General features: G+C 36.8%; 4 protein-coding genes across 7 annotated transcripts; 3 read left to right on the top strand and 1 right to left on the bottom strand.

The window, feature by feature from the left end:
* The first annotated feature begins 33,692 nt into the window (after window positions 1-33,692).
* Window positions 33,693-55,391, top strand: trpc4a (transient receptor potential cation channel, subfamily C, member 4a). 3 transcript variants are annotated; one of them, XM_048178921.1, is made up of 11 exons: window positions 33,693-34,114; window positions 38,854-39,257; window positions 43,149-43,667; window positions 45,309-45,666; window positions 45,800-45,939; window positions 46,329-46,657; window positions 46,748-46,943; window positions 47,184-47,375; window positions 51,363-51,404; window positions 51,939-52,028; window positions 54,123-55,391. In XM_048178921.1, exons 2-11 carry the CDS (start codon window positions 38,880-38,882, stop codon window positions 54,675-54,677), a joined length of 2,799 nt encoding a protein of 932 aa, XP_048034878.1. In that variant the 5' UTR covers window positions 33,693-34,114; window positions 38,854-38,879; the 3' UTR covers window positions 54,678-55,391. The 3 variants fall into 3 exon arrangements, with proteins under 3 accessions (XP_048034878.1, XP_048034885.1, XP_048034874.1); XM_048178928.1 differs by having other exon boundaries at window positions 33,693-34,119; XM_048178917.1 differs by lacking the exon at window positions 33,693-34,114 and having other exon boundaries at window positions 37,005-39,257.
* A 3,485-nt stretch (window positions 55,392-58,876) lies between these two features.
* Window positions 58,877-62,748, top strand: ftr54 (finTRIM family, member 54). The gene is given in 4 exon segments (XM_048181729.1): window positions 58,877-59,473; window positions 61,699-61,858; window positions 61,965-62,021; window positions 62,130-62,748. Coding segments are annotated over 4 exon segments (1,368 nt in total). The 3' UTR covers window positions 62,684-62,748.
* Window positions 62,749-66,340: 3,592 nt separating this feature from the next.
* On the top strand, window positions 66,341-88,452 carry postna (periostin, osteoblast specific factor a). Of its 2 annotated transcripts, XM_048178897.1 has the most exons (26): window positions 66,342-66,570; window positions 67,492-67,590; window positions 72,036-72,100; window positions 72,618-72,775; window positions 72,990-73,154; window positions 73,810-73,956; window positions 74,090-74,231; window positions 78,019-78,231; window positions 78,346-78,480; window positions 78,640-78,788; window positions 79,080-79,216; window positions 79,907-80,037; window positions 80,109-80,239; window positions 81,220-81,322; window positions 81,555-81,622; window positions 81,763-81,808; window positions 81,938-81,970; window positions 83,900-84,196; window positions 84,290-84,355; window positions 84,674-84,766; window positions 85,857-85,916; window positions 85,999-86,058; window positions 86,639-86,698; window positions 87,420-87,506; window positions 87,590-87,631; window positions 87,864-88,452. In XM_048178897.1, the coding sequence occupies exons 1-26, from the start codon at window positions 66,452-66,454 to the stop codon at window positions 87,914-87,916; spliced, it is 2,859 nt and encodes a 952-aa protein (XP_048034854.1). In that variant the 5' UTR covers window positions 66,342-66,451; the 3' UTR covers window positions 87,917-88,452. The 2 variants fall into 2 exon arrangements, with proteins under 2 accessions (XP_048034863.1, XP_048034854.1); XM_048178906.1 differs by lacking the exon at window positions 85,857-85,916 and having other exon boundaries at window positions 66,341-66,570.
* Window positions 88,453-121,721: 33,269 nt separating this feature from the next.
* On the bottom strand, window positions 121,722-123,671 carry ugt5d1 (UDP glucuronosyltransferase 5 family, polypeptide D1). The gene is made up of 2 exons (XM_048178884.1): window positions 123,565-123,671; window positions 121,722-123,428 (listed from the first exon to the last, which is right to left on the bottom strand). The coding sequence occupies exon 2, from the start codon at window positions 123,421-123,423 to the stop codon at window positions 121,825-121,827; it is 1,599 nt and encodes a 532-aa protein (XP_048034841.1). The 5' UTR covers window positions 123,424-123,428; window positions 123,565-123,671; the 3' UTR covers window positions 121,722-121,824.
* Window positions 123,672-140,930: the final 17,259 nt, after the last annotated feature.

Here is a 140,930-nt window from a genome sequence, read left to right as displayed (position 1 = left end):
AAACTCAGATTATCCCTAACAACATATATTTTATCATATACAGATGTACAAACACAGTTTTTAGTATTAATCTTTTATCAATTTTTTCCTTATCTCATTTTCAACTTTACACATCTATTTCTTAGCATTTAATCACTGAGATGAAGTTGACACTGATTAACTGTGTGGTGAATATGCTGTGTTGATGGTGTAAACAGCTCAGAAAAGATAAAAGGCAGAATGTAAAAAAACATCAGGACGGTGCCCTGTTGCGGCTTGTTTTTAAAAAAAAACTCAATTAACCATTTATTTTGTTCATATGCATGGTTAATTATAGATTATTAATCATGCTGTTTTTCTTTATAAGAACAATTACACAACTACAGCAGAAATACAAATGAAAATGAGTGACACATTTTCTAAGCATAATATTTCACATCTGCATGCCTGTTGTTTGCAGTCAAAGTTGTTTCAAATCATGCAGTAGTGCACAAGAGGGGAAAGGTGTCCAGGTAAACACCATTTTATCTGATATACTTTGTTCAGGTCCACCAATTCCATTCGATTCAATAATACGGGACATAATTCAACCTTATCTGGACAAACAGAGGTTGTGGGATTTAATTGATTAAATGTATTTTGAATTGGATTACACAATCATTTGTGTCCACTTGATGGTACTATGGGCTGCAGTGACCTGAAACAACAGGGAACAAATAAGCCATTTGGCTCAGCAAAGATAACAATGGTCAAAACCAATTATTTGTCTCTTATAGACTTTAACCATGTAGAGCTAACTGATTTCTTAACATGAAGTGAACTGTGTTAATCTTGGAGGGAGACACACAGTTGCTCATCAGGGCTTCCAGACAGAGCTACAGCCTGTTTGTCTTTGAGAGAAATCCATACACACATTCTCTTGACAGATCATGACATATTCAGTGTTTCCAGATTAAATGGACAGTTAGCTGAAAATGAAAATTCTGTCATCATTTACTCACCATCATGCAAAATGTACGTATTAATGTTGTGCAATAGCTCAGAGCAAATTTACTGATTGTGCCAAATAGATGAGCTGCTAAATTATTATGAAGAGGAGCTTCTCCGATGCCAAAATGTGAAATACAGAGTCTTGCTGGTAATCGAATTGTGTCAGCATAGTCTATATGTCTACATCTTTCACCCTTCATGCAGGTTTAATTGATTTCAGCATGTTATATCAACCATCTGCACATCTACTTGCTTTTGACAGGTCCCTGCAATCTGTAATCACCATCCATGCCAAACACAATTAGAGATCTCAAATACATGAGGCCATGGCAGCAAAACCTTCTGGTGGAAATGTTATTTATTTGAAATGATATTTGATGTATATATATATTTCATGTACATATATTTTATATATTTCATATTCATGGTCGATCAGTATGCAAATTAGTAATCATAAACAGCCAAGAATGTCAAATAAATGTCTGTACACCTGAAAGCTGACATGCTGTGAGTCATTATGATTCAAATGCAATTCAGTGATCACAACATCATAACAAAACGATAGATGCCCATTTTAGTGATTATAAGAAATGACAGTTGATAACTAAACAGCATTAGTAAGGATAGAAGCATTTCCATCCTGTATTGTGGGGCTGAGAAGAGATATATATATTTATTGTAGAGCCATGAAAACCGCACAAGAAGACCTTTTTATAAAGGAAGGTGGGATTTTTTTTCTCTATAATTATTGTAATTCAACTTATAACAAAACCTTTTGAGCTGATCAGGCTGTTTAAGGTTCTGAATAAATATTTGCAAGTCAAAGCTCTGAAAGCATCTATCTCATCTATTAAAGTTTGTTCTTTTTATGTGCATTGTCATTTTTGAGTTTACATTTAAAGGGAACCTATTATGCAAAATTTACTTTTATAACGTGTTTGAATACAGATGTGTTTACATATTGTGTGTAACAAAAAAAGCCTATAATGGTAAAAATCCGCCTAGTCCTTTTTTTATAATCCTCATAAATGATAAACAAACGAGCCATTCCAGATACTCTTACTTAAGAGTAGGGGGAAGCCCTGCCCATGACTGGTGACGGAATCTGCCCTATTAGCTTATCTCCTCCCTTGAGTGAGCGGTACACAGTCTGCCATGTTTATCTCCTCACCAAAGCATTTAACAGTAGCATTCAAGTAAGAAATGTATTCTTATTAAAGCTACTAAAGTTATTTAATCAAGAGTAGTGATTGATTTTCTGTTTTTTTGTCTTTTGTTTCATATTAACAGAATATACAGCAGTAGGTACTGTATATTACACTGCTGTTACTTTAAAGGGGTCATGAACTGCATTATTTTATTATTTTATAATGTTCCCTGGGGTGCACTTATAATGTTAGTATGATTTTTACATCAAAAATTGTCATAATTTAGAATTTTCCTGGGCATTTTTCTTACCCTGATTTTAGCCCTCTGATTTGAATGCTCTATTTTAAGAGGCGTGTCTGCTGAGAGACTTCAGTGTAAATGCCCACTGCTATGATTGGCTAACATCTTTGCATATGGAAATAGCTAAGTATTACATGTGGAATTCTCTCGAAAACTTTTAGCATGTTTTTACTATTACAGATCTCAAGGTTTACTAATCGTGAAAAGTGTTGATTATAGCATTATATTTAGATCGTGGCATGGAAGGTTGCAGTGATAGCTGATCACAGACATGAATGCAGTGATTTCGTCATTGTAACTCGATTTCTGCACTCTAATGAATGCACTCTTCATCATAACTAACAGTGCAATCACAATGTAAATAAGAAATGTGTTGTTTCTAGAGGGAGTTTTGGCGAGAGACCAGAACACTCACGCTGTTTGATTGACATGACAGCTTCAGCGATTGTAAAGGGAGTGTTCTTTGATCACTTTCTATATGTAATTTAATCACAGTTTAAATAATAGATTATATAAACAATTTTGAGACAAAGAACATCTGACTGTAGGCCTGATTACATATCAGAAATCACTGGTCATTGGTGATTATGGTTAGACATGTACACATAATCCATGCATATCAAACAATCTGTAACAAAGCAATAGTGACACAGTAAAAAGGTTTTTACTCACATAAGTGTGTTAATTGCGCTGTTCCTGTCAGACCCAATATAGAAGGCACAGCGTCATTTTAGGCTCTCTGCAAATCCAATGCAGCTAATGTGTTTTTTCATAACCTGGCACTGCACAACATTTTGCACTCTTCAAAGGCATGTTTATTGCTTAGTTGATTGATCCAGTGTTAGCGTCATGGCTGTTACGGTGCATTCACACAGGGCATCAGCGTTAACGCTTCTCATTTACTTTGAATGGTTGACGTCATGAGTTGAATGGTTGAACTGAATTGTGGGTTCCATTGCGTTGTGTCACTGGTGTTGACTTTTCAACTTTTCAAGCATCGACGCAGGCGTCAGCCAATAAGATCACCTTATGCAAATACCCTAGCACAGACACTAGCCAACTGCATTCATGCAATACCGGAAAGTAATGTGATCGGCTGTTGTCACTATGACGGTCGCATCATGACCAAGCTTCAGACACGCCCTCCGTCAAGCGTTGACGCCAACACCCCGAACGCAGTGTTATTTACCTACTACTACTTGTTGTGCATGAATCAGTGGGCGGTGCTACAGTGGTAATCATGTAGAAGTAGGCGCTGATCTTCTTCTGCACATTCTTAATCTTCTTAAAGGTGCCCTTGATTCAAAAATTGAATTTATCTTGGCATAGTTAAATAACAAGAGTTCAGTACATGGAAATGACATACAGTGAGTCTCAAACTCCATTGTTTCCTCCTTCTTATATAAATCTCATTTGTTTAAACGACCTCCGAAGAACAGGCGAATCTCAACATAACACCGACTGTTACGTAACAGTCGGGGTGTATGCCCCCAATATTTGCATATGCCAGCCCATGTTCCCAACATTATGAAAGGCATTAGACAAGGGCAGGCATTAACGTCTGGAACAGCACAGCCGAATCATCAGACTAGGTAAGCAAGCAATAACAACAGCGAAAAATGGCAGATGGACCAATAATAAATGACATGATTCATGATAACATGATATTTTTAGTGATATTTGTAAATTGTCTTTCTAAATGTTTCGTTAGCATGTTGCTAATGTACTGTTAAATGTGGTTAAAGTTACCATCGTTTCTTACTGTATTCACGGAGACAAGAGCCTTCGCTATTTTCATTTTTAAACACTTGCTGTCTGTATAATTCATAAACAACTTCATTCTCTATAAAACTCTCCAACAGTGTGTAATGTTAGCCGTTAGCCACGGAGGACTATCAAACTCATTCATAACCAAATTTAAACATTCAAATAAACACTGTACTTACGCGATTAGACATGCTGCATGATGAAAACTTTGTAAAGATCCATTTTGAGGGTTATATTAGCTGTTTGAACTTTTTTTTATGTTGTTTAAGGCAAGCGCGAGCTCCGTGGGCGGAGAGCACGAGCAATTAAAGGGCCAGCAGCCCTGAATCGGCTCACTTATAATGATGCCCCAAAATAGGCAGTTAAAAAAATGAATTAAAAAAAATCTATGGGGTATTTTGAACTGAAACTTCACAGACACATTCAGGGGACACCTTAGCAGTGTTGGGGTAGTTACTCAAAAAATGTAATTAGTTACTAGTTACTAGTTACTTCTGTAAATTGTAATGAGATTACTTTACTAGTTACTGCATTTGAAAAGTAACTTCACTACTTATTACTTTACTTTACTTTTTCTTAATTTACCGTGTAGATACATGGACAAACATCATAGCCCTATCATCACTTAATCTTTCTGCATAGAGTTTATTGTATAAATATTGAACCATATGAAAGAACAATAACCCCGTCTGCACAAAGAAATATGCCTCACCGTAAACAACAGAAATAAAGAAGGCTATGGTGGGGTCATTTTAAAATGGTGTCAACACACAAGTTTCAAAACACAGGCTTTGAATCGCTAATTCAAAAGTGAAAGTATAATGCTCACGGCAGCACGGGCATTCATAACGGCACCGCGCCAGTAGACACGCACGGTTATGAACGACCGTGAATGCATTTTAATGATGGGTTCATTAATGATGAGTTTATTATTATTCTTAATAAAAAAATACCCAACAACAAAACAATACAATCAATGACAAACTCGCTTAAATAGGCGCTCAGTCAAAGGTGAGGCGAAATGGGCAAAGTTAGGTGCGACTCTCGTTCAGCCCTTTTTGAATTGAGCAGACGCGTTCAGTTCTGTAACTGAATGGTCACATGCAAAATAAAGAAATAAAATATTAAGTTTTGTTAACCAAATTTAGATTTTTTTATTTGAATATTATTTAGTCTATTTGTTTGATTTGTAATGATTTAATTATAATTTAATTAATTGCTTGTCATCAACTTGCAATTCCCTTGCGAACCCCCGTTTGGGAAACCCTGTTTTTTTAGAACATTATTTACTTTCATTCTGGCGACGCGTCATGCAGCCAAGCTACAGGTATCGCGTTTATTTTGTTTTTCCTTTTAAAAATATTCACACTTGTTAACTAGGCTATATCATGAATTATATATTTTCCGATTGTCATATATGTGGAAGTGAATGCGTTTTGTTTAAACACCTATAATGATCATGTTAGTTGATAAAACAGAGTATCTGTCGGTATCTGTATCTGTTTACATTACATAAATTCATCAGTTTTTCCTGAAATAAACGTAAGTGGCTGGTGAACTGGGATGAGAGAGTAAACTTTGTTTCATACGCATTGTATCTGATATGAATAAACAACTTCGTCAAATTATAATTTAAAGGATTATAGCAGCTTCCATATGAGTGTATGGAATCTGCATTTAACAAACTATAAATGTCTTTTTTATATATAGCTTAGTCCTCATTCAAACATCTGAAACCTCAAATAAACATGTGGTTGAAAACTTAGTTGTGAAATATGAAAAGCACAGAGCGTGTCAATCTCTGGCTCAGCGCCAGCAAAGGGAAAGCAGGTTTGAATTTAGCGTATTGAACGTTCTCATCACACCGGTGTTATCGTACACGTTAAAAAAGTTAAAATCGATCGGGTGAAAGGAGACAAATTGAAACTGAGGGGGCACAAATCAGATCTGAGGGGGCAATATGCCCCCTTTTGCCTTTTGGCGCCGGGCCTGCTGAAACCCCTGTCTCCATCTCCATTTCCAGCTCCAGCAGCTACGTCAAATCGATCTCTATGGCAACGGCACACATACAGGCACACGCATGCACGCACCACTTAGACAGAACTTTACATACAGACAAACACGGCTTGGGTAACGAAGGAAAGCGCGTTCCTATAGTCTAATAAAGTAGTGTAGTTACCAATATTATTAGTGTAATGTTACTTTACTTCGTTAGCCAAAAAAGTAATATCGTTACTGTAATCCGTTACTTTGTAACTCGTTACCCCCAACACTGCACCTTAGACTTATATTACATCTTTTTAAAAAAAAATTCTAGGGCACCTTTAAAAAATAAATGTTGTTGTTCTTAGGCACATTCCACAATGAGTTGTAATCTGAGCTTGGTTTCAATAAAAGCTGTTTTCGGACTAACAAGGAAGTTTTCAGATCTGAAACTTGCAGGATATTCTTGTAGTATGATGACCTGTTATATGTCAAAAGCTCAATTCATGACCTCTTTAATACACAGAACTAATAAACACATGCAATTTCTTTCCCCGCTGTTTACGTTCACAGACATAACCGAATGTGTTTGTGAACTTTGTGTGTTTTTGACAGTTTAAGTGCAATAACACATGTAAGAGAAATTAGTTTAATACTCCCAGGACACGCCGTCTGACAGCCAGCTTTCTGTGCACGTGCTTCTAGACATGTGCCGATATTCGGTAATACGATATATCACGATAATGAATATGCACGATATTGTTATCGCGGGCACTTCAAAATACCGTGAATAATTATTTATTACGAATTATTAAAATCTTTATAATGCATTTTAAGAACATTTTCCCCATCAACCGTATAAACTGCCCAACACCGCTGTATGCTGCATCAAAGGGACACGTGCATTCAGATGTAAACAAGCCTAGTGTCGCGTAGCTAGACCTTCAGACTGATGGCAGAAAGTGGACTGTCTGGACTCTATCCGGTTGTTAAGTCTGACGTCAGACGGCAGCGCTTCCGGGTCCTAACGCTCTATCTCATACCACAAGAAAACAACAAATGGTGCTAATATACATACACGATGTGGAGTAATACTACAAAAAATATATAATTATAACCTTTATCTCCATACCAAAATTCCAGATGGCCAGACAATGATTCATCTTTTATAAATCGTTAAAATATTAATATCTGTGACGCTGTGAGCACGGAGACTGTTGTATAGACTGTAAGTATTTAAAATGTTTAAGTTTTTAAAATGATTGATGTTTAAAATGAATAAATAGCGCTCATAAACGGCCGCTGATGGCATTCTCAAGTGAAACGAGTTGAGGCTTGGACCCAGAAACGGCGTTCCTTACGTCACGACTTCTGCCCAAGAGGACGTTTGACTGACATGTAAAGCAACCAATCAGAGTTCGTTTTGTTCCACATCATGTTTAGGGGCGTGAAAATGAAAGTCAATGTCCCTACAATAACAGACTTTAATAACAGGTTACTGCAACAATGGAGCCGTGAACTTCACATACTTTTTAAAATCCAGCGTTTATTTGATCCTGATAAGCGCTCGTTGTCACAGCTGTAAACATGACGGCATTCTTCTACAAGGGGGTCTGGCGTCACGGCATTTGTTTCCAAGCGGACCATTAAAGAAAGCAACACACACGTCTCCTGGACATCCTGTAGAATTCAACCAACCAGATGACGACTTCGATATCACTGAAGTGTTTCCAGATAAGTGTGTCATATGCATCAGACGTTCAGCCAAAGGTCCGTGGGCTGAGGCTGAGACCAGAGATTACAGGCTCCTCCCTCTTCTGGAAAGTGGGGTGGGGAGCAGCAGCTCATTTGCATTTAAAGACACATGCAGGAAAACAGCATGTTTTCCTTCCATTCAAAAATGGGTATTTACAACATGGTAAAATAAATGATCTGTGGGGTATTTTTGAGCTGAAACTTCACAGACACATTCTGGGGACACCTGAAACTTATATTATATCTTGTAAAAAGGGACATAATAGGTCCCCTTTAAGGCATTTTTCTTCATTTTATAAGTGGAGAGTCATGCTGTGATATATATTTTTTTCAGTTCTCCTTTTATATCTCTATATTTAGCTGCCATGATCAGGCTCTGATGACAAAGAGTCAGAGGTCTGAACCACAATCACAGATTTGCTAATTAGCGCCTTGAGCTACATTTAGAGCGTGGGCAGCTGAGACTTGCTCTGAAATAACATCGAGGAGGTACAGCTACTTTAAATGATCAATACTCTCATAGTTATTACGGCGCCATAATTGACTGTCCAACTGTTTGTGTACTCATTATAGAGTTCAGTGTGCAACTTAAATGATTTGTTCTTAAATGATATGGACACATGACGCAGATATAAATAAATGTAACTTTTTCAGTATTCCAGAAAGATAATTAATTTATGATTTTTAAAAATATATTTAAATAATAATTTGTAGTTTGTTTCATACGATATATTATTATATAAAATGTATAATATTATTCATATTATTATATGTGTATTATATATTATTATTATTATTATTATATACAATGTTATACATTATAAAATATTGTATTAAATATATTATTATTTATTGAAAATAATATTTATAAAATATATATGTGCACAGCTGGAGTCATGCACCAAGCTTTGCATCATCTAATATTGTTGCCATCTTCCTTTATCTACCTCTCTTCACTCCTCGTTCATTGTTACCACTGTCCACAATGTGTGTGACACTGGCGCCTGCCCAATTAACTGATGTCATACAGGCAAAAACATAGACCCACACTGTGAGCTTAACCTTTATGGTCCTTTTTTATACTGTCGCTGCTACCAGAACACAAGTAGAATGAAATACATTTCTCATGTCTTCCAGTGATAATGAAGGTAGCTGTACGATTTATTTCAAGAGCAGAAAGCCTCATTACAGCTGCACATCTCTCCACTTTTACTTGAAATTGTACTTCAGCTTGACATAGACATGGGTGTATTCAGGATATATACAAGATATTTTATACGAGACTTTAAATGACTCCTGTTTATTTATATGAGGGTAAAGGCACTAGATCATTGGTTGTCTACTGGTTTTGCTTTATCTCTCAGGATGGACTTGATAATGGAAATCAAGTGGCAACCCAGCATAATTAAAAAATATTAAAATATCCATATTAACAAATAAAAATATTTATCAAAATGATTGTCAGCTATTTTATTTTATCAGCTATTTTATTTTATTTTATATATATTTTATCACATCTTATAATATTTGGCATTTGGCAATGGAAAAAAATTTGTAATGCATCACCCATTACCTTTTATTTTTGTAACATTTTATTATTATTTTATTAAAATGTTACAGTGGATAACAGTAAGTGTTTACTGTTCAATGTTTAGTTTATGTTTTTTAGCATGTCATAATGAATGTAGTCAGTGTTCGCTAAGCTAAAAAAATAATTTATTGGGTAATTACTAGCTACAGTATTACTAGCTACAGTACTAATTACATCTTCAACAGTGTTAATTAATATACTAATTACTCTCTCTAAAAAGTACTGCATTACTTATTACTTTATAAAAATCTCATATCAACCTCAACAAGTTGAACAATAATTATTTTAAATAAAAATATAGAATTGCATAATTATTTTTGAACTGACTAACACATACATTTTATCATTACACATTAAATTTTGATGTTAAATCCACCATTGTTTTTTAGGGCTGGGACAATACATCGATTCTCGATTCTCGATACAAAGAATCTGGAGTGATTCTGATATTCTCCAATGTATCGCAATTCTCTCTCGAATCGATTCTGAGCTTAGTTTTTAACAGGAGATGGTACTACGTGCTTTAGAAACGCCCGTACTCTGCTTGCTTCCATTTCCTTTACACACACCGCTTAAACCTAAAATAATCATTCATAAAGTTTGAAAAGGTTGAAGCGAATTACAAGAGTGTTTGCAGTGGGCTGTGTTAGCATTAATCTTGCATCATAAAAGCATTCTGAGCTGTGGTACAAGTATATTTAAAAGATTAGTTCACTTTTAAACAAAATTTTCCAGATAATTTACTCACCCCCATGTCATCCAAGATGTCCATGTCCTTACAGAAATTAACGTTTTTAATGAAAACATTCCAGGATTATTCTCCATATAGTGGACTTCAATGGACACCAAACGGTTGAAGGTCAAAATTACAGTTTCATATCAGATTCAAAGCGTTATACATGATCCCAGACGAGAAATATGGGTCTTATCTCGAGAAACCATCACTCATTTTCTGAAAAAAAAAAAAAAATATATATATATATATATATATTTACATTTTAACCATAAATGCTCATCTTGAACTAGCTATCTTCTTCTTCTCTATTAGAATTCCAGCAGTGTAGACACTGCTAAGTGTATTACTGCCCTCCTCAGGTCAAAGTTTGAACTAATTGTTATTGAACTAGCATATTGTATATGACAATTTAGTTCAAACTTTGACCTGTTGAGGGCAGTAATCCACTTAGACACTGTAGACATTGCTGGAATTCAAATAGAGAAGAAGAAGAGCGCTGGTTCAAGATGAGCATTTATGGTTAAAATGTATAAAATTAAAAAAAAAATTAGAAAATGGGTGATGGTTTCTCTAGTTAAGACCATTATTTCTCATCTGGGATCGTGTAGAACAATTTGAAGCTGCAATGAAACAAATTTTGACCTTCAACTGTTTGGTGTCCATTGAAGTCCACTATATGGAAAAAATCCTGGAATGTTTTCAATAAAAACCTTAATTTCTTTTCGACTGAAGAAAGAAAGACATGGACATCTTGGATGACATGGGGGTGAGTAAATTATCAGGAAAAGTTTATTTAAAAGTGGACTAATTCTTTAACCACTTACACGACTCAACCGAATGCACGGGCTGTCCAGCACTCTTCTTCATGTGCATTTGAGTGTGTGGTTAAAAACTAGCCTAGAGTGCCATCTGCTGTTAAAACTAGTACTTGCAAGTAATTGAGAGAATGTGATTTCAGATGCAGATAGAATTCCTTGTGTCAAGTGTGCACCGGATTCAAATGTGGAGGGACAAGGTTTTGAATAACCACTTATATTTCAGTTAGTTTTTCCACACAAAGTACAAACCCGATTCCAAAAAAGTTGGGACACTGTACAAATTGTGAATAAAAAAGGAATGCAATAATTTACAAATCTCATAAACTTATATTTTATTTACAATAGAATATAGATAACATATCAAATATTGAAAGTGAGACATTTTGCAATGTCTTGCCAAATATTGGCTCATTTTGGATTTCATGAGAGCTACACATTCCAAAAAAGTTGGGACAGGTAGCAATAAGAGGCCGGAAAAGTTAAATGTACATATAAGGAACAGCTGGAAGACCAATTTGCAACTTATTAGGTCAATTGGCAACATGATTGGGTATAAAAAGAGCCTCTCAGAGTGGCAGTGTCTCTCAGAAGTCAAGATGGGCAGAGGATCACCAATTCCCCCAATGCTGGGAAAAATAGTGGAGCAATATCAGAAAGGAGTTTCTCAGAGAAAAGTGCAAAGAGTTTGAAGTTATCATCATCTACAGTGCATAATATCATCCAAAGATTTAGAGAATCTGGAACCATCTCTGTGCGTAAGGGTCAAGGCCGGAAAAACATACTGGATGCCCGTGATCTTCGGGCCCTTAGATGGCTCTGCATCACATACAGGAATGCTACTGTAATGGAAATCACAACATGGGCTCAGGAATACTTCCAGAAAACATTGTCAGTGAACACAATCCACCGTGCCATTCGCCGTTGCTGGCTAAAACTCTGTAGGTCAAAAAAGAAGCCATATCTAAACATGATCCAGAAATGAAGGCGTTTTCTCTGGGCCAAGGCTCATTTAAAATGGACTGTGGCAAAGTGGAAAACTGTTCTGTGGTCAGACTAATCAAAATTTGAAGTTCTTTTTGGATAACTGGGACGCCATGTCATCCAGACTAAAGAGGACAAGGACAACCCAAGTTGTTATCAGCGCTCAGTTCAGAAGCCTGCATCTCTGATGGTATGGGGTTGCATGAGTGCGTGTGGCATGGGCAGTTTACACATCTGGAAAAGCACCATCAATGCTGAAAGGTATTTCTAAGTTCTAGGACAACATATGCTCCCATCCAGACGTCGTCTCTTTCAGGGAAGACCTTTCATTTTCCAACTTGACAATGCCAGACCACATTCTGCATCAATTACAACATCATGGCTGCGTAGAAGAAGGATCCGGGTACTGAAATGGCCAGCCTGCAGTCCAGATCTTTCACCCATAGAAAACATTTGGCGCATCATAAAGAGGAAGATGCGACAAAGAAGACCTAAGACAGTTGAGCAACTAGAAGCCTGTATTAGACAAGAATGGGACAACATTCCTATTCCTAAACTTGAGCAACTTGTTTCCTCAGTCCCCAAGGCCAGAACACACCAAGCCGACGCCGACGAACTAGTGGCGACGAAAGCAGACTGCAGGGTTTGCTCACGTCGGCAGCGTCTGTGTCCAAAGTTGCCCTGCCACACCAAACCAACGCTAAACAGCCGACGGCCAAGCAGCACGTCAGTTCTGCGCCTGCGTGATATGAAAAGCCTTTCCGAAACAGCAGGCGACAGTAGCTGAACAGCCAATCAGAATTATCAGATGGCCCGATGGACCAACGAGCTCCAACGCCGATTCAACATTTAGAATCGGCCGAAAAAAGGCAGATGAGGACCAACTTCAGCCGACGGTGCGGAACACACTGAGAAAACTTAGTCGGCCGACGAAGAAAAACTGCCTGACGGCCGACCGTCGGCTTGGTGTTTTCTTGCCTCCAGACGTTTGCAGACTGTTATAAAAAGAAGAGGGGATGCCACACAGTGGTAAACATGGCCTTGTCCCAACTTTTTGAGATGTGTTGATGCCATGAAATTTAAAATCAACTTATTTTTCCCTTAAAATGATACATTTTCTCATTTTAAACATTTGATATGTCATCTATGTTGTATTCTGAATAAAATATTGAAATTTGACACTTCCACATCATTGCATTCTGTTTTTATTCACAATTTGTACAGTGTCCCAACTTTTTTGGAATCGGGTTTGTAACTGACTGCGTGTTTACATAGAAAAACTACTGCACTAAAAGTACTGCACTAATACAGGACTATTGGTTTAACTGGGTTATGGAAAATGGTTTAAAGTTGGCATGAAGAAATTGAAGTTGCGATAGTTTTTTCTTCCCTATTGTTAATTATATCCAAGTGGCTTCTCCCAACAAGAGAAAATGTAGGGCGGGACTTGATTTTGTCCTTTGGGAATTGATTGGATGGTTGTGGTTCCCTTTCAGTCAGTCAGGTTCGATGTAACATCAGAATTGAACTGATGAATTGGGATCTTTCCTGAGAATTGGAATCACCTTAGAGTGTAAACTAAACAAGCAAATGGACATTGGCATGCGAGACTTTCACACTTCAAGCTTTTGCTTCAGAGCTGAGCATTTATCACGATTCTACTCTGCAATCATCGTTTGAGTGTGTACAATGAACCAGGAAGAAGCTCTCCAGAGAGCGTTGGTGTGACGGTGTGTCAGCGGTGGTCGCTATTGAAAGAGCTTTCCTCTGCATTCATTGCAGTTCATCTAAAAGGGCATTGTGCACACTGCAGGCTTGTCAAACAATCTTATGGAATGGATTGAGGGTGAGTAAATCATGGGGTAATTTTTATTTTAAAGTGAACTAATCCTATAAATCCTCCCTGCCCTAACCTTGTACCCTCTTAAGACCTCTCCTTGATCTCAGCAGCCTTACAGAGAGTGCCCTTCGAATGATTGGAAGTCAGACTGGCCAACTCTCATGTAATCCTGAGACCCCGGCCCAGATACATGCCCAAGGTTCCCACCACTCCCTTTAGGGATCAGGTGGTCAACCAGCAAGCACTGCCCCTGGAGGAGGCAGACCCAGCTCTTGCTCTGCAATGTCCCGTTCGCGCTTTGCGCCTGTACGTGGACTGAACGCAGAGCTTCAGGATCTCAGAACAGCTCTTTGTCTGTTATGGGGGACAGCAGAAGGGAAAGGCTGTCTCCAACCAGAGTGTCTGGCCCACTGGAGAGTGGACGCCATAGTCTTGGCTTACCAAGCCCAAGATCAGCTGTGGGGCTCATTCCACTCAGAGTGTTGCTTCCTCCTGGGCATTGGCGCACAGCACCTCAATAGCAGACATCTGTAGAGCTGTGGGTTGGGAACACCTAACACGTTTTTGAGGTTTTACAATCTCTGTGTAGAGCCTGTGTCATCCCATGTACTTGCCACAAGTAGCCAGTAACCCTGGGGACCTGCTTGATGTCTCGCTTGCAGAGCCATTCCCCTCATAGGGCCGGATATGTATGTTCCACAGGTGAGTTCCCCATTTGGCAAACCCTGCTTGGATTCCCCCAGCACCCTCGGTGGAGGGCATCAGATGCTAGATATAGCACTTGTGTGTCCGCCCAGAAGGCCACCCCTCTGTTAGACTAAGTGCCCATGTGCTGTGATTCCCTTCGGGTGATCCCACATATGTATTCTTCCATGGTACAGTTCCCCCGTTGGCAAGCCTGTGTCTTTCCCTGGCAGAGCCCGCTCTACTGTCTCTGCTTGGTATTGACTTCACCCTAGCTAGGCTGAATCTACCACAAAGACCCTCTATATGTAGCACTGCCCTGTTGGCCTGTCCATATGTGTAATTTCCACATGATACCTCCCTACGGGCAGGATGTGGTCTCCGTAGCATCCCTCTCCATATGCTTTCCCAGTGATTTCCAAAAGTCTCACTGTATGGGTCAGAAAGAACAGCAGTGATTGACACTCTGTCTGTGTTAAGCCCTGTCCTTTCTCTGCCCCAGCAGTTGTGGGGGAAGAAGGTGGCTTACAATTGTGGCGATTTGGTAGGGATCCCAATTTGTCAGTTCAGTAACGTTGAAATTGACTGACTGAAAGGGAACGTCTCGGTTACTATTATAACTCTCGTTCCCTGAAGGAGGGAACAGAGACATTATGTTCCGTCACCACAATTGCTGTACCACCACTGAACGGCTAGGACACATCGTCACCATTGGCTCGTTTAGTTAACACTCGAAGGTGATTGGGCTCTCAGGCCAGATCCTAATTAATCAGTTCAGCTCTGACGTAACATCTCCGTTCCCTCCTTCAGGGAACGAGGGTTACAATAGTAACTGAGATGTTTGCCATTGATGCAATCTCATATGGATGACAGGTTGTCCCACCCTCGTGCCAGTAAACACATCATCAGAGAGGAGAAGAGATTTGCTGCAGGAGGGAGAGGAAGTTATTGATTAAAGATTACGAGGACATGTGTGTTTTAAAAAACAGAAATAATGATGTGCACGGATAAATCATTCATAATAAATACTACTTTTATATCCCATAAAAAATAAGAATTGTCTATTTTGATTTCATTACATTTAAAATGTTTTCATGATGCACACATAGGCCTAATCAGAATACGACCAAATTCCATTTACTGTAACATCAGAATATTCTTGTGCATGCATGTAAATGTGGACATTTCTACAACCCTGTCTGAACAGTTGAGAACCACTGGATGATACATTGGAGGAAGGAAAGGTGTCTAGTTATGCAGGAAACCACCAGCCCTCATGGAGGAGAGATATTGAAAAAGATGAGGGAGATATCATGGTGGTATTAGGAGTTAAGCTTTCAAGCTGCATTGATGTGCACAAAACCATATCTTTCCTCTCACTTCTTGAGTTCAATGTTGGCTAGAAACAGCACCTGTTCCAAATCATTGATCTCTCCCTTGGCAACACCTGTGGGCTCCATTGAGGTATATAGAGGTTGAGAACAGTGATTCTTTATGATTTGGGACCTGTTCTGACTAGGAATTTTAAGTTTGTAGCAGTGCGATAAATGGTTTATTAAAAAAAAGAAAAGATTGTATGTGTATCTGTCTGTCTGACTTAGAGAGAGAATGTCACATACAGAAGAGGAAAAACGGAGACAGAGAGAGAAAAGGTAGCAAGACAGAGAGGTGCTAAAATTAGAACAGCCCCATGTTGAGAGGCAGTTGAATTTCCACTTCACAGAAGGAAAAGTGAATCATCTGGATATTTTTGTACCATTGCAGAGGGAAATCATTTCAGAGCAGTTATTGATTGACAACAAGGCACACCTGTAGACAGGAAATAGATTTTTGGCACTGGATTCTGAATCCACACCAAGCTGTTATTGCACTGCAGTTGGTCTGAAGGATGTCAGTTACTACACATTTAACTGCTTTTCTCCCTTAAGGTGAAGTGTGTTTTTTTTTTTTTTTCCATGTCCTATCTTAGTTTATTATGCAAAAACAACTATAAGCCATTTGTAGTTGTTTTTTCTCCACGCTGTACTGCAAGATCAACCCAAATTATGTAATTTGAAATCTGCACCAGGGAAAAATACCAACTTCTTTTTTTAGCAAAATGCAGAAATAACAGTCATTTGCTTTGGTTAGAAAAAAAAAAAATTGCAGAATTAATTTTATTAGGAACTTGTTAATTGCCACCTACTTCATGCTAAGAGATACATTTTGCCACTTTTTAAAATAATTTGTAGCTGTAATTTGGAGCTGTTATTACACAGGCACTTTTTGTGAAATGATGATTGCTGTGACTTAAAAACCATGTGAAGAAGATTTTGCATTTCTTGCATTTGACTGTTTAACATTTTATGTAGGTATTTCAGTTTTTTTTTTTTTTTTTTGTATCCATTCACCAATTAATGAGGCCCATTTGCAGTCAATATATATTTGATTATACTGTTGCCAGCAGAAACATTTGCCACCTGCTTCTGTGTACATTACTGCTAATCAGAAAATCAATTATCCACATGATTTATTTGTGTCTAATCTCAAGGACTCCATTTGAGTTTACTTGCTAAATTATGCTTGTGTTGAAGCAGCTGCTGTTCCAAAGTGATAACAGTTTTTCTTTCATGCCCGTCGGCAGACAGTGTATAGCAACAACAACAAAATGCTAAAAACCAAACCAGAATGGTTCACTGTGGGAATTAATAAAAGCGTACTACTGATTACCACATTGCAGGCTTTCCAAAGGTTCAGTCATACACCAGTAACAGGGTCGTTTATGCAGTTATTACACATGGCACAGCTGCAAACCAATCACTTAAAATTACAGTGCGAGTCTCACAAATCCTGCTCTGTGATCTTAATCATTAGTTCCGTAATTCATGTATTTTTTTTTTTTTTTTTAAATCATGTAGGCGTATTGGACATAAGTGTCACTGATAATGAATGTTATAGCTCAAAGAAAGAATTTCTATGGATAGTTTTAACTGGGTTTAGACACTATTCACACAAGCCTATAAATATCTGAGAAATGTCAGTATGTTGGACAGTAATTTGAAGGGCTGATGATGACCACCTGGGGAATATAATCAAGCCTACACTTCACTTTGATCGTCTGTTCCATATGTGGTTCCAGTAGCAAAGCTTGTATGACATTCCCTGAGGCTTTCTGAGATCATAAATACATATACATATATATCATTAAGAGAGACATACAGTAGATGGGTCAGGGTGAATTGCAACAGATGCTACAATTATGGTCGTATTATGGTTTTATGTTTAGCTCAGATATTTATAATAAACTTTTAGTTATACTGTAGTATGCGTGTGCCTACAGTCATATACATAAAATAACATCAGTTATGAGCTAAATGCACCTCCCACCATTAAAAGACAGAAAACCCCTCATTACTGGTAATTTTCATCATGCTCTGATGTGTATTGATTATGGTGAACCACATGTCTTTGTACATCATGTAGATCATACTCAGAGATCACTTTCAAACATATCAACGCTTCATTGTTCATGAGGAAAATGGAAAATTTTGTCTTTGTGGTTTGGGATGGCTTTGTGGTTATGTCTAAACAGATTTGTTTGCATTTGCATCCAAACACATTAGATGGAAAAAAAAAAAAAAAATATGTGTGTCTCTTTCTCCCTGCCATAATCAACATGGTAAACAGGAAGCCAACAGCAATAAAAAAAAAAAAAAAGCTAAAGTGGTTCTAATGTGTTCAGAGAGACGAACAGGAAGCAATTTCATTGCCATTTGATGTTTCTAGTCAAAAAGGCCAAATAAATGACTACTGTAAGACAATCACAAAGAGACAGAGAGAGCAATTAAAATGTTATTTAATTTAAAATTGACATTTCCTTTGTTTACTCTGCACTGTTACTTTTATTTCTTTTTATTTTACTTAATTTTTAAATTTTATTTGGCACTACTGATATTTAATAGATTTGTTGATTTTTTTTTTGATTATTGATTTCAGTATGTGGCGGCAACTGACTGACTGAGTCATTGAATCATTCATTCAGCTGATTTGTTCAAACACTGATTCATTCAGGAACGAAACACGATTTGTCTTGAAGACAACATTGTACAAAGCACAAGAGAATTAATGTCAACTATTACAGTCCACCTTGAGCTTGCATTAAATTACGTATTTCAGATTACACAATTTCTCATTGTATCCATCCAAGCTGCAAATGTGCATATTTTTAATTAAAAAATATTAGAGTTGGCAAACTATTTTTTATTTTATTTATTTTGTTGACAGCATTTTCCTTGTCTCATATTTTTCTATTTTCTTATTGTTTCTTGAATTTTTTACTTATCTGAGATTTTAGTTTTGAGACATTGTTCTTCATGTTATTTGAAACCAATGTAATAAAAAAAAAAAAAACATTTTTTTTGATACATTGTTTGTTTGTAAGACTTTGAAATTAAAATTTTCCCTGCTGTTAAGTATAACTGTATATCTAATAAGTGCAGTGATCATTTCTTGAATGCATTTTTTATCAAGCAGCTCTTAGTCTATAAATGGCACACATATTTTTATTGAACAGCTCAGAGTGGCTTGGTTGATTAAATCACACAGTGATGTCTTATCTTAATTGCTATACCTCTTGAAAACATCACTCTCCACTTTGATTTTAGTCCTCAGGTTGAGGATTGCATTTCAAGACCCCATATGCAGCAAAGCACAATGAATACATCTCTATTTATTAAGTAAATCTTAATAGTGCGATACCACAAAAACCTGTTCTGACTAGGTTTACATGCACAGACTCAGAACAGACTCCAGTGCAATCTAAAAACTACAGAGTCGACAGAATGAACAGCTGAAAGCACCTGCTATTTTCAGATCATTCCTTTAGGTGAAATCCCATTCTGTGGCATTCATGTCACACTATTCTGGTTGAGCAGCCTTTGAGAAGATCTTTGAACCGTGTAGAGACACAACTCATGTTCTTAGATTTAAATGTACATTTTTAGAACCAGTTCTGGTGTGATTCATTAGACTAAATGAACCATATTCATATTTTAATGAGTTATTATGACCTTTTAAAGACCCAGTAGATTATTAAATTTTTAGTGAGCATCATTAGAACTACACTAGTTCTTCAAAGCATTAGATTGCATTTAAAAAACAAAGAAAATTGAAGATCATTAACACATTTCCTGTCGCTACTTATATAACTTATGAAGCTTGTTCATTTATACTGATCAGTATTTATATATTCTTTGTGTTCCCCTTTCTTTCACACATACACACACACACACACACACACACCTAAAGCACAAAGCATTTGATAACCCTTGCCTGTCCTGCAGTCTGCAGTCCAATATCCTGGTAGGTTCTCCTTCAGTTGGTTTGAGTGGTTTTTCAGCATGAGCTGGCAGATGGGGCGGCAGCAGAGGCTACAGTCATTACCTCACTCTCAGAAAAACACTCACCAGCCCTCTGGGCTCCATTAGGTTTTCCTTTCCTCACTTACCAACACAACACGCACTTCATTGTTAGGCTGTTTGACAGGAGTGGAGTGTTGGCTTTCAATGGAGCCACTTCCCCCAGCGTTACTCGATTATGATTCTATTCAACCTAAAGAAGTCAGAGACGGTCAACCTTCCTTTTTCACTTGTTACCAGATAATTGATCATTTTTTTTATATATAAATGTGCTGTCATGTCATTCCAAACCCATTTACTGTCGTTTTTTCTTTGAACACACAAAACTAGACATCATGGTCTGGCCATCTAATGACAGTTCACAATGACCAAGGTCTGACAAAAACACCATAAAATCATAAAAAAATTTTTTTTTTAAAAAATCATTCAAGTCGTATTATATTGCCAAAGTGAAGAGATAATTTCAATAATAAATACATTTAAAATATTTATGTAATAAGGAACCAAATGTCATTGAATTCAATTAAAAAAACAAAAATCAAACCAAATTAATAAGAAATGTGTGTCAATTCACAACCCTAATGAATAAAGATGTAAATTGTGGTCTATGCATCACACAAAACTATCAAAAGGCTTCAGCAATATAGAATACAGTACATAGTATATTTTTTAATGGTGATTGTATCTGTTGGTGAACTGCTGTTTGTGAAAAAACCTGCATAACAATCTATTTTTTGTGTTCTATAGAAAGAAATAAAAGCATACAGTGTTTGAATTACATGAGGGTGAGAGAATAATGACAGAATCCTCATTGGGGGAACTGTTCCATTAATAAATAATCAACAGCGATCGATAACCAGAGTGCTCTCTTAAATGTTCACACTCTTAATCGTCTCCTCAGCTCTTGTTGAATGTGTTCTGTAATAACAGGCTTTTTCTTATATTTCGAGTGCACAGTCACTTACTAAGAACTGAGAGACAACCCTGATTTCCCAAACAATCATTACTATTTTAACCTGTTTCTTTGTAGACTGAAAAAACACAAGAGGAAATAAGTTTGATACATTAAATAGTGGTAACCTTGTGCCTTAAAACTTTTTTTTGGCAAGATGTGAACTAGGTTGTATTTTTCAGCCCCATTCAAATTCCATTTGCTCATGGTGAGGAGTAATTATCTGGACCCTTGAAATGGAACAAATCCAACTGTTTTGTTGACTTAACCTGACTTGTCAATCATGTGAATTGAATCCCAGAACCATTCTGAAACCTACATGATTCTCCTCTCTTATCTGTCACCACCAAATTGACCCCTTATTTGTTAAAACATACATCAGTAAATCCATTATTTTCATTTCTCTCTCTCATTATTAGCATTATAAATGCATTGTAAAATTACCATTTCCTCTTAAGCTTAATGGTGACTTTAAATTATGAATTTTAAAATACTGTTGAGCATTTGTTTGTTTGGAGTGAAAATTCTGCAGCTGCATTTAATTCAGAATTGCCTTAATACAGTAGCTCACTCCCTTGGCTGTCCTTGGAGTGAATTTTATTAGCTGCTCACTTGTGTCTCATATTGAGCTCCAGACATTGGGAAATATGTTTCATCTTCTGTCTCCACCCACTCGCTCCATGAGAATCCAAACATTGGAAATAAAACCACCTCCAGAATACAGGCACCTCATATAACCCCGGCTCATGACAAAGGCTTATCTTGCCATCACACCTGAATTTGCCATCCATTTAATGGGAAAGAGTATCATTCTGGGAAGAATCCTTCGGTTTAAGTACTTACAAATAGTAGTATTTGAAAACCTTTTCTGTGGTAAAAACAAACCTTTTTGTGCCATTCACAGAAATATTGGCATTATTTGTGTGATCTTTAACTTACTAGCAACTATTTGATGCACCTTCTTCTGATGGAAACATCAAACTAACATAGCTCTGCTAATTTCAGGAACCATTTAACCCTTTTTACGCCATCTTTAATCACATCTCTTAAATTACTGAATGTCTGAGTTTCATTTTTTTTTTTTTTGATAAACTATCGATTTACATTTTACATTTCCAGTTAACCATTCTGCATGTCATTATAAATGAATTTGAAGCCACTCTCCAGAATTTGTCTGTGACGGATCAATCTTTAATTAAGTAAAATCCCCTCAGAGACGCCTGCTGAGAGGGGGTGTTCGTACTTGTAAAGTGAGAGGGTGACACTAATAGCATTCATGTTTTTGTCCTGAGGCTTCTGATGAACTTTATCTGAAATTAGAGCCTAATTCAGCTGTGGTTTGCTATTATTTAGAAGGCTATCTGAGTTAGTCACCTGGTTCTCCACTTATCATTGTAGCAGCTGTTTTAAACATTTTTTTCTTTACTAAATGTCAAAAGCATTTCACATAATTCCACATATTTTGGTAGGAACGATTGGTTACAATTTGAATCTGCAATCTCCAATTTGTATCATACATTATAAATATTTTTGAAAGAAGTCTCACCAAGGCTGCTTTTATTTGATCAAAAATAAAGTAAAAACAATAATTGCCACAGATATATTTTAGTTTGGTTCTGTTCTGTTTCTATTTGCCTGTGTTCCCTTTGCTTGTTTGTTTCCATGCAATAGCCATAGTAGTTGTTGTTTTTGTGCTGTTGTGTTGTGCCTTTCCTCAGATCACTAATGGCCAATGCAGCAGCTAAGCAGATGATCAATGTGTCTGTGAGGAGATCTGGAGTTGATGTATCAATATATACCCAATAGGCCCTGAAATGGATGAGCTGGATGAAATTATGTAAAATCCCTGCAAAGCCAAGAAATGGTAGGGAAGGGGTGCCATTTATTTTCACTCTTTCTTTTCAGAATCTTGTATTGTCTTTTGATAGCAACAGAGCCACCATATATTGCATTTTCTTTTCTATAATTTTAGGTAGAATTTTAGACTTTGGGTAGAGTAGGCAGGAAGGAAGTTAGAGGTTGTTATCTTTGTTATTTTGTTATTAAACCCCTTCCTGAAGTCATTTATCCTTTTTCAAAGTCATATATTCTTTTTGAGGACACATATCCTTTTTGTGAATCATAATGATTTTGATGAATGAAAGGGGAAGATGAAGGTCTGAAACAGGCCATGCAACTAGAATTTAAAAGGGAAAGATAAGAAGGTTTTTGATCATCTGATTACTATTTTAAGGATTCAAAGGCATTGCTAATGGAAGTTACTAAGATCTTTTTGAATACATTACTTATATATTCTTAACACAGGAAAGTACCACTGTAAAGCATAAGGCTAACTCACTTTAGCTGTGAAGAAAGGATCAACAAGCTAAGACATTCCACGCACATGCTTTAACAAATTGTTAATTTGTTTTTGATTTTACTGACCCTCTAGAATGTTAGTTGGGGAGGCGGAGTCTTTGTTTGGCTGCAACCTCTTCCACAGTGCAGTTACACAAGGCGAACATTTGTTAGTGACAAAGAGGACCAATATTGGTACATATATAGAAAATGGAAGGGGCGGACTTGTGGGATCATGGGATTGTAAGGGCGATAAGGGTGGGACTTGATAAAGTCCCAAAGTGGGGAATAAGGAAATATTTTATTTATTCTATAGAAAACAACTGTATAAGTAGTTTGAATACTATAAAAGCCAGATGTGTTTTTAAGGCCTCATGGCCTACATGACTGTGAGAGAAGTCACATGGGAAAGAATGGGATATTAGCTGTAGTTGCTTTTTTGGTTTACATGGCTTTCAACGTGTTCTCTTGATGAAAATAATGAGGCAAAAACACTGAATAATCACTCTGAGAGACAATCAAAATATGTTTTTTTGATGTAGACTAGTTGGCAGTGAAAGTGTTGGGGAGTACTGGGGAGATTCCAGGAAGAGAAAGGGAGAAGAGCACCTGCAGATGAGATCATTGGTTAAAATTGTATAAAAGTGAGTTGCGAGTGAGATGGTCTGGCATCTCGTCTTTGTTGCTTTGTCCAATAAAGTCTTATTTTGACTTTTGGAACTCTGTCTCCTAAACTTCATTTGCAAGATAAGACTTTTCTCCATGACAGTTACTTGATGAGGAAGTAGAGGAGGATATTCCCTGTGGTCTCATGTCTCCACTGGTCCTGCCCAGATCCAAGTCTCCTGCATCTCCGATGGTCCCACCCAGCCTCCCTTTCCCAGCTCTTCTAACCAAGATACCAGTTCTTTGGCCCCACCTCCACTGGCTCCCTTCAGTTCCTCATCATCTCCTCTGTTCACTCCACTCTGCTGCACAGATCCACCTCGGGTCTTTCGGTTGCCAGCTTGTCCTTGGCATATGGATCCCGTTTCCACCTTGGGTCGCCAAGACTCCACCTCGGCCCGTTGACCAGTCAGATCCCTCGGCTCCATCTGGGACCATCATCCTCATGGCTCCACCAGGCTCCCTCTTCCCTCCGGCTCCGCCTTGGTCAGTAGTCACTCTGCCTGTGCCAAGGACTTCTGGGTCTTCAGCTGCACTACATCCCTCCACTCCTTTGGCTCCATCAGACTCCGCCATCCCTCCAGCTGTGCCTCAGTCCTTTGGCACCCTGGCTCCACCTTGGCCGATCGTCACCGCAACTCTGCCTTTGCCTCCAGGACCTGCGGTATCACCCACTCGCAGCTTCTCCTTGGCTATGCCTGGATCTCTAAATCTCCTGACTCCACCACTGGATGTCAAACCGCTGACTCTCACCTGGATTTATTTCTGTGATTTCAAAACTGAATTTTCAGCAGCTATTACATCAGTCTTCAGTGTTATCATTCATCGTGCTGATGGGTTTCTTAAGAAATATTTCTTCACAGTGGCGTGCATAGACCTCTGTCGGGGCAGGGGTGAATATGACCGAAAAGGGCACTTTCACTTTCACGATTGAAGGGGTAGGGGCTCAAAATTGTAAATATTGTAAAGAAACTTTTGAATGTTAGAGAATGCTCTGAAACATGACGTTTCAGCCCTATAGCTTACAGTACACTGTGCTGCAAGCTTCTAACATGCTATTTTCAGTTATTATACAAGGGGTCAGTGTGGTGTAGGAATATGAAACTTTATATAGTGTAATATGTGTGCTGTGACATGAAAATACTGATATTCCATCTTTTTAGCTTACTCCGAATTTATCTATAAAGGTCAAAACAACTGCTCAAGGTATATGTTTAACATGGATTCTCAGGTATATTAAAGGGGGGAGGGACGGTGAAATGTAGGGATATCACAAAACTTTAGAGAGTGTAAGAGAGCTGTTTTGACATTAACATATACATAATTCAATCTCATAGCTTACTTGGAAGCCCTCACTAAGAAAAAGTAAAAGCTGACCAGTTATCTATCTATTATCTTGTAAAATCAATTCCAAATACTCCAGTTTAAATGTAACCAGTGGTGTAAAAGCATTTGTATTATAGCAGTGGTGAAATTTTGTTACTTTTGGAAACCCATTTCTGATTTTGCTTTTGTAATCAGTGTATTTTGAAAAACACTGTCAAGGAGGAAAAATGAAAATATATTGACAATATCATTGCTTGGGTCTCTGAAGTTAATTTATGCATAAAAAGTGGACCACTATTGAGTTCAGTATGTTTACCTCAAAGTGTGGATTTCAAACACAAGTCATTTGAGTCAAGTGGAAAGGAGACTGGAGATGCAATTTTTTCTGCACTTTTTGAGCTCTGAGCTTGCATTTGTTGTTGCTAGGGATTTGAAGAGAGAGTGAGAAACACACACACAGAAAGATTTCAAAATCGTTCAACTTTTTATAGGGATGTAAACCATCATTTGCAATCTCTATCTTCCAACCTAATTGAAAAGTCAATCCATTTTAGTGTGTAATTCGCAAATCCTTTTCATTAACAGCCCTAAACCCCTAAATATCATCCTTCTCAGTAAGGATTCCTAAAGCCATCAAAGACTATCAAGCTGCTCCTAAGGTAATTTTGTTTTATCCCGCTCCAGTGCTGCCAACAGCCTTCTAAAGAATCTGTCCAGTATTCAGCGGGAAGCTTTCTGCTATCTGTTGCCCTCTCAGATTCTTCATTAGTCCACACATGTTCCTATTACAAACAAACACAACAAGCCAATCTGTGATTGACAGCGTATCAAAATGTTTCTCCAAGTTGTACCGCTTCATTCGACCTCCTGTGTAAGTGAGGTCGCAATGTGAGTACATTTAGAATGATAACCATTGTTGATGAGAATGCTCAACTCTGATCAGTTTATAGACATATTTTTATGTGTGTCTATTACATCGCTTGTGTCCAAAATGTGAGGTCATTGATGAGAAGCAGATGAAATTCCCAACCAATCCACATGCTAATGACATATTTATTCACAGGGCTGCAATGTGACTGGCGCTTGTATCACACATCTCAAGAGACCCGTAGCCTAGGTAACTAGAGGTGTTTTCCCCCTCCCCCATCCGGCTTTTCTCATATATTTTCCTCATTTATTTTGTTGTGGACATTTTGGATTTGAGTCCCCATTGTTGAAGTGACAGTACGCCTTCAACCTCTCTCACATTTCTTCATTCAAAATAAGCAAGCCGGTGCCCTGAGCGATGGCAGTTCAGATCTCCAAGAGAGTTTTTCCACTGTTGTGGCTGCTGTGTGACAGATCAAGCTCGGCAGTGTGAAGTCAGCACTGAGAAAAGCCTGGCTTAGAATCCATTCAAACTGAAAGAGCCAGATAATTTCATGCTACCACAGAGAGGAACATATTCTGCTGTCATACAGAGACATGTTGCATTTATTAACCATACACTAATCATAAAAGCCTGCAAATGGCAGGAAACTTTATAAATTAAGCTTGGTGAGATGCTGCCAATATGAAATGTTATTCTTTGGATAATGAAATCACAGGGAAATTACCATTTGTTTGGTAAGCACATTTTGTGCAAGCAAGAATAGAGAAATTTGCAATTATGTATGATTATCTATCTATCTATCTATCTATCTGAATTAATCAAACTGAATCAAACTGGTACCTCATGAGTATCAGCCTGCAAGGACAACCTTAACAGAAAGACTTTTTTTCACATCATTTTCTGTGCTTGTATCTCTTAACATTCAATTTCAAAGATTGCAAGCTCACAACTAGGGTGAATGATTTCTTTTGCCATGGCCCCTAGTTTCAAGCCATGCAGGAAAGAAAACAATAAGTACCAATGCATATGCGCGAGAATAATATCCATCTTTCTAACTGCATTATTAGAGGTTTTCTCTCTTGTCAATATACAAATATTAGTAGGGTCCAAGATGCTGATCACTACATCAAGCAGTGTCTGACCATGAGCAAAATCCAATCAATTTTAATTATCTAGGTTTTTGTGTGGCAAACAGTAATACAGATTTAAACAGCTGGCATGAATACAGAAGCCTGATAAAGCCTTTCCTCTGTGCCCATCTCTCCACAAGTAAACTCAAACTCTCCTACCCGCACTAATGAAGAACAGGAGACATTTCATTTATTGTGTCTGGCCCAGCAAATCAATACTGACATTCTGCAAGATTATCCCATTTTGTAATAATTCGGTGTGTCATTATCTGCTCTCATTCTTTAATGTTCCAAATCAAGAATTTAAGGTCAGAATACACTGATGATCTTGGTATTTGTTTGGAAAGATTGGAACCAAGGAGATGATATTGGATTTGGTCTCTGTTCTCATTTTGATTCACCTCTTCTTTTTCTTATTTTTACATCTCTAGGTAAGCTCATGATTATTTATATTGGGATGTGTGAATACAAAGATATTTCTGTTGCCTGGAGGTAGCAGTATACCCAGCATTCACAAAGGGGCTCATATAGAAACATCAAAAAACTGTGTGTTTTCCCATCTTCCTATCTCTCACTGCCATATTTATTTTCAATGCAAGGAATCTACAGGGGTGGCACAGTACAGACATTATATGATTTATTCAACCTGCATTATTCTAAACAGATAGCCTGAGGAAATGTTGAAATAGGATAGAGAGTCTCCAGCAGCACTGGAAGGAAAACAACTCACTAATTCTGAATTGAGAAAGCACAGGTTTGGTCTTTGGCTTGGCTTCATTGGCTGTAACTTGCTTCTTGGATAAATGCTTAAATATTTGAATTTGTTTAACTTATTTGGTGCATGTTTTTAAGCTGAATTATTTATGATTTGTTTGCTGCTGTTTTCGCTTATATGTGCCCCTGTAATTAAAGGGTTAGTTCACCCAAAAATGAAAATTCTGTCATTTATTACATACCCTCATGCCTTTCCACACCCGTAAGACCTTCGTTAATCTTCGAAACACAAATTAAGATATTTTAGTTGAAATCCGATGGCTCCGTGAGGCCTCCATAGCCAGCAATGACACTTCCTCTCTCAAGATCCATAAAGGTACTAAAAACAAATCAGTTCATGTGAGTACAGTGGTTCAATATTAATATTATAAAGCGACGAGAATATTTTTGGTGTGCCAAAAAAATAAAAAATAAATAACGACTTATTTAGTGATGGCCGATTTCAAAACACTGCTTCAGGAAGCTTCAGAGCATTATGAATCAGCGTGTTGAATCATGATTCGGATCATGTGTCAAACAGCCAAACTGCTGAAATCACAGTTTGGCACTTTGGCGCTCTGAACAGCTGATTCGACACGCTGATTCATTTGTGCTCTGAAGCTTCCTGAAGCAGTGTTTTGAAATCGGCCATCACTATATAAGTTGTTATTTTGTTTTTTTTGTGGCGCACCAAAAATATTCTCGTTGCTTTATAATATTAATATTGAACCACTGTACTCACATGAACTGATTTAGATGTGTTTTTGGTACCTTTATGGATCTTGAGAGAGGAAATGTCATTGCTCCCTATGCAGGCCTCACGGAGCCATCGGATTTCAACTAAAATATCTTAATTTGTGTTCCGAAGATTAACGAAGGTTTTACGGGTGTGGAACGGCATGAGGGTAAGTAATAAATGACAGAATTTTCATTTTTGGGTGAACTAACCCTTTAAGGCCAGCTAGTAAAGAGTTGTGCAAGTAACTTCACTCTCCTGGCCTCAAGAGGCGCACTAGCGACTGATGCTAAAGGCAGTGTTGCCAACTATTTTCAATGGAAAGTAGCTAAAGCCTGCTCAAAAAGTCGCTAAATGTCGCTAGATGATGTCATATGCCAACTGTCAGCCCTTCACATCTGTTTTCTTCCCTAATCTGTGCTCACGTTCACAACCTGTGCTCACGTGTGGCTCACATGTCCAATAAAACTGGAACAAGTATGATATAGTGACTAAAAAAGCTAAAGGGGTGTGAAAAGCTGCTAATCTAGCGACAAAGTCCATGTTAGCGGGCCTGCTTGCCATGCCGATGACGCTGATTTGAATCCTGCTCGGAACATTGTGAGTAGGACAAGGGGCATCTTTTTGAGCAATGTTGCCCGGCGATGTCTCCAAGAATTATGATGCTTGGGCACTTTCCCTTTGAGAATGGGCAACAAATTACTATCTGGATACTTTAGACCGAAATTTGTTTCCCTTTCTCAATGGGAAAGTGCCCAAGCAACATCACTCGGCTACATTGCCTAGCAACATTGCTCAAAAAGTTGCCCCATGTATAATCACCTTTACACCCCTATCATGAGTCAACTAACTCAACTGAACCAATTGATTTAAAGTTTGTTGTTAGCATGTTGCTAAGCTAGTTTTGACATAGGCTACTCTAATAAACAAAGAAAAATATTATTTAAAACATCATTCTTTTTTTTTTTAATGATTTATCTGCGAAACAGAAAGATTTAAAAAGGATAAACAGAAACAGTTTGGGCTGAAGACCTGCATTTTCTCGGAGGAGTTTTGCAATAGTTGTTGAGGAATTATGTGAAATTTGATTTATGGCTCCACATCTTTGATTTGTATGTCCTTCAGATCCCAAAGATGACATAAAATTCTCACAGAGAAACGTCTTTGGCTGCTGCAGTTTGATTTGTCTTGCTCTGTGATGTTTGAACCTGCTAATCTGACAAATTGCAGGAAGGATGTGATGTTTTAGAGTTGGCTTTTTCACACCTAAAGCTTCAAACTCAGATCAATGACTCAATTTCACAGGTTTGATCCGGAGAAGTATGGCTCAGGAGAGGCAAAATTCATCTCAGTGTCTGGACACATTTCATTTGTGCTATTTTGATGGTAAAGTGTACATGTGAATAAATGGCACAAATGCTCACTGACTTGCAGACTTGACTGTCCAAAACATTCATCTGTTCTAACAGACATCTTGGCATTATGATAAATCACTGATGATAGATCTCAGAATATCTTGTTGCTGTTGAGCCAAAACAAATTATATTCAGAAGGACAGTGTCTCTTACTTTTAAACATTTTCATCTCAATGTAAAATGATATTTCTATTTATCAAACCTTGCCTGAAATAAATAATGATTTTATTTTTATTTTCCATTTATTTGTTCTGATAAAAACATCACAGGAACTAAATGTCATTAATATTCATTAAATAATTTAATTAGAAGGATTTGTAATTCTGCAAAATGAGAGGAATGGTTAATGATCTGAATAATTTCAAGCTAGTTTATTTGCTCCAAGTTGTTTTGGACTTTACTGACACCTACTGTCCCGGATGCATGAAATTAGCTTACTATCTGAATGAATTGTCCATTAAAAGACTGTAAATTATAATGTTGTTATTTCACTGCTAGCATTTAAAATGATTGTTTATTATGTTTACTTACAACAACAACAACATTTATTTATAAAGCACATTTAAACACAATATGAACTGATCCCAAAGTAAATTGCATGCTGTTCTTGAACCATTTGGAGTATATGCATAGTTTTGGTCTCTTTTGAAAGGTATGTATACTGTGGGTGGCAACCTAGAATTAAAAGCTCTGTTTTATTCTAATTTAGCTGCAGTAAAATTATTTGTCATCCACCTCTTAATATCATTTACACATTTCAATAACACATTGAATAAAACAGTGGTGTCAAGGCTTACTGGAAGGTAGAACTGAGAATTATCCACATAACAGTTTAAAGGGAAAACAATAAAGGTCTTAAAAATGGATGCCTGCATACCACACAAGACAGGTGCAGATGATGAGGAAAATTGTCCTAAATTTACAGAAAAACTATTGAGGTAAGCAAACCATTGTAATACAGTGCCTTGGATACCTACCATTTAAGTCGTTCAAGAAGAATGCTATGGACAATGGTATCAAATGCCAGGCTCAGGTCCAACAAAACCAGCACAACACAAGAGCCTGAATCCAGAGCCAAAAATATATAATTTATAACCCCCAACAGAGCTGACTCAGTGCTATTTAATGATCTAAAACCAGACTGGAACATGTCCAAAATATTAAAAGAATCCAAATAAGACTGAAGCTGTGTAAAACACTACCTAAAAGCTTAGTAATGAAAGACAGTTTAGAGATTGTCCGATAGTTACTGCACATTTGCGGATCAAGTTGAGTTTTTTTCAACAGAGGTTGCACAACCGCATGTTTAAAAACTAACACAAGATCTTTGGCTAAAGAGTTGTTTAGCTGTTACCATAAGACTAATAGTAGAAAAAACGGTCCCACTGTATATTAGGTGGCCTTGACCACTATGTACTTACATAAAAAATGAGTACAATGTACTTATTGTGCTAATATTGTATTGCAAAACACTTTTGCTGCTATTGAGGTGGGATACAGATAAGGCTAGGGACAGGTCTGGTGGTATGGGTAGGTTTAAAGGGTTAGATCACACAAAAATTAAAATAATGTAATTAATTACTCACCCTCATGTCGTTCCACACCCATAAGACCTTCGTTAATCTTCGGAACACAAATTAAGATATAATTTAATGTACTAAAAACATATTTAAATCAGTTCATATGAATAAAGTGGTTCGAGAATATTTTTGGTGCGCCAAAAAAAAAAAAAAAAAAACACTTATATAGTGATGGCCGATTTCAAAACACTGCTTCATGAGGCTTTGGAGCATTATGAATCAGCGTTATGAATCAGCAGTTCAGAGCTCTAAAGTCACGTGATTTCAGCAGTTTGGTGGTTTGATACACGATCCGAATCATGATTCGATACGCTGATTCATAACGCTCCGAAGCTTCATGAAGCAGTGTTTTGAATATGCAGGCCTATGCAGGCCTCACTGAGCCACTGGATTTCAACAAAAATATCTTAATTTGTGTTCCGAAGATTAACAAAGGTCTTACGGGTGTTGAACGGCATGAGTAATAAATGACATTATTTTCATTTTTGGGTGAACTAACCCTTTAAGGGTGGGTTAAAGTGTAATTATAAATGTAATAACAGAAATTAATTACAGATGTAATTACATGCAGGTATTTTTAAAATATAAGTACAATCTAAAAACATGTATGTACACAATAAGTTCATTGTATCAAATTATTAATTTACAAGTAAGTAGATAGTAGTTAAGGCCACCTTATATAAAGTGGGACCAAAAAAACATCCTTAAAACACTTCATAGTAGAGATTATATCAGCTATATTGAATTGAAGAAACAGGTTGAATGTTAGACAACTAATAGGACCAGGAAATCATTAGAGGGTAGGGCTGCAGTGTTGCTCTTGATTTTGTAATAATGATTAATATTAACCCAATACATAAAAATGTGTTTGTGTTTGGGGAAATGGCACATTTTTCTGCCAACAAGTCTGACAAAACTGGGCAAAACCTGTTTTTAGCTTATTGCTTGTTACACATTTCATCTGGACATTTTTAATTAGTTATTTTAGTAGCATGAAAAACAAAATGGTTATTCAAACTGGGAGTCAATCATATACAGAAAATGAGCAAAGACTGTTCCCCATCACTAAAGTGGTCCATGACTTCAGTCTAGTGTGAGTTATGCACTCTGGCAAAAAAAAAAAAAAAAAAAAATCTTGTAAATATGATCACTAAGCGCTTGAATCTTTTACTTTGTATTTGCGCTTTGTTATTTATGATTCAGTCAGTGAGTCCGCACACTGAACAAAATTCCAACATTTTCTGTGGTTAAATCTGAATTCCTCTGATTGCCTATTGCGTTCATAAGCTCAACAGAAATGTGTGATTGGTTCTAAAAATTGCTTAAAAAGGAAAAAATACAAAAATGCTTAAAAAGAAATCTGATGCAACGTGAGCAGATCTAAATGTAAAGCCTCAATGGACACTTTTCATTCATTTTCAAAGTTAACTTTAATTGTGACAACCAAAATTAGGTTTATTTTAATATTTTTTGCCCCAAGTCCCTGTTAATTTCTGACCCTGGTTTGTTGTTAATGTTTGGTTTGCTTGTTTTGTATACTTTAAAGTGTCTTGAGCAATAACTATATATATATATATATATATATATATATATATATATATATATATATATATATATATATATATATATATATATATATATATATATATATATATATATATATATATATATATATATATATATATATATATATATATATATATATAACTATATAACTATATATATATATATATATATATATATATATATATATATATATATATATATATATATATATATATATAAATCAGGAATTATATTATATATATTGTAATGATAATCAATTTTAAAATGACTGAAATTACTGAGTGCACCTTTAAAGACTGTGACACTAGACGAGTAGAGAACCGTGTACAAGCACTCTCTCTGAGAGAGAGAGAGAGAGAGAGAGAGAGAGATTGCAGAGAGAGAGAGATTGCAGACAGGACATCTGGTAGCCTTTGCGCTCCAAGTCTCTTCAATCAGCAAAATAACTCTTAACGAAAGATGAGAACGCTTCACACCAAAGTGCGATGAAATTTATATGGGAAAGAGAATATGCAAGATGATAAACGATCAAAGATCTCACACATGCACTTTCTGGAGACAACAAACATGTTTGGCTTTGGGAAACTCTGCAGATTAGCTCCATCTTGAATGCGAAATGAGAGGATCATTGAGCCTCCCTGCGCGTACAAATGGATATTATTTTCCCGCGTCCTATTTCTATCGTTGCGCATTTTCGCGCTTTTTCTCAGTGGAGGCGGCTGGAGTGTGACGGTTTTCTTCGCGCTAGGCACCTGTTGTACGTTAGTTAGACGGAATCAGTCACGAGTCAGTGCAACATCCAAAAACCAACAGGTGAGGTGAGATTCCGTTATTTCATAAAAGGGTAGTTCACTCAAATGCAAATTCTGTTCTTTGCTTTCACTCGTGTTGTTCGAAACCCGTATGAATATCTTTCCTTAAACACAAAAGGGGGTGTTTTTTCCCCCATACAAAGTGAATGGAGACTGAGGCTGTTATTACGTCTCATATTGTGTATCACAGAAAAAAGTAAGTCACACATGTTTAGAACAACACGAGGGTGTGTAAATGACAACAGAATTCGCATTTTAGGTGTACAATTCCTTTAAAGTGACAACGAGTTCTATTTTATAAACGCGTTTCACACAGTTAATTAATTGTTGTGGTATTTAAAAATAAATAACGTATTAAATCTCAAGTAATGCGCTCTAAAGAGTGCTTGACATAAACTACAGCACTGCCTGAAATAGCCTGTTTTCACAATAATACAAGCTGCCTACCAATATACAGCGGTTTTGTGGCATCATACGAGCGTGCATCATTTATGGACATTAGGTGCGCGTGTAGTAGGCTATTTATTTATTTATTTTTTATTTTTTTGGGACATTTTGCTAACTCGAAACGCGGCAAAGAAAACAAAACAAAAAAGCACCTTTGAGCAGAAATGCTGCTGAGGTAGGCAGCTCATTATATTTTGAGACAGCCTCCGGCAATCATGAGTGGCGACTAAAGCGCACTGCGCACTGATCTGTCTGTGTTCATCAACCACTTCTGCGCACATTCTGAAAATGCCCTCATAAATATAGGAATATCTCTTCACTAGGTAAAAGGTTCATAAATATACCAAAATAATGTTATATTTCAAATCTATGAATTGCAACGGTGTCTAAAAAGCCTTTAAAATAGACGTAAACATTATTTTGAAGTGGAATTGCATGTCTTTCTCTTGTATCAAGTTACATACAGTGAGTGTAACAATAGAAACCTATGGAAGGTCCTCATAAGTGTACAAGTTTTTACAAGAAACACTATGAAGCTGAGAAATCTGTTGGGGACCATAATGTTTTATCAGTAGACTTTTTTTTTCTTTTTTCAAAACTCACATAGAAGCACTGGCAATCATTATTTACAGGTTATGGTTATTTATATCCTGACAATCAGCCACATTCATGCAGATGACACATATGCAGATTATTAGATACAAATAATTGACTTGGATGACCCATGTTTTCTCTTCATTAATCCAAATGACAGTTTACAAGAGGGCATTTTCATACTTTTACTGTGGTAAAAGAGATTAATTGTATTTGTCTTGAAACCACATTATGAACATTTACGATATATATATATCTACAAAATATGTGTTAATAATTATCTTAACGATAGACGTCTCTGGGAGAGAGTAACAAGTATAAACTTTTGTTTAACTTAATGTACTGTATATATGGACCATTAAAACACCATGAGGTCTTTAGTAACTGTTAAGTCTGCAGAGGAACAAAGTGTTTTAACAGCATGTTCCTGTAAAGCACAAGAGAAAGCACATGCCATAAAACATCAGCATCTTCTACAGGGTGACTATCAGACTGACAAAATATCCAGCTCATATCCAGCGGACACGTACATGCAGATTTCAGCAGTTACAGATATTTGACCCATGTTGTCTATAGTTGCCTACCTCAGCAACATTTCTGGTCATAGATTCATTTTTTTTTTTTTTTTTTTTGTGCCACATTTCGAGTTAGCAAAATATCCAAAAACAAATAAAAAATATTACACGCGCACCTAATGGCCATAAATGATGCACGCTCGTACGATGCCCCAAAACTGCTGTATATTGGTAGGCAGCTTGTATTATTGTGAAAACAGGCTATTTCAGGCAGTGCTGTAGTTTATGTTAAGCACTCTTTATAGCGAATTACTTGAGGTTTGCTCACTTCCGGGTTGGCCTAAAAGATGTCATCGCTATATAGAGTACTGCAGCGATGACATCTTTTAGGCTTCTTTTATCTTTTGAGCATCATCCTGGTTCCCTCGACAAAAACACAATTGGATTTTTCCTTTGGATTTTAGATCATTTGCATTAATGAGCTGTGTGACCAACAACAGTTTGATTCTTATATGGTTTGTTCATCATGATAATCTTCACAAATGAATTTTGAAGCCTAATACAATACAAGACTAATACAAGCCTGTAATTCAATATATAAATTAACTACACTACTTTCGTATGACTTCAGCGTCACTAAGACTAAAGTAAAAAACGTTTTCTTGAATAGCTAGAATATTTTGCAAGTGCACAATTATGAACACAGTCAAGGCCTTTGCACACTGAGTCCGAAATTTTCGCATGCGTTTTTTCGTATTCGCAATCATAAAAATTCGTCACGCACAAAAAATCTCAAAACAAATCGCAAAACAATACAAAATGAAGTCTTCAAGCAGTGAGCACGATTAGTTGTCTCCTCTCTTCTTAAAAAGAGAAAAAGAAAGAGGAAATATTGGGTCCCTTCAATCCCGAGATTGCATAGAGAGAAAGGAGAATTCACCTCATCAAGGAGCTGCGGGATTATCCGAGCGTTTCAAAGATTACTTCAGGATGTCAGTGGCTCTGTTTGATGCTTTACTACTGGCACAATCTGTCTTTATATTCGGTCTCTTTGTATTCCTCACGTTGTTTGTCATTCAGTGCTGCTGTTTTGTGCTGTAGACGACGTGGATCAACTTGTCAGATGGCATTCTGGATTTTTGCGTTCACGTACGGTGGCTCTGAATTGTCAAAACGTCTCTCAAAATGCGTGCCACGGATGCGAAAAACGCAGAAAATCGAACCTGATCCGAATATTTTTTTGACGGACGAAAGTTTCGGAGGCAGTGTGCAAACGCGATTGACATAACGTGAGGTCGAATTTATTTTTTAACGTGCGTAAGTTTCGCATGCGAATTTCGGACTCAGTGTGCAATGACTTTCAGGCTGTTAAAACAGACTCAGGGCTCATTCACACCAGGGTTAGGCCGATAGATGATGCCATCATCCATCGCCGATGCTGACGGACATCAAGATGTTGAGTCGGCATTGCATTGATTCCATGTCATTTGAACTAAACCACTGATATTCAAATGGCAGACCATGGTCGGCATCCGGACCCCGGCATGTTTCCATCCGCAAGACAGAATGGTAGCACCATTTTACTGTTTCTAGTTGAAGTCAGCGGATCACATCACAAGCACTCAGGATAATTTGTGTTAATGATATTTCAGCGCTATATCCTAGTAGTTTTATCTAAAGCCAAAGAGCTTCATTCAAGCCCCTCCAGCTCCCTGCGCGTTCTCTCTTTCTCCAGACGCACGCCACATGTGCGTGTCCACTCGAGTAGGGCTCGCTGCTGCCTGCGGTGGACATCCAACCGCGGCCACATCCAAGTGTGATGTCAGAAATCCCGCCCGTTCCCAATACATCACCTTGTGACTCCTCACTAAACCACTTTACCAGAAATCCCGCCCTGCAGGTAATTTCATTGGTTACAGTGAAGGGTAGGTTTAGGGATCAGTGTTAGGTGTAGTCAATCAGTACTGTGATTGACATGACCAATAAAATCTTAAGAATCGCCTGCAAGGTGTCATGGGCTTGGCTTCTGACATCACACTTGGATGTGGGCCAGGTTAGATGTCCACCGCAGGCTGCAGCGAGACGCTTCTCTGTCCATTGGCGCGGAGCAGAGCGAGCGTTTTTAATTCATTCCAATGAATTAAATCCCATCACCCCGATGTTATCGTCCATCGGGATGTTTCACTGTAGACATCGTCCAATGGCAATTTGGTAGACATCGTCCAACCCTAGTTCGTGTTTTTGCTTTGAAAAAAAGGTCTCAAGACACTTTTTTAAAAGTTGAACTGATTTTAACTTGAGCGCCGCGTTTTTAGATTGCCGTGTCGTGCACGAGATGCTGCAAAAGACGCAAGAAGCGAGAGCAACGGTCATTCACGTCCGTGTAACTCGTGTTTACATAACAATGGAAAAGTAGTGCATTGGAATGGAAAAAACACTTTCTGTGTAAACGGCCCTTTAGTGAGTGGATAAGGTTAGCTGTTTGGTGTGATGATGTTTAATGTCCCCAACAACCTCTGTAGTCCCATTTAGCCACTTAGCAACTGCCTTTTTCAAGACAAGTGAAGCTTAAAAAAAATCACAAGGGGGTATTACTGATGTATTTTATGTTGTATATAAAACATGATAATATCTTTAGCTTGTGTTAACCACACTCTATTGTGATCTACTCTGATCCAAATGACAGCTTACAAGAGGGCATTTTCAGAGATCATTTGTGTGGTGAGGGAAAGCAAAACTTATCCCAACATTTGAATATGAGGTCCCTAAAACAGTTTGTATAATGTCAACAGGTTGAATTCCCTGCAGACATTTTATTGATTAACATTAATGATGCATTTTGAAAGTACTGAGTTGCTTTATAAACACCAGTCCATGGTATTCATTTCTAGCATAATTTATAGCATGTGCTCTCTTAACTCCATTAAGAGCTTGTCCCATTAGAAGTATCTGAGGTTTTCACTATGGCCTTCAACAAAACGTCTAAATCTAATAACCTCAGAGTCAAAAGAAAACCAAGCAAATGAGGGCTGAGTGTCATGCTAATGGGATTTTGGGTGTGGAAATTACGGTTTACAATGCTTAAAGCCATTTCCTCTGTAATGCATGATTCCTACCCTCATTTACCAGCATCTCTTCATTGTCTGTACTGGCTCTCTCTGTTTTCATCTCTCTCAATGCCCAGTTGTCTCACATGAAAGCATAGCAGCAATGTCACAGCTCTACTTTCGCAGAACGGAGAACTTCTCATACAGGGACCGGATCCCGCTGCGGATAGTTCGAGCCGAGTCGGAGCTGTCACCGCTAGAGAAGGCCTACCTGTGCGCTGTGGAGAAAGGCGACTACGCCAGCGTCAAACAATCACTGATAGAAGCCGAGATTTACTTCAAAATCAACATCAATTGCATCGACCCTCTGGGACGGACGGCTTTGTTGATTGCCATAGAGAATGAGAATCTGGAAATCGTCGAGTTGCTGCTCAGCTTTGGCGTGTATGTGGGGGATGCGCTCTTACACGCCATACGAAAGGAGGTGGTGGGGGCTGTGGAGTTGCTTTTGAACCATAAAAAGCCCAGCAGGGGCATGCAGGTAAGATGGCAATCACTGACAAATTTACTTCAGAGTTTCCAAACTGAAACAATTTGATGTCTCGCCTACTGTAGCATCTCTTTGGTCCTCCTTTCAATTCAACTTACACATGCAGGAATTCCCAGTTGCCTTGGTAATCCTTTTTTTTGTGAAGTGACTGTAAATGTGCAGATTACATCCAAACTGTTTCAGACATTTCAAATAGTTTTCCTGACCATGTCGCAGTGATACCTGGAACCTGATGGTGCACTAATCCTCTCTGAAAGGGACATTTTTCCCTCTAGATGTGGCTGTTTAATTAAAAGTTTTGAACGCAGTGTTCTTTTTAATAGTATTAGTAGTGCTTTTCTTGTTTTTGCATGAAGATGGCTTGCATTATCCTTCTTTCTGTCTTGTAACTGAAGATTAAGTCATTTTCCACTTTGTTTGAAGAGCTATGACCTTTGTTACAGATAAAATTCTAATGACTTTAGCGCCAGACAGTGTAGCAAATTGATCATCATGCCACCATGTCACTGAAAAATAAGGTGAATTTGTCATATTAGCTGGTTAGGTTTTTTGTGGGATAGCAGAGAATAACTGAATCATGCTTTGAGCAATTCAAAGGCTTTGTTCAGATAGGCAGCAAAAATCTGATTTTTTGGTGTATCCCACTCAAATGGATTTGTTTCTTGTAGTCTAAACAGCAAAACAAAAACACATTCAATTGTAACTAACCTGATCCAGATCACATTTGCAGAAGGTTTGCAACTCAATTAAAACTGGATTTTTGAAAATGCGTTTCAGTCTAAACAGCTTGGATTTCAATTATTTTCATCATTCATGGCACAACATGTATGTGATGTTATACACAATGCACAATAGTGTCCAAATTCACTCATTTTCCTCATGATTTTACCCTGTATATTTAACTATGTGGCTAACTATGTTGTATGAAAGTCATCTCATGAGTATGAGTAAACAGTAATATATAATTATAGTGTTATGTCAGAGTAGTTTAGTTATTTAACAGCAGTTCAGTTCCACTCTAGAGCTTGAACAGATGTTCTGTTTACTTCAGTGTACCACTCACTCTCACAACGCATGCGCACACACCCAAAGGACGTTGTATCTCCATAAACTGTGGGTTAGAATACAACAGATAGGACTTTGATAGGAAATTGTATGATAACATGATAACATGGTCTTTTTCCACAGTTTTCTTGTGTTATCATAGACGTACAGCTACACTACCAATCAAAAGTTTGGGGTCAGTAAGATTTTTAATTTTTGAAAGAAATTTATACTTTTATTCAGCAAGGACGCATTTTGAAATTGATCAAAAGTGACAGTAAAGACATTAATAATGTTACAAAAGATTTCTGTTTCAAATAAATGCTATTTTGAACTTTCTATTCAAATGCATCATGGTTTTCACAAAAAAATATTAAGCAGCACAATTATTTTCAACATCGATAAGAATAAGAAACATTTCTTAAGCACCAAATCAGCATATTAGGAGGATCTGAAGGATCATGTGACACTGAAGACTGGACTTGGGTAAAGTTGGTTTTATATTCGCACATTCGGACATCCGTATTCAATAGCCTTGTTAATCACACTACATTGGACATTCAGTGGACATTCACAAGTAAATATGCCATTAAAACAATACTTGCCTATTTTGATCGACTGTGAAAAATGTTGTAAGTTGACAATCGTTGGTTGTCAATATCATGTCGCTGCTTAAAATTCGCAAACATTAATTTATTGCATATTTATTGGAAAGTCTGAATCAGAAGTCTGAATGTGCGAATATAAAACCAACTTTACCCAAGTGAAGACTGGAGTTATGATGCTGAAAATTCAGATTTGCCATCACAGGAATAAATTAGATTTTAAAATGTATTAAAAGAGAAACATTATTTTATTATTTTAATGTTTGACAATATTAGTGTTTTTACTCTATTTTTGAGCACCATTAGAGATTTCAAAAACATAAAAAATCTTACTGACCTCAAACATCTAATCGTTAGTGTATACACAGTCATTTATACTAGGGATGGGCATTTTTCCAAAATATTGTATTCGAATATTTGGGCTCGTAAGAAACGAATATTCGAATATTCGTTTATTTAAATGAGGTTAAACGAGAATGACGTTATTTTTTAAAAATTCATCAAGATTTTGTAACCTGAACAAGCTTACGTTATATCTTAAGCTTTTTTAGTTCAAAGCATTAAACAATATGTGTAAACAAAAAATATATACTATATATAAAGAACAAAAACATTTAAGCTCAAGCAGCGCGAACGGGAAAAACGCTTATAAAGCAGACAGCAGCAGTTCTCGTACAAAACGTTCATAATACACTCGAGTCTGTAACGTTATATGGTATGGTTATCGTTTTCATATTGTTTCACATGTTCACGTTGAGAAAAACAATGATATCCACATGCTCGGGTGAGAAAAAGATCCGCAACAGACATTGCAGAAACAAGATAATGATAATATGTAACGGTATGCTAAGCTAAGTTTCTAACAGCAGCACTTTGCGATTTCTGTTCGTAAATAGGCTATGTCTCCCTCGACGAAACGTAAAGGAAGCATATGTCACAAAATCATTTTGCTATCAGATAAGTTCATTCGGGTTACAGCTGCACTTACCTGTCGTAAATGCAGTAAGTTAATGGACAGCTGTCTTTCCTCATTTCCTCATTTTAGATTTCATGTGCTTTCTCATTATGGTGGTGATATTATGATAACTCTGTTTCAATAATTAATTTGATCAAAAGTAATTCAATTGTGTAAGATCATTTTCATCCAAGTAATTAAATTCGCGAGACAGACGACAACATTATGTGACGATCAAATAAAATGAACTTGATAAACACGCTGCACAGCGCCACCCGGTGCATTTAGTTATAACTGTGAGTTTTAGTGCTCAAGATTTATCATGGATTCACTGCATTTACGGCCAGCAAAGCAACACAGTAAAATTCGAATTGCATTTTTATTTTTCGAATATTAATTACAGGTCGAATATTCGACTATTTGTGCACACCCCTAATTTATACACTTTCATTCAAAGCAAATGGCATCACAGACATTATAAGGAAGAGGACCCAGAACACTTTGAATAAGAAAAATTGCAATTCAGTATGGCTGCAAGAAGAAAGAAATCTTGCCTTTCAGTTAGAAGAGCCAATCAGCTATTTGTTCGGGTGCCTGCTCCCTCATTCATCCCCCCCACACCCTGGTGAGCCCAGAAACACCAGCGGCGCCCATGTGTAACATTTAATACACATATCACAAAGGCTTATTATTATAAACACAGGTGTACAGCTGTTTGTTTCAGTAGTTAATCTATTGCTTGCATAAAAAATTGTTTCCCAGGTTTGCTATAACCAAGATAGCAACTGATTGAATTGACTTGCCTTGCATGGATTTATTATAGAGATTTATTATATTTATGGATTTATTATAGAGTGAGACACCTTGAAGCATCCTGGGGTTAAGTGCCGAGGTCAACGTGATAAACTATGGCTTCTTGAAGAGCACAGCAAAAAATAAATTTCTTACTCAGTATTCTTTTTTGTTTTCCAGTGAAAAGTCTATTAAGTCTTGTTTTTCTGAGAAATCAACAGTTAGTGAGGTTTATGCTTAAAACAAGAAAAATATTTTCCATCAGGATTAGAAAAGTAAACTTGTTTCTCTGTGAATTAAGTTATTTTCTTTGGCCATCAAGTAGTTCTTGTTTTGATTTCTAAGAACACAAAAATGGTAATTTTGCTTTTCAAGTAGATGAATCTTGTTTTAATGATGATATTTATTACTGAAAACGAGACAAAAATACAGAATAAGAAAATTATTTACTTCCTGTTTACCAGCCCAGATTTCTCTCTTTTCTAGGTGCCTCCTATCCTGTTGGATAAACAGTTCTCCGATTTTACCCCTGACATAACGCCCATTATTTTGGCTGCACACACAAACAACTATGAGATCATCAAGATGCTGGTTCAGAAGGGGGTGTCCGTGCCCCAGCCCCACCAGGTGCGTTGCAACTGCATGGAATGTGTGTCCGGCTCAGATGTGGACAGCCTGCGACATTCCCGATCCCGTCTCAACATCTACCGGGCCCTGGCCAGTCCCTCGCTCATCGCCCTCTCCAGCGAGGACCCCTTCCTGACAGCTTTTCAGCTCAGCTGGGAGCTCCAGGAGCTCAGCAAGGTGGAGAATGAATTTAAGTCAGAGTACGAAGAGCTTTCCCAGCAGTGCAAGCAGTTCGCCAAAGATCTGCTCGACCAAACGCGCAGCTCCAGAGAGCTCGAGTTGATTCTGAACTACAAGGATGATGTGAATCTCCTGGAGGATGAAGGGAATAATGATCTCGCCAGGCTGAAACTGGCTATCAAGTACCATCAGAAAGAGGTAAGATATTTGCTCTCCAAATGTCAGCAACTTTGAAAACAATCCTCATATGCTGCTAGATCAATAGCAGAAGTGCAGAATAATCACTCCAGATAGGAACAGCACTCAAGCATGTTACAAAGGTTCACAGGTGTTTAGCTGTTTGTCTCAGTTGATCTGGGATTATATTTGGATGGCTGCCCTGTTGATTTAGCAATCTGGTGTGTTTTACACATTGTGGATAATTTCAGGTGGTGTTGTGTTTAAATCAAGCTGAGCAGAATATTTTCAACTCAAGAAGGTACTGTAGGTTGTGTTTTTATTCCCTCTAGAGCAGGGCGGGGCAACTCTGGTCCTCGAGATTCACTTCCCTGTGGAATTGTGCTCTAACCCTGATCAAACTCACCTTCCTGTAGCTTTCTAGTAATCTTGACAACATTGATTAGCTTGTACAGATGTGTTTGATATTGATTGGAGCTAAACTCTGCTGGAAAGTGGACCTCAAAAGCCACAGTTGCCCACCCCAGAGGGATTTCGCAGAGTGGCTGCAACATTATGTGGATCTATGTTGCCCCCTTCTGCCCACATTAAACATTACAAGCTTTTTCTGTTTGAAAGGTTGAAGGACATTTTCCTTATGCAGGAAAGGTTTCTATGTGTTGATATATGTCAACTTGCAAGTTTTTACTTTGTCATGCATGTGTACGGTACTATATGTGTGTGCTTGCTTAAACATGACTGAAAATGGAGAAGAAGTTATGCTTACAAGCTCTGGAAGATTTTGCCCTTTATTCACACGTAGCATCTGAATGTAATTTAACAGAAGCACAGCAGAATATTACTTTTCTATTGCTGTATCATTGAAATTTCTCTGGAAGATCTTCTACATCACAAACAGTTGATCTGTTTCATTTTTTTGTCTTTTATAAATAAAAGAACCAAAAAAGAGATACATAGTATATAATATACTATTTATATATCTAATTATTGAAAAAAATAAAAACTCTATTAATAAAAAAATCTATTTAATTTATATTTTATAAATAATTCAATAAATTAATTAAATACAGAATGAATATTTTTGACTTTTTTTTTTTAGCTAAAAAGTAAGTGTTAAGTACTAATGATATCACAAAAAGAAAATCACAAAAAATTTAAATTTATATATGTTTAATTCACACGAGTCAGTGTTTGGCTTGCTGCGTTCCATGTGTGGCCCAGATGGTTTCAGAAAAGGTGCAGAAAAGAGAAGGATTTAAACCAGAAATGATGAGAACCAGATAGAGCAGCCTGAGAGAAAAGAACAGTGTGTTACTGTAAGCCTTTTTGTGCCTTTTGTGTTTGCTCTTTTTTAAATGGCACTTGTTTCTCATTAGGACATGGCTCCGTTATTTGTATTCTCCCGCAGAGAGCATTTCTTTTGCAATTGCAGAAAATGATGTCAGTCTCCATGCATGATAGAAGGCAAAAAATGATTTTGCTTCACTGCACATTCCAGAAAATGCAAGCAAATCATTCAATTAAAGTACAGGCAAAATTTCAGCAACTCTATACATTACTGTATGTACTGTATGCTTGATTTATGGTTAATGGTGAATTTACTGCTTTAAGAAAGTTCATTTATTCATTTAATTTCATCTCTCTTTATTATTCTGTGGTTAGTTTGTAGCACAGCCAAACTGTCAGCAGCTGCTCGCATCTCGCTGGTACGATGAGTTCCCAGGCTGGAGACGCCGCCACTGGGGCAGCAAGTTTGTCACCTGTATGTTCATCGGAATCCTCTTCCCTATCTTTTCGCTGTTCTACTTGATCGCCCCCAAGAGCCATTACGGCCTCTTCATCCGAAAACCCTTCATCAAGTTTATATGCCACACTGCATCTTATCTGACCTTCCTCTTTCTCCTGCTATTGGCCTCCCAACATGTGGACTCCAATAGTAATACCACCGCTCTCACCGCTATGGATGTCTCAAGGCCCACCACTACCACTGTGGAATGGATGATCCTACCCTGGGTTTTAGGTAATGTGTGTTTAAGACTGAAAAATCTCATTTGATTTCATTCACATTTTAGATCAGTTGTAGTTTTGTTTGTTTTGTTTTTTTAATTTTTTTTTTTTTTTAAATTTAAAATTTGAATATCTTTGCTTTACAGGCTTTGTATGGGCTGAGATCAAACAAATGTGGGATGGTGGCTTTCAGGATTACATTCATGACTGGTGGAACCTCATGGACTTTGTCATGAATTCTCTGTATCTGGCCACCATCTCATTGAAGATTGTCGCTCACTTTAAGGTAACAAATTGTAATTAAGTTAATATGTTCGATTTTACACATTTTAGACACATTTACACATTTTATATAAAACGTATAAAAGGGATTTTTGTAAAAATAAATAATAATAATAATAATAAAATATAAATTTTTATTCATACAAAAATTCTATTTCATGGTCCACATAACTGTATATTAAACATAAAATTTTTTGATTGTCTTTGATTTACTTTCAAAGCATTTCAACTTTCACTGTGGACATACAATTTAGTTGTATGTCCACATACATGTTGAGTTGCGCCTGGTCAGAACAAGATGTTAGACTAGTCTTAATCAGAAGCAAGTATAGAATATGATCAGAGGTTGAACACAATGACATACTGTAATTCTCAACACTTCTCTTTCTGCAGTCCAATGATAATCAGTGCCGGAAGGATTGGATGATGTGGCACCCCACCTTGGTGGGAGAGGCCTTGTTCGCCATTGCTAACATATTTAGCTCCCTACGACTGATTTCACTTTTCACAGCCAACTCCCACCTGGGCCCTCTTCAGATCTCGCTTGGCCGAATGCTACTGGACATCCTCAAGTTCCTTTTCATTTACTGCCTGGTGCTGCTCTCCTTTGCAAATGGACTCAATCAACTGTATTTTTATTATGAAACCAATGGCACAAAAACAGATAATGACGTCTTATGCAAGGGTATCCGCTGCTCAGTGCAGAACAATGCATTCACCACGTAAGGAACTGTAGTTTTCTCAAATGTAAGCATCATTTTGCTTGTTTTGCAATAAATAGTGATATTGTGTTTTTTTATTATTTTTTCCAGTATGTTTGAGACGCTGCAGTCATTGTTCTGGTCCATATTTGGTCTCGTTTCCCTTTATGTGACCAATGTTGAAGCCGAACACGAGTTCACCGAGTTTGTTGGAGCCACAATGTTTGGAACCTACAGCATAATCTCTCTGGTGGTGCTTCTTAATATGCTTATTGCTATGATGAATAATTCCTACCAACATATTGCTGTAAGTACAATAAATTACTAGTTGTTTTTACTGCTTTTGGGTACATTAAAGTTTTTTCACCATCAAAATGTATGTATTTGTTTATATACTTAATGTTTTGAATCACTTTTTTCCTTCATTAGGTAATTTAATGACCCTTTGGTGTGATAAATGAATTTTTTAAAGGACAAATATTCTTCTGTATCATTCATTTTACTGTTTGATTGGCATGTTCAGCTCTTCTCTTTGGTTGGTCCACAGGACCATGCTGATATTGAGTGGAAGTTTGCCAGAACAAAACTTTGGATGAGCTACTTCGAAGAGGGCGGCACGCTGCCTCCTCCCTTCAACATCATTCCAAGTCCAAAATCAGCGTGGTACCTCATCAGATGGATCAAGAGCCACTGCTTCAAAGTTCAACAAAAAAGAACAGAGACATTTGGATCACTTGGGGTAATGAGCAATGTCCTCTCTTTTGCTATTAATAATTAATATGAAATATGGGTTAGTCAACCCCCAAAATGAAAATAACCTCATTATTTTTTCACCCTCATGTTGTTTATTTTTTTTCCCCCATGGAACACAAAAGAAGATATTTATTAGATGTTCATGCTGCCCTTCGAGACAAAAAGTAAATGGTAATTTAAACAACAAAAATTCACCATAAAACTTGTAATAAGAGTCCACTGAAGGCGAGCAGAGTTTAACTCATGTGCAGTAATTATTAAAGATGCAGTAGGTGATCTGGGAAATGCTAACTTTAGCCTGTTGGCATTGAAAGCATACCACCCTCCCTGCAAATCGCTGTCCAAAGCCACGCCTCCTCCAAAACAAATGAACGCACACAAACAGCCGCTCTCGGCAAAGCGTCACAACAAACTGCGTTAAACTACCTCATGTCTCAAAGCACATAACATTACAATAATAATTAAAGCTGCAAGCAGTGATGAAAAGGCCCTCGCATCCATGCCACCGCCACCCGGAAGCTATAGGAAAACAGAGCACGGTGGGCATTTAAGTATATAAATATAGGAGGACAACATGAGTCATTTGTATTTGCCACACTTCTGCTACCAGCTAGTGGCGATATGACTATAACTAAATTTTGGCATGTAGATGACTTCAGGCCAGGGCACTTATCAAACATGTGAAGTTTGAGGCAGATTGGACATTTTATGCATGAGTTACAACAACTTCCTGTTTCATGATGACGATAATAGCATGTGTTAGCACTCAGCTAAGTGTTGCTAGCATGCTTTAGAATATTTCTAACATGTTCTAGCATACTCAATTGCATATTTTAGTATGTTGCTAGTAGTGCATCACAGTATTAAACGAGTCACTTCCTGTTGCCAGTGGGTAGCGCTATTACTATAACTGAATATTGTCATTTAGATGTGTTCAGGGCAGGACTGTTCTCAAACGTGAAGTTTGGGGCAGATCGGATATTGTGTGCCTGAGTTACAACAACTTCCTGTTTCGTGGCGATAATCGCATACATTAGCACTTAGCCAAGTGTTGCATCATTAAACGTGGTTCTAGCATGTTTGGTACTTCATGGCATATACAAATGTGTTTCAAGAAATAAATTACAGTGCAAAGAATGCCATTTCCTGTTGCCAGCAGGTGGTGTTATGACTAACTGAATATTGGCATATAGATGTCTTCAGGCCAGGACTCTAATAAAATATGTGAAGTCTGGGGCTTTATGCAACACTTATCGTTTTTTTAAGGGATTACTTAAGTGAAAAATATATACTTAAGGGAAATTCTAAGGGTTTATAATGTTTCACCTAAAGAAACCCTTAAGTAACCCTTAACTGTTATTTTCTGCAACACCCTTAAAGGATTAGTCCACTTTTAAATAAATTTTCCTGATAATTTACTCACCCCCATGTCATCCAAGATGTCCATGTCTTTCTTTCTTCAGTCGAAAAGAAATTAAAGTTTTTGATGAAAACATTCCAGGATTATTCTCCTTATAGTAAACTTAAAAAAATTGGGGGAAAAAAAACTGAAAAAAATTGAAAATTATATATGTTTTAACCATAAATGCTAATCTTGAACTAGCTCTCTTCTTCTTCTCTATTAGAATTCCAGCAGTGTAGACACTGCTAAGCGTATTACTGCCCTCCACAGGCCAAAGTTTGAGCTAATTTTTATATGCAATATGCTAGTTCAATAGTATATAACAATTAGTTCAAACTTTGACCTGTGGAGAGCAGTAATACCCTTAGCAGTGTCTACACTGCTGGAATTCTAATAGAGGAGAAGAAGAAGAAGAAGAAGAAGAGATTTAGTTCAAGATGAGAATTTATGGTTAAAACTTAAATAATTTTCAATTTTTTTTCAGAAAATGAGTGATGGTTTCACTAGATAAGACCTTTATTTCTCATCTGGGATCGTGCAGAACAATTTGAAGCTGCAGTGAAACTAATTTTGACCTTCAACTGTTTGGTGTCCATTGAAGTCCACTATATGGAAAAAAAACCTGGAATGTTTTCATCAAAAACTTTAATTTCTTTTCGACTGAAGAAAGAAAGACATGGACATTTTGGATGACATGGGGGTTAGTAAATTTTCAGGAAAAGTTTATTTAAAAGTGGACTAATCCTTTAAGTTTCAGGGAAAATTACTTAAGAAAATTACACTTAAGGTGCTTTATGCAACCGGCCACTTGACTCTTATCACACGTGAAGTTTGGGGCAGGTTGGACACTGTATGCCTGACTTACAACAGCTTCCTATTTCATGGCGAAACATCAGACTTAGTCAGGCCCCCATGGACACGCCCTTCAGAAAAAACTCTAGATCTTTGCAATTTAACATCACTAAGGGCTTAAGATTAGACTGACCAAATATGATGTTGTTCTGGTTAAATCTCAACGAGGAGTTAATCACAGTGTAAAACATGACTTTTCCTGTTGCCCGCAGGTGGCGCTATGGGGCCATGCGTTTTTCCATTCCAATGCGCTACTTTTCCATTGTTTTTCTATGTAAACAAACGTTAGACGGATGTGCAAAACCGTCGCACTCATGTCTTGCATCTTTTGCAGCATCTCACGCATGACATGGTGTTCCAAAAATACAATGCTCAAGTTAAAATCAGTTCAACTTTTAAAAAATGCATCTCGAGACCTTGAATTTTTTCCCCATTCCACTACCCGCGCCTCACGTTTTTCAAAGCAAAAACGCGTTCTGTGTGAATGAGCCCTATGACTGTAACCGAATATTGCCATGTAGATGTCTTCAGGCCAGGACTATTATAAAACATGTGAAGTTTGGGGCAGATCGGACAATGTATGTCCATGTTACAACAGCTTCCTGTTTCATAGCGAAAAATCAGACTTTGTCAGGCCGCCACGGACACGCCCTTCAGCGAAAACTCAAGATCTTTGCAATCAAAGGCCTTTAGATCAGACTGACCAAATATGATGTTGATCTGATTAAAGCTCTAGGAGGAGGAGTTAAAATACAACTTCTGGAAATGGCAAGAACTGCAAAAATTTTGCAGAGAAAATTCAAAATATCTCACTTCCTGTTGGGTTTTCAGATTTTCCACCCGGGAACTTTTTTGTAGGTATTGGGCTGTTACATGTGTCTACCGAATTTCATGTATGTGAAACGTAACGCGAAGGGTGCTTAATTGAAATTTTGTAGGGGGCGGTATCAAGCCATTTTGCCACACCTGGAACCCATATCAGACGTAAATTTTCACCACTTCTGATGCGTGTACAAAATTAGAGAGCTTGTACCTGACTGCTGCAGATTCATTTTGTGTTGTTAAGGTGCGTTCACGTGGCCTCGTAATTCCTGTAGTTACGAGATTCTAGCTTGTAAAAAGCGTTCACGTCCTCGTAGAGCTCGTAATTACAGCTTGTAAGCTGGGAGTTTTCTGAAAGCTCCCAGATATACCACGTGGCCGCGCTGTACCACCTGACAGCTGTAGATTCATTTAGGCGTCGACAGTGCTGCCATGGAAACGCATAATTCCCAGTTCAAGGACCAAAAGGACGTGAACAGCTCCGAATATAACGTCACGTGTTGTCATTTCAAGATTCCGGTAAATACGAGGTGACGTGAACGCAGCTTTACTGTTAAACTGTTACGCTCACATGAGGGCAAGGACTTACATGACAAGGAACCAGGAAACATGACTGTGAGAAATTACAAAATAAAAGTCATGAAACTATAGTGAACCAAAACCCAAAACAGATGTGACAAAACTAGTTCATAGAACTTGCACTGTATTTCAAGTCTTCTTAATTCACACGATTGCTATGTGTGGGGAATAAACAACAGTCAATACTAAAAATCTGCTTTTGAAAAACAAAATGATTCTATGATCAAAATGATTGGAGCTACTGTGATCACTACCTTGTAATATAGCAAAGTAGGTGTCATGAAAAATCAATACAATTGAGTTATTCTGTTTTTTCAGATAAGAGCTGCTGAAAACGTCCGCACAAACCGCCAGTACCAGGTAATGGTGTCTCTTTCAAAGCAACTAATTGGTCTACAAAGTGTACTTTGAAACAGATCACCAGATGAAAGGCCACCATCTCTTTTCTTATTTTATGCAGTGTAAATCAACCCATGTCTTTCTGAATTTCGAGATTAAAGGGATAGTTCACCCAAAAAAGAAAATTCTGTCATCATTTACACACCCTCAAGTTGTTCCAAACCTGTATATATTTCTTTGTTCTGCTGTACACAAAGGAAGAAATTTGGAAGAAATTTCGCCCCCATTTACTTTCATAGTATGTTTTTTTCCCTTTGTGGTAGTCAATGGGGGAAAAATCTGCTTGGTTACAAACATTCCTTCATTTCTGTTCAGCAGAACAAAGAAATTTATACAGGTTTGGAACAACTTAAGGCTAAGTAAATGATGACAGAATTTTCATTTTTGGGTGAACTATCCCTTTAAACTGCCTTTCATATACACTTTGACTCCTCTGAAAGTCTTTAAGGGCTGATTGTTTTACATGTACATAATTTAATTAATCTCATTTTTAAGGAGGTACTCAGAAACCTGGTTAAGCGGTATGTGGCAGCAATGATCAGGGATGCCAAAAAAGAAGAGGGGTTAACGGAGGAGAACTTTAAGGTAAATTGCATATGGTTCTTTTTTAATGTACAGTCAACCAAAAATTATCACAATATAATCCTTCATCTGGTCTTGTAAACTGTACATTATTTAAGTGTTATTTTATTATTATTTACATTTTTTTTTTTACATTTTATTTTGACATTTTCGCTTTTATTTTAAAGTTTTACTCAGTTTGTGATGTACTTTTGTCATTTTTTTTTATATTTCTATTTAGCATTAATTTTATTTCAGTTAGTTTTAGTCATTTTAATTCTTAGATTAAAATTAATCTTTAGACTTATTTTATTTCAGTTGTTGCCAAGGCAACATTTCTAAAGTTTTGTAAGCTTTAGGTTTTGAACAATTGAACAAAAACAATTTTTAATAGTTTTAGTTTTAGCTAACAATAACAACACTGCCTAATACACAGCTACTTAAATAAATGAATAAATAAATAAATTGAAGTATATAAGTATATACATATATAGGGGAATAAAAAGGTAAATAAATATCTATTCAAATCCAGGGGCGTATTCACAACATTTTATCTTACCACTAAGAGTTTTCCTCAATAGCAGTAAAAGTTTATAGGTAAGCGTTTCCTTTTAAAACCTATTTACAAAACTGCTGAGACAAACTTTTACTAAGGAATAGAAAGAAGTCTTAAAGGTGCCCTAGAACTTCTTTTTAAAAGATGTAATATAAGTCTAACACAGTTTACACAGCTAATATAACCCTCAAAATGGATCTTTACAAGATGTTTGTCATGCATGCTGCTTGCATACATCGATTCCTGTGAGTATAGTATTTATTTGGATGTATTACATTTGATTCTGAATGAGTTTGAGGCTATGCTGCATGGCTAAAGCTAACATTACACACTATTGGAGATTTATAAAGAATGAAGTTGTGTTTATGCATTATACAGACTGCAAGTGTTTAAAAATGAAAATAGCGACGGCTCTCTTGTCTCCGTGAATACAGTAAGAAACGATGGTAACTTTAACCACATTTAACAGTACATTAGCAACATGCTAACGAAACATTTAGAAAGACAATTTACAAATATCACTAAAAATATCATGTTATCATGGATCATGTCAGTTATTATTGCTCCATCTGCCATTTTTCGCTATTGTTCTTGCTTGCTTACCTAGTCTGATGATTCAGCTGTGCACATCCAGACGTTCTGCCCTTTTCTAATGGATTGATCATGGGCTGGCATATGCAAATATTGGGGGCATACATATTAATGATCCCGACTGTTACATAACAGTCGGTGTTATGTTGAGATTCGCCTGTTCTTTGGAGGTCTTTTAAACAAATGAGATTTATATAAGAAGGAGGAAACAATGGAGTTTGAGACTCAGTGTATGTCTTTTCCATGTACTGAACTCTTGTTATTCAACTATGCCAATATAAATTCAATATTTAATTCTAGGGCACCTTTAAGCTAAGAGTAACGGCAGGGTTGAACTCATTGCTATGGTTGATGTCAACAAGCTTACTAACTATGCCCACAGTGATATAAGGGATGGGTCTCTGTCAGTGATTTAATATTATAGAACAAGGTATCATGTTGCCACATTCAAATAAAGATTTTAAAATAAAAATGTTGCCATTTAAACAAGTATATCTTAAGCTAATTGATGAATAGGGAAAGGTCAATTCGAACTCAGGTCACGCAAACTGCCCACAAGGCTAACAGAGCAGACAATAGGATATTATTTTCAACTTCACCACAATGTTTTATATTCTCCATCATTCAATCCATTTTGCCTGTACATAAATGAAACTTTATGTTATGTCATCGCACATTATAATCAATGAATCTAAATATTTATTGCATTTATGAAGAAAAGGCTTTTTGACATACTCTTAGTGCAGAAATGTAGGAGTCCTAAATTTAGGACTGACACTACTTTTAGCCTTAAGTTGTTTTGTAAATACGGCCCCTGGTCAGATTTATTCAGTCATAATATAAAATATATATTTTTCATTTTAATAGTTCCTATTGATTTAATTTTTTTTAAAGTTATTTGATCTATTTTGTACTCTACGATATAACTGTACATCATGTTTTACTGAGAAATGTGTGAATATCATTAATAGGAACTTAAACAGGACATCTCAAGCTTCCGTTACGAGGTGATGGGAATGATGAAGGGCACTAAGATTGGCACGTCGACCTCAAAAGGGAGCACAGGAGCCTCAAACCTAGTGCATTCTGATAACCCTCTGAAGTGCAATTCTGCTTCAGCTGGAAGTCAACTGAAGGGCAAAATGAGACTGCAGAGTGTCACCACCTCTATAATCCAGGAGGGCACATCCAAGGCCGATGCCTGGAAGCCTGGTGGCTTTAGCGGCCTAGAGGGTGGTTCTGTCCAAAACAAGACTGTTAGCCATCAAATGAACTGCAAAGGGCCAAACAACCCGGGAGAGATATACTCCGTGTCAGAGGAAGCTGATGAATCCGAGAGCGAAGAACAGGATGATAGTGAACACGGTGGAAACATCAATTGCAATGCAGCAAAGAACAAAAACAAAGAAACAGAGAGGGACAGAGTAAAAAAAACTGAAGAAGAGGACGATGAAATGTCATACATGCGTAAAATGTGTGACGAAGAAATGAATGAGACAAACAAATATGAAGGAAGCAGATTATAATGGCATTAAAACTCTGAAAAAGTGATCACATACCGAATGCAGGAAATCAAAGAGAAAGATGCTGTTCTCCTGAACCTTTGCTCTATCCTAGAAGCAGCTGTGGTGACAGTCCAGTGCAGGGCGCTGCATCTGTATGATACGAATATCAAGAGTCATTCTGGGTCTCAGGGATGATTGTCTCTTTTAGGAGAATATGGGGTCCGACGTTGTCATTCACAGTGATTTACACTCTGTCAAGTGTGTAAATGCTCCTGTAGTTAATCGCTGCTCTGCTCTCCTTTCTGTTGAATCGTGTATGAAGGAGCAATGGCGGACACTTCGCTATTCTAGACCTTTCATTCTGCCTTACTCCATTTGATTTAGCATTTTATGCTATCTGTGGTTCCACTGTAAAAGATGTCATTACCGTCATGCAACCTAATATCTTTAATAAAGTTTACTATGCAAATATTTACAACTTTTAAAACTTTTTAGTCACATCTTGCATTGCGCATGAGGCAAATGTATGACAGAAATTACAGGTTGAAGGGTGTCTTTTAATAAACGTGGATGAACTTTCTCATACCAACACTTGATAAGTCCAAAGTAAACACTGCATATCTTAAATGTACTGTAAAGTCATGTTACAGTAATCATGTATGTTTCATCCTACTCTCATTTGTATTCATAATGAAGAATAAAAAGGTACGGAGAACACGGTATTATTACAATTTGCACAGCATCAGTACATACTTTTTTGCATCTGAACATCTTATTCCATCTATCCTCGTTGTTTACTTAACAGGTTACTGCCTCGTATTACAGATCATGAATTAATGCACAAATATAAATGAATAAATAAATATATGCTGTACTATGACTTTTGCATTATTGTGATCTTGGTTCCCATCCAAGTTTATTTCAGAAATAAGAGAGATTACGTAATTTGACCTTTGCAAAGCTGCATGACTAACATTAACTATAGTGTACAGGTAAGTGTTTAGAAATTAGTATAATGTGGGCACAGATTAAGCATTAATACATTTGTGGACTAAATCTGTAGGGTGAAACTACGAAGTATGTGAGTGTCAGGTCAATTAAGTTGTTACCATATAAATTGCTAAATTAAAATGGTCTATTTATACAGTTTGGAGACTGCAAAAGAATATCTCCCCACAGGTATTAGATGACTGCAACAAAAAATAATCATATATAAATAAAATATTTGGCAAAGCATTGTCAACTGCAAATCTATGCAGAACAAACAAAATAAAATACTGAGATAACTTGTTTAACAGAAAGCATATCAGTGTTGAAATCATTATTTTATGGAAAATATTAGCAATAGGCCGCCACTGGATTGCATATTGCAATTTCTGGCACCTGAAGAAGACAAATCTCAAACTGCATTGCCGTTATATTAGATTTACTGTAAAGATTTACTGTATTCTATAGCAATTAATTTAATTTTGACCCAGTATGGAATGGATGGCATATTTATATAGCGCATTTCATGTACAACTGTACACCCAAAGCACTTTACAATCATATCAGGGGGTCTCTCCTTAACCAGTGTGCATCCACTTGGATGATGCGATGGCAGCCACAGTACAACGGCGCCAGTGCGCTCAACACACACCAGCTATATGTGGAAAGGAGAGAGAGGGAATTTGGCCAGGACACCGGGGTTCTCTTTATGAGAAGTGCCATGGGATTTTTAATGACCACAGAGAGTCAGGACCTCGGTTTAACAACTCATCCAAAGGACGGCCATATGCCATATTTAAACCAGTAACAGGTTATCTACTGTCCTGATAAAAATTGAGAATCTGTAATGGTTTTAAACAGACTCATGTAGTGATGCACAGTGAGATGGGGTGTGGTGAAGAATTAAACTGTGGGCAGGTTTCACTATCTAATTCATTTCACATTCTCCGTCCTTCACCAGGGTACAAAGGCCTATCTATAATTTATTTGAATTAGCACGCTAGAGAGTCCAGTGTGCAGCCCAAAGGCACTTGAATGAAGTTTAAAAGAGCAGCGAGTCATCTGCACTGCAGCAAGGGGCAATGCGTTGACATGCTCTGCTTTCTGCATACTAAAATCAAGAACTGTGGAGTGGACCTCACAGGGATTTTGGAAAGTTAAATCATGGAAAAGGAATAGCACAATGCTGAAAATTTGACATTTGTGCATTCCAGACAGGCTGTCAGTCTGTGAATTAGTATTGAGTTTTTTTTTTTTCAGTAACTGTTTCTGCAAGTTACATTTGTAGGTGGCGATATAAGTGACTGATGAGTGATGCATTGAATCATTCATTCAAAGACATTTGCTGCTTCTGAAATTGCATACTGTCATAGGCACTTCTTTTGATCAAGTAATTACTTTGCGACTGTTAAAATATGTTCTGTGTAGTATGAATGTGTGTATTATAAATAAAATCAAGACATACTACATCCGCCATGTTGTCAGGTGACTTTAAGGTGTCAGTTGCATTGCTACACTGCTATTCGCAAACCCTCTCCCATGGCCTCAATGGCCACACAGGCCTACTGTTTTTCACCTACTATGGAGAAGTGTATTTTGCAGCCATTGAGTCATTCAGGATCTAAACAACCCTCTGTGAGTCACTGAATCATTTACTCAGCCAATTTGTTCAGGAACCATATGTGTTGCTCAGAGACACATAACATCTGATACTGCTTTGACATCCTTTGGAACTATTTTCATTGGCGCAGCAAAAGTAGATGCTATTTAGATATATCCAGTCAGGGCCTGAGTACGATGTATATGTTGGGGAGACTGGGGTTAGTTGTCACACAGAGAACAAAGGGTTATATTTCAGTAACTAAAATTACCATTACACAAACATGTGTTTTCTCTAAGCTGGTTGTAAACAACCTACTATAATTAATCATAATATACTCTGTAGTAGTAGTAGCTAGGGACTGCTAAGGACTGCATTATTGCATTTGAATAGGTGATCAAAAAAAAAAAAGCATGAGATGAGAGGAAAAATTATATTTTAATGCTTTTGCAAGTGAAAGACCTCTCAAGACCTTTGCATTCTCTCGCAAAAGTTTCATGCTCTTCAAGCGAAAGCAAAATGAATGTTCAGCCTTACATTGTTCAAACCAGAGTCGGACACTGATGGAGAGACTCAGGGAGAAGTTACAACTTTTAGGACATTCTGAATGGTTAGTAGATAAATGTATTTAGTTGCTGTGGAGTTGATTCAACTCTTCGACTAGCATGTGCCGTCATGTTAATCTTTTGTGCAAATCCAGCATTGAATTGATCCTCGTTTGTGAAGCAGTGCGGCGTAAAATGACGGCATAGCAGCAACACTCTACAACAACACTTCCTCTTCACTAAAGCAGCACAACATAGCCTCACCCCCTTTGTTGCGTGTTCCCAGGAGCAAGGTTTATGTAAATTTTGGGGTTTGTGATGTTACCAAACTGGGAAGAAGCTAGTTGTAGTCCCTACCAGCCATTTGTTGTAGTCCTTAAAAAGCAATTTCTGTAAAAGAAAATATCTCCCTTTTCATTGAACTTTGCAGATGTTGTTTATGCTCAAACAGCAACATTACATGCTAATTAAAGTTAAAAAAGTGAAATCATAATCAAGGACCCCTTTAAATATTATTTTATCCTTCCAACTTTTATTTTCCCTCCATCACCATGCCCCCTTAGAAGCAGAAAAGTTTAATTAGTGCATGTCTCAACATTTTCTGACCTGAATTTGGCAATGATCCAAAGAATCTTGTATATTACATTTCAATAGGCCTATGTGCTGCAACTCATCGAATTCATCATGTCCATTCTGTTTGTTTGTGTGGGTGTTGCACATTCTAAATTGCTATTCTGGTAAAGCAATTTTAAAATAGACTAAACATTACTGTAATAAATATAAAACATAATCTAAATTACTCTATACAAAGCAAGACCTTTGTTCAGCCAGCCAGTCATTTCTAAAACTATCTGGCAAAATTATCTTTATTGTCTGCACATTTCTCAGAAATGTTGGAAAATCAAAAGTTAGCACAAAACTGATTAATGACCCTTGTGGACTTTTTATGGGACTTTGTTAATGTGCAGCAAAATACAGGCTGTCACGTCTTATAGACACACCGGTTTGGTTCTTCTCGTAAACACAAAACCAGGAAACTAGTGTGGTAAGTGCTGTCGAACTGTCTTTCTACATCTAAACGTACTGAAATGGCAGAAGCTAATATTTCTGTAAGCCGGGAACATTTCAGCTGTCCAGTCTGTCTAGATCTACTGAACGATCCAGTGACCATCCCCTGTGGACACAGTTATTGTATGAACTGTATTACACGCCACTGGGATGAAAATGCTCTCGGGAGAGTTTACAGCTGTCCTCAGTGCAGACAGATCTTTACTCCGAGACCAGTTTTAGCGAAGAATGTGATGGTTGCTGAAATGGTGGAGACACTGAGGAGGACAGGACCCCAGGCTGCTCCCCAGACTGCTCATGTTTCACACTGTGACGCTGGACCTGGAGATGTGGAGTGTGATGTCTGTACTGGCAGAAAATACAAAGCCATCAAATCCTGTCTGGTGTGTCTGAACTCTTTCTGTCCAATTCACTTTCAACAACATGAGAATCTCTTTGAAGACGGGAGACACTATTTTATAGATGCCACTGATCAACTCCAGGAGATGATCTGTCCAATTCACAATGAGCTTTTGGAGATTTTTTGTCATACTGACCAGATGAGTATTTGTATGCTATGTATGATGGATATCCACAAAAACCATGACGTGTCACCAGGAGCAGAGAGAATGAATCAGGTATGAATTAGACTAGAAACATGTCTATGAAAGCTTGGCCAGCACATTTCCATAGAAGAACCATTTTTGGCTCCCGAAAAGAACCCTTTAGTGAACACCATTTTTTTTGTGAAGAACATTTTAAGGTTTTATATAAATCTTTTTCCACTATAAAGAAACTTTTGTGCAATGGAAAGGTTCCATAGATGTTAAATGTTCTACATGGAATCATTGATGCCATTAAAGAACATTTATTTTTAAGAGTGTACTTCCCAATAACCGAATACAAACCCTCTGGCCGAAGCATTCGCATACTTGCGTAAAGTAGACTGCATTGCAAATTTTTGAGCAACAATTTACAATAAGGTCTTTGTTTTTTGTTGTTAACATTAGTTAATGAATTAACTAACACAAACTAACAATGAGCAATATATTTTAACAGCATTTATTAACTTTTGTTAATGTTAGTTAATAAAATGTTCAAATGTACACTAGTTTCAGTACATTAACACTGACAGATACAATTTTTGATTTTAAAAATGTACAAGTAAATGTTAACATTAACATAAAATAAATACTTAAAGGGGCTCTATGTTATAATGACACCCAGTGTTCAAAATAGGTACTGCAGTCCAAATTCAAAATATTGTTTGCCCCGCCCCCTCGTTCAAAGACGTGGGTTGCAAGCAACAATAGGGAGCGCAATTGACAATGAAAGCTGAAGAGACTTAGACACTGTAAGCTGATGAGTTGATTTATCTGTTTCAATATGCTTTTGTTCATAGAGATATTTAGATGGATGCAGAGGCTTTTTAGGTCTGGAAGTATCTGCGATTCTCTGACCCAGTTTGTTTGCTGGTTTCCGTGGTTGCAATACGCGCTGTTTTCCGCCAACTGGCAACATGTGATTTCGAAATACTATTGGATAAACTGGCAGCACACAGTTTCGCACAGACCAAAACAAAGACAGACATTCCGACACGGAACGCACAATTCAAAGTAGAATATCTGGCAGTAGTATTGTTTTTCAGAGAAACAAGTAGGTGAACTTAGCATGTTTCCTAAATATCTAAAAACATATCGGGGTATTTTTATGCTTTATTAAAGTAAAAATCTTACATAGAGCCCCTTTTCATTGTTAGTACTTTAACTCATGTTGTTAATGTTATCAAATGAAACCTTGTTGTAAAGTGTTACCATGTTTGCGTTGTTAATTAATTTAAAAATGCATATTAATACACAATTCATACAAATCTAAAAGGTACAATTAATGTACTTTTTCCCAACATGGATGAACTGTTCTTGCTTTTTTTTGTCACTTTAAAGGTCCCGTTCTTCGTGATCCCATGTTTCAAACTTTAGTTAGTGTGTAATGTTGTTGTTAGAGTATAAATAAAATCTGTACAATGTTAAAGCTCAAAGTTCAATGCCAAGCGAGATATTTTATTTAACAGAAGTCGCCTACATCGAACGGCCAGTTTGGACTACATCCCTCTACTTCCTTCTTTAATGACGTCACTAAAACAGTTTTTTGACTAACCTCCGCCCACAGGAATACACAAGAGTTGCGTTTGTAGAGTGTGTTTGTCGCCATGTCGTCGAAACGCTGTTATTTTCATCCCGCAGTCCAATCACCGGGTCTGATTCCGGCTCAAATTGATAGGGTAAAATTAAAGACATGTTTACAATAACACTGAGCGCGTGCATCTCCACGTTATGGTAAGAGGCGTGACTTTTCCGGGCACGGTGCGCTCAGAGCTGTCGAATCACAACACAGGAACCGCTGGCACAATCAGAACTCGTTACGTATTTCTGAAGGAGGGACTTCATAGAACAAGGAAGTCATCAGCCCGTTTTTATGACAGTGGAAACAGCGGTATACAGATAAGTAAATTATGTGAAAAATACTGGGTTTTTTTACACGCGAAACATGAACACATGTTATATTGCACACTATAAACACAATCAAAGCTTCAAAAAACCACGAAAAACGGGACCTTTAAACAAACTAACAAACATGTTTTTTATGTAAATACTGTACCAAGAAGACTTGGTAAAACATAAATTAGACAAATATCAAGTCTAACCATGCCAGAATGTTACAAAAAGATTCAGTGATTGAAATATAGCACATAAGGTGGCTAAAGAAAATTTTTTGTCATATGTTGAGTCAACAATCACAGTAAAATCTAATCATTGTGTAGATAAGTGTGAGTGATAAGGATGTTCATTTATTTTTTTCACAGAGTTCTTCATCTCTATCTGTTCCTCATGAACATGCTAACCCTTTCAGCTTTGATGCCAGAACTCATCCTTCTAATTATATGAGAAAATCTTTCTCTAAAAAACTAAAGAAAAAAATGGATGATTTCCTTACTTCAGAGGTAGTGGTTGTGTCTGGTTTGGGTAAGTATAGCATTAATTCAGGAATGAATCTTGTAAATAAAAACTGAACATTAAAACAAAGATGTGACCTTGCATCAGATTACACTAAATATATGTTTTTTCTTAGTAATGCATTACAAATATCCTGCCGACGCACCCAGGAACAGGAATGAGATCCTACAATGTATGTCACACACATACACACACACAAACGTATACACATATGACATGACTTTCCATTGCCTTTTACTGTTTTTATAGTGAGTCAAACACTGTGTTTAATCTCCATCAGACTCACAAGAGCTCTCAATGGATTCAAACACAATGAATGAAATACTCCTACTGTCTGGGGGGAACAGAGTGGCTACTAACACTGGCAGAGTCCAGCGATATCCCAATCATCCAGAGAGATTTGATTGTTGGCCTCAGGTGTTGTGCAGAGAGAGTGTGTGTGGACGTGCCTACTGGGAGATTGAGTGGAGTGGGAGTGCAGGCGTGGGTATATCGTTGTCCTATAGGAGCATCTGCAGGAAGGGAAGGGGTGATGAGTGTAAATTTGGGTGCAATGATCAGTCTATGAATTTGTACTGCTCTCCTTCCAAATACATATTCTAGGACAATAATAAAAAGACTAAACTCTACGTAAACACTTCTAAATTAAAGTCTTCTAGATTAGGAGTGTATGTGGATTACAGTGCTGGAATTGTGAACTACTTCAGCATCTCTGACAAAATGAAACTCATCTACATATTCCAGGGCACATTCACACAGCCGATCTATCCTGGGTTTATGGTTTATTTTGGATCAGCAGTGAAATTGTGTGATCCAGCAATGAACTGTAGATGATTCAGAGATGTAAGATTTCTTATTTTTCTGTCAATAAATGTATATTAGTTCAGTGCCATTATTAACCACTGTACTGTAGTAATATATTGCAATAAGTTCAGTGAAAAGTTGATTTTTAAAATATCCATATATAATATATAATATATATTTTTAAATCCAGCATAAACTAGCATAAATTGGTCAAGGCTGGTTTTTGCTGGTTAAAGCTGGTATAGTGTTCTAGCTGGTGGACCAGTAATGTTGTTCTCAAGCATAACTGTGCTGGTGTAGCTGGTCCACCAGCACTCCTGCTTCCCATGTTGGGGACCAGCAACCAGCACCCCATGCATGCAAAACATACCTTATGGTGATGACTAGCAATGCTGGAATTAAAAAAAAAAAGAAGAAGAAAAACAACAAAGCAAGGTTTGGTGGTATGCTAAATGCTAGTGTGACATATCCCGGTTCAAGCACAAGGAGCTGGATGAAAATTTTTTGAATGATAATAATCTACAATCTGACTTGTGTTGCAGCCTGGAGTCATAAGTAATACCATGCTTGTTCATTTGGCCAGAGGAGAAATCCCCAACTGAGCCTGGTTTGACTGCACTTACACTATTGGATGAGAACAAAATTTGAATTGAATTGAGCTGGGCTGTGTTTCTAAAAGCATTGTGAGCCAAGTTAATTGTAGAAACCATTTGTGGCAATGGTTCAACAATCTACTTTGGCTTACGATGCTTTTGGGAAGCGCAGCCCTGGACAATGATACCACTGTTTTCTGCAGAGCCGCTTTATAGCTGATTGGACTTATTTGATTCATAATTGATGAATTTTGCAACATCAACACTTTACTGAATGGAATCAACATTGAACTGACTTAAGCCGGATAACCACACTAATTGTCTTCTGTAGTGTTGCTTATAGCTGAATTGAACTCATTTAAAGGTGCCCTAGAACTTTTTTTTAAAAGATGTAATATAAGTCTAAGGTGTCCCCTGAATGTGTCTGTTAAGTTTCAGCTCAAAATACCCCATAGATTTTTTTTTAATTCATTTTTTTTAACTGCCTATTTTGGGGCATAATTAGAAATTAGCCGATTCAGGGTGTGTGGCCCTTTAATTCTCGTGCTCCACGCCCCAAGAGCTCGCGCTTGCCTTAAACAACATAAAAAAAGTTCACACAGCTAATATAACCCTCAAAATGGATCTTTACAAAGTGTTCGTCATGCATACAGCATGAATGCGTCAGATTATGTGAGTATAGTATTTATTTGGATGTTTACTTTTGATTCTGAATTAATTTGAGGCTGTGCTCCGTGGCTAACGGCTAATGCTACACTGTTGGAGAGATTTATAAAGAATGAAGTTGTGTTTATGCATTATACAGACTGCAAGTGTTTAAAATGAAAATAGCGACGGCTCTCTTGTCTCCGTGAATACAGTAATAAACGATGGTAACTTTAATCACATTTAACAGTACATTAGCAACATGCTAACGAAACATTTAGAAAGACAATTACACTAAAATATCACTAAAAATATCATGTAATCAACTTGTCTAATGCCTTTCATAATGTTGGGAACATGGGCTGGCATATGCAAATATTGGGGGCGTACACCCCGACTGTTACGTAACAGTCGGTGTTATGTTGAGATTCGCCTGTTCTTCAGAGGTCTTTTAAACAAGTGAGATTTATATAAGAAGGAGGAAACAATGGAGTTTGAGACTCACTGTATGTCTTTTCCATGTACTGAACTCTTGTTATTTAACTATGCCAAGGTAAATTCAATTTTTGAATCTAGGGCACCTTTAATAACTGATGAACTTTACATAGTTATTGAACAAAACTGAATCAACACTGAACTGATTTGAGCTGAATAATGACACTATTGTCTTCTGTAAAGCTGCTTTACAGCAGAACTTGAATTTGTCTCTTGTGATGTTTGCATCATTCTCTGTTATTTTCCTGTTTATTACTGAAAAGCTACTTTGAAACACTCTGTAATGTATAATGCACTATATAATAAAGGTCACTTGTGTAATTTGTGTAATTGCTGCCTACTAATATGTTCCAAATCGGTTATTATATTCCATTTCAGTTATGCTAATTACAGTCTGTATATCCAGAGCTGGACTGGGGCAAAATTTGATAAAGTTTAGTGTATCTCAAAAAAATAATAATTTACATTACAAAAAGAGTAATAAAACAAGTTCTGGTCATACCATTGTTCATTTTGTGTCTTTCTATAAAATTTCTTTCTTTAAATTTATTCTAGGTCCTTTCTATCTGGCCTAGAACATCAATAACATGCATAGTAAATAGGTACAAAATGACAAAATAGGTGTAAATAGTAAAGATAATAATATCAGTGCAAATAACCAAGCATACTCACAGCGAGTTTTTCGTTTTCGAAGTGACTAGAAGCTGGTCCTGATCAGTCACTGAATCATACACTGAACCGATTCTTTTAGATGATTCTGTAACGAAACCCTATTGCTTGTGTTGCTTGTTGCAACAGTTAATCCTGCTGTGGCGTCGTTTGGAACTAATTGGAAAATGGTAACAAGCAATATACATTTCTAAAAATTTAAGTTACCCAACATTAAACTTCTTATTTATAAAACTGTTGTGTAAAAGCCTGTAGCTGTGTGGATACAGCCGAATCACAGCTGTGATAGTCATAACACCGCTCTTGCTTCGTGTGATATATTGCAAAAATGTAGCTCGTGACAGCTGTTATTTTAATTCAAGTTACAAATTTGATACCAAATTGCCAAATTAAGTGATTATCCTTATCATGTTTATCATTATGAAAATCTGTTCTTGGCTACTGCCGTTACAGGACGCTGATCTGCAGCAAAAGCCAGTTTATTGTTGTCGTTTTGTATTGCTATGACTCCACCACTAGAGGTAGATGCACACACAGGGTTAAAACATAAGACATAAATTAATAACCATAGCTCTGAAACCTGTGTTTTCTGATACTAGTTCAATTCCCTTCCAACTGTTATTCCCATCCTCAGTTCACTTTTTCCCCCACTCACCTTTCATGCCAGACAGCATGAGATAAATGCAGATGAGATTCTTGGGAGCTTTTAAAGTTCCCATCTGGCTTTGACTTGTCCAAAAGACCACCTGAGGCCTGAACCAAGAGCTCCAGCTTAAAACCGTCAGATTTCAGATATGGATAACAGCCCGGTGATAAAGAAACTGGCAGGAGATTGAACAGTTACAGTATGATTAGACATTATCCTTTCATCTGATTCCCTCAGTAGCATTCTGCAGATAATGAGCATCCTGTGTCTGAGGACAAACCTGCTGAGCACCTGAGAAAGTGATGGTGTAAATGAATGATAAAGCTTTTTTGTCACTTATAAGATTAATATTGAGCTGCAGTGATTAAAAAAAAAAAAAAAAAAAAGGTGTAATGCTTGCAGAGTATGTGATTTTATAAGGAACAAAGCGTGTCTAAAACATTTGGCAAAATGCTGATATTTTACATGTAATGCAACTAAACATTTCCAGATGGCCATACTATTGTAAGACCCTCTGACTCTCTTCTTTCTGTCTCTGTAAATGTGGAAGGTCCTTCTTAGGCGTACAAGGTTCTCATGGAGGGGGCGGATCCATAGGAAGCAGGTTGATTCTCTCTCTGTATTAATCTCTGTCATTGTTTGAGACAGAAAGAGAAGGGGAGGGGTGATATAAAGGCTGGTTCCCTGTTGCTCGCTCCCATTCCTTCTGGTTTTTTTTGAGTGGGTTTGATCTGCAGGGGATTCTCCAGTATGATATTTTTGTTTACGGCCACCTTCGCCATCCTGGCACTCTCCTCCCTGGACCAGGTGGATTCTTCAGCCTATGACAAGATAGTCACACACAGTCGCATCAGGGCTAAGAAAGAAGGGTAAGATTGTTTTAAAAGTTCACCTTTGCTGACTGCGAACAAGATGGTTAATTTTGTTAATATTGTTAATAACTATTGTTAATATTGTTAAAACATAAAATTATATATAAGTCCACATTGAAATGTTGGGACTCAAAATGCTATTTAAGCCTTTAAAATAAAACAACAACAATAAAAACACATTATGATACATAAACGTAAAATTATATCATAATTTTGGAATTGTGCCATGTTATATACCTACCAAAACCTTATTTTTTGTTAGATTTCACACAAATTATACTGACATAATATTTGTAATGGAAACAAATATATCAAATTTAAAAAAAAAAGCAAGAGTGTCAGACTCCCACTGTATTTTTATATTAGGTTATATTTTATTTATGTTATATACAGGATGAACCTAACACATAATCATTTAAATAATATATTTTATAAATAAAAGTAGTTTTATTGTTTAAAAAACATCATTGTGCACTTAATTAGAACTGAATCCGAAAGATTATGTTACATTTATTTATTTTTTATAAGTATAAATATATTTATGATATAATATTTCTGTTTTAGATGACAAAGTCAAATATTTTTATTTTTATTTTACTAAATGTATTTACTTCACAATTCGAATTCAATACAAAATTCACGTTCTGAAATCTATGTATCATCAATATGTCATTTAAAAATGCAGAATATTTAAATCTGTTTTTATTTACTGACCATAAATGTATTTCTAAAACGTAAACAGACTAAAAAGCAATTTTTATTTTGTTCAGTCAGCACTTTAAAGCAATTTGTCAGGACTTCTATATAATCACCTGCCTAATTGAACACCTCTGTGTCCTGTAAGTCTGTCATGTCTGTAGTTATCAACCATCCCCAGAGGGTTTTTTTTTTTTAACACGCATGCTCTCTTTATTCCAGGCCCAATGTGTGCGCTTTACAGCAGGTCATGGGGACAAAGAAAAAGTACTTCAGCACATGCAGGAACTGGTACAAGAAATCCATCTGTGGCAAGGCGGCGTAAGTCATCCATCCCTTTTCACTCTTGACACTCTCTGCTTTAGCCGGGTTTCTGCCCGTGATCTCATCAGAGGTCAGAGGTCGCTGTGAAACAGCGCCTGTGGTTCTCAGGGTGAAGGTGGGTCATGATGGTGATGGATTACATTGATTAGGCTTGTTCGGTGCTGTAGGGCGTGTTCAGTGAAGTCAGTGAAGCAGAAGCATTTGAAACTGTTTTGTACACTTCATATAGATCAGTTTTGTTGTTTGTTTTTTGTTTTGTGTTAGTAATAATTCAAGACAGTTGGATTTTTGACAAAACAAGCTGGTCCAGACGGTAAATGCTCCCTAGAGTGAGATGATTTATGATGCAAAAACATATTACACTTTGGAGCCTTTCTCTCAGCTCGCAGCAGGGTGAAAGAATAGTTGTCAGCCGAGTGCATCTAACTGTACTTGTTTATGGCAGATAAACCACAGATCATGTGCTCTGACTATGACTTGACATATTTATCGTTGCTCCAGTGCTCCAGTATCGTTTTTTCCTCAAATGCCACAATAATTTACTACATCTTCGCTGAGAGGATGATGTAAGCATGTTTCTGGGCTCTGTAAGACTGTGATGGAAGCCTTAGGGACAGTGGTGACTAGTAATTGGCAGGCTAAATTTTTCAGGCTCAACTCAGCCTTTCCACTGGCAGAGATCTGCAATATGTGAAATAACAGAGAAAAACCTTTGTCCTCAGGAAATGTCTGTGTTTGATTGTACAGTTTTTTTTTTTCTCTCTGTCATTTCTGTTTTTAATTTTTTTTTTTTTTAAGTGTGTGTATATATATATATATATATATATATATATATATATATATATATATATATATATATATATATATATATATATATATATATATATATACACATTCATACATTTTTGATGTGGTTTAAGTGTCCAAATACTTTTTGGGGCCACTGTATGTGTGGGACAATTTGTATGGGTGTGGTCTTGGTCAATTTGGTTGGTTTTGTGTGTGTGTGTGTGTGTGTGTGTGTGTGTGTGTGTGTGTGTGTGTGTGTGTGGCAGTGTACAGCTGTGTTTAATCATGCAGCAGCATGTCCAGGAACCAAAAGGACTGATTCCTCTTCATGCCTGTAGTCTTCAGACATACACTGATTTTGGAAGAGAGAAAGCAAATAAAATATTCTCAGCTCCATTTTAAGCTTTGAATTATATATCATAATGGTTGCCCCCAGTTTAACCTTCTCAAGAGAGACTTACATAGAATTATAAAGAATTATAAAGAGTCTCCTGTGTACATTAATCAGTGTCTTGTGAGATTTATGATACAGCTCAGTTCAATTGTCATCCTTTTTCTCACCTGCAGTGTTGTTTTACTCTTGAATTTCCTCCAGCATATACAGTATGCCTGCAGCCTCTCTGGTTACTGTAGGAGACATATGAAAGCAATTTTGAATGTGTCTACTGGGAGGTAAATAATAGAAGCACAAAAAAAGTCTTCTCTGGCTGGCGTTTCCCCCCAGTTCCCCCTGACTAAACTCTGGCCAGCAGTAGGTCCGGAGCTGCCCAGCTTGCTGTCTCTCCTCTGGCCGCTTAGGGGAAAGTTTGAGTCAGGCCTCTCTCAGGGGTCCCGCTGACTTCCTTTTTCCTTCCTTCACCGACACTGGGAACATTGTTCAGTGTCAGTGGATGAACTCCACCACAGCTGCAACGTCTGCGCCTCTAGACGCTATCATGATGATAAAAAAAGAGAAAAAGAGCATTTTAATCTGTGCAGTGTCAGGTGCGTGGTTCCAGCCATATCTGACAAACAGCAGGGCTACATGGCACAATAATTCTCAAAACCACACATCTCTCACTAAGACCAGTGAGGAACGATATTAGTCATGGGAGAATTGCATGCACACCATCTGCAGACAGCTGTTAGAAAGCCTCTTTGCTTTTTTTTTTTTTTTTTTTTTTTTTAAATACAATGTTAGACCTTTTAGCTTTTAGGTAAGTGGCCAAGATTCGAATTAGTGTTGACTCTTAATAAACATCTAAAAAGACTTTAAAATAAATTTAAATATAAATAAAATAAAATAATCTTTTATACAAATTAATATATTTAGCCTGGGAAGGAGATTTTGTTTTCTTTATCAGCTTTTTCCCACATACTATAGTTTTGGTAGTGTTGAGTTTTTTTAAATGTTCACTTAAATATTGCAGTTGATTAGACATCATTGAGTGTGAACACATAGCAAATTGAGAAATTTTTGAAAATTTTCATAAGGAAAACACTTTCAATGTGGCAAATGTGTCTCCTCTTGAGTTTAAAGGTGCCCTAGAACTTCTTTTTAAAAGATGTAATATAAGTCTAAGGTGTCCCCTGAATGTGTCTGTGAAGTTTCAGCTCAAAATACCCCATAGATTTTTTTTTTTAATTCATTTTTTTAACTGCCTATTTTGGGGCATCATTAACTATGCACCGATATATAGGTTGCGGCCCCTTTAATTCTCGTGCTCCCCCTCCCCCGGAGCTCGTGCTTGCCTTGAACAGCACAAACACAGTTTACACAGCTAATATAACCCTCAAAATGGATCTTTACAAGATGTTCGTCATGCATGCTGCTTGCATACATCGGATCATGTAAGTATAGTATTTATTTGGATGTATTACATTTGATTTTGAGGCTATGCTGTGTGGCTAAAGCTAACATTACACACTGTTGGAGAGATTTATAAAGAATGAAGTTGTGTTTATGAATTATACAGACTGCAAGTGTTTAAAAATGAAAATAGTGACGGCTCTTGTCTCCGTGAATGCAGTAAGAAACGATGTTAACTTTAACCACATTTAACAGTACATTAGCAACATGCTAACGAAACATTTAGAAAGACAATTCACAAATATCACTAAAAATATCATGATATCATGGATCATGTCAGTTATTATTGCTCCATCTGCCATTTTTCGCTATTGTTCTTGCTTGCTTACCTAGTCTGATGATTCAGCTGTGCACATCCAGACGTTTTGCCCTTGTCTAATGGCTTGAACATGGGCTGGCATATGCAAATATTGGGGGCGTACACCCCGACTGTTACGTAACAGTCGGTGTTATGTTGAGATTCGCCTGTTCTTCTGAGGTCTTTTAAACAAATGAGATTTATATAAGAAGGAGGAAACAATGGTGTTTGAGACTCACTGTATGTCATTTTCATGTATTGAACTCTTGTTATTCAACTATGCCAATATAAATTCAATATTTAATTCTAGGGCACCTTTAAGAAAAGATCTCTACTGTGCTCAGATCTGTCAAAATAAAAAGTCTCGCATTAAAAGATTTCAATTAAAAATCAGGAATTTGTAGCTTTCATTATCTGGTCTATCACATTCATCCCAGCTAACAGGGAACGTTCTCAGAACGTTTGTTTCAGAACATTCAGAGAACATTCAAAAGTATGTCTGCAAAATGAAGAAACTGAATGTTCCGTCAAAGTTTTCATAACCAAACATTTTGAAATGTTTTTATAACTTAATGGGAACATTTAACCTTCTTGGAACATATTTTTGTTAGCTGGAATTATAATTTTATGTCTGTTACTGTTTAAATTTGTATCAAATTGTGAATTCCCCAAGTAATTTATTGAAAAGCATATAAAACAAAGTTGATACGTGAATGAAACGTAACTGAGACTACCTGAGCCACCCCTGAGTGATACAATTTCCTCTGAGAGCACATATCAACCTGTACGCTAATGATGTGTTCAATAAACCACTGGAACGCTGCACATTTTTCCAAACTGCATGCCAGATAGAGATACCAGTTGAAGTTACTGTTAAAAATAAACATCAATCATCATGCTGTCAAAACAGCCCAGAGGCAAGTGACCTCACACGTTTCATTCTTTCTCTGTCAGGCCTGGCTCAGATTTTGCCCTCTTATGTTGTCAAAATGTTTGAGGATTTGCAGATGAGGTAATACTGTGGAACCTATACTGTCACAGAACATATAATTATTCTAAGGAGAAGTTATATAGTTGTAATATACAGATTTTTTTTTTTGTCTTTGAATAGAATGGGTCTTTTTGTGTCCTTTTAAGTCTTGATAGGTAATGATGGATATTAAGTTCAGTAGTTTGTGACACATTTTGATTTTTAAAAACTGCAAAAATGTGGAGAAAAACAAATCCAGATAAAAGTCCAGATGGTTGAACAAACATGCTTTAAATGAAAAAAGACACATCTGTGTACACTTAAAAATTAACAAGACATGCTAAAATAATTTATCATGTGATTGTGAGTTTCTAGACCGAATACAAACAAAATGTCAATTATTCCATTTTATAACAAAGGAATAAATTAGGTCGAGAATAAAATATTTTAAATGCTACACCAAAAATATATCACCTCAACATCAGTTGAATATGATACTCTTTCTATAATTTGACTCTTTTCTTTTTTCTATGCAGGATGGTATTATATGAGTGCTGCCCAGGTTACATGAAGTTAGACGGGAAGAGTGGATGCCCTGCAGGTCTGTATTCATTCTTTCCATCAATAATAATATTACATTGTATTTTATATCTTCTTATGAGGTTGCTGGTCTGAGTGGTTGTTAACATATTGCTATATGATTGATGATGAAGTCCAAGCAGCATGATTTGAGGTGTCAGTCATGTCTGTAACACAAATAACTTAACATTCACATATGGTTCATTTTATTGGTATATTGGATTATGCCAACAATTATAATACATTTGACTTCAGTTTAAGGTCATGCTTAGATTAAATGTCAGGTTATTCATTGGCTAGGAGTTCAGTAGAGGAGAACATTAGCTTTTGTTCTCTAAACAAAAACTAGACCCAGCTGGCTGTACTTATACATGAGGTTAATGAGCCACAGCTTGTGTTGAATATAGACTCGAGGTTCACATCATCTGACTTTGGATTATTTGCTGTATTGAAACTCTATATTGAATCTCTTTATTTAATAGAAACTGTGCATGAGACTCTTTATGCTTATTTCCTGTAAATTTCACTCCACCACTCAGTGGCCCCTATTGACACTGTTTACGGCACCCTGGATCTGGTGAAAGCCAAGATCACCCAGCGATATGCGGACCAATCCAAACTGAGGGAAGAAATTGAGGGAGCAGGATCTTACACAATGTTTGCACCCAGTGACGATGCCTGGGAAGATTTAGATCCTGTGAGTCGTATTCCAGGCCATGTTCTACTTCATTTGAGCTGCAGTATTTGCATGCTATGTTTAAATCAGTGATGTGTTATAAATAAGCATACTTGGAGCACTGAATGGAACTTATTAAAAATAAATAAATTGAGGAATATGTCGTCATGCTGTCAACTTCTTTTCCCAGTGCAAAGCTCTTACATTTTATAACGTCATTTTGGTATATTTGCAGGTATCGAAAGATGCCATGGTCAACAGTGGAAATCTTGAGCTTTACAATGCACTCCACTATCACATGGTCAACAAACGTCTTCTCACTAAGGACCTGAAGAATGATATGACTCTGGAGTCCATGTATAACAAACAAGGCCTCTATATCAATCACTACTCGAATGGAGTATGTTTTTCTTTTCTTCAGATTCACTGTGTGTACATACTTTTTTAGTATTATTTCCCCCGGTTTCACAGACAAGGCTTAAGCTAGTCCTAGACTAAAATGCATGTTTGAGCTGAAAGTAACTTGTACTGATATATCTTAAAATATGTCCGTGCCATTGTTTTGTCTCAAGATGCGCACCAGTAATGTGTTTTTCTAGTGAACGTTTTATAAAAGATACTTAAATGCCCTAATTGAACTAAGACCCAATCCTGGCTTATTTCTAATTTTTTAAGCTTATTTCTGCTTTAAAAAATGCTATTTGCAATTGCTAAATTGTTATGAAATGCACTTTAAAGATCCTGCCATCATATAGTCATCCTCATGTCATTTCAAATCTGTATGACTTTCTTTCTTCTGTGAAACAATTTTTATGCATATAATGCAAGTCAGTGCCAAAACAATATTGATTGGACCCCATTGACTTTCACTGAGTGGACTAAAAAAATAAAATAAATAGAATATTTTATTTTGTGTTCCAAAGAAGAAATAAAGTCATACAGGTTTGGGCCGACATGAGTGAAGAGTAAATGATGACAAAATTTTCATTTTTGTTTGAACTAATCCTTTCACTTCAGTTTAAAGTCACTTAACTGATCTGTTTCAATGATTTCAGGTTGTCACTGTGAACTGTGCCCGGATCATTCACGGCAACCAGGTGGCCACTAATGGAGTTGTGCATGTCATTGATCGGGTCATCAGCGTCGTACGCCAAACGATAAATGACGTGATCGAAAACGATGATGAACTGTCTACGCTGAACGTATGTGGTGTTATGACTGTGGTTTTGTAAATGAATATGACCAAAACTCCTTGTAGGCTTGCTGAATTTCTTATAGAAACCATTACAGATGAAAAATATTTCTCACTAACATTTTGTTTTACAACTTTTATAGACAGCTGTTGTGAATTCGGGACTCCAGGCCCAACTGGATGAGCCCGGACACTACACACTTTTTGCTCCAACCAACGATGCATTTGATAAACTAGACAGCGATGTCCTGGAGAGACTTATGAGTGACACAACTGTACTTCAAGGTAAACATATTATTTTTGTTTTTAAGGGGTTTCAGGGGGTTGCACTACAAAGTCTTCATCACAACATACACTTACTTTTAAAAGTTTGGGGTCAGTAAGATTTTCTTTTTGAAAGAATTGAATACTTTTATTCAGCATTAAATTAATCAAAAGTCACAGTAAAGTCTTTTACAAATAATAAATGCTGTTCTAACATTCTATTCATCAAATAATCCTGAAATCAAATAAATGCAGCCTTGGTGGTGAGCAAAAGAGACTTCTCAAAGACGTTCAAAAATCTTACCGACCCCAAACTTTTGAACGGCAGTGTATGTGCATACAAAACATGCACTGGATGAAATAATCACCTTCAGAGATTTGAAAGACTAGCACCCTCATGTTTTAAGTAAACTCCACAAATGCAGTCCAATCCAAGCAGTGCCACATTCTCAGACGGCGGGCAAACAGCAGATCTGACCGCAGCCACAATGGGATCCAAAATCAAGATTGGTCAAGACCTCTAACAGAATGGGAAATGCTTAGATGCTGAATAATACTTCATCGGATTCTGATGAAAAATATTAGGTATTTTGTGGTGAGACAATTATAAGTATTGTAACAGGCAAAAGTATGTCTGTTTTCCCCATAATACAGTTTCACAAAGAAAAGGCAGCAAATATTGGCTAAGAAGTGGGTCTCTTTACAACTAATCTAATCTGTGTGAGCTTTAGATTAGATTAACATTTAAAGAAAAAGTGTTATAAGAAAAAAACTTATATACGTTTATTCAAAGCAAAGTATAGCTTTGATGTTAACATGAATTTCTTCTGAGGCTCATTATCTCGAGAACTCACTGATGTAAATGCAGTGTGCAAAAACGCAAATCATTAGAGCAGATCATACATCAGGGTTCTGGTTTATAGGCCAATAGCATATAGAAAAAAACAGATTGCTTGTGGATTTTGTCTACTTAAATTAGATTTGTTTAGCATGACTCATTTAAGGCTAGTAGGACCACACAGATGTACAGTATAATGTCAGCATTACATCACATCTGGCTCTTACAGGATCATTGGTCCTGTCCAAATGGCTCACTTGATGTGGACCTGCGGTCTCGTGGACTTTGCTCGTATGTGTACATGATGTCCACAAGACCCTAAAGCCCAGTTGTCCAAGACAATATTCAAAGGCTCCCCATAGGCCACGATATTTCTAGTACTTGTGCTGTAAAATGACACAGCTTTTTTGTTTACAGAGACTAAGAGTTGTCAGTATAATAAAATGATTAAATAAATAAAAAAACAAAGTTTTAAGTACTGAACGCAATTCAGGGTTAACGCATTTTATGACCAGTGAATTTTACGATTTTTCCAGTTGTTCATGATTTTTTTTTTTTTTTATTTACTCACAAAAAGCAATTTCTACCCAATAAAGCATTTTAGAGCTTGACATAAATAGAAAATGATATATTCATTAAAGAAATCCCAAGAGCTTTTTAAGATTTTATTAATTTCCTTGAGTTTTTAGGTTTAAAAATCCCTCATATGGTTCTTAATAAAAGTGTCAGTTGCTGAGGAAATAAATTAAAATATAAAACATAATGTAAAATAAAATATAAATATAAATCCAGTTAAAGGTGCCCAAGAATGCTTTTTCACAAGATGTAATATAAGTCTAAGGTGTCCCCTGAATGTGTCTGTGAAGTTTTAGCTCAAAGTACCCCATAGATTTTTTTAAATTAATTTTTTTAACTGCCTATTTTGGGGCATCATTAACTATGCACTGATTTTTTCAGCGCGCCACCCCTTTAATTCGCGTGCTCCCTGCCACACGAGCTCACGATTATATTACAGCACATTTACAAAGTTCACACAGCTAATATAACCCTCAAATGGATCTTTACAAGATGTTCGTCATGCATGCTGTATGCATGCTTCGAATTATGTGAGTAAAGTATTTATTTTGATGTTTATATTTGATTCTCTATGAGTTTGAGGCTATATGCTCTGTGGCTAACGGCTAATGCTACACTGTTGGAGAGATTTATAAAGAATGAAGTTGTGTTTATGAATTATACAGACTGCAAGTGTTTAAAGGTCCCGTTCTTCGTGATCCCATGTTTCAAACTTTAGTTAGTGTGTAATGCTGTTGTTAGAGTATAAATAAAATCTGTAACATTTTAAAGCTCAAAGTTCAATGCCAAGCGAGATATTTTATTTAACAGAAGTCGCCTACATCGAACGGCCAGTTTGGACTACATCCCTCTACTTCCTTCTTTAATGACGTCACTAAAACAGTTTTTTGACTAACCTCCGCCCACAGGAATACACAAGAGTTGCGTTTGTAGAATGTGTTTGTCGAAATGCTGTTATTTTCATCCCGCAGTCCAATCACCGGGTCTGATTCCGGCTCAAATTGATAGGGTAAAATTAAAGACATGTTTACAATAACACTGAGCGCGTGCATCTCCACGTTATGGTAAGAGGCGTGATATTTCTGGGCAAGGAGCGCTAAGCTGCTGTCGAACGCTGTCGAATCACAACACAGGAACCGCTGGCACAATCAGAACTCGTTACGTATTTCTGATGGAGGGACTTCATGTTTTTTTACACGCGAAACATGAACACATGTTATATTGCACACTATAAACACAATCAAAGCTTCAAAAATCCACGAAAAACGGGACCTTTAAAAATGAAAATAGCAACGGCACTCTTGTCTCCGTGAATTCAGTAAGAAACGATGGTAACTTTAACCACATTTAACAGTACATTAGCAACATGCTAACGAAACATTTAGAAAGACAATTTACAAATATCACTAAAAATATCATGTTATCATGGATCATGTCAGTTATTGTTGCTCAATCTGCCATTTTCACTGTTGTTCTTGCTTGCTTACCTAGTCTGTTGATTCACCTGTGCAGATCCAGACGTTAATACTGGCTGCCCTTGTCTAATGCCTTTCATAATGTTGGGAACATGGGCTGGCATATGCAAATATTGGGGCGTACACCCCGACTGTTACGTAACAGTCAGTGTTATGTTGAGATCCGCGTGTTTTCTGGAAGTCTTTTAAACAAATGAGGTTTACATAAGAAGAGAAAGCAATGGAGTTTGAGACTCACTGTATGTCTTTTCCATGTACTGAACTCTTGTTATTCAACTATGCCGAGGTAAAATCAAATTTTGAATCTAGGGCACCTTTAAGATCTTAAGATTTTTTTTTTTAGCTTTTTTAGCTTATTTTAAAGTTTGCTTCGTCTTTTAAAAATAATTTTAATTATCGTGCAGCCCCCTTGAAAGTGTGCTAAAGCCATCAAGTGGAAATGTAAACCACTGCTCTAAAATGTTGCATTTTTTCCCTTGCGCAATGACGTTGACTCCAGAGAAGACTGTCTCCCAGTAGCTCATATTGCTACAGTAAGTGTAGATTCAGAAAAGGCCATTTTGAATAGGGTCGAATTGTCTTATTGGTTGGGCGAAGCACTAAAAGTTGTCAAAATGCACATAAATGTACTGCTTAAACAAATTCAGGAAATAAGCTCAGCTGCTGGGAAAGTGATATCACAGTTGATGTAAGAGTCTCAACTTTCCACCAGATTGCCCCCGCACAGGAAGAACTGGGCGGATATCCCAGTAGTCTACATGAGCTTCTGTGTTTTTAATTGTCTTTAAAGATCTATAGCCAGAAGCTTACTGGACTATGACGATGAAGTCATTTCAACAGTTTAGATCACCACAATGTTTATCTTTCAATCTGTCACTTAACCTTTCTTAATCTCTCTTGTTCTGGTTATTTTTCCAAGCCCTGTTGAAGTACCACCTCCTGAACTCAGTGCAGTGCTCTGAGGCCATTATGGCGGGCTCCATCTATGGGACCCTTGAGGGCAGTAATATTGAGATTGGATGTGATGGTGAGAGCCTTACAGTCAATGGTATCAAGATGGTGCTGAAGAAGGACATTGTCACCACCAATGGGGTCATTCATTTGATCGACCAGGTGCTCATGCCTGACTCGGGTGAGACTCTGTACATGCCCACTGGGTGACATTATTTGATCTTAAAGGGATAAAATATACAACTTTCTCAATCCGAAAGTTATGAATAGTGTGTATCTTTTGTATGTCTTGCAGCCAAGCAGGTGATGGAGCTTGTGGGCAAATCTCAGAGCATGTTCAGTGACTTGGTGTCTGAGCTCGGGCTCTCTGCAGCCATGCAGCCTGAGACTGAGTATACTCTTCTCGCCCCACTGAATGGAGCCTTTTCTGGTGAGTTGGCCTCATGAATCTGACTCTATGAGCAAAATACAGGAAGTTTCAGCAGATATATTCGGTTTATATTTCATATAGTTACACTTCTGAATGCCACACAGTCCTGGTTAAAATGTCAAAATAACTTCAAGTGTCTCCTCATCACCTGTCATGCAGATGAGGTAATGTCCATGGATCAGCGTCTCCTGAAGATTATTCTGGAAAACCACATCCTGAAATTCAAGGTCTCTCTGAATGAACTCTACAACGGCCAGCTGCTCGAGACCATTGGAGGAAAACTGCTCCGAGTCTTTATTTATCGCACGGTGAGAGACAAAGACTTATAATATTTTTGTCTAAGAGAAAGACTCTTAGAGAAAGATTGAGGACCTGCAAACAATTACTGTGTAAACTAAATGAGTGAAAACAACCACTTTTAAAATGCTTTATTGCTCTGGTCTTTGGCAGTTAAGTTTTATACACTAATTATATTTGCTTCAGGTAAGTTTGTAGACCAAAAAAATTCTCCTTGTCTTGACTATATTGTTTCTAAATACTCTGTAAAATGTCCAAAGCACAACTATCATTTCATTCTCCTCAACATATGTGTGTATTAGGCTGTGTGTATTGAGAATGCATGTATGGTCAGAGGCAGCAGAGAAGGAAGTAACGGAGTCCTTCATCTCATGAGGTCCCTGATCCGGCCGCCCCAGACAACCATCTATGAGCTGCTCTTGAAAGACGGACGATTCAAGTGAGATTGTCATCATGTGAAATATTTATATATATTTACAGTAACAATTAAAGTCCCTCTGTGGTGAAAATCAAGTTTTTAATGTTGTTTATATGTCTATGTGGTGTTTTTATTAAGCGTTAAGACAAACAATGTGAAAATTCATGAGTCAACACCATTGCTGAGTATTTTGTCTTTAAAACAGTGATCTAAAGACAGTTTCAAAAACACGCTTTGAAATCATTGGTGTTTCTTACATCACAAACTACCTTGTAACCAATCACGTCAATGTGCTGGCAGGTTTTAGCATATCATTAACTATGACCGCTCTGAAGCAAGTGAGTCGTGTAACATTAGCAACACATTATTAGCTGTTTGATAACAGTCAAGCAAAAGGCTAATCATATTACGACGTTGTAAGTTGACCGAGTGGATCTCTGAGCTTGTGCGAGTGAGTGGAGGCGGGGCTAATTAGAAAATTCATAGCTCCGCGTATACTAAATTAAGCAAGGGTGTAGAGTTACATTTAAGCTATTTTAAAGCACGAAGAATTTTTTTCACAGGAAAAAAAACATTTAAATATGTCATTTTGGTGATTAAAGATGAGTTTTAAGGGATACAATTATTTAATGAAATTAATGATAAAGACTTTAATGAAAAACTACAAAATATTAAGTACAAATGCTTCATCAACTGGCTGAATTGTTCCAGAATCTTCCTGTCTCTGATGGAGAGTGCTGGACTAACAGACCTGCTGAAGCAGGAGGGATCGTACACACTCTTTGCTCCAATCGATGCCGCTTTTGGAACCCTGACAGAGGAAGACATGGCTCTTTTAAAAAGTAAGCCATTTTTCCCCTCGAATATGTCCAATTATGTCTATTACCTTACATGTGACTATTCTCTTATCCAGTTGACATCAACGCCCTCAGGGCAATCCTGCTCTACCATTTTAGTAATGGCATCTTTATTAATGGAGGACTGGAGGGTGGAGTGACTAATCTTCTCAAGACCATACAGGGCAACAACCTTCAAGTGCTTTCGGTAAGTACATTTGATAGGATCTCTATCGGTCGTGGTTTTTAGTGACTAACAAACGAAATCTATCTGATTAAACACTGTAATCAGTAAAAACAGAGATTTCGTCAAATGTCAGCGTTTTCCCAACAGTGATTATGATAAAACTGTCCTGTAATTAGCTTTTCCAGTTACATGATTAATGTTTAAAGGCTTTTGCACACATAATAAAACTGTTTGACTGTGACTTTTAAATTTGGGCCAATACCAACGTTTTTGTAGCACAAGAGAGGAAGGACCTGACATGCGATTATCATCAGACAATGCAATTAGACGGAGGACACATTTCCTGTGTCTGTTCTCAAAAATTCCATGAACCAAATCCAGACCATTCACGTAAATCCTTTACAGGAAACCGTACCAGCAGGTTAACACTGAGTATGAAACTAACTTGATTATAAAAAAAACATATAGCCAAGGGTCTTTAAAGCATTTGCTACAGTGATAAGGTCATAACATCCAGGCAGTTTGTTGCCATCAATCAAAATCAAACTCAAATCTCAGAAACGCCTCCATCCGAAACTCCCTCTAAAAGCTGGAACAATAGGTCTCCTATTGTCTAGATACTTCCTTTGCTGAAAACAGAAATCAGCACTGTAAGTATAAACTTACTTTAGTCAAGAGATATCTTACAAATAGAGCCAATACGAGAAAGTGACTTCTTAAAATGATATGCAGCTGTTGTATTTGTCTACATGTGATTTGTCTACATGTGCTGAAGTTTCAAAGGGTTTTATAAGATCATCCCACTTAGGCTCACATAAATCTTGGAGAACAACGTTTATTTATTATTTATTAATATTATTTTATGAATTTTAAAATATATTGTTATACTTTAATATGTATATAATATTACATAAAATAATAATTGTATTTTTTTCCCCTCTCATCCAATTAATGGTAATTTTCAAAAAGTCATTTAATGATTAACACCATCTTATACTCAGGTTAACAACTCCATCCATGTAAATTCAGTGGAGGTTCCAGATTTTGATCTTATGGCATCCAATGGAGTGATCCATGTAGTGAAGACTATATTATATCCTCAAGGTAAAGTATTAACAGCAATGAATATGCGTTTATATGCAAATATCTTTGAGATGTTTAAGATATAATATTTTGGTGGGACTTTTACAAGCATTAATCAATTGCAAAATCAATTGCATAGATCGGCGTACCTGATCAATGTACCTGTTTTTTCCACTCTTATATAACTGTACAATTCCTGAGACCTAAGACACAGTCCCTAGAGCTTAATAGAGGATTTTACTGCATTTCGCAGATCTGCCAGTTGGCCGTGAAGACACATTGATTCTGCTGAGGAGACTCATCAAATATATGCAGCTGAAGGTACAACAGAACTCACTTCATATCTGAACACTGACTCACATTATATAATAGATCCATCACAGTCCAGTACATCACTGTACAAACACAAATCCTGTTTTATCAGTTGGTTTTATTTATTTTTTGGTTTGGTTTGTGTATAGTTTGTATCTGGATTCACCTATCATGAGATTCCACTTACATTCATCAGTAAGTTGAGATTCATCCCTCTCAGTTTCATTTCTCTCTTTAAGTTCCACATAACATAACATCATCAAGGACATATGGGTTATATTTGACATGCTTTTTATGAATGAATATTGTGTTTCCCCCTTGCAGAGAGGACTATAACTACACATGTCATTGAGAAAGGTAAAACATTATCACATCACTTATTTTATTTTATGTTATTTATTTTATACCACTAAATGCATTTAGTGGTATAAAAGCATTCATTTATTTTATTTGTGATACTGAGCTCCTCAGGCAAGCCCTTCTCTGCCAGCCGATTATTCCCAGAAGCTCTTTTAGGTATTTGTACAATTATGTATGTACTCAGTCATTATTCAATATAACAACAAGCCTGAACTTTGCCTCAGCTGCAACTCTGAGTAAACGGATTCATCATAGAGCCCCAGAGGAGAGCGAGCACATGTTGTTTTGTTGGCTGGAACCAGCACTGGCATCTCCTCTGGCAGTCGCTGGACAGATAGAGCAGATAAAGAGCCATTAGAGACAGAGAGGGAGAGGATTTCGCCCCAGACCATGGCAGGAGCACTACCTGTTGAGTAGGAGTTAATGTTGAAGCTCAGAAAATTTGAAATGGAATTTATGTGCATTGATGCTTTTGGAAACTTGGCTTAAAATGTGTATTTGTGAAGGTAAAAACTGATTAAAGCTTAGGTACTGGCAGTGTTTGCGAGAGTTACGACCTAGAGAGCAGAGCTTTGGATCTCAAACTTTAGTGGTCAGCGACTGGCTACCTTTCTTCTTGAAAAAAATAATAAAGTCCCACAATTTTGTAAAGCTAATGTGTGTAATTGTCAAAACATTGGCATATACAGAGGCAGAGGCAACATATATATATTATATATATATATATATATAATTCTAAATCCTTTTATCTGGAATTTCCGGAACATTTTGCAAGACCCAATCGGGACTCTTATTTATTAGTAAATGATGGACAAACTTTTTCCATGAAAGATCTTTTAATGACAAAGTTAGTTATAAATGAAATACAGATGGGCCTCATGAAAGTCACGTCATTTGGAGTCTTTGTACGGCTTAATTTAATAAGCCGATGTTACAGTGTATCATTCGCATGTGTCATTCATTTATCGATTTGTACGTGTGTCATGGTTCCAATAAGTCTCTAATACCACACAGAGTACAATGAAACCTTTGTAATGACAAAGTAGATGGTTTAACTGTTGATTAAATGTTGATTGTGATCTGTGAACCATAACAGTAAGAATTTTTTTTTTTTTTAATTAATACTTTCATTAAGCAAGGGCACATTAAATTGATCATGATAATAATAATGAAATGTTACAAAATACTTCAATTTAAAATAAATGCTGTTTTTTTTTAACTTCCTGTTCATCAAGAATCCTAAAAAAGTGTTTCTATAAAAATATTAAGCAGTGTTTTCAACATTGATAATAATAAGAGCACCAAATCAGCATATTAGAATGATTTCTGAAGGATCATGTGACACTGAAGACTAGAATAAAAATGCTGAAAATTCAGCTTTGCAATTACAGGAATAAATGACATTTTAAAATATACTAAAATAGAAAAGATAGACAGTTTCTTATATGCAGTCAGTGCAAACTGTGTTTGAGTTCCATCATAAAACCCAAATTACCATTTATGCTGAGCCTGCATTCAAAAAAAAGACACAATCCTGATCCGCAGCCACATGTTCACAAATGTCTTATCTCATCTTTGGCAGAATATACTAATCTATGTTTTATGAATTCAGCAGTAGCACGAAACTTGACCCCCGTTGCAGTGTCTAGAGAGAAAGGCCAACCTGGTGTTCATTAACAGCTCTGTCAGCGCCAGTGACTATTAATGATTGGCTTAGACTCACATGCTCATCTTTGTTCATTTACTTGTGATTTACATCACTTTGGCACAATGCTCGAATTAATTTCATAACAAGTTTGCTGCAATTGGAAGCATAATTAACTTAAACATTTAACTCTCTGAATAATTTTTTCACAACATTGTTGAAAATATCATGGCCACTATGATTTGACATGACACCTGACAGGATCTGTACCTTTCCCACAGGTCCCGAGATCAAGGTCACTAGGTTCATTGAGCGTGAGCCCATTAAAGTTACAAGAGTGGTTGAAGGAGAGCCAAGCATCACCAAAGTTACACGAGTAGTCGAAGGAGAACCAAGCATCACCAAAGTTACACGAGTGGTTGGAGAGCCAAGCATCACCAAAGTTACCAGAGTGGTTGAAGGTCAACCAAGTGTCACCAAAGTTACACGAGTGGTTGAAGGAGAACCAAGCATCACCAAAGTTACCAGAGTGGTTGAAGGACAACCATCTGTTACAAAGGTCACAAGGCTCATTGAAAGTATGTCCAAACATAAAGTATTAAGTATTAAGGTTCATTTATAAAAAACACTATTTCTTGTAACATTTTTTAGCCTCCATTCTTTTTGCTTAGCTCACAGTGCCTCATCTGATGGTGAAATTGATGCTGAGGGAGAAATCAAGAGAATCGTGGGTGAAGGTCATTAATTTTTACAGCTTTATTAGGTTGGATAGTTCAACATTGCTATTTGGTCAAGTTGTTAAGAGTTAAAATGTCCAGTTGGTTTTATTTAACATTTGAGAAATGAAATCTAGTGCAGTAGGAACTGGATTAGATTGAGATACTCAGCATGTTCAGGTCTGTTCTCAAAAGAAAATAGACAAGTTTCCCTTACTTTAACATTTCAGTTTGGTTCAGAATGGCTGTAAACAGAGTTGTTTGTTTTATTCTGTCTGATACATTGAAATGATTTTCGTGGCACAGCTATGTCAAATCTTATCACTTTATATGTTGTAGATATAACCAAGGTGCAAACGTTTCGACGTGGTGACATACATATCCTCCAGGATGAAGACATCAGACAAATCACTGATGCAATCACTCAGGGAGGTTGGTCTAAGAAAGTCTTAGTTGAGTTATGGTTGATATTAAAAAAAGAGAGCCTATATCCAGGCCGCAATGTTGCTGAAATGATAAAAGTAACCCCTCTTTTTTTCATAAACAACATCATAGTGCTATATTAATATTATTTGATCTATTAAAGTATTTTTTTTTTAATTTGTTGAATTAGCTTTTGTGCCTTTGTCCTTGTTTTTTAGCTTTAGATAATTTTTATTTCAGTTTTAGTAATTTATTTTATTGTAGATAGTTGTCAAGTCAACATTTCTCATTTTTTAAGTTTAAACTTTTCATCTGTTTATTTTATTTCAGCTTTATATCAGTTAACGAATGATTTTTATTAGTTTTAATTTTAGTCAGCAATAACAACACTGACCTGGATACAATTTGGTACTTGTATATTTAAAGGTTAATTTTGCATTTTGAACAAATTAAACTCATTGACACTGAGCCATTTACACTTGAACCAAGAGACCGTTCTTGAATCTTCAGATCAGATATATCTTTCTCTGCTGCCAAGCACTTTTACCCATAATCCTTAGTTGGCATATGTAGTGATCATGTTCTTTCCCGTATTGTTTTTTTTTTTTTTAGGCCATTGATCCAAACCTTACTTTGATTTATGATTAGAAAGGCTTGAGATCTGTAAAATTCTTTTGTAGCTTCCTAAAGAGCTTGATGTTTTTATTTAGAGCAGCTGTGAACTCAGTGATTCATTCTTGTTCAGTAATGTTTAATGTTTGTTTGTCTGTCTAATTTTATGCCCATGGATTACAATCCCTAGTTACGTAACAGAATAAAGCCCTGTTGGTTTTCCCATGGCCTCACACACATGGCTCTACTCCATATGTTTTTGATTTAAGTTCCTACCCTATGGTTTTGATTCATTTTTGGCAAGATCACACTGATGATTTAGCTAAAAGAAAGAATCAGTTTTACTCCAGAACCTTTAAGCAGTACAGTTAAAGTAAGATTAAGGGTTTCATTATTGACTATTACTCACTGATTTGGCTCAGGGTTGGTTTCACTTTTGCCCAGAAGTTTCTTCATCCATTGTTCTCATGTATCCTTGTTCTCAAAGGTGGACCAGGCATCACCACTATAACTAAAGTAATCAAACCAGAGCCCCGGGTTGTTGAAAGTAAGACCTGATAAAGTAAATGATGATATGATATAGGTTTTACCCAGATGTTTGGTTCATAGACTTGTCTTTTTGCTTGAAGGTGAACCAGGGATCAGCACCTATACCAGAGTAATCAAGAAAGAGTCTCAGATCGCTGAAGGTGAGATGTAATACATCAATACACAGGGCTTGACGTTAACACCCGCCAACCTGCTAAATGCGGGTGGATTTCAGCAATGCAGTCACTCTTACTAGCCACTTTGGCAGGTTGAATTTTATTTATAATACATAAATTTTTCAATTGTAGTCTTTTAAAAAGGCGTCTGAAATAATAAACTAAGTGCAATGTAGTGTTGTCAGAAATATTGATTTTTTTGATACGCATCGATACTGTTTACTGTTTCTTAAAAACAGTAAACAGTATCGATGCGTATCAAACAGTATAATGTGTAACAGTATAATGTATCTGTGTGTCAGGTCTTAAAGTGACAGCAGCCTAATATACCTGCTGACAAATTATGAGATAATATTAAAAATATCTACACTATATGGCAGTTTTTTGTCCCCATGGTATCGATGTCAAAATTGTGGCCAGTGAAAATGCAGAGTGGCTAGTAACTTTGGAAACCACTAGAAACAGTGGCTGGTGAGCAAAGAAGTTAATGTCGAGCCCTGATTAGTGATATGATGTGGTTTAAAATTTTGAACCAAATTGAATGTTCATCTTTTTGTGCTTAAAGGTGCACCAGGGGAAACCACTATTACCAGAGTAATTAAACCAGAACCGCAGATCATTGAAGGTAAGATATGATTTTACACTTTTGATTTTTGTTGTTTTAATTAATTGGTCAGTCAGTATTAGATATGTAATTATGCATACAAATTTTTTAACAGTCTTTAAAAACACTAATGAATTAACACTGTGAAATCTTTATCAAATCTCAAAATGTCCATTTTTTTATGTACATTATAATGTTTTGATGCCTAAATGATGTTTTAAAAAGAAAAAAATTGGATTATTAGTTGAAACATGGCAATTATTGGCTTATTACTATCGGCCAGAATTTATTATCAGTTTCAATTACTTTACACTCTGAGAAAAAATAGATTTAATATAGAACTCTACAGTTCTTGGCTTAATTTTAAAGAACACTTCATGCCAAAAAAGTTCAATATAAGGAGAAATGTCTTAAATGATTGCATAATACTTTCTTGTTTAATGGGTTATTTCACTTTGTCTAGTGATAAAGTATATTTACGAGCTGTTTAATTCATAAAATTTAATTAAAATACAAAATTGATTAAAACCAAATCCATAAAATGATTCCATATTGAGAAGCCCTAAAAGGTTCTGTATGAAGCGCCTGACAAAACCCTTTAAGTTTCTATATAGTTCTATATAGAGTGTAGTTAATTATAGTATTAAAAACAATAATTAGAAAAAACGTAATATTTGATAATATTTGATTTAATATTACATATTTGATTATTTTACTGAATTTAATTTTATGCCCCTTTTAGGACCAGATTTCTCAAAGATTGTATCTTTGAAGGACAATCCAGAACTCTTTGAATCAGAAACCGAGAGAATCACCAGAATCATCAAGGGTTAGTGGCTTCACAGCTCATTGCAATTGATATGAAGAAGAATCTGATGTCGAAAGTGTAATTGATTTTTTTTTTTCCCTCAGAGGGACGTTCTCAAAAACGAGCCGCCGTCAGACAACCGCAAGGTATGCTTACAAGTTCATTAACATCTGATGTGTTCTTTAAGTCATTTAGTTTCACTTTTTATACAGATTAAGATTTAAAATACTTTTAAAATGATTTATTTTCAAACCCAACTTTATCATAATCCATAGACCTTTATATTGTAAAGAGGAAAATGAACCATAGATGTGTAGGGCAGCTTTTTATAAATATATATATGTGTGTGTGTGTGTGTGTTTGTGGACTAAAACACAGGATTAAGACGAAGAGTGAGACTGGTCAGGCATCACTCCAAACCCAAACAGTGAGATGAATGGAGGCTCACTGTACCTGAAGATCCAGCCTAAGTGAAAATCATTGTTGTAGAACAGTGTGTTTGCCCTGAAAATATGCTTTTACTACAAACCACATGTTTACACATTACAAACTAGTGCAGTAATATCTTGGATCTGTGTGGCAAACACAAAAACCCACTTCAACTCCGATAAGGGGTACTTGAAATGGTGGTGGTTAGAAAGAGAGACATTGGTCATTTTTTTCCCAGCTGTTTATATTGTTTCTTTGAATATATACTGTATGAGCCGCCTTGTCATTGAGCTTGTCGTGCACATGATATTTTGTGGTGCTTGCATTCAGACACATGAATGCATTTTTATCTGATCAGGATCAGAATAGCTTTGGCTGTTGTTTACTTTAAATTATGCAGCTTGTAACTTTCCATCATTCCGCTGAAGTTCATTTTTATGAATTTATTCATGTAAAACTTTTTTTAATAGACATATCATTACATTGAAATAAGCCTCAATGGAGCTTAAAAAAATAAAACAATTTCTGCTTAAAACAACTCCACTTGTGATTTTACTGTTTACCTTCAAAACTCTATTCATTTTTTAATCTGTGTTGCAACTATTGTTTTATGAATCATATTACAGTGATAGTTCAAATGAAAATGATATCATCATTTACTCACCCTCAAGTTGTTCCAAGCCTGTATGAATTTCTTTCTTCTGCTGAACACAAAGTAACATGTTTTGAAGAATACGGTTAAGCAAACAGTTGATGGACCTCATTGACTTAAACAAAATACTTTGGAAGTCAATGGGGACCATCAACTGTTTGCTTAACCGTATTCTTCAGAATATCCTGATGTCAATGACTGCTAATCATGAACCTAATGGTAGCCATAACCAATCATTTGTATCCAAGTACTGTACAAAGTCACTTTTGAAATGGCTGATTCTTATAGTCTCCACACATCGTGATGATAAATGTAAAAAAATGACATGAAGTGAACGTAAAAACTAACAATGCAGAGTAAAAGAAATACATGTTGGCATAAGGGATTATGTAGCAGCATGCATAGATGCCTTTACACAGACATGTGGATGACTAAATGTTTGAAAGAAGTCAAGCTATGCTCCTGAACCTGAAACCCCAGACTTTATTGAAAAAACATTTGGAGGATGAACATGACTAAGTTGTTTCAGATGTATATACACTCACCATACAGCTCTCCATTGTTTGCACATGGTCTAAAGTAAAAGCTGCTAAATTCACACCAAATATCAATCCAAATTAAACTAAAACCATAAAGAAACATTTTCATTAAAATAAAGTAAAATATAAAAAACTTATAGCTAGTTGCAAAAAAATACGGAAGAGGATTAGGGCCAAGCAATAATAAAAAAATAAAACCATCTCGAGATTAAAGTTGTTAAATTTCGAGAAAAAACATTTTATTTCGACTTTTTTCTCGAAATTTAACAAGTTTTTTCTCGAAATTTAACAACTTTAGTCTCGAGATGGTTTTATTTTTTTATTATTGCTTGGCCCTAATCCTCTTCCGTACAAAAACATTTGTGAGTAATCTGACATTAATCTGCTTAATATGTAACATACATTGTTTTTGCCATTTCTATTATTTATAATAGCGATTGCTATGTAACTTTAGATTGCCATCTTTCAGCACACCGCCTTTAACAGTTCTTTGTGTAAGTGTCGTACTGACCAGTGATCTTGCTTTGTCTTTAGCAAGCCAACAACAACTGGCCTTAACTCATGGACAATAGCAAAGGCCATTTCTTTCTCAATCTCCACACTTCTGAGAAAGTCGTGTGTATTGTGGCTGAACTTGCAGGTTCACATATGAGTTCTATTATTCTCCATATGTGTTCTTGCATGGGGATCGAGAACATGATTTCTTATGTTTGGAGAGATGAGGGAAAACTTGCTTGGATAACTACACACTACTAGAAGATACAGCCCAGAATCAAAATTGATTTGGATAATCTCATACATCAGTTCATTACCAGAGGAACTGGAAAAAGAATTCAGATGGGTTTTCCTAAAAACGCTCCCCCTGCCTGCCAGTGGTCAAACTAACAATTGGTTATTTAAAAATAAAATGTATTTAATAAATGTATTTATAAAAAATAAATGTATTTATATTTTTAAAGGTGCCATCGAACGTTTTTTACAAGACCCCTGAATGTGTCTGTGAAGTTGCAGCTAAAAATACCCCATAGATTTGTTTTAATTAATTTTTTTAACTGCCTATTTTGAGGCATAATTAGAAATGCACCGATTCAGGGCTGCTGCCCCTTTAATTGCTCGCGCTCTCCGCCCCCTCCCGAGCTCTCGACTCTATCATTGCATAAACAAAGTTCACACAGCTAATATAACCCTCAAAATGGATCTTTACAAAGTGTTCGTCATGCAGCATGTCTAATCGCGTAAGTATGGGATTTATTTGGATGTTTACAATTGATTCTGAATGAGTTTGATTATGCTCCGTGGCTAACGGCTAATGCTACACTGTTGGAGAGATTTATAAAGAATGAAGTTGTGTTTATGCATTATACAGACTGCAAGTGTTTAATAATGAAAATAACGACAGTCTTGTCTCCGTGAATACAGTAAGAAACGATGGTAACTTTAACCACATTTAACAGTACATTAGCAACATGCTAACGAAACATTTAGAAAGACAATTTACAAATATCACTAAAAATATCATGTTATCATGGATCATGTCAGTTATTATTGCTCCATCTGCCATTTTTCACTATTGTCCTTGCTTGCTTACCTAGTCTGATGATTCAGCTGTGCACATCCAGACGTTAATACTGGCTGCCCTTGTGTAATGCCTCGATCATAGGCTGGCATATGCAAATATTGGGGGCGTGTTGAGATTCGCCTGTTCTTCAGAGGTCTTTTAAACAAATGAGATTTATATAAGAAGGAGGAAACAATGGAGTTTGAGACTCACTGTATGTCATTTCCATGTACTGAACTCTTGTTATTTAACTATGCCGAGGTAAATTCAATTTTCAATTCGATGGCACCTTTAAGCAATTATCATTATAACTTGACTGTACTATCTACTAACATTTTGAAAAGACCACATTATATTTAATTAGTAACTCTGGGACAAGATCGGCACTGAAGGGAATGATAAAGCTGAGAGGCACCTCCTTCTGTTAAACAAGATCCTGTCCCTGATATCAATGTGTTGGCATACCTTTGACTACAGTCATATATCTGACATAAAGTCATCATGACTGTAAGCATGTAGTTTTACAGTGATTTATATAGGGAGTGAGGTGATGAGTGATATGCCTAGAGGGTTCAAGAACTCCTTCATTAGGCTGGTTCAGTATTGAGAGATGGGCTCCAACTAAGAAAGTCAAAAGTACATCTGCTGTGCCATTGGCAAGAGAACTGAAAAAACACTATTTTTACTGCATTCATGTTGGAATTTTGGAATTTATGTGATAAAACAGCAGAGATGATCATTAAAAATTATTATTTTATTGGAGTTTCTCATGGTCAGTTAAATCAAATGGACTGTTATTTTGTTTTATTTTTCGGTTTAATCTATCTATCTATCTATCTATCTATCTATCTATCTATCTATCTATCTATCTATCTATCTATCTATCTATCTATCTATCTATCTATCTATCTATCTATCTATCTGTCTCTATCTAGCTAGCTGTCTATCTCTCTATCTAGCTGTGTTTCTGCCTGTCTATCTATCTATCTTGGTATAAAATTTAATTTTTTTTTTAATACAAATATGTATTTTTGTAAAATATGTAAAATACAAAAATGTATTTTTATATCACAATGAACATAGTAGATAAAACTGGATCATTTGTGTGAGTTTTGGACTTGTATCAGTAGTGGCAGATCCTGGATGGAAGAACAGACTGTGTCAAGTTGCAGAAAGAAGAAAATGTCTCAAGCGGTGCACAAAAGTCTTTGCCAAAACAGCCCTGCACGTGGGGATGATTGCAGTGATTAGGAGTTTTTACGAGAGCAAACAAGTCATAAAACATACTGAAGCGGCTGTGGTCTGTTTCATCATTAGACACAAGTAAATAACTGTACTTCTGCTTCTTGCTGTCACTGAAAGTTATTACAGTCCCTATCATTTTTCTGGCTTGCAAAAAATGCACATTACAGGCATCACTTAGCAGTTAGCACATACTGTAAGGATGAATTACAGCTTTGTCTTTTAAATAGGAAAATCTATCATAATTTTTTTTTTTGTGTGTGAAATTTATTTAGCCTATATACATTTTTACCCAAATTATGATAATAATTGATATCTCTTATCAATTAATAATGGAAGAGAACTCCTTAATAAGAGTTTTCAAAAGTGTTTCCCAACAACCATCCAGATCTCATGAGAGAACATAACTATTTTACTAGGTGGCGATTACGTATAAATTTGAACAGTGTGATTTTTTTGGAGAAAAACAAAACAAAAAACGTAAGCATGAGGGTCCACTCCTACACCGTTAGTGGAAAAGCAGATTGTACAAAAAAAGTACAAATGAGATTGTACAAAATCATAGAAAATTTAAAATGTCAAATAGTTACAAATGAGAGTGTTGAAACACCTCTGTTTTCTCATACCAAAGCATGTATAATCATGCCTTATTTCTCAGCAGAGCACATGGAAGTTTATCGTGTAGAATGTGAAGCAAATCAATGGCAGTAAGGTCAATAACACAAATCTGTAAAACTAATGGCTCTACAGAGTCTTACACAAAGCTGTAAAAATGACAGATAGAATGCAGCTTTCTGGCAACATGGTGCTGTTTGTATGCAACACTGGTGGCCATAAGCCCAAATTCAGAGGAAAATTGTTCCCTTGTGACTTTTCTGACAGCAACCATTCTTGTTGATTTGACAGCCAAGGAACAGTGTCTTGATGGACACTGGCTTGAGCCAAACTTCACTGGAAGCTCTGTGTCAGTTCTTAGAGATCAAATTTAACAAGAAAAGAGTTGTGAAGAGGGACTTGCACGCAGATCTATTACTTTCATGGTCATCGTGATTTTGCCAAGTAAGACGTGTTCCTGGATCAACATATTTTGTTGATTCTGCAACAACATTCATGTCCAAAAATTTATTCTTAACCCCATCCCTACCCCTAAACCCAACCCTGCCCACAACTTTATCCCTAAATCAGAGGGAAATGATAGGTGAATAACAATGATGTAGAAGCACCCCTGGTTGTAAGCCTAAACTTGACATAAACTGCAAAATTGTCTCCAAGATCTGATTGGTTGATTGAAACGTTGTTCCAGGATCAACAAAGATGCTGATCCAGGAACATGTTGCACTTGGTGAAATCACGTTCACTGACTTTTCTATGCTGCTGGAGCCCTCTGCAACACTTGGTGGAGCAGTGCATTATGGGTATTCTCTAGCTGCTGAGTGTACTTTGGTTGTACATGTTACAGGAGATTGTGTTCTTTGTATGTTGGGGGTTGGGTTTCATAATCCCGGTGCATTGTGGGATTGAATGAGTGCACTTGATAACATCCACTTTGGTTTTGGACACCACTACAAATGGCTGTTCCCTCAAACAGTGCCCTATTTAAGGGTATAGGGGGCGATTTCGAACACAGACAGGTTGTTCCGCCCTCATGCTAGTAAACACTTCATCAGAGAATAGATGTTGTTGCAAGAGGGGTGGAAGTTATTTTGATTAAAGATTACATGAATTTTAAAAAAGTAATGATGTGCACGGATAAATAATTTATAGTTAAAGCTGCAATATGTAAACTTTTTGCAGTAAAATATCCAAAAACCACTAGGCCAGTGTTATTTTGTTCACTTGAGTACTTACAATATCCCAAATGTTTGTAAATCATGAGAAAATTGCTATTTTGACCAAGGATAAGGGATGTGTGAGGAGTCGCCTGTCAATGGCGTCATATCCCCTTTACCCTCAGTTTTCAGTTTTATTTTGTAGAAACCATGGAAACAACAAAGATGCTTTAATATATTACATGTTTTAATAGACAAGGGAACAACTGTTTAGTTACATTTAGTTACATTTATAGAAACTAATTATTGTTATAAAGCTCAACACGTTTAGTCTTATTGTTAAAATCTAATTTTCTTGATTTTTTGCGAGTATCATGCTTTACCATGCCTCACAGAAAAACATTATTTTGTCAAGTAGCAAACATAGCATAATCAGATGCAGCTTTATTTTTAGTAACAGTAATAAAGCATTTTCTCCATCATACAATACGTTTTAAAATTAATTCCATGCCATTTATCAACACAAGCCATCCAGCATTTATATGATATTCTAAAATCGATCTAACTTACTGCAGTGTACAACAGTGTCTCACAGCAGCCGCCGAGCGAACGCACAGAGTAACGTTATAACATTATTTTCAACACAAAACAGAGCTGCGTTACCGCATACGCTTGACCGGAAAAGCGGAAGCGGCGCCTACGACTGTGTCATAATAAAAGTTCCGCTGCTCGTGAGGCGTGTGTTGCGCAATCGCTCCAGCGGCCTCGTTCAGCTCCAACAACACTCGGCCCTGCTCTGCTTCATACTACAGTAATGTTAATAATCTCATTCATGAACATGATTTCTACCTGAGTTCTATCCCGATTCTTTTCCACTGGCTGTGAGGTTAAAGGTGCTAAAGAGGATGTTTTGTTTTATACATTTTTGCAATATTACTTGAAACTGTCTTTACTAACTGATAAAAGACTATTTATTAGGTGCACTGAAAGTAATAATATTAATATACATCATCTGTGCACGAGGTAGGGCCTTAAAAACATCAGCCAATCGTTTACGTGATCATCGTGTAAACGATTGGCCTTCTGGCTTGTCAATCACTGCTGTGACGGTCCTTGTGAGAGACGTGCGCGGCTGCGCTCTCCAGTAACTTTCCACACTCCACAGGCGCTGCATGCAATGTTTTTGTCAGGAGACAGGAGAAACAACTGCAGATTATGAGTTACCTGCAGTGAGTCCGACATAATGAATCCAAAAAACACGACACAGCGAATGCCGGTGTTAAACACTCGTGTTCCTTCGTGCACGAGTTTTGGGAGGCGTTCCTTTGAAATGAGCTGTGAAGGAGGGGGGCTGTTCTTACACATGCGCTCATTTCAAAAACTCAGTAACAGTCTTTGGTTTCTCAGTCGACGAAAAAATCCTCTCTATCACCTTTAAGACTACACGTCCCAAGATTCCGCGTCATCAAGCTACGCCTTTGTTTTGAATAGACGACCTCTAGCAGATGAAAAACTACATACTACGCCTTTAATACTGTAATCATAAAAAATATGAATTGTTAATTTTCATTTCATTGTGAGTTTTGTCGACAATACACGCGAGAGCCAACGAGGTTTATGTGCAATTTCTTCCGCTCCACTTTCTTTCTATTTATATGGTGTAGAGCATGTTCATAAGTGCCACACGTGTAAATATACAGAAGTTCTCGCCAAATTCAAATTTTATTAACGTTATTATCGACTTACTTTTCCGTCTGTTTTTCACATACTTCTATCGTATGACTTATGGTAATGGACACATGGTACTGTTACAATCGCCAACCTATTATCCCTCATCCTTTGTTGTGCTTCACGGATGAAGTCATCTGGGTTTGAAGGGACATGAGGTGAGTATGACAGGATTTTCAAAAAATGTTCCTTTCAAATTACTCCTCCTAACTTAAGTAGTATCAGTTTTTATTTATTCTTTTGTTGTTGTTGATATATTGCAAAAGCTATTTTGTCATCAAAATGTATGTCTATCACATAAAGTTTGTAAGGAAAATGAAGTCATCATTTAACAGAAGACCCAAAACTGAAAGAACATTTTCAGGTTTCATGGTCAGGTACACTTTTGCTATCATACTGGCTAGTTTTAATTTTGTTGTGCCTTTAGGCTTTTATAGCTTCCCTGAGAACATTATGTTCATCAGTAATTTTGGAGCTCCTGTGGGTTTGTTTTTTATTTGGAATTTTCTATTAAGCTCTTTAAGAGACATTTTAGATGTGCAGCAAAAATATTCCAATGGAGCGGACATAAAGTTCAGCTTCACGGCTCTTAGCTCATTATTTTACTGGTCATATCTGGAATTCTTCAGCTGTGCACCATACTGAGAGAATAAATGAACTAATCTGAACTTAATTTATGACATTTCATATTCAAACAGCACGGCATTAGCATTTTTGTTAGTTCTGTGTAATTCCATTTAGATTGGCCAATAATTCATCATTTTGTTTGATGAACTCAACAATGTTTGTGTCTATAAGAGGCTGCAGTTATTTTATGCTGAGTGAATGGATGATTTGCATTTTTCATTTCTGAAATAATGCAAATTAAATGCAAATTTCATTTTACAAATTATAAAGTTTAGTGAGCTGAGCTGAATGTATAAATGAATAAAATACATTCATTTGTCATCTGTCATACCTGGCTCTAGGGAAAATCTGGTGAAATATGATATGTGAGAGATGAGACCATTTTAATGTTTTAAAATGGTCTCTGTTTTGGAGCTGCAGTAGAACTCAGGCTTGCAGCTGTGTTTTTATACTTTTTTTCAGAAACAGAGAATAAAAAAAAGTGTCAAAGAAGCATTACATTAGTCCCAGTGTCATCAGAAACATGTTTCTCTCTATAAGATAATCTCACTTGATGTTGTTCCAAACCTGTAAGACTTTCTTTCTTCTGTGAAACACAAAAGATGATATTTGAAAAAAATATTCCAGTCCCGTGTTGTTTTGAATCCCACTGACTCTCATTGTATGGACAAAAATATAATTCAAAATATCTTTTTTTGTGTTTCACAGAAGACAGTCATGCAGGTTTAAACTGACATGAATTACAGAATTTCTCTCTTTTTTTAGTGAACTATCCCTTTAAAATGACTCACAATGCTGCATTCGAGTGCCATAATGATCTCATTCCTTTTCATGACATTTGGAGAGAAGAATCATTTGTTAGATTGCCTTGATCTCTTTTACCTCAAATCACTTCAGCACAGTTCTTCTGAACTCAGGGTCCCAAAACTCTTAAAATTACAAACCTTCGAAAATGGAGCCATAAAGAAATTAGACCCTAAAATATAATGTCTACATTATCACTGCTGGCCATGTTCTGAAAGGCTGCATTAAGCAACAAGAATTTTATGGAGGTTCTGGAAAGCATGCAGGGTTTCAACTGCAGTCTCACCTGGCATGTTAAAAGATTCTTTGTATAAACATGCTTGACATGTTTTAAAGTTATACATCCATACGACTCTCAACACACAAGCATTCATGACCTTGTCATGGCTAGTTACAAAGAAAAAAGACCCGATGACATGCATGTATCTTCAGGGTGCTTTTACAAGAGTTGCAAGACACATATGATAGACAAGAATGTCACACCCAGCAAATAAATATTTTATGTAAGGACATGCTTTGATTTGCAAACTAGTCACAGCCCTCTGTGTTTACGGTGCTTGCATCCTTCACAAGGTTATAGAATCGAACATAACAATAACAAATAAAAGGACATCTATAAACATGTACAGACGTATTTATTGCCTATTAACCACAGAATGCTTTGGCTTCAAAGTTATTGTGCATTTAATAGTATGAAGATAATTGATGACATACAATAGTAATCCTTGTTTTTAAAAATGTATCCATGATGTGCATTATGTAGTACTTTTTGGGGATGAAACAGAATCTAAACTGCACTCAGTGTTCACAGTGTTTCTGAACAATAACAAACACAAACTGTGATGTAAACACATATGGATCTGTAATTTACTCTTGGCACAGTGCACATTTTGACGACCATTTGGCGGGAAACCATGTGTATTTAAGTAATTCACTAAAACTTCTGGGTACGAGTGCCACTTATAATTACCTCAAACAAAGGACTAAAAATCACCCTTAGGATTTTTTTATGGCAGAAAACGTGTATGTTGCCTCCACAAATGAAACAGCAGGAGTTTCAACAAACTAACACTGCCAAAAGGGTCAATTTCAATAAATGGAAGATGTGGAAGTCTGACTAGATTATTATGTCTAAAGGGTTCGCCAAACCTCTACACTGTTAACGATTTTCTTGTATTTTTACAGTACAGTACTGGCAGCAGGGTTGCCAGCAAGTTACTGTATTTTGATTTACAGTAATTGTACTGTAATTCAATTTACAGGGGTAATTCTACATAACAGTACTGTACTGTATTTTTACAATTTCTACTTTAGGCTTCTGCTGTATAATAATACTATGTAGTATACTATTGATATATCAATACTATTTTCAAAATAACTAATAATATTAATATTATAATTATATAATATGGTTATTACGATATAAACTTATAGGAAGTAATATTAATGATGACAATGGGTCCAAACAATGCTGTCAATTGTATTCAATCAAACTATTAAAACCATTACATGGTTACCAACATTCTTTAAAATATCTTCTTTTGTGTTTAGCAGAAGAAAGAAACTTATACAGGTTTGGAATAACTTGAAGGTGAGTAAATGATGACAGAATTTTCATTTTTGGATAAACTGTCCCCTTAAAGGGTTAGTTCACCCAAAAATGAAAATTCTGTCATTAATTACTCACCCTCATGCCGTTACACACCCGTAAGTCCTTCATTAATCTTAAGAACACAAATTGAGATATTTTAGTTGAAATCCGATGGCTCAATGAGGCCTCTATAGGGAGCAATGACATTTCCTCTCTCAAGATCCATAAAGGTACTAAAAACATATTTAATTCAGTTCATGTGAGTACAGTGGTTCAATTTTAATATTATAAAGCCACGAGAATATTTTTGGTGCGCCAATAAAAACAAAATAACGACTTATATAGTGATGGCCGATTTCAAAACACTGCTTCAGGAAGATTCAGACCGTTATGAATCTTTTGTGTCGAATCATGATTCAGATCGCGTGTCAAACCACCAAACTGCTGAAATCTCGTGACTTTGGCGCTCCGAACCGCTGATTCAATACACTCCGAATCTTCCTTGGTGTTATAGCACAATTTAAAGTGCATTGGAAGAACAGATGTTTTTTTCATGTGTTCTAAACTGTACCAGTGTTCGCGGATGTAAAATAGGAACTTTATTAGTTGTTTTAGTCTAACATTTCAATGATTGCTGTATAAATGTCACGGTCATGTTCTGGTCATGTTTCGTTTTCCCTATCACTATTTGCCTGAGTTCTCATTCATTGTTTGTTGTCATGGTTTCTAGTTACACACCTGTTCCTTGTTCCGTTGATTATCATTCCATGTGTATTTAAGCCCTCAGTTTATCGAGGAGCCGTTTAAACAACACAGTTTTCAACTAAAAACGGAAAACTTTTTATGCGCTTTGGCCGTTCATTTACACGATGACAGCATTTTGGGGGCCTGAAAATGCAAACTTTTGAAAACAGGATTCAAAGGGCAAGTTTTTGAAAACAATACTGTTATTGTCTCCGTGTAAACTACAAAAACACAAATGAAAACGGTGACATCATGCACATGCGTATTACGCGTTCAGTCTATAGGTACATAGTGTTTCTTCACAAAGTGGCATCACCAACTACTGGCCTGGCATGCATAATACAGCGTTTTTAGTCATTTTCGCGGATTCGTATGAACGGGGATCGACATTGACAATCTGTACAAGAAAAACGCAAAGAAAAAACTTTTCTGTTTTTAGTACATCGTTAATGTGTAAACATACCCCCAGTTCTACCCCAGTAGAAGATTCTGAGTCATCTATGTCTGATGTGTAGGGATTCTCTGTGTTCATTAAAGTCCCTTTATATCTTGTTTATTCTGTCACACTCCTCATTGTTTTATTACTACCGTACTGTAACAATAAATGGCTCAATTGCAATAATTTGTGAATGAAATTCATAGTGAGGTTTAACATGCTTCTATTTTGCACTTGTATGTATTAATTACTTTATTTGTCTTTTGCTTTAATGACAGAGACACTCCAAGCTTCATGAACTTTTTATTTGTCTAGGGTTAGTGTCACTATTGGTAGCATGAGGCGATACCTGGACCCTACAGAGATTGCACAAGCAGTCCAACTCCTCCAGGATGGCACATCAATACGTGCCATTGCCAGAAGGCTTGCTGTGTCTCCCAGCACAGTCTCAAGAGCATGGAGGAGATTCCAGGAGACAGGCAGTTACTCTGGGAGAGCTGGACAGGGTCGTAGAAGATCCTTAACCCATCAGCAGGACCGGTATCTGCTCCTTTGTGCAAGGAGGAACAGCATGAGCACTGCCAGAGCCCTACAAAATGACCTCCAGCAGGCCACTGGTGTGAATGTCTCTGACCAAACAATCAGAAACAGACTTCATGAGGTTGGCCTGCAAGCCCGACATCCTCTAGTGGGCCCTGTGCTCACAGCCTGGCACCGTGGAGCTCGATTGGCATTTGCCATTGAACACCAGAAATGGCAGGTCCGCCACTGGTGCCCTGTGCTTTTCAGATTAGAGCAGGTTCACCCTGAGCACATGTGATAGACGTGAAAGGGTCTGGAGAAGCCGTGGAGAATGTTATGCTGCCTGTAACATCATTCAGCATGACTGGTTTGGTGGTGGGTCAGTGATGGTCTGGGGGAGCATATCCATGAAGGGACGGACAGACATCTACAGGCTAGACAATGGCACTCTGACTGCAATTAGGTATCGGGATAAAATCCTTGAACCCATTGTCAGATCCTACGCTGGTGTAGTGGGTCCTGGGTTCCTCCTGGTTCCTGCACGACAATGCCCGGCCTCATGTGGCAACAGTATGCAGGCAGTTCGAAAGAAAGAACTGATTCCATTGAATGGCCCCCACACTCGCCTAACCTAAATCCAATAGAACACCTCTGGGACATAATGTTTCGGTCCATCCACCGCCACCAGGTTGCACCTCAGACTGTCCAGGAACTCAGGAATGCCCTGGTCCAGATCTGGGAGTAAATACCCCAGGACACCATCCGTCGTCTCATTAGGAGCATGTCCCGACGTTGTCAGGCATGCATACAGCACGTGGGGGCCATATGTTTTCAAAGTGTTCCTTTGATTTTTTTTGAGCAGGGTATTTTTGTGCTCTGTCTTTTTCAGTTAAAGGTGCTAAAGAGGATGTTTTGTTTTATACATTTTTGCAATATTACTTTAAACTGTCTTTACTAACTGAAAAAAGACTATTTATTAGGTGCATTGAAAGGAATAATATTAATATACATCATCTGTGCACGAGGTAGGGCCTTAAAAACATCAGCCAATCGTTTACACGATCATCGCGTAAACGATTGGCCCTCTGGCTTGTCAATCACTGCCGTGACATTCCTTGTGAGAGACGTGCGCGGATTGGCCCTCTGACTTGTCAATCACTGCCATGACGTTCCTTGTGAGAGACGAGCGCGGCTGCGCGCTCCAGTAACTTTCCACACTCCACAGGCGCCGCATGCGATGTTTTTGTCCGGAAACAGGAGTAACAACTGCAGATTATGAGTTACCTGCGGTGAGTCCGACACATTGAATCCACTAACACGACACAGCGAATGCCGGTGGTAAACACCCGTGTTCCAATACTCGTGCACGAATTTTGGGAGGCGTTCCCTCGAAAGGAAGGGGGGTTGTTCTTACGCATGCGCTCATTTCAAAAACTCAGTAACAGTCTTTGGTTTCTCAGTCGACGAAAAGATCCTCTTTATCACCTTTAAATATTGTGTTTGCGTGCTTTGTCTGTATTGGTGCGTCATGGTGATCTTGCAAGGGTCAGCTTTTAATGTCCCCTACTGTGGAACCATCTTTTTCCCATTAAGAATAAAATATCTTCTCTTGCCAACTGCTTACATAAAGACTGTCTCAAATTGTGATTGTGACTTCCTAAGTCATATTTTGCCAAGATTATCAACATTGCTAACAGACAACATTTCTTGTATACTTCATTGATAATCCCATAAGGAGCAACAAGCTCAGATTTATGCAATTTATAATTTTGCCCAATATTTCTTGTGATACGTGTTTTCTTAGCAACATGCTTACATCAGAATCAACTGTTATTCAAGTCTATTGTGTGGTTGGGGTGGTATTCGTGTAAGTTATTAGAGCATTTCAAATAAGTGAAAAAAGTAAACAATAGGATTTATTGTTGGCATTTTTAAGTTCATGTCATCAAATTCTGTTAGCTCACTTCCCTATAAATATTTCACAGCCACCAAAATATGAAGATAAAAACAACACAGATGGGGTGATGTTAACATTGTTCTGTTATGTTTGGACTATATCTTGTCATCAGCCTCCAAAACAATATGAAACTTGTGCTTCAGATGTGGTGTGGAAATCACTGTTGCTTTGGTCTGAATGTCTTTTTCAATTAGCGCAAATGCACCTGATATAATCAATTCTTCATTTTTTGATTTTGACTTGACATTGGTTTTGTTATCACTCTGGGGTCAACGGGAACTTGATGATGACACCACAGGGTCCCATTCACCTAAAAACTCACAGACAGAAAAAATATTCTCAGCCCCAAATCAGTCCACATTACGTCACCATCTGAAAGCTGGCCCAAAGTGACTCAGGCCAGGGTCATCACGATGTTTACCTTGCCCAGCGTTGCGTAACACCCTTGAGATATTGCAGGAATTATTTACTTGAGATGAAATGGAGAGTTTAGTAAACTTTTTGATATTTGAAGACACAGTATACCTGCCACAGAAGAACCACTTCAAAATGTTTAAGCACACATGCATGATGATTTCTTGATTTATGCACTAAATACAAAGTTCAGAGAGTGCGTTCTTTATTACTATTATTCTAAAGACTCAAGATTAATGACTCAATTTCTGCATCTTGTCCCCTAAGGACATTTCTAAAGAATATTGAACTTCCTGGACTATTTCATTGTGACAAAAGTTCACTGACTAATCAGCAATCAGACAGATGTGAAGCTCAGAGACTTGGAACGTGTTTTATGCAGCTCTTTTAACTGAAGCCATGGTGGTTACAGTATCTCTTAAATTGGATTGACTAATCTGGATGGGACTCAAATTGGATCCTTGTTTCTGGCATTTGCATATAGATTCTTTCTCAAGAAAGATCATCATCTAAAGGTGAAAGAGTGCATGTCGGATGGGTGCAGGACCTTCAACTTTTTGCCACACCTGCCAATGGCCGGTGACTTAAAATTTATCAGCCAAAACTATTTTTTACCAGCCATGAAACAAAAACAGGCAGTTATATATTTTAGATACTAGTGAAAATTCACAATCCTCTATTCTATTTTTGATACCACAGCTAAAACTACTTAATTAATACAATTTTAACATAATTTTAACAATTTAATATAATTTTCATTTTTTAAAGACAAGTGAACAGTCGGTAATAAATTAAGAACAAATAATCAAATTACAATACCACAAATAAATACAATGCAACAAAGATGCAAACGAAATACTGTAATAATAATAATTAATAATAAACAAAATACTCTAATAACTGTAGTTTTCAGGTACAACATTTTATTTTGACTAGACTGACTTTTTTTGTTCTTTATTTATTTTTTGACAATTTTGTGTGAATTTGTCTGTTCAAGCACATCATTATTTATTAAAAAAAATAATAAACCCTTAAATATATTAAGACAACTCTGACTTCCCTTACACTCATGCAATTGTTTTATACTCCACAGATTTCTACAAAATAATTAGTTCACATATAGAGACCATGGTCTTCTTTAGTATTCACTAGGTTTATCACAAGAGATGTCAACAACAACTATTTTCAAGCTATATATTTAGAATAAATGACTGCACCTAGGAGAGGGACATAGTTTCACTAATAATTTGTTTAAATCAATAAATCATTTTAATTTTAATTTAATTTTTTTTTTTTTTTTTTTTTTTTTTTTTTGGTGTTATTGGAATACTTCTTTCATGAAGTGGACAATTTTAAGATTGTGGTCCATTTTTGCTGCCATGTCTTTTACTCTAATGGAAAGAAAACTCAACCCTACACATTTAGAAGTTTGTTTGTCTTAAGCCTACTACCCTCCATCTGTTTGCATCTGTAGATTTATTCTAAATTAACCAAAACAAGCTAATCTGCATATTTAAACACATCAATAATTTGTTTTCCTGAACTGTTAATGCTTAATGCATTATATATTATAACAAATGCCTGCAGAGGGCGCCAAAAGCGTGCTGATTTTTGTTGTTAGACAGCACAGCACGATCAAATCCACGATCAAAGCCAACCATGATTAAAAATATATTATTAGTTAAATAATAATAATATTCGGCCACTTCTTTGTGATAGAAATGCTACAGCCACTGTAATTTCTTCAACAAGAATATGTGGACATCAAACATGCAAAGACAGAGCGAGGGTTTAAACTTTTATTGATGTATTATCATGTGTAAGCGTAGATTTAAGAAGCATTATGTAGCTAATGTTGTATTATGATTTTTAAATAGATTTAATAAACCATGCATCCTTAGAAAACTGTCTAGGAATGCTCCTCTTCTGGTATTGACAGCCCAACCAATATCTTTACCATGGCTCAAAACGCAATGCATAGCACAGTAAAATAATTGAAATTATAATATAACATAAATTAGTATCAAATCAGGCAGATGCGTTAATGGTGGTCAAACTATTAATGCAGCGTTACATGTATAAATAACCCTTAAATAGCCAAAACTTTCAGGTTTGTGAACATAGGCTAGCCTACCTGAAAGAAATGCACGGGCTGCATCCATCTAGGGCTTTTTTCTTTTTCGCTTCTCATCGCCAGACAGCAGTTGCATTTTCGCGGGAATAGTTGTCACAAGTTTTCAGCCAGCAGCAAACTCGAGGTTAGGTGGGGTGGGGCGCTCGAGCGTGCGTGCGGGCATGAATGGCGCGTCGCGGAGTGAGGGCATCTGAACTCGACAAAGCCGACCTGATATAGTATTTTTTTATTTGTTTCAGTAAATATATTTTTTTGACAGCTAAGCTGTGCGCAAACAGGAATATATATTAATTTATAAAAAAATAAAAAAAGCACCCTAGAAAACAGGGCACTTTCTCTCGAGGAAGAAAAAGGGCAGGTGCTCAAGCCCCTTTTTTGTCTATGTGTGCACGTGCCTGCCGTCAACTGTACAAAGTGTCGTTCACGTTCATGCTCTCACAACACTGCATTATTAGAATTGATAAAAATGTTACTGGTCACACACTGACACAGTTTCATATACTCGCGAATTTCAGTTTTTACTCACATTTGGCACTTGGCAAGTGTTAATGTTAGGCCCTGGTTGTGTGTTTGTACTGTATGCGTTTAGCTGTGGTTTAGGGATTAAATTGTCCCCATAAGTAAGCTAAGGGTGTTGGTCCTTTTAAGAGGTCTGAGCGCGTTTTGCAAGATTTTGGGGCCATATGTGAACACTCCAAATGATCTCAGACCCCTTTAGAGTGAACCGAACCGATCTCGGGAGGTGGTCTGGGTAGTTCGCTTTCAGCTAACAGTACGGTTTGCTAAAAATGTCCTTTGTGAACACAGATCAGTCCAGGCTCACTTGATTTTTCCATCCGCAAATTCCAGTGTAGTTTGGTTTGGTTTTACAAGAGCACACACAAACAATGTACAAACAATTCCGCCATCTTGTACAAATTATTACAGTTTTCATGAGAATGTGTTTTCATTATTTTAAAAATGCAAAACGTTATGGTTGTGGGTATGTTTCCTTTTAGGTATAGCTAAGAATGTGTGTTAAACCTAGACTAAAATATTTGTCTAATATCAGGGAACAATAATATTTTTAAAAAATATTATTTATTTATGTAGCCTATATATATTTAGGTTTCACAGTGGTTTTCACATTCCCATTTTTTTTCCCACACTGAATGTGATGTTTTGATGTTGAACTGATTTGTGTTTTTCTTTTTTGGATTTACATAATATTGATTTATCAAAACATTAACTTAACAATGGAAATGTTTCTTCAGAAGGAAATGGAATATATGATTATCTTTGTTTTAAAAGTGCTGCTATGATGACACCTTTATTCCACTGGAAAAGCTCTACTTCCATAACACCACATTGCTGGCAAATACAATGGAAGTGTCCAGATAAGGTGTTAGAGGGTTTCACATATGTATTTGGCTTTTGGTACTCTCCATTTTCCAATTTCTGTGGTTATCATGGATCAGCACCACACGTTTTTTCCCATGCTGTGACAGCTATTATGGAAGTGGCTGTAGAATGTTATTAGTTTGATTTTCTTGAAGTACAAAATGAATGGGAACACTAACAGACCTGGTGTTTCTCCACCATCTGTTGTGCACCTTATGAAAACCAGTCTAACTGGCCCATGTCTTCAGATTAATTTTAAGAATAAACAAGTCTTCTCACTTTTTCATCACTGTTTAGCGCTTCGCTGACCTTCTGGTGTTGTGTGTTGTGTCCGTCTTCACTTCACCACTCCTGAGGAAAGCTGGTTAAGGGATTGCCAAGTGTAAAATCCCTTGTAACTGTCTAGTTGGGGAGTAAAATAAAACAATGCCTGTGTTTCTTTAACTTTCTTTCTCTAGACGCTGATGTATACTCTGGATGAAAACTCAAATCGACACTGTTGATGTTCCAGGCACATTAAATCTGGAGTGATGATTAATGTGAGTCTCATGTAGAAAAAAAAAATGAGAAGAGGTTAGAAAGGTTAAAACAGCAACATATCTTCATAAATAATAATTGGAAACACCACCAGCTCTATGAATCTGAGGGGTCCAAAAAAAAAAAAAAAAAAACCCTTAAAAACTTAAAATGCATTATACAAACAATAACATCCTTTTGGCCAGTGGAGTTTTTCATATCAATTTATTTTATATCACATTGAGTTGTCAGCAGGACTGTTTGTTATTTGTTTGTTGATCAGTTGCCATAACTCTCTTTCATTCGCTAGAGAAGAACATCACAGAACATCTGTACAGCACCATTTCAGTTACCACAGTGGTTTGAAAGATCTTTTGAAAATGTGAATCACAATTTTCTTTGTTTGCATCAAGGCAATTTGAATGTCTGCATCAAGTCACTGTTTGAGATATAAATATATGTTTTTTTTTCTGATTTATCACACAACTTGTCTGACCACAGCATAGATTGGTGTTATATACAATTTCTTTCTTTCTTTCTTTCTATTTAATATGTAATTTATTTATTAACATATTACATATTGTGTTGGTCTCTCTTTTGCTGCCACAACAGCGTGACCCGTCGAGGCATGGACTCCACTAGACCCCTAGAGGTGTCCTGTGGTATCTGGCACCAAGATGTTAGCAGCAGATTTTTTGAGTTCTGTAAGTCGCGAGGTGGGGCCTTCATGGATCGGACTTGTTTGTTCAGCACATCAAACAGATGCTCGATTGGATTGAGATCTGAGGAATTTGGAGGCCAAGCCAACACCTCAAACTCGTGGTTGTGCTCCAAACCATTCCCGAACCATTTTTGCTTTGTGGCAGGGTGCATTATTCTGCTGAAAGAGGCCACAGCCACCAGGGAATATGAAAGAGTGTACATGGTCTCCAACAATCTTTAGGTAGATGGTACATGTCAAAGTAACATCCACATGGATGACAGGACCCAAGGTTTAACAGCAAAACATTGCCCAAAGCATCACACTGCCTCCACCGGCTTGCCTTAGTGCATCCTGGTGCCATGTGTTCCCCATGTAAGAAAACTGCAACAAACTGTGATGCACTGTGTATTCTGACACCTTTCTATCAGAACTAGCATTAACTTCTTGAGCAATTTGAGCTACAGTAGCTCGTCTGTTGGATTGGACCACACGGGCCAGCCTTCACTCCCCACGTGCACAATGTTCACCACTGTTCCTTCCTTGGACCACTTTTGATAGATACTGACCACTGCAGACCGGGAACAGCCAACAAGAGCTGCAGTTTTGGAGATGCTCTAACCCAGTCATCTTGCCCTCACAATTTGGCCCTTGTCAAACTCACTCCAATACTTACAATTGCCCATTTTTCCTGCTTCTAACACATCAACTTTGAGGAAAAAATGTTCACTTGCTGCCTAATATATCCCACCCACTAACAGGTGCCGTGATGAAGAGATAATCAGTGTTATTCACTTCACCTGTCAGTGGTCATAATGTTATGCCTGATCGGTGTATATTTTGTATGTTGGCGAAAATTGATAATACTGAAAATATTGGAATAATTAGAGTATGTATTCTCATAGAAATGTATAATTTATATATATTAAAGGTAATTACAACTGAAGCATGATGGTATGGTGTCAGAGAGAAATTTGAAAAAAAAAATTCTTTTACAGGGGATAAAAATTTAAAAAATGAATTAAAGGTAGAGTAGGCAATTTCTGAGAGGCTAGCAAAAGCAATCTAGCTTGGAAAACATTAGATCCCACCCTCCTCACAGCGCTCTCCAAAGCCACGCCTCCTCCAAACACATGAACGTGCACAGCCAGCGCAAAGTCTGCAAAGCGCCATGAGAGACGACGTAAAATTAACTCGTCTCAAAGCACATAACATTACTATAATGAATGTAAGCAAATTGCAAAGCTCTTACTTGTATCACCTGACTGCTGCAGATTCATTTCGGTGTTGATAGTGTTGCCATAGGATCTCATAAATCTGAGCCTAAGGAAGTGAACAGCTCCGGTTAGAATGTCATGGGTTGCATCTCTTAATTACAGTTTTCACATGGTGTGAACGCAGCATAAGCTTGTTGTTTAGGTTATGGGGGAACTGTAAAATATGGCTGCTGTTTGTTTGTGGCACTCAGTGACTGTCTGTCTACAACTCTGCATAGCCTCATGGAACACACTGATGACGTGTGATGTGGAAGTATGCAAATACATAGGTTGACAGGCAGGTAGGACAACATATCAAAAAATGTTTGTCCAATCATTGCATTCAGTCTGAGACTTTCACAGAAGATATATGTACATTTTAAAATTTTTAGATCACTTCTATTATTGATTGCTGTCAGGATGTGAAGAGAGTTTCAACCAGTATAACAAAAAGTGTTTATGAAAAACATTGCCTACCTTTACTTTAAAAAAAAAAAAAAAAAAAACGCTTTTAAGATATCCAGGTCATAAATCTTCTAGTTTATATGTTTCTTTATGTTCTTTCTTATGGGTGATGGACACGTCATATCTCATTTCAGCTCCAACTTGTTGAGGCGTCTCATGTTGGACAGTGACATGAGAAGCTCAAGTTGATTCTTCCAGAGTGTGATGTCTAAGCTTGTTTGAATGCTAGTATGCATGTGCTTCCCTAGTGATTCAAAGTTTCCATTTCCCAAATGGTGTGAGAGCTGGTTAAAAATGGCCACAGAATGGTCAGGAAACATAATATTCATTTAGGAAATGAGCAAAGGTTAAAATTTTTCATAGTAGGATTTTTGTTATGAATCCACACATAGAAGCTGGGCAGTCCAGACATCATTTGTAACACCTGAATTTGCAATAGCAAATTGGCAAAGCAGCTGTGTGCTCAATTTTTCTTTCTTTTTTCATTCCAAAGTATATGTTAATCTTGTCAAGTATTGTGTTCTTTGACATTACTCTTAAAGCGGACAGAGTCTCTCTCATAACTCAAAAACTGCTAAGCATAAAAAAAAAGAAGCTCAAAGCGATCTCCTTTGTACCTCTCTGAACGGACTCCAGCACTATCCATCAAATAATCTCCCATAAATCTGTTCTTTGCAATATCTGCACACATCAGTGAATAAAATACAACACACCTTTCAATGTAAAAAAATAAAATAAAAAAATAAAAAGCAGCTTTGTCAGCTACCCTAAAATGTGGTCTGATGTAATGGGATTGCCTTTGTGTGATGTTTGTACTTTTGGGTTTTGAAGTCTTTTATTTCAGTTTCTTTTATTTTGTTGTGGTTAATATTATAAAGGTCTCATTTCCTGTCTTTAGTTTCCTCTTCCTTCCACATGTTTATTGTTTCTAGTTTAGTCCTTGGGTGTGTCTCAGTCCACTCCCTAATCAGTTTCTGAAGCTGTCTTATCCGAATATTCCTACTTCCATAATATAGTAAGCAAAAACAGTATGTGACAGGAATATGTCGAAATAGTTTCATAAAACATTAGGCAAAATTACTCTGATGACCTATTGCTTCTGCTGAGACTCTGAAATGCACTTACAAATCATTCTTTACTATCCCATAAGGCCGCGGGAGAGGATTCATAAATGGTGGGTAAATGTGTGTTCACGCTATGTCATAATTACGAGATTTCAACTTGTAAAAAGCATTCACGTCCTTGTAGAACTCGTGATTACAATTTGTAAGCTGGGACTTTTCTAAGAACTATTACTTGTACCATATGATCACTGTACCACCTGACCTCTAAAGATTCATTTAGTTGATTCATCACTGATGCCAAAGAAACGCATAATTCCCAGTCCGATGACATGAACAGTTCAGAATAGAATGTCACGTGTTGTCATGTTGAAATTACGGTAATTACAGCATGGCCTAAATGCAGCATATGATGCAACTCTTGTTGCAGGTCACATGACAATCACAACGTGATAGATGTATTATGTCCAGATTGCATTCATGCACACATTCATAAATATAACACAAATTTTTAATGGTCAGAAAGCAAAAGAAATACCTACTCAAAGAGTATGGACAGAGTCAGCATATAAATGGCTGATAATACAGTATAGAAATACCCAGAATGCACCATAAAAAGCAGTGTGTCAGTACGATATGCTCACCTTTTTTTATTATCCAAAAAAGTAATGTTGAGAAATATTATTACAATATGTTTTCTATTTTAATGTATTTTAAAATTACATTTATTCCTGTGATGGTAAAGCTGAATTTTCAGCATCATTACTCCAGTCTTCAGTGTCACATGATCCTTCAGAAATAATTTTAATATTCTGATTTTCTGCTGAAGAAACATTTCTTAAACACTTGTACTGCATAATATATTTGTGAAAACCTATATCTGTTTTGCTTTTTAAAATTGTGGGTATATCATATGTGTCATCTGAATATTTTAACAGCTACACCACATATGTTGTTGATACCAGCTTTATTTGTGACCCTTATACAGGTATTTGAACAATCATTGTCTTAATGTTTAGTGGATCAAGGTACTTTCTAGGATCCAAATTTATGTTCATGATATACTGATTCACACCATGGAACTACTGAGTTAAAGGAGACACTCTAATGTCATCAGGGCCCTTTATGAGACTAAAACTTGGGTTTAAACAAACTTTACACAAAGAGGAAGCAAGACACACTGGCACTGTGTCAGCTTTCCATTTAAATGTTCTCTATTATGTGCTCTGTTGTGAAATGAATTATATCTGATATATAAAGATTCCTCTTGCGCACACAATAGGCCTGTGAGCACCTTCTTCCATCCTGCAATTCTCCTTTTTGAGCCATCTGTGCACTGTTAGGTTGCCAATTCCAAACATGTAATGGCTCGATTTGACATTAAAATAATATATATTTTCTAAAGCAGCCATTTGAGGGAGCAAAGGTTGGCAGCTCAGTTTACAGAGGAAAGCTTTACGTGAGTAAGACTTACACTAAGTTAATCCTCCTGTCACAGGTAGACTGATTACTCCATAGAAAAGAAATAGGATAAAGTAATAGTATGACTGTCTTAACTGCACCAAATGACAAAAGTGTCTCGGGGTTGCAGAAATTTGCTCACGCTTGTTAGGGAAGAAACATTAGGGATTCTACTCAACACCACAACTGGAAAAGGCCTAGATGAGCTGGAGCTTCATTAGAGAGTAAAACATGTAGTTTCATACAGACAGGATACAGTTACCCCAATTCTTTGCAGCTTTTTCTTTTCTTTTTTCCACATCTATAAGACTCTCAGTGTTGGAAATACTGAACACATCTATTTAGCTGTCACGTCTGTGAAGTCTAATGCAAAAAAACAAATTATATTCTTTTGCTTCATGACTTTAACACTTCTGCATTCATTATGGCATTATAAATGGCAGATGGAGTTGATGAAAAAGGAAAATCTTGTGCAAGTCCCCTGAATAGTAAAGTATTAGAGTTTGCTCTTTTATGCATAGAAATATCAAATTAAAACTGCAAAATCCATCGCAGGATGAATTATAATATAATATCTACTAATATAATGATTTTATTTTAAATAGAGGAATATTCATTTAAAATTTTAATATATAAAATATTTATAGTATAAATATTTGATAGATTTTCAATAATGATCCCATACTTTTGAACCCCACTGTATCAGATAAGTATCTTATTCTATTTAAATTCAGCTGCTGAAAACCAATGTAATATATACATATCTACAAATATTTTTTACAGTTGTCATGTCACCTATGTGTTCAGTAAGGACTACAGGCTGAAAAAGAAGGGGTTAAGAAAACAGTCTGTAAAATGCATGAAACCATGACTTAATAAGGGAGCGTCTGGCCAGGTTTTAGACAGGCAGATGTGGGCTGCGTGGATGGATGGGGCTTGGATCCAAGGCTGGGCCTTCACAGCATTAAATAACATCTGTCAGTCAAATTACTTCCACTTCCAGAAACATCCATTGTTAAAGGCCTTCAGAGGGTATGAGATCTGTTGTTTCCTGCTCTAGGTTCACTGAAGCCCAAAATCACTTAATATGCTCACACCTGCCGTGATATAAAATATAGTTTAAACTGTAAAACTGAATACAGATAAAGATTTATATACAATATAAGTATTTAGCACTATAAAACAGGAGTGATAGTCATGTTCAGCTGCTCTGTGAACGCAGCCATTGTTTCTCGCTGAAGATTCATTCCTCTCTGTCTTTATGTGTGTCGCCTCGGGCATATAATTTTATTTCTGCATGTCAAGTTACAGATGGTCCCCTGAAACCATATTGAAAATATTCAACATGATCATACGGGAAATCTGCGTGTTAGTTCTGAATGTTGTTCCACCTGAAGTGGAAGTATCTAGTCTGTGTCGGACAAACGCCACCTTGCGGCGAATATACATACCCTCAAATCACTCACATTGTGCCTTTGACGCCACATGGGAGATAGGCCTAATATATCTCCCTGTAAACCCGAATAAGTTGTGCTAACTCAAAAAATTTGAGGTATTCAGTTACATCAATTTTTTTTGAGACATGATTTTCTCAATTTTAAGTAAGCAGATCTACCAAGTTTTGAGTTTGTAGTACTTGTGCATGTTAATTTCTCCTAACTTGAAAGTACTGAGTTAGTTAACTCATACATTTTGATAGCAATTAACATAAAAGATTTAAACCTTTCGCACGTAAGTTTAAAATATTCTGGCTGACCCCCCAGCGTGAGTTTAAGTTAACCGTTATTTAGAACGTATCACTTTATGGTTTCCATGGTGACGTGTCATTGTTTGTTACGTGACACACCGCAGCGCTGAATGACTGATGATCTGCTTTCATTTAATTTTTCCTTTTTTATTCAAAATATTCACAAATTTGTTAACTATAGCATGAAATATCTAATATTCTGATTGCCAAATATGTGCAAGTGGATGTGTTTTGCTGTTTAAACACCTTTATAACGATCATGTTAGTTGAGCCATGCGCGATGGGCGCCGCCATGCTAGTTTGCGCCGCACAGAGAATCGGATCTGTTGGATTTACAACACGTTAATTTATCCACTTCTCCCAAATACATGAAACTAAGTGAGTCGGTGAACTGGGGAAGAATAAAGTAAGCTTTAAAGTTACTTTCACAATGTGTATCTGTTATGAATAAAACGTGTCGTCTAATTATAATGGAAAGGGTTGTTATTTCCGCTTCTATAGACATCATTGTGTATTTTACAAACTCTAAATATATTGTTTTGTTAGTACTCATGTGTATTTAAATGTCTGAAACCTAAAAAAAACATTATTTGGTTGAAAACACTGCATATATGTAATATATGAAAAGCGCTGCGCGTGTCCATCTCTAGGTTAGCGCCAGCCAAAGCGCGCATGCACATTTGAATTTGGCAGTTGATCACGTGATGCACTGAACGTTCTAATCACACCGGTGTGATCGTACGCTCCTGGGACCAGCCAAGACTGATCACACCGGTGTGATCGTACGCGTCAAAGGGTTAATTAACTTTTTTATTTTGAGTTCTTGCATCATTCACAACATGTGGCATAAAACACATCGAATACAATGCATGGCCTATAATTCCACATTAATCAGCCTTGAAAGCGTTTAAATCATATGGCCTCATTTTCAGTCAGATCTCTCATTTATATTACAGTAAAGCTGTAAATATTTTGATCAGGAAAAAATGTACATATTTATATTTAGTCGTCTTTTATGACAAATGAGTTCCTCTCGTCAGATGTTCTGATGTGTGAAACCTCATTCAAACAGTACTGCGAACAAAGATGATTGCTGCAAGACTCATTTAAATTCTTCCTGCTGGATGGCCATTTTCTCAAACACAAGGCTGAAGGCGCTCCAGAGCACACATGTAAAGGTAAATAGACTGTTGGTGAGCTCATTACAATTCCCTTTGGTGCTTTGTTCTTTTAGCCATTGTTTGCATTACCTGAAACTAATTAGTGGATTTTCTTGGTATTTAAAATGGTCTGCGTTTTGTAACGCAGCAAACATGATCAGTATGAGTGTTTGTATCAAATTGATCCTTAAAAGGTTGTACAAACTAAAATGTTAATGTGTGAATCTTCCAGTACAAAAAAGTACAACAATCATCTCAGCTCTAAATAACATTACCATGCCTTTTCATTGAGGTAAAATCAAGCCATTACATCCTCATTATCCTCAATCATTATGGAGCTTTGTTTGAATAAATCACTGGTAAATTATTTTATAGTGCCTGTGGTTTAAATGGCAGTGATTTACACACTTTTATTGTGGCACTTCTGTAATAGATTGAGGTTTAAAGGTTTAACACCCTTTGACCCACAGAAAAACATGGTCAGTAAAACAGCTTTTTTTTTTGCACAAAAACCCAAAGGTTGGAATGCTAGTTGTGTTCATGGTCTGTCAACATCTTGATTCATTGGTATAAATTTAAAACCCCTGTAAATCTTTTTTAAACCACATCACACAACCACAAAGTAATTTGTATACATTTCTAAAAATAGTAGAGTATGAAGCGCTAAATTAAGATTCCCTCAATTTCTCTCAGTTTCAGTGATCTTTTTTTCAGTCACTCTATAGAGTATCATTGGACACGCTAGTGTTAGATGACAAAGTGTGGCATATGCACTCGAAAAATAAAAATTACAGTAGCTTAATTAAACTGAAGAAAACTTTACATATATTTTCACTAATAAAAAAATACATATAAATAATACTATTCTAAATTATTGAATAAAATGTAAAATAAAATGTAATGTATATACAGGGGTTGGAAACACTGGCCAATATAGCGTTGGAGATTTGCCTATATATGAGTATATACAGTATATTGCAATCCACACAACATAATGGAAGATATATCAGCAGGCACAGATTAATGCACAGGCTTGCCTAGGCTCCAGTGCAGCCCACGTGTGCAAGGGCCCCGGATTGGCCAGACTATTTTTTTATTATTTTAAATTTACTTAAATTTACTACTTACATTTACGTCACTGCTATTGCTAGACGGCATTGAGGCAAATGTCCGAAAGAAATTACGATAGTGGTTAAAAGAAGGTTAAAAGAACAACGTTAACAAGATATACTGAAAAAAATCCCAAATGGGCTTGATACTTCAAGGCATTGGATACAAGTCAGGCAGTTTTTGAGATAGAGATCGTTAACGGAAGGAAATCTAATCATTCACCTATCATTCATCGACCTCAAATATGGCTTATCACTTGAAACATGTAAGTAGTAGCAACTTTAGAAGTCCGCTAATGTTAGCCTAGTCCTAGGGTGCGTCTCAATCAGCTCCCTACCAGCAAGCAATAGCCGTCATTTCACCGTCTCAGTTAACTATAAACCCGATATAGTCTGGCTATGAGTAACCCACTTTTAGCCAAAATAATCTTTACATAATCTGACATCATCAAATACATAAAGAACTATCTCCGATCAGCACGCAACAGATATGGGGTATGGGATGCCAGAAGGGCCAGAGAGCCATTGATCTTTATTCTCAATCAGGATAGGTGCAGTTTTGTTTTTATTTACATTTGTATTATTAATTTGAAGTTTGCTGAATAAAAGTTCTGTCATGAAAACTCTCTGAGTGTTTGGCATGGTAATGGGTATGACAATGCTGATATGTTTGGTCTTGGCGGAATACATCTGCTACGCTGCTGCTGCTTTTATTGCTGCTGCTGCTGCTGCTGTTGATTATTGCTGCTGCTGCTGCAGAGCAAGAACAGGATTTGCTACTGCCAATACATACACGACACGCTGCTATGAGCAAGTAAGACATGCTGCTGCTGTGCAATATAGCGTACATGAATTACCCATAGCAGATCTATACAGGTGGAGCTGGGGAAGGTGGAGCACTGCTAAGGCAAATGCTACTCATGTATTTGAAGACTGAGTATGCAAGCTCATTGGCTACTAATACAGCAGGAACCAATCATCTGTGTCCTATAGATATAATGATGTGATTACGAGCAGTTGAGTTAAGGACCTATTAGCCTGCCCATTTAGAGTTTCATGACAGAACTTTGTATTTTTCTTTCATTGCATTGCTTTTGTGTCGTTATTTTGATGGTCGAAAAAATATCAGTTTGATTTGCATTTTTGACCTGTTTTTTGAAGTCAATTTGATATTTTTTTTCATCAGCGTGTGGACGTCAAATTGACGTCAAAAAATTGATGTCAAAAAATTGATGTCAATTTGATGGGGTTTTTTTCGACATCAACTGGACATCAGTGTGTGGACTTCAAATTGATGTAAAAATAATTGACGTCAATTTGATGTCAAAATATTGAGGTCAATTTGATGTCAAAAACTGACGTCAATTTGATGTCAAAATATTGATGTCAATTTGATGACAAACATTGACGTCAATTTGTGGTCAAAAATTTACATCAATTTTAAATAAAAAAATTGACGTCAACTTGATGTAAAAAAATGACGTCAATTTGATGTCAAAATATTGACGTCAATTTTCTGTCAAAAAAACTGACATCAATTTGATGTCAATTTGATTTTAAAAAACTGACATCAATTTGATGTCAAAATATTAAAATCAATTTGATGTAAAAAAAAAACTGACGTCTTTTTGATATAAATGTACTCATGTATTTGAAGACTGAGCATGCAAGATCATTGGCTACTAATACAGCAGGAAACAATCATCTGTGTCCTATAGATATAATGATGTGATTCCAAGCAGTTGAGTTAAGGACCTATCAGCCTATTAGGACCTATTATCATTTAGAGTTTCATGACAGAACATTGTATTTTTCTTTCATTGCATTGCTTTTGTGTCGTTATTTTGGTGGTCAGAGTTTGGTTATAAAATGCGGCTGTCACACCAATAAATAACCATACTATGTGTGAATGTAACCATATTAAGGACTCAAATACAGGACTGACAACCGTATTCTGCTGCTGTGTGAACATGGCCTAAATTAGTGGCGCGAACAAGCCACACTCAGTCTCACAAGTACCAAAATGAGTGACTTACTGCACTTAAAAGTTAAAAAAAAATTGTCAAAATGCCCGTTTTAGCAATTATTCAGACAAACACAGTCAGTTTTGGATTGTTAAATAGCTAAGAAAGAGAACACATGTTGTGTAACAGTATTGGGTTCGTTCATAAACTCTTAAAGGGACAGCAGTCCAATATTCCTGCTGCTGTCTGTCATGTTATTTAAAGAACAAAAGACAAAGAAAATCACTTTCTGCTCTAGACTGAATATGTTTTATAACTTTATGGTAAGAATAAATCTGTATTTAATATTTACAATAAAGAATACATAAATTAAAGGTACAATATGTAATAATTTTGTCCGCTAGAGCTCGCTAGAAGCCTATTCAAAACAAAAGCGTAGCTTGATGACGCCAAGTTTGAGAGCTGAATCTTGGGACATGTGGTCTCCACCTCAAAGGACAGTGCAAAAGAATAGGGATTGGACTCGGGAAGAAAACATTTTCATGGATGCGATTATTAATGTTACTGTAGTATGAAGCAGAGCAGGACCGAGTGTTGTGGGACCTGAACGAGGCCATTGGAGCGATTGTGCAACACATGCTTCACGAGCAGTGGAACTTTTATTATGACACAGTCGCTGGTGCCGCTTCCGCTTTTCCGGTCATGAGTATGAGGTGACACAACTCCGTTTATCATATTAAATACATTTGTGAGTGTTGAAAATTATGTTATAACATACAACATTCTCTCGGCGGCTGCTGTGAGACACTGTTACACACTGCAGTAAGATAGATCAATTTTAAAATATAATATTAAATGTTGGATGGCTTGTGTTGTTGAATGGCATGCAATTCATTTTAAAACATATGTATGATGGAGAAAATTATGTATTACTGTTACTAAAAATAAAGGTGCATCTGATTATGCTATGTTAGCTATACTTCACAAAGTAGTGTTTTTCTCTGAGGCATGGTAAAGCATGGTACTCGCAAAAAAATCAAGAAAATTAGATTTAAACAATAAGACTAATCGTGTTGAGCTATATAACAACAATTTGTTTTCTGTCTATAAATATATCAAAACAGTTGTTCCCTTGTCTATTAAAACGTGTAATTAAAGCGGCTTTGGTGTTTCCATGGTTTCTACAAAATAAAACCGGAAACTGAGGGTTACCGCAGGTATGACGCAATTGACAGGCGACTCCTCACTCGTCCCGGAACCTTGGTTAAAATTGCAATTTTCTCACGATTTACAAATAGTTGGAAAAATTTGGGATATTGTAAGTACTCAAGTGAACAAAATATATAACACTGGCCTAGTGGTTTTGAGATATTTTACTGCAAAAATATTACATATTGCACCTTTAAGGTAACCAATGTAAAATAACACTGGATGTGTTATTTTACATTCGATTACTTTAATTTCTGTAGTATTTCTTACCTGAATAAAAACCTACTTAACCTGAAAAACTTAGTTTCATAGCTTTCTATTGTATTGCATTTATTTGTGCTGTTTGTCATTTTTTTATTTGTTCTTTTTTTTTTTTTACTGAATTTTACTTTTTTATGAAAATAAAACCTATGCTGTCAATTATAGTTCTAAGAAAGAAAATCGGAATCGGCATAAATAGGTGATCACACTATCAAAAAATCGTAAATCGGCGCATCTCTAGTTCCAACGAAAGCCACAGCAGAACTGCGACTCATATCAATGTTTTGTGATCGAACCAGGTGCCCCTGACCACCTTAATCCACCCCTGCATATCAGAGTTCAAAAGATGCCAAATTGTTGGTGCGCACCAAACCATTCTGGAGGACCATGTGCAGCTAATGGTTCAAACATTGTACCCTGAAGGGGGTGCCGTGTATCAGCATGATAATACCACAATACACACAGCAAGACTTGTTACAGAATGGTTTGATGAACATGAAAGTGAAGTTGAACATCTTCTATGTCCTGGACAGTCACCAGATATAAATATTTTTGAGCCACTTTGGGGTATTTTGGAGGAGCAAGTCAGAAAACGTTTTCTTCCACCAGCATCACATATTGACCTGGCCACTGCTGGAGAAGGAATGGCTCAAAATCCTTCTGGGCACTGCAAAGAACTTGTATCTGTCAATCCCAAGACGAATTGATGCTGTATTGGCTGCAAAAGGAGACCCTGTACCATAGTAATAAATTCTAAAACCAGGTGTCTCATATATATATATATATATATATATATATATATATATATATATATATATATAGTTTTTTTTTTTCTAGTCACGGTTTGTAAATAAAATAATAGACCACAGCTGGATGTAATCAGAATCACAACTGTGCTGAAGGTTCACTCTGAGTAAAAGGGGTAGTTCACACTGTTATGCCTATTAGCAAGTCTCTTGGTATAAAGTGAGCATGTTAGCACATGTGGCACATTATGACCTTCTGCAGTGACCTCCATGAGTTCAAATTGCTCAAAACATTAGAAAGAATGCTAACTATGACACATCTCTCATCCTTTTGTCAACATGAGTTTGAAAAAGCACTCTAAACCAGGATTGTAGATAGCCTCAAACAGAAAAGCCCAGGGCTTTGTCTTTCAAGTATGCCATTCTTTTTATGCATCATAAGTCGACTCAAACTCCTTTTATGTAATATTATACCATGGTGCTTATAATAAAACATTTTATTTATTATTTTTGGGTTGGAAACGGAGAATCTGTTCTCATTCAAGCCAGTTCCATTTTTCTAATGGTTTGTGTAAAGAATATCTGCACTATTCAGCGATGCCATGGCTGTGTCCAAAAGCTGAAAAATGCTGCCTCTGCAAGCAGGATACAGAGGTAGAAAGTCAAGGCACATCTGAATCCAATGCTTGTGCAACATCCTGTCTACTGAGATACCTTCATCTGATCGATTTTTGAAGGCTGCATAGATGTATCCTTCGCCGCTTATGATATCCCAGTATCCTGTAAATTCGATTCACACGGTTGTTGTACCGAAATTTTACTTGCAGTGAAATTTTGACTCCCCTGCTCCTGATTGGTTAATTCGGTGGGGAGGATGCTATACCTGAGTAGTCCCTAATCTCTAAAGCCCACACCTAATCCTAACCCTCACAGGAAGACACAGGGGAGTCATAATCTCATGGGGAGTCAGATTTTGATACCACACTGTGACATTTGAGCTAAAAAAAATAAAATTGCCATCTAAAAGTTGTGGTTGGTTTTTAGTTTGTGTGTAAATGTACATTTTAGATCAGCTTTTTCCACTTTTGAAGTCATTTCTAACAAGAAATTAGTATTGTAGTAATTAAATATTCACTTAGTTATCACCAAAGCTGTCTCTTTTTTGTTGTAGATCACTGTTATACTGCCTCAGAAACCTTTTGTGAGGTACTTTCTTGTGCAAAGCCTGCAAAGTTATTGCCTGATAGTCAGCTGCTTATGATTTTGAATGCAGCCAAACAGTGTGAAAAACCTGATTCCTGAACGAATGACTATGAGGTGGTCCTTTTTAGTAAATCATAAACAATGCTACCAGTTTAGTCTGATTCCAGAATGAATGACTCTTATGAGCCAGTTCTTTTTAGTAAATCGTAAACATGCAGCATGACCAGTGTAGTTGGTAGTGCAATCCCTGAATGAAAGACTTTTATGAGCCGGTTCTTTTTAGTGAATAACAAACATAGAGAGTAACCCAATTCCTGAATGAACAACTCTAATGAACCAGTTCTTTTTAGTAAATCATAAACATACAGAACAACCAGTTTATTCTGATTCTTGAAAAAAAGAGTGTTATAAACTGGTTCTTTTTAGTGAATCACAAACAGCGTGAACAAATTAGTCCGATTCCAGAATGAGCGAGTCTTATGAGCCAGTTCTTTTTAGTTAACCAAAACAAAAGGAGCAACCAGTGTAGTCTAACAACTAAACAAATGACTCTACCAGACAATACCAGCTCAATTTTGCTAGAGAACAGCATGACTATGCTGGTCCACCAGCTAGACCAGCACTATACCAGCTCTAACCAGCATAAAGCCTAGACCAACATGGAATTCATTAATGCTGGTTTATGCTGGATTTTTCAGCAAGTCTGTAGTTAAAGATACACATTATGATGATCAGTAGTGTTTTATAAATATGTATTAAATATTCATTTGTCACTTCTCAAAAAACTTTGTGTAAAAAAACTTTTACATTTTTAAAAAATGTATTTTGACATGAAGGATCTGATCACTTGGAAATGGTATCAGTAAATCCTTTAATGATTTCATTTTAATGATTAATGAGTTAATGATTTATTTTTTGCAAATCTAATCTAATCTCATTTAAAAATCATCTAGCATCATTCATTTTTCATTTTTCGTTTACAGCATGTTTTATAACACACATATCTGATTACTGCAACTATAGAAAGCACAAACACAGCAACGATAGCCAAAAGAACCAAAACCACATCCACAGAATGGTACGAGTACCATGGCATCTTGTAGAACTCGGAGCGCAGGTGAGTCGCACCTTTATTTCTGATCACATACTCGATCCAGAAGATAGCTGAGTCCAAAGGCCTCATCAACTGGTCCCTGTGTAGACTTGAGAGTCTCTGCATGTTCCTCCTGTAGGAGGCTTCACCAAGCAATTCCCGTAGGGCTTGTCCAAAAGTATGGCCACTGAACTCTGACAACTTAAGTATCTTACCCGCTCCTCTCTCCTGAACACGTAATAAGTTGTCAAACTGGTCAAAGAACAAAGGGATGCCCAAGATTGGTACCCCATGGTATATGGCCTCCTGCACTCCATTGGTTCCTCCGTGGGCTACGAAGGCTTTGATCTTGGAATGTCCCAGGAGGTCATTCTGTGGTATCCAGTCCACGATTAGAGTGTTGTTTCCCACAGTGGATGGGCGATCTCCAAGGTGTCTCCAGATGACTTTCTGAGGTAAACTAGCAAAAGCGGCCGCGATATCGTTCGCCATGTCGGCGGGGAGACTTTTAACAAGTGTTCCCAAAGACATAATAATAAAACCGTGCTCTCCTGAGCTCTGCACAAATGCTTCCAGATCTGCAGGAAGAGGCTTGGAAGGTTTGCACTGAAATCCACCCATGTAAACAACATTTGGCATTGTTGGTCTCGGAAACTCGAATACAAAATCAGCCCTCATGAGCCAGATATCAGCGGCTTGAATGAGGCTAACAATGTCTGTTTTGTAATCCAAATACTTCTCTATTAGTGCATCATAATGTGGACCCACCACAAATCTGTCCTGGAAGAAAATAAAGCCTTGAAATAAAACATTTTTAACCCTTTGAGTGAAACTCATTTTATCTGTATGACCAGTGCCTGGTAAAGGTACATAAGACATTGGAGACGGTGCTATAACAAAATGTCCTTCACCACTGGTGATCCATCGTACATTTAGAACAAGAGGGAGTTTTAGATAATGAGCTAAAAACACCCCACCTGCAATGGCAGGATCGGTGAGCACCAGGTCGTAACGTTCATTCTGAAGTCTTTTCACAAGTGTCTTGTCTTCTAAAATGGCCGACACCATTTTACAAGAAATATAATGTGCTTTTGACAGCATCATGAACAAATCGACCTGAAGCTGCAAGAATGACAGTCCAGAACCATCGCCTCTCTCTATTTGCATCACTTTCCATAAATACTCTTCAAAAAAGTTCTCAAATTCATTTGTTTCATCTGGGATTGTGATGGAAGTGTAGAGAGGGGACTTTTCCGTGATGTACCAGCTGGATTTGGGACGGATAATGGTGATGTTGTGGCCCCTGGAGTGCATCTCTTCTATCAGGACTTTCATATTGACCCAGTGGCTTCCATCGACAGGATACACTAAAACTTTACCTCCGCTGCAGCTCAGGGTGATAACAGACAAGGCCAAAAACAATCCAATAATAAAATGCGACTGGTTTGTAAGGGACTTCATTGTACCTGACCAAAAAGTAAAATAAAACAAAACAAATATGAATATATTATTAATTATTCCTCATTTGCACTAACAAATGTACAAATTATTAATGTACAAAACTAAAACAACTAAATTGTTACTAACTGACAAGACTCTTACCTTAATTGTTCATGCATGAGTAAAAGACAAACACTTGATCATTCCAGAACTCCATTCATCTGAGCCACTAAGTTCAAATTCTGCCCTTTGCCAAGACTTTACAAAGTCCACTTAAATTATTAACATTCAAATCAATAATTAACAAGCAGACACTGCATATGGTTAAAGGTGCACTCAGACATATACATTCTTTCGGTAACATAATGTTCATTAGTTAACTACTTAAGTAAACACAAATTAAGAATGAACAATAATTCTACAACATTTATTAATCTTAGTTCATGTTAATTTCAACATTTACTAATACATTATTAAAATCAAAACTTGTATTTGTTAACAGTCAATGCACTGTGAACTAACAAGAACAAACAATGAACAACTGTTTTTATTAACTAACATTAACGAATTTGTTAATTGTTAGTTCATGTTATATTAATATATTAGCATATTATTGTTGACTAACAAAACCTTATTGTAAAGTGTACCATTTTTTCTGTAACACTTTTGGACTGTTGCAGTAATACTGATACAGTTCAAAGTTTGGAGTGTATCAGCATACTCAGATATACCCAACTAAAGTGTCACCTATGTCAATAATCTTTCTGTAACCACAAGCTATTGAGAAATGCATGACACACTTACTCATGACCTGCACACTAAATGCTTACTTTTAAGAGAAAGCTGTACAAGTGGAGACAGGACTGATACTCCACTGATGAATGGAAATATCTGATGGCCCTCGGGATAAAGTGTGAATCAAAGTTGAAAGAATGAAAGGATGAAAAGGGGTGACATAATGAATAATAGTAAAAAATAACTCTAGCTTATTAGAGAAGTGGCCTAGCAGTTGCATGAGCTCAGACACGTTAAGCTGAGCTCCTTATGTGGTGGTGGGAAGTTCAAGTCTAGCTCATTTAATTTAGGGTCATCCTCTCCATGCTGTCTCTGTCAAAAATGCCAAAAGAAAGCAATATACATGTCAAAATTGTCACATGTTTTCAATGTTATTTAATTTATACATAAAGTAATATATAGTTACCCATATGGTAAATGTATTTATATACAGGTGCTGGTCATATAATTAGAATATCATCAATTCTATTCAAAAAGTGAAACTTGTATATTATATTCATTCATTACACACAGACTGATATATTTCAAATGTTTATTTCTTTTAATTTTGATGATTATAACTGACAACTAAGGAAAATCTCAAATTCAGTATCTCAGAAAATAAGAATATTACTTAAGACCAATACAAAGAAAGGATTTTTAGAAGTCTTGGCCAACTGAAAAGTATGAACATGAAAAGTATGAGCATGTACAGCACTCAATACTTAGTTGGGGCTCCTTTTGCCTGAATTACTGCAGCAATACGGCGTGACATGGAGGCGATCAGTCTGTGGCACTGCTCAGGTGTTATGAGAGCCCAGGTTGCTCTGATAGTGGCCTTCAGCTCTTCTGCATTATTGGGTCTGGCATATCGCATCTTCCTCTTCACAATACCCCATAGATTTTCTATGGGGTTAAGGTCAGGAGAGTTTGCTGGCCAAGTAAGAACAGTGATACCATGGTCCTTAAACCAGGTACTGGTAGCTTTGGCACTGTGTGCAGGTGCCAAGTTCTGTTGGAAAATGAAATCTGCATCTCCATAAAGTTGGTCAGCAGCAGGAAGCATGAAGTGCTCTAAAACTTCCTGGTATACGGCTGCGTTGACCTTGGACCTCAGAAAACACAGTGGACCAACACCAGCAGATGACATGACACCCCAAACCATCACTGACTGTGGAAACTTTACACTGGACCTCAAGCAACGTGGATTGTGTGCCTTTCCTCTCTTCCTCCAGACTCTGGGACCCTGATTTCCAAAGGAAATGCAAAATTTACTTTCATCAGAGAACATAACTTTGGACCACTCAGCAGCAGTCCAGTCCTTTTTGTCTTTAGCCGCTTCTGACGCTGTCTGTTGTTCAAGAGTGGCTTGACACAAGGAATGCAACAGCTGAAACCCATGTCTTGCATACGTCTGTGCGTAGTGGTTCTTGAAGCACTGACTCCAGCTGCAGTCCACTCTTTGTGAATCTCCCCCACGTTTTTGAATGGGTTTTGTTTCACAATCCTCTCCTGGGTGCGGTTATCCATATTGCTTGTACATTTTTTTCTACCACATCTTTTCCTTCCCTTCGCCTCTCTATTAATGTGCTTGGACACAGAGTTCTGTGAACAGCCAGCCTCTTTTGCAATGACCTTTTGTGTCTTGCCCTCCTTGTACAAGGTGTCAATGGTCGTCTTTTGGACAACTGTCAAGACAGCAGTCTTCCCTATGATTGTGTAGCCTATAGAACTAGACTGAGAGACCACTTAAAGGCCTTTGCAGGTGTTTTGAGTTAATTAGCTGATTAGAGTGTGGCACCAGTTGTCTTCAATATTGAACCTTTTCACAATATTCTAATTTTCTGAGATACTGAATTTGGGATTTTCCTTAGTTGTCAGTTATAATCATCAAAATTAAAAAAAACAAAAAACATTTGAAATATATCAGTCTGTGTGTAATGAATGAATATAACATACAAGTTTCACTTTTTGAATGGAATTAGTAAAATAAATGAACTTTTTGATGATATTCTAATTATATGACCTGCACCTGTAGATAAATAGATGTTAGGGTTACACCTTATTTCAAGGTGTCTTTGTTACAGTGTAATTATACACCTAAGTACTGAGTAATAATGTCATAAACATTTAAAAATACATTTAACCCTATAAAGCCAACTGTATCATATTTTGATATGCAAATTTCTAAGTCCTCTGAATAATCAGTATGATCAAAAGAACTGAAAAACCTCTTGTACATAATCTTCTGCATGTCTTCTGTCATCTGATTGATGGTTTATAGTTTTTTAGCAAGTAAAAGGTTTTTTTTAGTATAATTCTATACACACCTCCCATCAGGTCATGGTACACGTGCCTTTTTGATGTGAAATCTTTACTGATTTTATTTTGATCATAAAACTAAGCATTTAAATATCTTACTGAGACAAATTATTGGAAGATATAGAGTGACAATTTTATTTAGAGTGCTTTTTATAGTCTGCTACTGTGATAAAGGTCTCAATGATTTATATTACAAGCTATCAGAATTTCATCTTACCTTTTGGCCATATAAGTATCAGCAACTGCACCAAATTGCATATTTTTGCTCAGTTTGGGCCTCTGAATAAAATTGAGGTGTTTATTCCTCCTGAAGTATGAGCTCCATATTCTCCTATTTATTTTATTTATTTATTACAGGGACAATGCATATTAATAAACATTTCTGTCAATATGCCAGAGTTAGCCAGAAGGCTATTTTTCACCTGTAGTCCCTAAGACAGATGGTATAGTCACCCTAAAAGAGAGTATATCATACTATTTTTTATATTGTTCTAAATGTTCAATAAACTGCTCTATTTTTTTTTTTTTTTTTAAATCTGATTTTTCTGAATACTACTTCATATGTCAAGCTTTACAGGCTTAAGCTGTAGTGAACTATTCATTTTGGTCTAGACTATTTTATGAAGGTCATGAACTCTATTTCTGAGGTCTATAGCTCCCAAATCCAAGAAAATAAAAGAAATCCCTCACAAAGGAACAGCAAAATCGAAGAATCTCTAAATCTAAGAACTGGTCACCGAGGAGAATCATTTCACAAAGAAGGGATGCAGACTATTACAAGGCTTTTTTAGCAGCCTCTTCACATCCCAACCTGGAAATTGTGTTTGCACCCGTTCCCCGAGCTGTCAGCACAATTAGACATTTAAGGTGATATTATATAAACCAAATCAAGGTAGTGCAACAAGATAGCAAACTTACTCAGATATGCCATGGTAACATAGAGATTCATAAGCAGTGTTTTGTTCCTCAAGGGTTGTATCCACTCACACTGAGCACATTTTGGTTTTAAAAACCCCTTCCCCCAATTTAATGTAATCTTTAAAACGTTTGGAGCAAAACATAATGCCAAGATCGTAATGCCAAGCATCATGGTTTAAATTACACGGTCTTACACAATATCTCTATGTTCGCCGGTCACAAAATTAACCATAAGCTGGACACTTTCTCTGGATCTCACTATTTCCTTCTTCCAACATTAAGACAATGACAGTGAGCAATCCAAGCAGTCAGGGGCAGTAATCTGTCTTAGCTGCATGATTTCACTCTTGGATTGAAGCCATTTGTTTTAGAGGGCCATGGCAAGACCATCAAACTTGTGTCATTAATACTATTTATCAACATTAATAAGGGTGTTTGAATACTTAAATGAAGGGAGGGGTGTCATAATCTCCTCATAATCTTTTTATAATGCTTATCGAACAGACACTGAGCTTATTGGAAAAACTTTAAATGTTTGTGACAATTCACATGAACAAATCGTTGTATTTTGCAATGCTTTCAGACTTTTCCCAGAACAATTTTATCAGTCATGAGCTGGATTTGGATATTTTGTGCATTTTGCGGAGATGTGCATACAATTGCACTGAACCTGTGTTAGGCTTACGTTTGGTGTCAGTAATAATTTTTAAATATTATTACTTTTATTCAGCAAAGACGCGTTAAATTCAAAAGTGTCACTAAAGACTTTTATAATGAAACAAAATATTTCTCTTTCAAATGAATGCTGTTCTTTTTAACTTTCTTTTCATCTAAGAATACTGAAAACAATGTATCATAGTTTTCCACAAGATATGTAGCAGCACAACTGTTTTTAATATTGATAATAATAATAAATGTTTTGTGCGCAACAAATCAGCATATTATAATGATTTCTGAAGGATCGTGTGACAATGAAGACTGGAAAATGCTGAAAATTCAGCTTTGTCATCACAGGAATAAACTGCATTTTAATATCAAAATAGACAACAGATAGCCTATTTAAAATCGTAATACTATTTCACAATAATACAGTTTTTAGTGTATTTTTGATCAAATAAATGCAGCCTTGGTAAGCATAAAAGGCTTCTTTTAAAAACATGAAAAAACTTACCAATCCTAAACGTTTGAATGGTAATGTACTTCCATTTGAGGTGAATTTCAATTTAAAAAAGGACTTCAGTGGAACATTTTTTAACACAAGGTCAGGGAACACCTCTAAGCAGACGTAATGCTTTGTCATAACGTATTCAAAGATTTTGTACTCTTTTTTTGTCTTTTCAAATTTGAAAGGATCTTCATCATAGAAACTCAGTTGTTTCTAATTACAAGACCTCAAGGAAGTTTTAAGTGAATGCAGTTGCTCACAAAAGAGGGACTATCATTAGTTTTATCCGAGCTGTCAAGGGTGGTGGATTTGGAATCCAGGATTTGGAATAATAATGAGCAGCATTTAAGCTCAAAGGATATTATAAACCATATGTAGTGTAGTCAAACTATCTTTTCATGGTTGTTATTATAATAATAGTCTAAGAACGCAGAGTTTACATAAGGAATTAGGTACTCAAGGCACCTTATAAAATGCTTACCACACAATACAAATATTAAAGGTGCCGTAGAATGTCTTTTTAAAATATGTAATATAAGTCTAAGGTGTCCCCTGAATGTGTCTGTGAAGTTTCAGCTCAAAATACCCCATAGATTAATTTTTTTAACTGCCTATTTTGGGCCATCATTAAATATGAGCCGATTTAGGCTGCGGCTCCTTTAAATGCTCACGCTCCCAGCCCACGGAGCTCGCGCTTGCCTTTAACAGCATAAACAAAGTTCACACAGCTAATATAACCCTCAAAATTGTTCTTTACAAAGTTTTCAGCATGCAGCATGTCTAATCGCGTAAGTATGGTATTTATTTGGATGTATACATTTGATTCTGAACGTGTTTGATAGTATGTTCCGTGGCTAACGGCTAATGCTACACTGTTGGAGAGATTTATAAAGAATGGAGTTGTGTTTATGAATTATACAGACTGCAAGAAAGAAAATTTACAAATATCACTAAAATATCATGTAATCATGGATCATGTCAGTTATTATTGCTCCATCTGCCATTTTTCGCTGTTGTTCTTGCTTGCTTACCTAGTCTGATGATTCAGCTGTGCACATCCAGACGTCCTGCCCTTGTCTAATGCTTGAACATGAGCTGGCATATGCAAATATTGGGGGCGTACACCCTGACTGTTACGTAACAGTCGGTGTTATGTTGAGATTCGCCTGTTCGTCGGAGGTCTTTTAAACAAATGAGATTTATATAAGAAGGATGAAACAAAGGAGTTTGAGACTCAATTTATGTCATTTTCATGTACTGATGTCTTGTTATTTAACTATGCCAAGATAAGTTCAATTTTTAATTGAATTTATCCTTTAAAGGCTTTAAACACCTTTAAAGCCGAAAATACCTTTATGTATTTACTGTATGCTATACTTTTTTCAAAGTAAAATCATTAAATTCCATCCTTCCGCTGGACAAATAGTCCCTCAAGCATAGGATAATGTACCAAAATGCCTGACTTCCACAACAATCTATGACTTATATTCTTCATCTCTGCCCTCACCCACTGCTTCTATCCTCCTTGATCTTCAACTACTTCCTTTCTTACTGTGACCTTATTTTCTGATGCACTGCCGCCACTATCATCCATACTTTCTGGAAAAGAAAAGGTACAGCTTTTCCTCTGTCTTCTATAAAACTTAGGTTACTAACATCAAACTAAAACACAGGCAAAAAGGCTATTATACTGCCCACCAGTACTAAAAAATAGCAAAGACAATAGTGCCATCTACACTGATAACACATCGTAAGCTATCCCCTTTTTTGTCATTTATTTTATTGATTTTACAAAATGTGCATTAAATTTTTTTGCATTAAAAAAAAAACACATACAATTGTTTGTTTGTTTTTTTATTTGAATTTATATTTCCTCTAAAATGAACTCACACAATGGAGCCTTGGCAGCATGTTGGGTGCATGTGCTAATGTCTCCTTCACTTTCTTGTTTCCAAAAATGTCAAGCACATAGATTTTGATTTTATTGACTGAAGGGGATGCCATATGATAATACTAAAACGTTTTTAATTTTGGTTGAATATTATTATTGTATTTTAAATCAAATTTTCTCTGCGTTTATAAATGACGATACATACCCAGATAGCAAAATACACTCGGGCCAGTTCCTGTTAGATTCTCGCCTGCCGGAAACTAACCACTCGGCCCGTTTCTTTCAGTGCCCAAGGAAGTCGACCGGAAGTTGAAGTCGGCCGGGTGCCGCCATCTTGTAGCAGAACTTCACTTGCGTTAGCATCCCCATTGACTCCATTCATTTTGGCGTCACTTTGACAGTGAATAACTTTACATCTGAGGCGTTTAAAGACTCCATTTGTCCATTATTTATTTCTAAAGATACACGACAATGTATAAAGGGCTCCATTACCTTCTATGTTACATTATGGCCCCGTAGATACAGTTTTTGTAAAAATAGGCTAACGATTGCGTCATAACCACTCGACTCTCTGTCGCACAGCAAAGAAATTACCGTACAGACAGGAGGAGAAGCTCGCAGGCAATAGTATGCATTAACTTAATATGGGCGTACTGGCGTTACATTTTAAAATACTATACAAAATAATTAATCAGAATACTTACTCCTGCTCACTCACGCCAAAGAACTCCCCGCTCAAGCTCGCCGTCTCTGCAAGATTAACGATGGCAGTTTGGACGCACAGCTACTAGAAGATTTACATCTGTCAGACAGGTTGCTGACGTCATCAAGCTTAGTTTGAGTCTGCGCGTCAGAAACGGAAGTGCTAAAAATCGCTAAAAATGGGCTTCACTTGTCTCAATTGAGTTCCAATGGGGTCGCTGTGTCCATTTCTTTTACTGTCTATGGTTTCTTTCTGCTGCGATCGGGCCGGATGCCTGCTGGTGCACTCACTGCCCGGCCCGAATCAGCCGTTACCATGGCGACGCTGCCGGAATCAAATATCGGGCCGTCGCAAATGCGCACAGCGCGCCAGAAACGGCCCAGCCCCGTTTACTGTTCATACATTTTTCATTTACATTTGATACCCAGCCAAAACGCTTACTTACATTTTAATTATATAAATTATAATGCAAAAATAACATTATTTAAATCTATACAAACATCACATTATTATGAAAAGCAATTATATGTCCATTTGTAAAGAACTCACTTGATCTGGTTGGCATGAAAACATTTTTTTACAAAACAATTACAAAACTTTAACAGCAGTTGTTCATATGCACAGCGCCTTATTCAACTCGAACATGTATAACTCGACAAGCACCACATCTGAAACAGAAAACTTTAATAATAAATGCCTGAAACAGAAAACTTTTAATAATAATCCCTCTGCACTTCGTAAACTGTGGGCTTCCACACGCATATATCAACCTGTCTTCCACATAGGAAGACTTTCCTGTTTCCTCGACCTGGAAAGGGCGTAGCCTCAAAATTACGCCAGCAGGGATCACTCATACTTCAATAAATAAACAACATGCATGAAATGCATAATACTTGGGACAGTTCTAAACAGTAGGCCTATATTGGTTAGGTTGCTAATTGCAAAGGGTGTTGTGCAGTGATATCTGCGATGCTGATTGGTCAATGTTCATATTTTATTGTAGGCCATATAGGGTTATTTAAGCTAATTTAAGATCATTTTCATCTTTAACATGTCTTTTGTATCACTGGTAGCCTATAATAAATGTTGAAAAATATTTTTATGACGAATGCACAATTGTTTACATTAGAATTATGGCAGTGTCTACATTTAATAAGCATTTAATCTACATCAGTAGTTCTCATTGGATTTAACTTCATCTGGTATAATAAATATCCTGGAAATTATTCTTATATGTTGTATACTTGTTTATGAATTTGTATTTACCATGCCAATAAAATTTCAGTGTTTGGTCTTAAAGGCATTTTTGTATATTTATGTTTTTTATTAATTAAATTTTAACTAATGCTGCTACATCTATGATAAGATATTTGTATTATTATAAAATCAAGCGGTACAAAAATGAATGCGATCCGACTTTAGATTTTTCATGCGTGTTTTCAGCGTCATCTGGTGGCCGTTCTTCGCAACAACCGTTTTCCAATCCCATCCTGCACCGCGAGCACCGCGCCGACTCCGAGTCCGAGCTGTCTGTCTGCTGCCAGGGGCGGACATGTTGGGGCGGCCTGTTGGAGGACAGTACCACACATATTTTTGATTTTACCGGAGAAAGTGACTGCAAAGCAGAGACGGGACACCATGGATGCCGTCAACGCTTTTAACCATGAGGTGTGTGTGTTCAGTAAGATGAAACGGCAGTAAAATGGCGGTTTGATGAGCACAAGCGTTCAATGTGTTGCAACGGCCCAAGCCAAATGAAGGCCTCAGTGTTTAAAATGCGCAGTTAAATGCTTCCAGGTTGGATGTAGCATATCATATGAAACCGCCCTTTCGTAAATTTTAGTGTAAATGCTTAGATCTGTGTGTTACGATACTTTGAACGCCATAATAACAGTCCTAATAATCATAATAGACAGCGTGATCTGCAGTTGGTCACTTTGCATGTTAGTCTCTGCTTTTTGTACTCCGGATCTAACACGTACGAATATACATCTGTGCTAAAGTTATGAGATGCCACACAAACTAGTGCTCATGTTGTTTACAGTCTGCGCACGGTGTCTGTGTGCTCCTCTGCCATGAGTTCATTCAGGGAAGACCCATAACCTACCACAGTTCATTCTTTTAATAACTTTATATTGCTCGCTGATGGTCGAGATAAACAATTGGGGGCGGAAATGGTTAAATTGTACAAAACTGTGTCCCACCAAAGACAGAACTATTCTTAATGGACCGTATTCGACATTTAACAGCTTTTTATTAATGCCCATGAAGTTTTTATACTGAAAACAGTGAAAATATAGTTGTAAACGACAATTTTCTATCTTTTTTTTTTTTTGGCTTTTTAAAAATTGTTTACGTTACTGTACCTTTAAGAAGTCTGATCTCCGCCTATTGTTCAACATGGTCATTTATGTAAATGTGGACGGTAATTTATATGTAAAGTTTTAGATAAAAGTGTTTATTTTTATAGGTGAAGTGTGTAATTTGTGCACCAAACACATTATCAAACTGAACTGCAAAAACAATGATTGTTTTCAAACAAGTTTTCCCTCACACTGTGTTATTGGTCAGCCAAATTGTTAGTCCCGCCCCAAAACCCATGCCATTGTTTGAGCCAATGTCGCTAAACTGGTCAGGATGCTCAAATAGAGTACAAAAGTGCCGCCCACCTTTTCAGCAACCTTGGTTCTGGAAGTATTTCCCATAGGGTTTTTAAAGAGTTACAAGCGATGAACCAAAAAAAAAAAAAAAAAAACATCTGCAAGGTGAAATTAGTGGCCCAAAATGTAATGTAGATTTTCACCAGGAATTTTGCAATTCTACATGATTATCTAAAGAATAAGTTGAAATAATGCAGGCTGATAGCTTCAACAAAAGCATCATTAATTAACAACCTCTTAGCTCACAGTAGGCAAGACTTTTAATGCTTAATAAGTTACATCATATGTCAGTTCCTCTATTGAGAAAATGAATGGGATTTTTACTTCCAGAACCTGACTGTTGCACTCTATAAAAATGTTGTAAAAAAGCAACATCAAATCACACTGTTTACATTTTCCAGGGAAATCATCAGCGTACAAATTACTTATTACAGTTATCTCTGCATAGTTAGGTGGAATATTGGGATGTATTTTAACCTTGGTAAAAGTACAAGCTTTAATAAAAACGTACTCCTTTCCACAAGAAATTCAGTATAGCATTTAGCCAGTCTGAATGCGGCATTCAATTATGCTTAACCACGCAATGGTGCTGTGTTTGTAAGAAGTGTCATAAATTATGGAAAGGCCTTCTGTTCTGTTAATTCCTAATAAAGCTGTTCAGCTTAAGAAGAAGTGAAACTAGTTGTATTTTTCGAATATAGTTTATAAGTCAAGTATAATTTTGAAATGTATCCCTTAGAAAAACATGGATTGGATCAGTTTGTTATAGCATGCTACTTTATACTGCTGTACTGAATCATTACTATATTCATGGTAATTACATTGCACTCTGTCATGGTATAAATATTCTTTATTTCCGTAAAACTGTGACATGGCAATAAACTGTAATATCATGGTACTTTTCATGTTCAGTGTAAAAATGATATAGTATAGTGCATCTTATAGTGCAGGTTGCTTTCACTCATTGACTTCAATGTTAAGTTTTCAGTGTTGTATTACCCAGTAATGGAAGTTTCCATGCTCCATACTTCAGCCCTTATTGACGTCATAATATGCATTAACATTACGTTATGGCTTCATTGCAGTTGTTCTCCTTGATGGACACAAAGCCTCCCATTTCAAGGGCCAAGATGATCTCTATCACCAAATCTGCCATAAAAGCCATTAAAGTAAGTTGATCTTGATGTTGCAGTGCAGTGATCACACCTGATACCTAATGCCAGTTGGGTTATAATATGATAAAGTGTGTGTTTGTGCAGGGACCTGAGAGATTTCTCATGTTAATCAAATATACTTTAACATGTATTTGAAAACCTTCCCTTTAATCCTCTCTCAATTGTTTGTGTCTTCCAGTTATACAAGCATGTTGTTCAAATTGTTGAAAAATTCATAAAGAAGGTAGGTGCCCATCTGAACTGAATTTGAATTGGATGATTGTTGCTTGTATTCATTTACTGAATGCTATTTTGTGCACAGTGCAAACCTGAGTACAAAGTTCCAGGGCTCTATGTGGTGGATTCCATCGTGAGACAGTCACGGCATCAGTTTGGTGCTGAAAAAGATGTGTTTGGTCCCAGGTTCACCAAAAACATTGCTGGGACATTTGAGAATCTATGCTTGTGTCCCACAGAAGATCGGGTGAGAATATTTTTTAGAGCCAATTTTTTTTTTTTTTTTTATATATAAATAGCTCCTTATTCAGTACCCTCATTTTATGGTATGAATCAAATGCTGACTTTATGATATTTCTCTTCCTCATCCAGAGTAAGATAGTTAGAGTGCTGAACCTGTGGCAGAAAAATGGAGTGTTTAAGATCGAAGTAATCCAGCCTCTCTTGGACATGGCTGCTGGATCCAGCAGCTCAATGGGATTGGACAACGGCCCTGATGCGGGTAAGACACTGATGTGTAACATTGTGAATATCGCCATGATTTTAACGTGCTTCTTGTTTGGTATGAGATTTGTTTTGCTATACAGACATGTTTTGCAGCTCACAAGTATGAGAGTGTTTTATTTTATTATTTTATTGTGCAGTGCATTTACACATTTTTTTTATATATATAGTAATATTTTGGAATCAGCAAGATTTTTTAAAAAGAAATTAATACTTATTATTCAGCAAGGAAACATTCAATTGATCGAAAGTGACAGTAAAGACATTTATAATATTACAAAATCTTTCTATTTCAAATAAATGCTGTTCTGTTGAACTTTCTATTAAAGCGTTCTAAAAAAAACTGTATCACGATTTAAACAAAAATACTAATCAGCACTAATTTCAACATTGGTAATAATAAGGAATGTTTCTTGAGCATCATATCAGCATATTAGAATGATTTCTGAAGGATCACGTGACAGCTTAAAATAGAAAACATTTCAATTAAAGTAATATATTTCACAATATTACTGTTTTTTTAATGCATTTTTGATCAAATAAATGCAGCATTGGTGAGCAGAAGAGACTTCTATCAAACAATCATTAATCTTTTAGTAAATCTGTTAATCTTTCAATAAAATCTTACTGACTGTGTAGTGTAGACCAGTGGTGTCCAAACTCGGTCCTGGAGGGCCACTGTCCTGCAGTGTTTAGCTCCAACTTGCCTCAACACACCTGCCTGAAAGTTTCTCATATGCTTGATTAGACCTTGATTAGCTGGTTCAGGTGTGTTTAATTGTGGTTGGAGCTAAACTCTGCAGGACAGTGGCCCTCCAGGACCGAGTTTGGACACCCCTGGTGAAGACGTTTTAATAGTGTCTCAGATTTAAGCTTCAGTATCAAAATTGTGTTAGAGTTGCCAAGTTCTATTTATTTCTGGCAATCAATTCAAACTGTCCGTTTCATTGAATCTATTCAGAACTCTGATTCTGTGATGCATCATCAATCAAAAAAAAAAATCTGGAATGTCTTGCATGGCGTTTTCATGTATTACAATTTTTAGCTTTTTACATGTAATTTTAGATTTTCCTACTAACATTTAATAATTTCATTATCGATGTGTTTCTGCAGCATCCCCACAGTCTCCCGTGAGGGAACAGGAGGCTCATCCTGTGTCGACGGCAAACTCGGCCGCAGCAGCTGTGCCTCAGCTTCAGACCTCAGATGCCTTTGCGGCTGTTGCTCAACTAATTCAGTCTTCTCAAGGACAGCAGGTTAGTGGAATGAATGCCCTGGATTTCCCGCATATCAGTTTGCACATAAACACCTTGGGATATTTTTAGCATAAAAAATTAGAAACAAAATCTTTCAATTCTGTTGGGATATTCATATGGTCACTGTTTTGTGAAGCTTCAGCAGATTCTGCAGAACTTTCAGCCGCCAGGGAAACCTCAGTCTCCAGCTGTGGACAATAACAGGAGTCACCTCCACCTACAGGCCCAGGCTGCAACTGCCACCTCCTCCACCCTCACACATCAGCACAACCATCCCACACAACAGCCTGTGGAAAAGAAAGCCACATTTGACAAGGTGAAATAACGGAGATCAATTGTTTTTGAGTTTGCACTTAGGAATTTAAAAAACACACTCTTCTGAAAACACAGTGGTAGGAATGGGTCATAGGGCATGTCATCCAACAACCAACTAATTATGCGTCTCTCTCTAAAAAAAAAAAAAAAATATATATATATATATATATATATATATATATATATATATATATATATATATATATATATATATATATATATATATTTTTTTTTTTATATATGTAATTTTTTTTAAAGAAAAAAAGGAAAAGAAATTGTTTTATTCAGCATTAAATTGTTTTGAAAAGTGACATTGAATAACATATTCCTTAAAGAATCCTGAAAAAAATTGATCACGTTTTTTTTCATGAACATATTATGCAGTTTATATTATACTGTTTTAAATATTGATAATAATGTTTCTCAAGCACCAAATAAGCATATTAGAATGATTTCTGAAAAATCACGTGGCACTGAATTCAGCTTTGCCATTACAGGAATAAATTCTATTTGAATATATTTTAAAATGTGAAATGGGTATTTTAAAGCTGCAGTCCGTAACCTTTTTTGGTTAAAAATAATCCAAAATTATTTTTTGAGCAAGTACATTACCAGCCAGTGTTCAAAACTATCTCCTTACCTTAGCCCGATTCACAATGGTAAGCTTGTAATAATGTTTCCTAATTCGAGTGGTGCTGATAGGTTTTTGTGGGAAATTCGAGCATGCCACCGTTCGTCTTTGCATCATTATGTCACATCTGTTTACATAAAGAACAAGTCCCAGCTAGTAGGCTATATCGCATGTGAGGATGCTGCAGGTGGCAGATCATTTATAGCCTTTTCTCACATCAGCTGGAATAATTAAACATATTTTAATGGCGGATTGTATGGAATGACAAATGGACCATTAGAGATTAGACTGTACAGAAATTGAAATCTACAGGTAACGCTAATACACACTAAATACATGTGGTCACGCAGTGCTGATGTTGTTAACATTAAAGGGTTAGTTCACCCAAAAATTAAAATTCTGTCATTTATTACTCACCCTCAAGCCGTTCCACACCCGTAAGACCTTCGTTAATCTTCGGAATGCAAATTAAGATATTTTTGTTGAAATCCGATGGCTCTGTGAGGCCTGCATAGCCAGCAATGACATTTCCTCTCTCAAGATCCATAAATGTACTAAAAACATATTTAAATCAGTTCGTGTGAGTACAGTGGTTCAATATTAATATTATAAAGCGACGAGAATATTTTTGGTGCAACTTATATAGACTTATATAGTGATGGCCGATTTCAAAACGCTGCTTCCGGAAGCTTCGAAGCATTATGAATCAGCGTGTCGAATCAGCACTTCGGAGCGCCAAAGTCATGTGATTTCAGCAGTTTGGCGGTTTGACACGTGATCCGGATCATGATTCAACACAGAAGAATCATAACGCTCCGAAGCTTCCTGAAGCAGTTTTTTGAAATCGGCCATCACTAAATAAGTTATTTTGTTTTTTGGTGCACCAAAAATATTCTCATCACTTTATAATATTAATATTGAACCACTGTACTCACATGAACTGATTTAAATATGTTTTTAGTACATTAATGGATCTTGAGAGAGGAAATGTCATTGCTGGCTATGGAGGCCTCACGGAGCAATCGGATTTCAACAAAAATATCTTAATTTGTGTTACGAAGATTAACAAAAGTCTTACGGGTGTGGAACGGCATGAGGGTGAGTAATAAATGACATTATTTTCATTTTTGGGTGAACTAACCCTTTAACAATTTGAGAACAAAGTATAACAATAATAATAATATGTACGGATTGACGTGATCCGAGCTAAGCGATCATTTGATTGAATCGCCATTGGCAGCGCGATTTATTGTAATGCTTTTTTTTCTCAGTTGGTCAGAACAAAAGTGGCAGATTTGTTACTTACTTGTTCAGATGACATTTTCTGGTGAAAATTCTTATTTTGACTACAGTCTGTGATTCCGAAGTAAGTACCTGTACAGTATCCACCAGCCACACATTCTCCTCAAATCTGCTCTGAGGAGCCCTGCTGATGCACATCCCACGTAGATCTCTAATTTAATAGATAATTCTGCAATTGCGGGTTTCGAACAGAGATGGCGACAAAGAGGCAAAACTTACAGACTGCAGCTTTAAATTGAAATATTTCACAATATTACTGTATTTTTGATCAAATAAATGTGCGCGTAAGAGACTTATATATATTCTTTATTTAAATTTTGTTTTCTTCCAAAAACTGTTTATAATTTTGTAGCAGTGCTTTAATTACAATTTGCCCAAAAATGTGTCTGATTTGGGTCAGGTGACCCCAAAACCAACCTAATTTTTTGGGAAATATGTTGTTTTGTGCATCCCTTGTGGGCTTAAAGATTTTGACGATCTCTTTCCTCCTCTTTTTTTCCAGACACTTCTGGACCGCTTTGACTATGATGATGAGCCAGAAGCCGGGGATGAAGCCAAGAAGGATGAAACGCCGTCTGTTCAACCTACTATGTAAGTAGCATCTCCTTGACTGTATGTTGAGCTGTGATACGAAGTATATCATCTGCTCAGTTTTGTGCAGAATTTTAAGTTTCTTTCGTCTGTCTCTGCAGGGGATTTCCTGAGCAGACCGTCCCAGGATTTCCTCCAACCAGTCAGATGCAGCAATTTCAACAACATATGATGACTGTATCACAGCGCCAACAGGTAGATTACTACATAAGCCAACATTTTAAGCTGAAATCTCATTTTGATGACATTCTTTTGTAATTTAATAAATCCACGGTCACGTTTTGGCTTGTATCTGTTGTGTGCTCAGGTTGGTCTACCTTCGAATGGACAAGTCCAAGGCTTTGGTCTTATGACCTCTCAGCCCTACCCAGGCATGATGCCTTCGATGGGGCAGCCGCACGCTGCTTTCCCTCCTCAGAATGACACCTTCAATCAGCTCATGGCTGGTCATCAGCATCAGGTAAAATGATTTTGTAAATTATTTATTAACCATTAAGCTGCTGTTGAATTTAATACTAATCCTTGATAACTTGTGGCACAGGAAATGATGAATTCAGATGCGTCTGCCAGGCCTTTCCCTGATGGCAAAAGATCAAGGTCACGTTCGGGGTCAAGGTGTGTACGACAAATCACTAAACTAATGAAACAATACTGACATAGTGCTTCCATGAAAAACACTTTTTTTATTTTTTATTTTGCATTGTTAACATTCATCTGCATGAACGGAGGTTGTGATAGTCTTTTCTTTCCTATTGTGACGTATATCTGAGTGAAACAGCTTCTCGATCAGGAAAAAATGTAGGGCGGGACTCATCACGTTTTGTTCATCTCGAATTGAATGGATGGTTTGCTATTGCTGTGATCTCATGTGAAGTGACATTGTCCCACCCTCATGCCAATAAACACGCCATCAGAGAAGACAAGTCGCTGCAAGAGGGAGGGAAAGTTATTTTGACTGAAGATGGAGGGAAATAAAAAATGTGCACGGATTAATCATCTATAATACTACAGTGTTCCATAAAAAAAACAAGAATTGTAAATTTCATGACCTGTTTTGTTCAGGTCTCCTAAAAGAAGAAGGTCTCGGTCCAATTCCCGCACCAGA

This window comes from Megalobrama amblycephala, linkage group LG2 (genome assembly GCF_018812025.1).
Source record: "Megalobrama amblycephala isolate DHTTF-2021 linkage group LG2, ASM1881202v1, whole genome shotgun sequence".
NCBI classification, from domain to species: domain Eukaryota; kingdom Metazoa; phylum Chordata; class Actinopteri; order Cypriniformes; family Xenocyprididae; genus Megalobrama; species Megalobrama amblycephala.
This window is presented reverse-complemented; position numbering and strand designations above follow the sequence as displayed.

Coding starts and splice junctions, on each gene's coding strand:
- trpc4a (XM_048178917.1), top strand. CDS start 38,775: ATGATTCCTACCCTCATTTACCAGCATCTCTTCATTGTCTGTACTGGC. Junction 46,944..47,183: donor ATTCCTACCAACATATTGCT/GTAAGTACAATA, acceptor GTTGGTCCACAG/GACCATGCTGATATTGAGTG. Junction 51,405..51,938: donor GCACAAACCGCCAGTACCAG/GTAATGGTGTCT, acceptor CTCATTTTTAAG/GAGGTACTCAGAAACCTGGT.
- postna (XM_048178897.1), top strand. CDS start 66,452: ATGATATTTTTGTTTACGGCCACCTTCGCCATCCTGGCACTCTCCTCC. Junction 66,571..67,491: donor ATCAGGGCTAAGAAAGAAGG/GTAAGATTGTTT, acceptor TCTTTATTCCAG/GCCCAATGTGTGCGCTTTAC. Junction 86,059..86,638: donor AGAGTCTCAGATCGCTGAAG/GTGAGATGTAAT, acceptor TTGTGCTTAAAG/GTGCACCAGGGGAAACCACT.
- ugt5d1 (XM_048178884.1), bottom strand. CDS start 123,423: ATGAAGTCCCTTACAAACCAGTCGCATTTTATTATTGGATTGTTTTTG.